The sequence below is a fragment of the Equus caballus genome, chromosome 15 (assembly GCF_041296265.1).
Source record: "Equus caballus isolate H_3958 breed thoroughbred chromosome 15, TB-T2T, whole genome shotgun sequence".
NCBI classification, from domain to species: domain Eukaryota; kingdom Metazoa; phylum Chordata; class Mammalia; order Perissodactyla; family Equidae; genus Equus; species Equus caballus.
The window spans coordinates 85,540,299-85,657,062 of NC_091698.1; the positions used below are offsets into that span (position 1 = coordinate 85,540,299).

Genomic DNA, 116,764 nt, shown 5'->3' on the forward strand with positions numbered 1-116,764 from the left:
CTCCCTTGCCCAATCTGTCCCTGAACTGGAGGATGATTCTGATGGCCGGTAACGTTCAGAGACCTAAGCAACATTCACATAAATGGCCACAATTAAGACTTTTGCTTCCTCTAAGCACCAGCATACACGTGATTTAACGCAGTCTGGTTGTCAAAAAATGGAGAGAATTTTTAGTCTGTTGATCAAAATTTAAAAATTTCTTTACACTTCATTTAAATCCTGGCGAACAGCAGCATCTCCAAACAGTGAAATAAACTTACTTCACTCGAACAAGGGGGAAAAAAGGGGCTCTTCTACAGCAGAACCCTCTTCATGCTCCTGGCAGCCTCACGGTTGACTCAACTGGGGAGAAGTTACAGATGAGCAAACAAAGGCAAAATCTGCCCCTAAGCCAAGAGAACCACCTGGTATCTCTAATAAAAAATAAGGCACACAGGTCTCCAATACTTCTCCACTTTATTAAGGTTAACCAACATGATATTTACGTAGCCAAACATTTACTGTAAGTTTTCAATGATGTTGAGATTCTGAATTATCTTCTCATAATTAAGTTAATTTAGGCACATTGGTTTGTATTTTATAGAAAACACTTATTGTTAGGTCACAAATAGGAATGGCACGATTTGCAAATGTTACAAAGATAATTCCAAATTGCAACAACTCATTTAGTCTTTAATGAAAATACAGACCAAAAACAATTGCTTAAACATATCACTGTGTGAGATTCTGGTGACTAAGAAATCCCTGGAAGAGCAGTAAGCCATGATTACTGGAAAGCGCAGAACACTGGCTAGGCTTCATTGCAAACAGAAGGCCACACATTTTGTTTTCCTAAGAGGAGCTAGGAACTAGAGAATGTCACTTAGTAATGCATTGAAATGGCATTGCCTAGTGTGAGTGTTGCACAGAAACTCCAGGTCACCTCTTCCTGATCTGTTATTTTGGATACGCTTCCACTATCATAGCATGGCCCTGTAAAGAAAAAAAAGTTCAGTTAGAGCATTGAAAGGTAACGAATCCAGTCAGTACAAAGACAGCAGAGAACAGTGAGAAAAGAATAGGTTTTGGAGTTTGGTCCTGGCTCTGCCATTCAAATGCTGTGCGATCTTGGGGAAATTATTTGCCATTCTGAACCTCAATTTCCTCTATGAAATGGGGCTCATGGTACCTATTTCATAGAGTTTTTGTGAGCATTAAATTAGATAGCACATAATATACTATATGTGTGGGTGTGTGTATGCACACACATATTTATATACATACATATATACATGTATACATATCTACATCAGAGTCTGTCTAGTAGTCTGATTCCTCATAGATGCTCCATAAATGCCTGCTATTAAAATGAGAAACCATGGGAACATTTTTTTACCTGTACAAAAATAAATATGATACAGTGAATGCCAAAAAAGTGAATTTCTAGATGAGAAAACTGAGGTTTTGAAAGCACGCTGCCTCAGCATGGCTTGATGAGCAGTGCTAGGTCTGTGCCCAGGATTCAAACCAGTGAACCCTGGGCCGCCGAAGTGGAGCACATGAACTCAACCACTGGGCCATGGGGCCAGCCCCTCCCACAAATATTTATTAAGCAATATTGTTTATAAGGCACCAAGCTGAACACTGTGTAGGTACATGGTTCCATCCTCAATCTAGTATACACTGCAGTGCAGGACAAACGGTTAAATTCCTGGAGAAAGGCAGATGCAAACAAAAAAGAACAGATGGGCAGGTTTGACTGGGGTTATGCCAGAAGGGCCCATAACAAGGCAGAATACTCCTTCTCCAGCTTTCTTTAAAATGTATCGCTTTTGGGGCCGGCCTCGTGGCTGAGTGGTTAAGTTCACGTGCTGTGCTTAGGCGGCCCAGGGTTTCTCTAGTTCGGATCCTGGGCGTGGACGTGGCACTGCTCATCAAGCCATGCTGAGGCAGCGTCCCACATGTCACAACTGGAAGGACCCACAACTAAAAATATACAACTATGTACTGGGGGACTTTGGGGAGAAAAAGGAAAAATAAAAAATCTTAAAAAAAAAAATAAGTATTGTTTTCATGTTCCAAAATCTTTTATATTGATCTAGATCAGCAGTTCTCAACTGGGGGGCAATTTTGCCCCCCACCCTCCTGAGAGGACAATTGTCTGGAAATATTTTCGGTTGTCCCAACTGTGTGTGTAAGGGGGTGTTGTTACTGGTATCTTGTGGGTAGACACCATGCTAAACATCCTGCAACACACAGCACAATGCCCTACAACAAAGAATTATCTGGCCCAAAAGGTTAATGGTGCCCAAGTTGAGAACGTCTGGTCTAGATGCACAATGACAGCTTCCTCCTCTGACTGAATCAGGTTTGTATCACTCATTTGGCTCTTGATGAAACAACGCCAAGTTTAACCTAGTTTCTATGATGCATCATCCCCTCTCACCTCCCTATATTGTAAATTTCTAGAAGAAAGGTATTGGGTATTCTTTGTTCATCCACAAAAACATCTAGTACTGTGTTCTTTATACTCTATGTGCTAGATAAAATATTAGGGAACAAATGCTCAAAACCAAAGGACATTAACCCGTGTGGACCGTGTACTATGCACAGTGCTGTGTACCAGCTGCCGCCCTCGTGTAAGCCTGGCACAGAAAGACAGAGGGAGGCTCCCGTCCTAAGTGGCTACGGTTCTCTATGGACAAAGTTACACAGATTAAAAAATGCTTTTGATCATGAAGTCTAAAATGATCCAACCTATAAGTAACTGATCCTTTGTTTCTTCAAAGTCTCTGAGGAGAAGCCATAAATAAAGGCTTTTGAAAGCAAGATGTTTATGCTTTTACATATTTGTTCATCTTGATCAACAACAGAAAATTTCAATAATCTGGAGGAAGACAAAATCTGTTTCCATCAGGGTTAAAAAGAAAAAAAAAAAAAAGATTACAGCCAGTCTTGCTTTTGGATTTTATTACCAGAGTGAAATGCTATAGCAGGTAGGAAGTTGTGTCCGCAACGCAAGTGAGGCAGATAGGAAAAATCCAGAATTACAGAATTTCCCCCAGCTAAACAGCAATAAGTTATCCAGAGGTAAAGTAATTCTCCAATTAACGTATAGTTCAGTTCTCCAGAAAGGCAGTTTTCTTCATGGAGAGATTGTATAATTGAGGTCTCATAGTGACTAGATAAATGAATAAAATTTTATTATTAAAGAAGAAAACATATCAAAACATTAATAACAATAGTGTCTGGTGAGGGGATTATAGGTGATTCTAATTTTTTCCTATATACTTTTTGTATTTCCACAATGAGCATATACACCTTTAAAAACAAAAATGTAAACACTATTTTAAGTTAAACAATAGCTTGGATTTAAATAGCATCTTCCTTCCAAAGTACTATCAGAATCAAAGTAGTACTCTCTATCCTACCAAAATATGCTGCTTTATTTCTGGCTGGCTGTCACCAGAAATACTGCTCAAGAATATTTCAAACTAAATTAAATCAAACATTCTTGGACGAGCTTGTTTTGTTTCAAAGAAAATGACTTTCGAGCAGCTCCTGTGAACCTGCTGTGACATACCTGCCCTCCAGCTGCACAGGCAGCCACTAAACCATACTGGCCTCCTTCCTTCCGTAATCTGTTGGCAGCTGCCATGACCAACCGGCAGCCAGTGGCTCCAAATGGGTGCCCCAGGGACAGCGATCCACCCCAGGTGTTAAACTTCTCCAAAGGAGGCAATCCAACCTGGCTCCCAAAACAGACGCAAATATAAAGATGAGTTTACTTAAGAATCAGGATTGAAACAAAAACACAACCCGCTAACTGGGAAAAAATATTTGCAAGTCATATATCTGACAAAGGCTTAATATCCATAATATATAAAGAACTCACACAACTCAACAACAAAAAATCAAACAACCTGATCAAAAAATGGGCTGGAGACATGAACAGATATTTCTCCAAAGAAGATATACAGATGGCCAATAGGCACATGAAAAGATGCTCATCATTGCTGATCATCAGGGAAATGCAAATCAAAACTACACTAAGATATCACCTTACACCCGTTAGAATGACAAAAATATCTAAAACTAATAGTAAACAACTGTTGGAGAGGTTGTGGAGAAAAAGGAACCCTCATACGCTGCTGGTGGGAATGCAAACTGGTGCAGCCACTACGGAAAACAGTATGGAGATTCCTCAAAAAATTAAAAATAGAACTACCATACGATCCAGCTATCCCACTACTGGGTATCTATCCAAAGAGCTTGAAGTTATCAATTCCAAAAGTCCTATGCACCCCAATGTTTATTGCAGCATTACAATAGCCAAGACATGGAAGCAACCTAAGTGCCCATCAACAGATGATTGGATAAAGAAGATGTGGTATATGTATACAATGGAATACTACTCAGCCGTAAAACAGAACAAAATCATTCCATTTGCAATAAACATGGATGGACCTTGAGGGAATTATGTTAAGTGAAATAAGCCAGATAGAGAAGGACAATCTCTGTATGACTCCACTCATATGAGTAATTTAAAAATGTAGACAAAGAGAACAGATTAGTGGCTACCAGGGGAAAGGTGGGGTGAGGGGTGGGCACAAAGGGTGAAGGGGTGCACCTACAACACGACGGACAGACAATAATGTACAAGTGAAATTACGCAAGATTGTAACCTATCATTAACTCAATAAAAATTAAAAAAAAAAAAAAGAATCAGGGCAGGCTCTTAGTAATAGGAAGTAACAGGGATAGAGGGAAATAACTAACAAGACATATCACAAATTATTTTACTGCAAAAGAAAGAAACTCTAGATCAATTCTAAAAGCCAAGGGTCCATTTATTTTTCATCCAACATCATCTAAGAGAAGAACAAAAGACAACCCAGAATTTTGCTTTCATGTCTTCTAAAGAACTTCCAGGAACTATTTTCAACTAGGAAATAAATATATTTAGTGAGACACAAAATTCTTCATAAGAAGAAGCTTTCCCCTCTATATTTTTATTAGCAAGTAACTAAGCTCAAAATATTAAAGTGCTTTGGAAATTCAAACATGTTTTTAATAAGAAACTTACCTTGGTTTTTCTACCCATGTAGTTTTGTGCAAACCAATCAGAATCCATGGCTTTAAAATTAGCCAAGATCTGACCCTAGAAGGGAAAATAATTCAATAAGGACCTTGTTATTAATGTTCGTTAAGGCTTTTTTTAGGCATGAGTTTGTCTAACTTTAAAGTTGAGCAAATCTTTAAATCAGTTTTCAGCAAAAATTTCCCAAAGAAACAACTTGGTACTTTAGAAGGGCCTCTAAGAGAGAGCCTCAAAAAGGTACATTTTTCAACAATGCATGAGTGGTCCTCAGTTCCCTCCTCTTACGCCCCTTCCAGCAGAGCAGGTCATTTCTTCAAATATAAAACTCCACTCCTGTTTTGCTCATATTACAAACTACATCTTGTTCTCTCCCACAAATACAGACTACTTTTCTTATGATTATAGATCTTTGATAGGTGTCTTTAAAATGACTTACTGAGAAAGCTTCATGAAATTCAAAAGCATCAACATCATTCAATGTTAACCCTGCCTTTTCTAGAACTTTTGGAGTAGCATATGTTGGTCTGAAAAGAAAAAAATAAGTACTATGTTAAAACTTGTATTTTTTAACCCAAGAGCTCCTTCATATTCCTCACACTGAGTTTTACAGAGGCATTAGAACGTCCTCTGCTCATTCACTGACTCTACGGTACAAATACTGACCAAGCGTTGGGGATACAACGGTGAACTGAACAGACGTGGCTCTGCCCTTATGCAGTCTACGTTCTGGAGTCGGAGAAGCAGACGGTAAACAAGTAAACAGTGAAAGAGAAGGACAGACTAACGATGTGAAGAGCTAGAAGAACACGCAGTTCAAAGGGCGAAGCCCAGGAAAGGGCCAGTTTGAAGGACACCACGAAGGCCATGAGGGTGGAGCCTCGCGAGGGAGCAGGCCATTGTCCAAACCCGAGGAGCCTTTTCTAAAAGGCTGCTCTGCAGACTGTGAGGCAGAGTGTAGCAATATGAAATAATGCTTATGACAGCTTAATGAAGAAAGAATACTAAGTTGCATATACATTATAAGTAGAAATGTATAGGAAAAAGTGGAAAAGAATTCAAAACTATAAAATGATATATGAACATAAAAGACTATTATTTTTTAAAAATCCAACACACAAACCAATTATGAACTCAGGGCGTAACATACTTTAAAATCCGTGTAACAAATGTGGGTAATCAAAGATTCTTGATTATAGTCCAAGGACACACACTGCTACCTACCCAAGCAAAAGCTGATCTTTCGGATCCTGGGACACATACACAAAATCCCTAGGTGAAGAGCAGAGGGGTTAGCTCCAGTAATAAAATAAAGAAACCAGAGGCAATTTCTTTGAACATTTACCTCAAATATGCCTTGGGCTTATAACCCATGGCCAGAGCTTTTTCCTCTGCCATGATCAGCATTGCAGATGCACCATCAGTCTGAAAGGTTAGCCAGAACAGTAATGTTAAATTCTTCAGCCAGTCTGGAAGTCTTTCTACCATCTTCTATGTCCTGCTGCTAAACCTATCAACTAATTACACAGTGATTCTATATAACAAAATCTTTCATTTTATCCATCAAGTCACAATTCAAACACACACACTGACCCATTTTTGAGGATGAGGGTAGAAGAGCCTTTCAAAAAGTACCATAATTATCAAAATGGGTCAAGAAAATAGGTAACTTTAGAAATACGTATTCACAGTAAACTTAAACCAAAAGTTTTTTGATTTTGGTATAGAATATGAGGAATTTTATGATTTAAAACAATTTCTTATTTACTTATTTATTTTTACATTTTTGAACTGTTTCTCGCCTGCTTCCTGCCTGTGGCTTCCGGGTGATTTCCTTCTATTTATAGACTCTATAACAAGCAAACCAATGGGAGAAGAAGAAACAAGGAGGCAGCTGAGAACATTAGAACCACGATCTTCTCTCTGGACATATCCCATGTGCTTTTCCCAATTGAGAATCGAGAAGTTGGGGGAAAAAAGAGGTACCACTGAAAAAAGACCTTTATCATTACTTCAAAAGAAAGAGCTCCAAAAATAAGAAAAAATAAAAAATCCAAAATTCCAAAGAAAAGGGAACTAGTCCATAGAGTTTGCAAAATCAAAACAATTTCTACTACATTCTAGCATATTTTTATAACTCAGTAGCCCTGAAGACTATGTAGCCATCTCCAATAGGGCAGCCATAAAGTCTGGAAACATAGGTGACTATACGTAATAAGTGGTTTATGGACATTACATTAATAACATGTTCAACGTGCTACCGTGCAAAATTGCAATGAATGTGGTGCATTAATACATTTCTAAAAATCCACGTATCTGCACTATGTTGCCTCTGATAATTTGTGCTTCTGGTTTTCAATGAATAAACCTGCACCTTTAGCACACCCCAGAAGTAATCAAGTGGGTTCAGATCTGGCAAGAGTGTAGCCCATGCCATATGGCCCTGTCATCCAATTTGTCTTTGGAAATGATCAACTAACGGGCCCGTCACCACTTGGGCTTAATGGGGTGGCACGTCATCCTGTTGGAACCACTCCCAGCGCTCTTCCTGTAGCCCAAGGGCAGGCACTAAATACTCACTTACGGAGGGCAAATACGCCAAACGTTCGCCTATATCTCAGACTTCATGTCTGGGTAGGGGAGTTATATTGTAAAAGAAACACTGAATAGACAGAAGATGACACCCAAGGTGGTAGGAGAAGGGAAACCACATCTTACAGGCAGAAGCAGAATCAACAGGGATGTTTAATTGAGGAGGAACCAAAAAGGCAAGGAAGGATGTGAAGCCAGCTACAGATAAGCAAACAATGACAATAACAAAAGGAGGGGAGATTTATTCCATGGCGCTTTGAGGAAAATATAATATAAATTATTACATTTATATTTTATAAATACAAGATATAAATACAAAGCATCCTTTTCTAACAATGAGATCTAGAAGAGGTGTCTTGTCACTCCTTCTGCCTACTTTCCACGTCTTACACGACCCCCTAGATTCACACCCTATGCTCGCACCAAGCTTCTCCCCAAAGAAGCCTTTGCTCTCACGCCTCCCTGATTTTGCATTTGTTGTTCGCTCTGCCCAGAACACCTTCTACATGCTTCTTGAACTGGCTTGTACTCATCCTTCAAGATTCGCTGCTCAAGTGTTACCTCCTTTGAGAAGGCTCTGTGACTCCCCCATCTATGTATTTTCTCCAGTAGCCCCTGTTCACAGCCATTACAGCACTTTCTCACTCTATTACAATCACCTGTTCTTTTTAGCTCCAGTGCCTAGCATAGACAAAGTTTTTTGACTGGTTAAGTGCCTGAATACAACAGCTTTTTGTATGAGAATGGTGACTTCTAAGGCCTTAAAAACTATGATTCTATTTTAACATTATCTTTGTAATGAATAACTATATATATACATTTTTTTTTGAGGAAGATTAGCCCTGAGCTAACATCCGCTGCCAATCCACCTCTTTTTGCTGAGGAAGACTGGCCCTGAGTTAACATCCACGCCCAACTTCCTCTACTTTATACGTGGGACTCCTGCCACAGCATGTCTTGACAAGCGCTGCATAGGTCCACACCCGGGATCCAAACCAGTGAACCCCAGGCCACCGAAGCAGAATGGGTGAACTTAACCCCTGTGCTACCAGGCCAGACCCACGAATAACTATGTTTTTAAGCCTCTATTCATAATACACACATTTAGATCTAGAATGGCTTTTCTATCAAAAGTACACAAATATGAAAGTCACTAGTAAATACACATAGTTACCAAGAAAGAAGAATTTGCAGCTGTCACTGTGCCATAGGGCTTGATGAACGCAGGTTTCAGTTTGGCCATCTGCTCCAGGGAGGAAGGGCGAATGCCATTATCTTTGGTAACTGTATCTTTTCCTATAAAAATATGAACTTTTTAATGCTAAGGAGCTACAAGCATTATATATCTTCTCTAGAGAAATATGTTTTAAAAACTACAAGAATGATTGAAATGAAAACCATACCTATTCACTAAAAAGAAAGCCTTTTACAGTTATCAAGATATTACCAAATTTTAAACTAAACTCTTACGGTATTTGAGAAATCTAAATGTTAAAACTAAATGATTTAACAAAAAAATGGACACTCTAATTTCTTAAGTTATTCATTCACATTTAGCTATTCTATACAGAGGTCACATGAACGAAGAATTAAAAAAACAGGCATGTACATAAGAACTAAAATATATCAGGAAGCTCTCAAAGGAGACTCTTATAAAAAGCTCTCTCTTTTTTTTTTTTTTCTTTAAAGATTTTATTTTTTCCTTTTTCTCCCCAAAGCCCCCCGGTACATAGTTGTATATTCTTTGTTGTGGGTCCTTCTAGTTGTGGCATGTGGGACGCTGCCTCAGCGTGGTTTGATGAGCAGTGTCATGTCCGCACCCAGGATTCGAACCAACGAAACACTGGGCCGCCTGCAGAGGAGCGCGCGAACTTAACCGCTCGGCCACGGGGCCAGCCCCTAAAAAGCTCTCTTTTTAAAATGTTTACCTATTGTTACAACATACACTGAAACTTGAGTTCATGTTTAAGAATAAAGGCTGAGTATTTTGGAAACAGAACCAACATATTTACTGAAAAGCCATTTGGGGTTTTTGGAGTTTTAGGAGCAATTCAGAAGTCCCTAACAAATATCGCTATGCATTCCCCTTTACAAAGTTGAGCAAACCGTTTTACCTGGGACTTTGAAGGGGACAACATCAGAAAGGAGTCCTTCATCCTGTGCCTTCTTGGCCAGGCTGTGCGAGCGCAACGCATACTCATCCTGCTCCGTTCGAGAAACAGCGAAGGCAGCGGCCAGTCGGTCTGCAGAGTGGCCCATGGTCTCACTGGTGGAAAACTCGGCCACCGCAGGGAGCTGGGAAAGGCGACAGACAGGATCAGGTGCCCTGTTAACAGGTGTTACACCACATCTAGGGTCATTTGGGTTATTTGGGAGAGTTGAAATCTACTGTCAAACAAGACCAAAACAAGGAAGTTCTCTGCGAGCAGGGCATCTCTAAAGAGGGCTTACGAATTCTCTAACCACTATCCTTTTTTTTTCATCATGATCAAATAATTAACCCTTCCCATTCTATAACTAACAGAATCTACAACTATTAGAATATAACTGAACCCATGCTGTCTCACCTAATTCTAAATCTCTGCAGTGGGATGCTTTGGACACATAAGTCTTTATAAAAGAGTTCACAAGTCTTACCTCAGGTGACAGGAAATTCAGTCTGAATTTAGAGAGTAAAGATAGTCTCTGACCCAGAGTCTTGGCCTTATTGAGATCAAGCAGCATTTTCCTCATTTTCCTCGAATGACGAATAGGGACGTCGGACATTAACTCTACACCACCGGCCACGACCACATCACACTGGCCAGAAGCAATCAAGCCAACACCTACAGGGCACAGGTCATATGTACACGAACATCTTCTGTAGGAATTAACTGACCATTGATAATTTAAGCTTCTTGCTTAAAAAGCTGTATGATCGTTATCAGCATTGTACAACATCTGTAATTAACATTTTTATCTTTTCAGAGGGATTAAGATAATTTTTTTAAATGATTAAAACCACATTCAGTGCATCAGAGGAAAACAAGTTTCATTCAGGACATCACTTCCAGAAATATCCACTGGCCCAATAAATCATATTCTAAACCAGAATTTTGGGCATATTTTGTACGCGTCCAGCTTTAGTTTTCAGAATTTTTTTTTACTACAAAGGGAATTTCAATTTCTCCTATAAGCTAAAGAAATTCTGCCTTTTGAGATGTAAGGCAGCCCCCTCCCTCTTTAAGGCCACTGGCCACTCCCTCTTTAAGGCCAGTATTCTGTGGCTCTAACTGGGAGTGGTCACACACTGGGAAGAGTGGAGAATACCCTTGACATTGTCTCTGTCTTCATTCCCTGCCACCCATGGGGTAGGCTGCCCAACCTGGCCTTGATGTTACTAAAAGAGCACATGATTACTGTGTCTTTCAGGTTTCCTATCTTTTCACAGTAAGGGCTGATGCTACAAAATGTCCCACAATTTTGCTCAAGTTCATTAGGAGAATTTGTAACTAATCATAAAGATGCCAAGGATGTGGGGAGACAGTAGAAGAAAGAGTTGTACCATCTAAAGCAGGGATTTATCACTATGGCGATGGTGCAGAGAGGAGCGCCACAATCTTCGTGGCGGAGTATCATTTTAGAATCACCCAGGTTTGAAACCTAGCAGGTTATAAACTATTCATGCCTCAAATTCAGAAGCCCCTTCTTAGAGACATACTCCTCCAGTTGATAATCCTGTTGCAGCCAGCCACGTTACTGATGGAGAAACTACATGAATGGCTGTCTTTCTCAGATATGGAGAGCAAGAAAAGTTTGAGAAGTACCGTCAAAAATAAAAAACTTTAAATGCCACCTTATTTTCTAAAAAACACAAATTCAGAGATCCGTGTTAATCATTTACTTCCCTTGAGTACTTTTTTATGATCATATAAAAGATAAAGGAGAATGAACCAGTACCTTCTACTTTTAAATAAACATACCTGTGGTCATGGCTTGGTTGGCAGAGATGCAAGCCATGGTGACAGTGTGAGCAGGAGTTTTATCAGAGAAGCCAGCTCCAAGGGCAGCCTTCAGGAAATAACCGTGAATGAAACGGTCACTTACAAAGAAATGCTACATGCAAATGATGCTTTGAGTACTAGTTCACTAGGTGGTAAATCAGAAAAGCGTTTGAGTTTAATACTCCACAGAGTAATATTTAAAAAAAAATTAAGCCCACCCAGAAATGGTTTACTAATTTTTCATCTAGCCATTCATTGACAAGCCATCTGCCAAATTCCTGGCAGCTATTTTCTAGTGTGGTACACAGGGCTGCATACTCTTCCATCTCACCTAATTTCTTAGCAATGCTTTTCTCAGAGCCTTCAAATATACAATTTGATTTTAACTTGCTTAAATTTTCAAATAAACCTACAGTTAATCTGTTAAAGACTGTTGAGGGAGTGATGAACTATATCACGGGGTGAGGTCTTCACGATTGTGTTCCTACAGTTGCAAGGCTTAGTAGTAAAGCCAAAGTCATCAAATATGAAAACAATTTCTACAGAATAGACCACTCACAGAGTTCCCACTCAGGTCCCTGCCCACTTTACACTCTACCCCCACTGTCTGTCAGTCCCTCTCACTGGCTGTCTGATTCTTCAGACAGTGCACTGTGGATCTGATGCAAAGTCGAACTGCAAACCTTGACAAATATGCAAGAGCTCAAGTCAGTGAAACAAACTTTGGAAAACTGCCTGAGCCACAAATGAGCCTCTGACAAATAAGGTTTAGACGAGTTAACAACTGGAAAAGAGAAAACTGGCCAGGATGATGACACATTAGGTGTTTCAAAAGAGAACAGTTTAAGAAACCTTGAAAAAGACTTAGGCCCTCCATTAATCTTGCAAAATGGCCTCTATTATTGATGAGGATTTTAGGCTGGTTACTTTTAAAACTGCACATGAGAAGCAGGCTCCAAGGACTGGAATTTTGCTTGCCCTTTTGAGAGACATTTGCATTTGTGAAGGAAGGGGGGATGACCTTATAGGAACCTGAAATTGGCCACCCCAGGATATGTCTCTTTGGCATCGGGATTGTTTGGGGCTGAGTGCTTTTGATAAACTGGGACAGGGAAGGAGGCTCTGAGGAATGGAACTTGCCCTTGTTGGGACACATTTCTATTTGTAACGTAAATCTCTATCTGTAAAAGGTGCCTCCCTCTCTGTACCAGGAAGAAGAAGGGAGATGACCTTGTCCCTAGAAACTCTTAAGGGGGAAGGCAAGAACTTAATTTGGTTGCTGTCTGGCAATCTCATGTAACTGATTTAGGTTGGTGGCTTCTAACCTTTCTAACCTTTACTTAATCCAATTTGATTCTTGTCTAAAAGTCATGGGATCACCCAATGACCAGACCCCACCTGCACTGATACCATTTTAACTTTTTTTTTCATGTTCTTTCCTTTGTCTTGTGAAGAGATGACTCACGTACCCATGCCTTATAAAATTAGCCCTAACCCTCAACTCGGGGCAGCAGCAGGAGCTCTGACTGCCCGTGGGTCTTGTCCCCACGCACCAGCTCTGCCTGCCCATGGGTCCTGTCCCCATGCCAGCGGGGGCAGCAGCAGCGGCTCTGCCTGCCCATGGGCTCTGTCCCCATGCCAGCGGGAGCAGCAGAAGCTCTGACTGCCCATGGGTCCTGTCCCCATGCTATTCTATACTGTTCTCTAAATAAAAGAGCACTACTGCCAGATCTTAAGAGTCTAAGAAATCTTTCTTTCGACTCCTTGGCTCACCGACCCTGCATCATTATGATGGCACAGTAAAAGTCAAATAGGAAATGAGGACATCTATTATTTTATTATTTTATTTACTGGGGAAATTAAGCTGCCAAAAAACCAATCAATGACTGATTCCAGTTTTGTTTATGTGAAGAATTAATGGATGGGTGAAACAATAAAACACTACTTATTTTTATAGTACTAAAGTTTCACTTTAAAAATAAAGCTCCCAATGCCTTCCCCGCCCCGCAACACCGCCACTATTTACTACGACATTCTGATCCCCATTAGAGGATTTCATTTTCAGTGGCCTTTTCTGAAACTATTTAATTAACCTCAGAATGTGAGATCTCCCATAATCTGGTTAAAAAAAAAAAAGTTTCCAAAGTCGAGATCAAAGAGGTTCAACGTTTCTCAACTGTTTTTTACCTTTATATTTACACTACTTACATAATCTATAGGAACAGAAATGTGTTACATAGCATATGTATCTTATCTGATCTTTACAGGTAGATCTGATACTAAGGGCCCAACCTACTTTGCTGAGAACTACACCCTGGCAACTGCACATCAGCCTCTCACCGTAAACCACTCCAAACGAAGGGAGAGGCAAGACCACGAGGGCAGGGGAGGAGAGCTGCCCAGTGGGGCAAGTGTAAAAGGCACTCTGGTCGTCATGGCCGGATCCTCATGAGGTCGTTTCTAGCATGTGTTATACCCTTGGCCCCAGCTGACTCTCAAGAGTGAAAGAGCTTTGAATAGAAGTGGTTGCCGGTGAACTCTGTCCACATGCTTCTACTTAAAGTTTGTACAGCTCTCAAGGCAGGCTTAGGCTCTAGACAGTACACTAAGGAGAAACGAGGAAGGTGAGTCTTAGTTAAGTTCAAGAGCAGGGAAATACACTGAGGCTCTTCAGGAAAGGTTGATGGGAGCTCAGCATCAGAGTTGATTTCATATTAGTTAAGATTTCATATTAACATTATTAATAAAGAGAACAGGTACTAAAGAAAATCTCTAGCTAGAAGTTACGTTAGCTTTTAGGTTACAATACAACTTTAGAGAGACATTCTTATAACATGTCCCTCAACTCAATCTTCCCCTGCAGCCACTGCAAAAACTGCCTGGTGGGCAATGCAACTGGTATTAGGAAGGGCAGGGAGAGGGGCTCTACCTCTGTCAGTCAATAGCTGAGATTTGCATAGGGATGTAAAAATTCCAGAAAAAAGTTTAGGGCAAAACACTACGGCTTTAGTGTTAGACTAGAACAGGAATACAGAGGAAATTGAAACAGGTTTAATTTTCGCTTTTTAAGTGCTCTTCTAGGAGTCACTTTGTTTTTTTTCCGAATATAAAAGTTGAAAATGTATTATGAATGGCTTGATGTACTTAGACAGCTGTCACAGTCAACATATTTAGAAATGTGAAGGTCCAGGGAAAAACATAAAAATCAAGAGGGGAAAATAACCTCTTCTTGTTCTTATTTCTTTCCTGCCCACCTTCCAACATACAGCTGATTTTTGTGGGCTTCAGTAATGTCAGGCCGTCAGTAGTTTTAACTTTCACTGACAGGTAAAAAGTGGGGCAGAACAAATACTTTTAGTCCTGCTCATTTTCCCCCCTCTTGGCTGACAGTGACGGACGTCATTGCCCTTACAACTATACTGAACACAGTAAGACGGCAAGCACAGACTAGAAATAAAGAAAATGCTTAGCACACTGAAATGTGCTTTGGAGCCAACTTTATCCAAACAATCACTTTCAAATTGAGACAAAGCCTAGAAGCTGTGTTTGGACTATTCATCATGAAATGCCTGTAGGATGTGTCACAGAAGTTTCAAGGCCTGTCATTATCTCGCTTACCCAATAAACACTACATGGAGCTATGCCAACTAGGGTAAAAGTAAACTCCTGGGAAATCGTTTAAAGAAAAACTGCCCTAAGTGTCATCCAGTCAAAGGCAACAAGTGAATAAGCAAGGCTACCTCCAACAAAAACCATGCTATGAAATAAGTTCTTTGCAAAATGTTGAAATTTTAAGTTAATTAGAAGCCAGAATGCCTAATATTACTAAAAGTCACATCAGCCACACTTTGCCCTAATCTCTATTTTCCTAACATAAGAGATAGATAAATCAACATTTCCCAAACCACCTGAAAGGAGTGATTTGATTTATAGTATAGTAAAAATATATACCAGTATAGAGTACATCATTTGATTTATAATTCTTTTAAATATTCAATAATGTTCATCATTCAAGTTGTAAAGTCACACTTTAAGTCAAACACAACCCTACTTAAGGGATTTTAATAGCTCCTGAAGAGTGAATTCTGTTAGTTGAAATTCAAATTGATTCTCCTCTCAATCTCTAAACAACATAAAGTTTGTTTTACTGACCTCTCTGGCCACATTGCTTGTTTTCACTTCCTGTATAACTGTGCCAAAGATGATATAATCAACAACTTCCTTTGGAACACTGGTCCGATGTAACAAACCCCTGAGAGCAGAAGTCCAGAGGAAAGAGACATTTCACACATCAAGGTAGTGCCATAGATAAGCACTTAAAACACTGTACTTCTTTAAAAAGGTTAACCTTGAATTTACAAGAGCAGAGACAGTATTTTTTCTTAATTCGACAAGCACATGGCACTTTATCAAAGAAGAAATGAACGGAAGAGTTAAAAAGCCAATATTTGATGCTCAATTGGCAATAAGAAGTTAGATAAGAAGAATAAAAAATAATTTGGCATAGGATAAAACGGGTAAGTAAACATAGTAATGTTAGTTGGAACCAAAGTTTTCAGTCAAAACAGAAGAGACAAATAAATCAAAGAGATGAAATAAAATTCCAAGTATGTTAGATTTAAATTTGCAATATCAATATAAATACATGATTTAAATAATACATACATTTTTCTAGTTCTGCCCACTGTTGGAGACTAGAGGCAATAACACTCCAGTATGAATGAGCACATCCTGAACTCGGATGTGGTTTCTAGATGCCATTCCCCATTAAAGGAATCAGAGCTTGTTAAAAAATGACTGGGACCAGGTCTGAGGCAGGGAAAGTGCAAAGAGAACCTCACTGATCTTTTTGTGCCAACATTTAGAAAGCACTTAAAGACTAATGGGACCATATCAAAAACAGGAACACGGGTATACACATTTGTCAAAACTCATCACACTATACCCTTAAAATCTGTGCATTTTATCATATGCAAATTATACCTCAAAAAATAATAATACACTAGGAAACAAAGGGCACACAGGAGCCAACTTGAAGGAGCTCCCACAGATGAAATGTGGAATAATCTGAGCTTCAAAATGAATAATGACTAAGCTTGGCTATAACACAATAAATAAATAAAAATCCCAAAGTCCCCATCGTTAAAAAAAAAAAGGAAAATTGATCCTTACAGGAAAATACCAGCTAATAAATGTAGGAGGAATAATAGAACTAGAAAATCAGAAATTTGTAATCTCAAATATACCAAGTGATTCATGCAAAAAATTATCAATGAATGCTAAAACCATTTGGTGAAAATTGTAGGGGAACAAAATAGTCACATGGCGCTAAGATATCACTTTACACATTACTTGAAATTGCAAAGGGAAAAATGTACCTTTATAATCAAAAGATTTGGCAGTCTGAGCACCGTGACCAAGTGGTTACATTTAGCGTCACGCATCATGTGCCTCTTGATACGATGCAATAGCCATGTGCTTTACCCATGAAGCATTCTTACCAAAAAATGCTTCCCCTGACTCTAATCAGGACTCTAGCTCTAACTTCCAGTTTACAGGAATTTAATAGAGGAAAGTTAAATATTACCACGAGGAAACATCTAGACTATGGGACATTCTACAGGACAGCTGGCTTGGACTTCTCAAAAAGTCATTGTCATGAGGGGGTGGAGGGAGTAACAAAATGTTCTACATTAAAAGAAACTAAAGAGATATATCCATTTGTAATATGAACCTCGACTGCGTCCTGGTTTAGAAAAAAACTATTAGAAGAAAATATATTCTTGGAACCATTGAGGGAGATTTGACAATGAACTGAAGATTAGAAGTTATTATGGAATCATTGTTAGCATCTTAGCTATGCTAACAGTAGCATGGATAGCAGAGAAGGTCCTTATTCTTAGGAGATAAATGCTGAAGTTTTTAGGGCTGAAGTAGCAAGATGTCTGCAACTCACTGACAAATGCTCCAAACTGTATAGATACAGCAAATACGGCAAAATAGTAGCAATTATTAAATCTAGGTGGAGGGTATTTAGGTGTTCACTCTATTATTTTTTCACTTTTATTGTACATTGGACTTTTTTAAAAATAAAAAGTTGAGGAAAAACTTCCAAATCTCTAGCCTGGGACCATAATCAAAAATAGCACCATTATCAGAAGTAAGAAACTAAGCTGGCTTTCGGGAAAAGATACTTTTTATTTTTGATACACTGAGCTTAGGCATCTAAGAAAATCAGTCAAATTTAGAGATTTGGGAGTCCTCTACATAAAAAATAAAGATTAAGTAGATGAGATTTTTCAGGAAAAACAGGTGTACAGAAAAATGCAAAGATCTAGGGATTGAAACTTGTAAAATACCTTTAAAAAAGAGAAAGAGGAAGCATTCCAGTTTTTTAAAAAGTAGAGAAGAGGGGCAGACCCTGTGGCCAAGTGGTTAAGTTCGCACACTCCGGTTTGGCGGCCCAGGGTTTCAACAGTTCGGATCCTGGGTGCAGACATGGCACCGCTCATCAAGCCATGCTGAGGCGGCATCCCACATGCCACAACTAGAAGGACCCGCAACTAAAAATACACAACTATGTCCCGGGGGGCTTTGGGGAGAAGGAAAAATAAAAATCTTTAAAAAAAAAAGTAGAGAAGAATAAGTCAGGAGATGGAAGGAAAACCATAAAGGCATAATATTAAGAAGTCACAGGCAGACAGTTTCAAGTACAGCTGACAGTGCCAAGTGCCATAGAACACAGACACTGCGGCCTGAGCAAAGACTGGTACCTTAGTAACCTCAATGTCATTATGAAGAAAAGCTCCCGAAGTATAGTTACTGTGGAGCAATGGGAATGGGAACATTATGATGAGATTAAGGGGGATTAATGGACAGTGAGAAAAGAGCAGCAACCATTGCTTTCATTCATTTTTAAAGTCGTGCCAGAGTGGAAGAAACAGAACCAGACGGGCAGAAAGATCAATTGAAGAGTTTTTTCAAACTGTGAAAGACCTGTGGCTGGTTGAAGATACAAAGGCAAAGCATCAACGGAAAATGAATGAGATAATGCCTTCCATTCACCAGCTGCTTGAATTTGTGTAGCACATCCAGCTAAAAGGAAGAATAAATGAATCTTATAAAGGCTAGTATGTGTTTTTTCACCACATAAAAGTTAATATATCCTAGTTACGGAATTTAAATTAAAGATGATATTTCAAGTGCAAAAACTGGAGAAAAGTGCTTTTATTAAAACTGCATTTACTTACAAAAGTGCTGCTCTAGCCACATCATGTGGCATCAGGTCTTTATATCTGGGGAAAGAACGTAAATAATTTAAACCATTAGCTGAGAGCTTTAATAAAAAACGTGTTTCATTCCATTTGAAATACCCAAACAGATCATCTAACATGCTGTTGCAAATGCACTTAATTTTACTAAGGCAGTCCATCGTTTCAAACAAAGAAATTATGTGACTTTGCTATTTGTCATCCTTAAAAATCCAGCAAGTCTTAACTCCTACTGTGCTGGCTAAGAATCTAACAAAAATGTTACCCAATATCTTACTGCTCAGCATGACATTTGTTAAATATTCTTTAAAACTAAATATTAAATATCCTAAATAAAATTAAATATTAAACATTATAAATATAAAAATTCTAAATAATACTAAATATTCCATATTCTTTAAGATTTTTAAAAAATATATTATTTATTTTGTGATGCCTAAAGGGACATGAGGGATGTACTTTTTAAGAAACTGTGTTTTGAAGTAATTTGAGATTTACAAAAGAAATGGAAGACAGAACAGCATTCTTGTACACACTTTACCCTACTTCCTCTAAAGTTAATATCCTTACATAGTCGTGATGCATTTGTCAAGATTAGGAAATTAACAGTGGCACAATGCTACCACTAAGCTACTAACTTTATCTGGATCTCGCCAGTTTTTCCACAAACACCCTTTTACTTTCCTGTTCCAGGATCCAACCCATGCATTTAGCTGTCATGCCTCCTTAGTTTCCTCCAATCTGTGCATTTTCTGTCTTTCCTTGTCTTTCATGACCTTGATACTTGAAGACTAGGGTTACGGATTTGGGGGAAGAATATCACAGAGGTAAAGTGTTCTTCCCATTGCTTCCTATCAGGGTATACGTGAGATCAACATGACTTATTACTGGTGATGTTAACTTGATCATTCGGTTGCAGTGGAATCTGCCAGTTTTCTCCACTATTTTCCCCTTTCTGTATTCAATTTATTCGAAGTGAGTCACTAGCCCAGCCCTCACTCAAGGAAAAAAGAATTAAGCTCCACTTCCCAGTGGAAGAAGTAACAAAGAATTTGTGGACACGTTAAAATCATCAAGTAATTAATAAATACTATGGAGGAGAGAGTTTGAGGCTATGTAAATATCTTGTTTATTCCTAACATTTCACACCCACTAATTTTAGCATTCATTTGCAGATCTTGCTTGCAGCAATTATTACTGTGGTGTTCTAACAGTGATTTATTTATTTTCCTCATTCCTTTTATATTTATTAATTGAAGTTCTTCTGAAAGAAGATTTATCCTTTCTTTCTCATTTATTTAGTCAATCACTTATTTATATCAGATTGGACTTGTGGATATTTATTTTACTCTGGGTTATAATGTAATACTATTGTAATTTATTTTATTGATCAAATCGTTCCAGCTTTGGTCAGTCACTGCAGCTATATCAGATTGGTCTTGTGTCCTTGTGACATGTCTCCATTTTTCCTTTTTTTTTTTTTTAAGCACTTCTTTACATTCTGGCACTACAAGATGCGTAGGTTTTTTTTCTTTTTTCTTTTCTTTTTTTTTTTGAGGAAGATTAGCCCTGAGCTAACTGCTGCCAATACTCCTCTTTTCACTGAGGAAGACTGGCCCTGAGCTAACATCCATGCCCATCTTCCTCTACTTTATATGTGGGATGCCTACCACAGTATGGCCTGCCAAGTGGTGCCATGTCCGCACCCGGGATCTGAACCAGCGAACTCTGGGCCACTGAAGTGGAATGTGTGCACTTAACCACTGCACCGCCAGGCCAGCCCCATCGTGTTGTATTTTCTTTGGCCCAGACCTAGTCATTCTTCTGGGGAGCACTGGTTCCTTGCATTGAAGGATGGTGTTTAGAAACCAAGATCTAGATGTGAATTCTATTTGCTTGTTTAAATGTCAAAAATAAATTCCCTTGGGGCTGGCCCAGTGGCACAGTGGCTAAGTTCACATGCTCTGATTGAGCAGCCCAGGGTTCGCAGGTTTGGATCCTGAGTACAGACTTGGCACTGCTTGTCAAGCCATGCTGTGGCGGTGTCCCACATAAAATAGAGGAAGACTGGCACAGATGTTAGCTCAGGGCCAATCTTTCTCACACACAAAAAACCAAAAACTAACTAACTAACTAAATTCCCTTTATTTTTAAGTCAGAGATTTTAACCACTGGATTGAGAAGAAGATTCATTCTTTAAGTTCCTGAAAATTAAAACTTAATAATCTAGGGGCCGGCCCGGCGGCACAGCGGTTAAGTTTGTACGTTCCACTTCAGCGGCCTGGGGTTCACCGGTTCAGATCCCGGGTGTGGACATGGCACCGCTTGGCAGGCCATGCTGTGGTAGGCATCCCACATATAAAGTGGAGGAAGATGGGCAGAGATGTTAGCTCAGGGCCAGCCTTCCTCCGCAAAAAGAGGAGGATTTGCAGCAGATGTAGCTCAGGGCTAACCCTCCTCAAAAAAGAAAAAAAAAAATTAATAATCCAGAAATGCTTTTATTTCACTCTGAATCACAGAAGAATCATCAGCAGTTCTCCAAATCTTTCATAGGTAAAACCAGTTCTTTCAAATTTAGAACAGATTAATTTGGGAAAAAGTTGCGTGTCAATTTGAAAATGCCCAAGTCATAACTTATTTATCATTTTATCATCTTTATTCTCACGCTCCTACATCCTTCTCTACCAGGATGACTGGAAGACTCCACGTTCCACTTCTGCAGTCTATTCTTAGCAGTGTTTCCAAGCGCCCTCTGCCTCTAAGAACCTGGTCTTCCAAACATCGCTCAAGTTGAAAGCAAAGTTTCTTCAAATTAAACAGAAAAAGATCTTTTTCCACCTAGAAAATGATCTTCAATTATAGAAGACTTATTTGCCACCTCAGTCATAACATCAATAATATGACTAAACTATTTGTCTTCTTTATAAATTCTTCCCTCTATATTATTTTTTAGTCACTTTTGTTCTTTATAGGAATATTGCCTTAAAATTTTTATTCTTTCTTCCCTGTTAACTATAACTTCTTACACTACTCAAAGTTTTCCTCTTCTCTGTACCACTAAATTGCTCATGAACTTTGTCTTCTTTCTCAACTAGAATCCTGAGCTAAACTAAAACACAACAATAAACAACGATAAAAGGAACAAACCCCATACCAATGTGAATATCTCAAATCAAACTCCAGGAAAATACTAATTATCAAAGAAAATGTTTAAATAAATGATCTGATTGTATGTACATTTTTAATAGTAAAACAGCTGAAATCAAACATCTACATAGTACACAAACAGCCCTCCCAAAAAAATGGTCTTCTTAGCCTAAAATGTTCTTCTGCGGATGGAACTTTCTTTTATTACCCTGCCGCTGCCGAGCACAAGGAGGACCCTATCTCTTCGCTTTCCTGCTGCTCAAGCTTCAGATTCTTATTCTTACTGCTGTTGTGTCAGCACAGGAAAGAGATCATAGACTGAAACGTTGTTAAATGGGTTACTATGTTGAGAAAAGAGGATGAATGACACTTCACTACTTTCTTACAGCATTACCTCTATAAGAAAATACTCTCTAAGTACTAAACCAGCTGTTGAAAAACAAACGTTTACTGTTTGTGTATGTATGTGTACACAAACACCCAGGCACACACGCAGGTGAGCATCTTCCACAAGCGATGCCACACTGCTCTGGGCCTTGCTTTTTATACTTAACGTATCTTCAAGACCTTTCCATATTAGTACATAAAAGGTTTCATTATTTGCGCAGATGCCTAAAAACATCCTCAGCATGTTTTTAAGTTAGTGACTGCTTGTCCAAGATACAAACATCAAAACAATCTAAAAAGAATAGAACTAATGTTTCATTTAGTTTGAACCTAGTTACCAAAGTCCACTATCGGCTTTTGGACAGATTTGGCCTCACTTTGGGACAGAAAATGATTAGAAAAGGCTAAGGAGAACAGCAGTTTGGTTCTGGGGAGTTTTCCGGCTGGTCTACGATCATTCTGGTTCCATACACTTGGGGTTGTGCTAAGCCAGGGATCTGGACCAGCCCTGTCAAGTCCAATTCTGATAATTTCCAGAAGGCCAAAGCAGTGGATTACAGGCTCTTCAGAATGCCATGGGCCCACATCCTCACTATTCAAACTTCCAAGGAGGCAGAAACAATGTACTTATCTCCAAACAAGGAAAGGATATCTCTGTTGGAAGCAAGGCTATCTGGACCCACACCAGGTTTTCAAAATAGGTCTGGTTCAAGCTAGCACTACACTAGGCTCGTTCATGAGAAAGGACGAAAAACAAATTCTGCCGTATTATTTCACTGGTGGCTTGACTTATTCTGTATTAATTTCATGGAAATGCTACCTGTATATTGGTCCACTAACAATATATTACCTACTGGGTTACATTTACAAAGACCATTTTTGAAAGTGCCTTAAAATAAGGAATAAATAAACTATCAAGTGATGAATGTGTTAATTTACTTGATTGTAGTAACCATTTCACAATGTATGCAGATATTAAATTATCATTTTGCCCACCTTAAAAAAAAAATCACATTGTATAACCTAAATATATACCATTTTTATTTGTCAATCGTACCTCAAAAGCTGGCACAGAAAGGAATGAATAACACAATCACATCATACTTACGAAGTGCCTGACAGTAAGAATGGAGTGCGCACACCATCCACCACCACCACGTTCCTTATGTTGGGTTTGGCTAAGGTCTTCTTTGATTTGGTCTGGGCAGCTTTAAGATAAAGTTCAAAGAACTACTGTTTAAAATATATGAAATCAGATGACTTTTTACATTTTTAATGATAGATATTCTAAAAAGAATTCTATCATTCAATGCCAAGTTGCACTTGCCAGTTAGCAAACCACTTCAATATTTAAAAAAAAAAAAAAAAAAAGCTAAGAAATTGACTACTATTTAAAAAGTTTCCAGATAATATTTAAGGTAAATAGAGATTATACCCAACGATGAGGGTATTTATACCATTAACAAAATTATTTTTATCAAGTATTTGAAAATGTATCACATTGAAAGCAACCAATTTGATACTTAAGTCTGCCCTTAATATTAGAAGTTCCAATAACTAATGTTATTCACTCTTCACATAACTTGATATTCTTGCCTTTCTATGTAGACATAAAAGCCATTTGGTTGATGACGATTGTTGTTCTACAAAAACCTAGACTGCTTCCTGATTCTGTTTGGCTTAATTTGCCCAGTTATTTTCTAACATCAAAAGAGCCACTTTCCTCTAATTTTTTTTTTTTTTTTTTTTTTTTAAGGATTGGCACCTGCGCTAACAACTGTTGCCAATCTTTTTTTTTTTTTTTTCCTGCTTTATTTCCCAAACCCCCCTGGTACATAGTTGTATATCTTAGTTGCAGGTCCTTCTAGTTGTGGGATGTGGGACGCCGCTTCAACGTGGCCTGACGAGCGGTCCCATGTCCGCGCCCAGGATCCGAACCCTGGGCTGCCGCAGCGGAGCGCGCGAACTTAACCACTCGGCCACGGAGCCGGCCCCTTTCCTCTAATTTTTTTAAAGAATAAAACAGGAATATAGGCTTGTGGAAAAAAATAAATAAATAAAAAGAAAAAGTAAACAATACTAAAATATGGAGAATAAAAACTCAAGTTCCCTCTTCATGCCTTCCCTTGTTACCTTATTTCCCTCCCAGAGATGGATACTACTAATTCGGTGTATATACTTTTTTTTAAAGATTGGCACCTCTGCTAACATCTATTGCCAATCTTCTTCTTTTTATTTTTTCCCTTCTTCTTCTTCCCAAAGCCTCCCAGTACATAGCTGTATATTCTAGTTGGAGGTCCTTCTGGTTGTGCTGTGTGGGATGCCGCCTCAGCATGGCCTGATGAGCGGTACTAGGTCTGCGCCCAGGATCCGAACCCGTGAAACCCCGGGCCGCCAAAGTGGAGTGCACAACTTAACCACTCGGCCCCGGGGCCGGCCCCTGGTGTATATACTTTTAAATCCTCTTTATTTTAATGCATGTGCCTGCATACACTTGTGTGTTATGGATACTCTTTTGACTTAACACAACTCAAAGATCTTTCCAAGTTAGTATATCTAAATCCATCACATTCTTTTCTTGTTGTTAATGCTGGAATTCACCTTCTAGCATCACTCCTTCATTATCAGAGACAGAGAAAAATCCTAAATTGTTGGGAATAAAATTTTAACAATCACCTTACCACACTCACTAACATCATAGAGAACTATTTATGATAAATATCTACAACCAACTTGAAGGAAATAGTAGTCAAAGCTAAGAGTCAAGATAAAATGGGGTACAAAGACTCTCCTGGCAGCTCTAACAGAGATGTGTTGGTGAAGGAGATAAAGACAACATGGAGATAAGTGAGGAGACTGTGGCAAACCCAAGTATGCGGTGTTAAGGGCCGGGATAAGGGCAGTAGCAATGTGAATGGAAAGGAAGGGACCAATACAAGAGACTGCATAAAGGAAAACCAGGTATCCTAGTGATCAACCAGATATGGAAAGAAAGGGAAACAGGAAGCAGGATTATAAAGGAAGCTTAGAGACTAAGAAAACCTAGCTACTCTACACAGAGTAAGAACTGGTTTTGGAAGAAAGGTGACTTCATTTTTAAACAGGCAACTTTAAGGTGACAGAGAGACATCCAAGAGGACGCATTCATTTGACAGGAAGCTACAGATGCAAAACTAAGGCTCAGAAGAGAAGTGAAGTGTAGACAGGAGAGCCATGAGATATCTGAAGTTTAGAACACACAATAAAAGCAGAGACCTATTTTGCAGCGCCTGTTCACCCACAGCCCCCTCTAAAGGGAGCTGCCCTGCTTACAGTCTCTGCCAAAGGGCTAGTCATAGATGCCATGTCCCTAAGCTTACAGCCAAAGGTGATTAAATTCAGGCTGGGAACTGGACCACCAAACGTCAATCCACCGAGTAGTCTACCCAGGAACTCAGGTCATCTACCTACAAGTGATAAGCTGTGCCAGTCTTAGGAATCTAAGCATAGAAGCCTGGAAGAAACGCCAATAAGCTGAAGCTGAAAGGATGTCATGAGGAGGAACCAGGGTGATGGTAAACTGAAGTCATTTGTAGAGTTATGGGGCAGCAAAAACCCTGAGTAAGCAAAGAAGCTAGCAAGAAGAGTGAAGAAGGATACAAAGAGAAGCAGAAAGGCCAGGAAAATGACCCACCACATGGTGCACAAGAGAGAAAAGTAGCTGGCCCCTGGGGCTGCTTAGTTCCTAACATCTTCCCAGTTGTACATATGAGCCCTCTTATCCTTGAGTGGCTAAGTAGTGTTACAATAAAGACACTTGGCTTTGTGATCTCCCCCCATTTGGAGGGCAGAGAGATGTGTGCATATATAGACAGATGTAAATATAGAGAGAGAGAGAGAGATAGAGTCATTGAATCATCAAAATTTCCATCTGACACGTACATTTCCAGTCCATCTGATGACTGAAAACATCAATAAATCCTGCATCCCTCTATTCATATTCCTTCATCCTAACAGCTCTGTTAAGCAGGGATAGTCACATGAGCTTCAAGAGGAATTAGTTATAAAATTACCGCAACCTAAAACCTGTTCAGCACAGGCACATGCCCGCTTCCTCCCCTCAAATCAGCTGGTCACATTCCTCTGTCTTATTACGAGCCTTCCTGCACCACTATCATCAGTGTTAACACAAATCACTTGTAGGACAGTGCAGGGCTACTAACAGGCTTAAGTCTCACAAGGGCTTACAATACAAGTGGGGAGATAGAAACATACAAAAACAGTTAAAGAGCAGCATAAAGAACACTCTAAATGCCAGATAAATTCTTTCCCTTTGTTGGTATTCAGGATGACCTTCCCCCAGTTGGCAAGAATCAGGTCTATTTGTCTAACTGCAAACCATGGGCCTGGGTAAACATCAGAATTAGGGAAAAGGTGAAATGAGATAAAAGGACTAATTCTTTGTGAGGCTAATAGAAATCTATATTCTAGTTAGAATTTAGAGGCCACAGGAAATATATTTGTTATATAACAACATGAAATTTCTCTAGTTTGATTAGGCAACAGACCTCTGAGAATATACTATATGTAAAACAACATAACAATATCGTCTTGCACTTTTGTTGAGTTTACTGTTGTCAAAGTGCTTCAGGATACCTTCATAACTATTTGAGGTTAACAAGACCAGAATTATTATTCTTTTTTAGACAAAGAAACTAAAGCACAGGGAAGAAAAGTGACCAGTTCAAGGCAACACCATCCAGAAAGAGATAGAAGTGGAATGAAGTAGAGGTCTTCTGCATCCTGGTAAGATGCTTTTTCTATTAAGTTATTATCCAAGTAGAAATATCATAATAAAACCAAAATCAGAAGTCATAGGTCAATAAAGGACCCGGGCAAGGAGAATAATGGTACAAAATTGTCAGAATTGTTTTTAGCACTGGCCAGTGAAGATACCTATGACAAATAAAAATGGCAAGCAATAGGATATATAGGAGTATATGAGGAAGCCATTTGGTATAAACCTAATTCGGCCTGACTTCTTTTTTTTCCCTCCAAAAGGGCCTGACTGGCTATTGAGCATGCATTGCATATCTGCTTAGACATTTCCTATGGCCAGCACAAAGGCCCTTGAGATAAAGATGCAACTTCCCCCCCCACCCCCGACATTAGCATTTTTCCTTAGGCTAGGAACTGATTGCTGCACTCACCTCCCAGCTCACCTGTGACCACCCAGCTGGAGACAACAGACTGCCACCCTGCTGTGTTCACCAAGACAGAAGATCTACCTGCTATTTCCATCAATTGCTGTGCCGACAGAGTAGTCTCTCGCGACTATTGTAAAAGGGACATTCCAATCATATGTGAAACATCCCCTTTGAGGGTATATAATGACCCTGTATACCCCCCCACCTCTTTGGAGTGCTCTGTTCCTTTGTGGAAAGACTCTCCCGGGTTATAATCCTCAGATTTAAGCTCAGAATAAACTCACCCAAATTTTCATTTATAGATTGGATATGGATTATTTTCGTCGACACCTACCTACAGCAGGTCCTACAAAACAATGTATTCAACAGTGAAGAAGTCTAATTCATTGGGTTTACTAAGGGTCTAAATGACCATATAAAATCAACATGCTTCCTTACTCTTCCATTTCATATTGACTAAACAATCTTCTTTATTAACTAGTTCCCCAGTCACCCCTATTTCAGAAATAGGTCTTCTTGTATATGGGATAAGAAGATAGTCATTAACAGAGAAGCCTGTCACTAATTAGCAATTTAAAAAGTTAACTTTTGGCTCCATAAGTCTCAAGAGTGTTTGTAAGCAAATCATCTCCAAGACTGACAGCCAGTGGGTGAATAAACAGACCAGCAAAGTTCATGGAACCTTCATGACTCCACCAGGTTCCAAATCCCAGAAAGCAGCCTCCTACCAACAGCCTCCAGCCCAGCCCTACACACCCTACACTATGTAACATCATTATCAATTGGCTCTATATTGTTTCAATTTGAAGGCAACATGTTCACGCTGCTCACAAAAAGGGGAGAACTAGTAAATTAGTTTGGAATTTATTCAGAATTCACAAATCTAGACTCTAACATTTAAATCAGAAATGTTTATTTTACAAATTACTGTACCTGGGGTAGCTCGTAGCTGGGAGGAACAGCTCAGAGGTCTTACAGCTGGAAGACAAAATAAAATGTTTACAAAAAGCAATACAATTCAATGGCCGTGTAAGATGCTTATAAACCCAAATCTAATCTTAAAACCGAAAGAACAAATTAAACTTACAAAATCTGAGGGCCCATTTTGATGTACTGGGAAGATTTTTAAAAGTGTAAGTCAAGATGGAAGTCATTCTGAAATCTAGAAAGAGAAGAACAAAAATACATCCTGGGTTATTTGAACAATTCGTAGCTTACAGTGTAGTCTATGATCTCTGATAACCTCATCCATGGCTACTACAAAATACTGTAAAATTTAATCTATTACCAACTATCCTTCCTCTAATAATAATATTAATATAGCTACGTTGACATAGCTTTCATAGCGTGCAAACCACTATTCTAAGGACTAACTCATCTATTCCTCACAACGACCTGTGGAGTAGGCATAATTATTACACCCTTTGTCAGAGATGAGAAAACCGAGGCACAGACGGTTTGAGTCACCTGCTCAAAGACCCACAGCTAGTAAGAGGCAGAGCTGGGATTTGAAGCCAGGCAGTCTAGCCCCCGAGTCTGTGCTCTTCTCTAGGGCCAAAGGAGTAGAGAGACTGCTGGACGTGGTCATGAAGCCACCAATTAATATCCTGATTTTGTATTTGGAGGGAATATACACTAAAGTGTTCAGGGATGGCGAGGTACCATGTCAGCAACTTAATCTCAACTGCTATAAGAAAAAAATTTCATAGACTACACTTACTGCTTTTTATAAGCTGGATATTACTTCAACAAAATAAAAACTTGAAAAATATTAAAACCCTATATGTTAAAAAAATACTTATAATATATTAACTACTTTCCCTCTCAAACGGCTAAACTCCTAAAAATGTGTTCCTACAAATGAGTAAGAAGAAAATGAGCAAAGGTTATGAACAGATTGTTCACAGAAATAGAAATACAAGCGACTCTTAGATATGTGAAAAGATGTTTAATCTCACTCATAAGAGAAAAGCAAATGAAAACCACACAGAGATACAATTTTTGACCTGTCAAATTGGCAGACTCAAAGGTTTGATATATATTGTGTAGGTAAGAGCATGCACATATAGGCACTCTCATATACTGCTGCTGAGTGTAAATGGCGCAGTGTTTATAGAGGGCAATTTGGCAATTAGCTATCAAAATTGTGACCGCACCTAACTTTTCATCTAGCAATTCCACTTCCACGAATTTACTTTGTGGATGGTACTTACACATTTGTCACTGTAATAAAAAAGATTACAACAACCAATAAATAGTGAATTTATTAAATAAATCATGCTGCAACCACCCAATGAAATATTATATAGCCATAAAAAATAAATGATTATGTACCAATATGGAGCCATTTCTAAACTGTATTAAGTGAAAAAACAAGGTGCAAAATAGTGCGTACAGCTGTCAAAAAGAGGAAAAATAATATATACATTTTCTGGAATCTGTATAAAATATCTCTGGAAGTAGAAATAAGCTGTTAAAAACTGTTGGCTAGAAGGAAGGAAATTGAATAACTAGGGTACAGGGTGTAAGGAAGACGTCATTATACAAATTTTGTAATTTCTCAATTTTGAAACACGTTTTAACTTTAAAAAAAAAAGATAAGAGGGCCGGCCCCATGGCCCAGTGGTTAGGGTCACGTGCTCCGCTTTGGCGGCCCAGGGTTCGCTGGTTCGGATCCTGGGCTCGGACATGGTGCCGTTCATCAAGCCACGTGAGGCGGCATCCCACGTGCCACAACTGGAAGGACCCACAACTAAGGTATACAACTATGTACTGGGGGTATCTGGGGCGAGGGAGCAGAAAGAAAAAAAAATAGAAGAAGACTGGCAACAGTTGTTAGCTCAGGTGCCGATCTTTAAAAAAAAAAAAAAAAAAAGATAAGAATAAACTGGCAAGATTTGCCTATAAAGGCTATGGTAGCCAGCCTCCAAGATGGCCTCCAATAATCTTTACCTCTTGGTATTCATACACTTGTATTTGTATAATCGGCTCCCATTGTACCACAGTTGGTCAGTGTAAACAAAAGAATCCTTCAGATGTGATAAGTACTTCTGAGACTAGGCTATAAGAGATTCTGCAGCTTCTATCTTGGTCTCTCTCTCAGATCACTCAGTCTAGGGGAAGGCAGTGGGCACATCTCAAGGAGCCCTATGAAGAGGACCACGTGTCGAGGAACTGACGCCTCCTGCCAACAGCCATGTGAATGAGTCTGGAAGGAGATCCCTGAGCTCAGGCAACCTTTCATGACAACAGCCCTGGCCAACATTCCAACCAAAACCTCATGAGAAACTCTAAGTTAGAACAACTCAGCTAAGTTGCCCCTAAATTCCACACCCTTAGAAACTATACGAGATAAATATTTATTGTTTTTTGCTGCTAAATTTTGGGGTAAGTTTTTACACAAATACAACAGATAATATAAAAGCCTTGTTTAATTTCTCCTGGATCTTTATAGACTAAAAAGAAGATGACCTATGGTTTCGAAAAAGAAAAGAAAATCACATTTTCCCAATGTGGATTGGAAGGAGATGGAGGAATCTACGCTCTAGGCTCACCAGCATAGGGATATCCAAGGGATTCTGGCTAGGGAGACAAAAAGCAGCCCGTGAGATGGGCACCACTATTTCCAGAAGCCACATATGATGCGGCATGAGTCCCTTAAGTAAAATTCACCTTGAAATAAAATTTATGAAAATAGTCAAGAAAATACTGATGAAGAAAGAGGGGGAGCTTGCTCTAATAGATATCAAAACTTTCCATAAAGCACCAATCATTAAGCAGTAGCCAGCCCTGAGCCTAGTGGTTATGACTCGTTGCTCTCACCACCTTGGCCCAGGTTCTTTGCCCAGTCAGGAAACCACACCACCGTCTATCCATTGTCCTACTGTGGCAGCTGCATGTTGCTGTCATGCTGAAAGCTATGTTATCAGTATTTCAAATACCAGCAGGGTCACCCATGGTGGACAGATTTCAGGAGAGCTTCCAGAGTAAGACAGACTAGGAAGGATGTGGCCAGCCATTTCCGAAAAAACTGGCCATGAAAACCCTGTGAATGGCAGCAGAGCATTGTCTAATATAGCACCGGAAGTTGAAAGGATGGTGCAAAAAGACCGGGAAGGGTTCTGCTCTGCTGTACACAGGGTTGCTAAGAACTGGAATCAGAATCTGCTAGAGGGCACTAACAACAAATTAAGCAGTGCAATTCTGGCACAGAAATAAAAGAAACTAGTCAACAGAACAGGAAAGTAAGTTCAGAAGCATACTCATGTATGAGAATTTAGTAACAGCAGTAATACTATTAATACTAAATAACACTAGTAATAATAAAGATAACATTTCAAATAAGTGAGAGAAAGATGAATTATGGCTAACTATTCAGAAAAAAATTTAGGTTCATTGCTCATACCATAAGTACAAATAAATTCCAGATGAATTAATCTAAAAATATATATGTATATATTTTTTTAAAGGTTTTTTGACTTTTTTTTTAAAGATTTTTTTATTTTTTCCTTTTTCTCCCCAAAGCCCCCCAGTACATAGTTGTATATTCTTCGTTGTGGATCCTTCTAGTTGTGGCATGTGGGATGCTGCCTCAGCGTGGTCTGATGAGCAGTGCCATGTCCGTGCCCAGGATTCGAACTAACGAAACACTGGGCCGCCTGCAGCAGAGCGCACGAACTTAACCACTCGGCCACGGGGCCAGCCCCTGTATATTTTTTTTTTGAGGAAGATCAGCCCTGAGCTAACATCTGCTGCCAATCCTCCTCTTTTGCCAAGGAAGACCGGCCCTGAACTAACATCCATGCCCATCTTCCTTTACTTTATTTATATGTGGGACACCTACCACAGCACGGCCTGCCAAGCGGTGCCATGTCTGCACCCTGGATCTGAACTGGTGAACCCAGGGCTGCCGAAGTGGAACGTGTGCACTTAACCGCTCTACCACTGGCCCAGCCCCCAATTTTTTAACTGTAAACATACTAGAAGATATCAGAAAACATTTTTATAATCTCAGATAGGAAAAGGCTTCCAACATATGGCACAAAATCCAGAGGCCATAATGGAAAAGAACTAATAGACCTGATTACATAAACATTTATAATATCTACACAGCAAAAGATACTAAAGTTAAAAGGCAAACAACCGATTCAGAGAAAATGCATGTAATATGTAAAACAGACAAAGGATTAATACCCATAATCTATAAAGAACTACAAATTCTAGGAGAAAGAGAAACCATCTATAATGGAATCTGTGGTTTCCATCCCAATATCCATTTCACCCCGTTATGTAGTTGCCAAATGTGGTTTACACAGGACTGAATCTAGCTCACCTCCAGGGTTTAAACCGGTCAGAACAATCTCATTCTCTCTGCCATTCGTTAGCTCAGGGAACAAGACCTAAAGCAATCATGCATGGTATTGCCTCAACCCCTGGTATGGATTGAGGGAGGGTCTAGTCAGTCTGACATTTAAGTCTTCTGCCTGGAATTCTGAAACACAAATTTTTCCTTCTGAGGTTTGGCACAGCAACAGCAGTTTGCAAAGAGCAAAAAACCTACCATAAGGATAAAGCTGACCCCAAAAGAGGACAGAGCTGAGAATTTCAGAAAAATAAATGAGAGCCCTGATTGAATCGTATCTGAACCCTATCCTCCGGCTGTGCTTTTCAGCTCTCAGTCAATAAATCCCCTTTAATAAACCAATTTGAGTTGAATTTTGTTATTTGCAACTGAAAGGCTCCCTCCCCTGATACATAATGAGCAAATGAGCAATTCATAGAAGAAATTAAAATGTCAAATAATCAAAATTTTAAACGTTGAACCTCACTAATAATTTTTTTAATTAAAACAAGGCATCATTTTGGGGTTATCAGATTGGCAAAAATTAAAAATACAGCTAATACATAATTCTACCAAGAATGGATCTAACTAAACAGGCACTTTCATATACAGTTGATAGAAGTGTAAACTGCTAAGGCCGTTTTGGAAGGCAATTTTTAGTTATCTATCAAAATCTGCACTATGATTATGCTAAACGAAATAAGCCAGACAGAGAAAGAACAATACCTTATGATTTCACTTACATGTGGAATCTAAAAAAACAAAACAGAAACACACTCATAATACAAAGAACAAATCAGTGGTTGCTACAATGGAGGGGAATGGGGGATGGGTGGAGGAGGTGAAGGAGATTAAGAGGTACAAACTTCCGGTCATAAAATAAACATCACGAGGACGTAATGCACAGCATAGGGAGTACAGTCAACAATACTGTAATAACTTTGTATGATGACAGATGATTACTAGTTTTATGAGGGTGATCATTTTGTAATGTAAATAAATGTTGAGTCACTATGTTGTACACCTGAAAATAATATAATATTGTATGTCAACTATACTCCAATAAATTTAATTCACCACATTTACAAAAAAAAAAAATCTGCACTATGAATTTATGAGCCCAATAATTCCTCTTATTGGTCTTCAACCTGTAGAAATATTCAAGATGTATGTGTAGCATACATAGATCTCTAGCCCATAGAAATACTCAAGATGTCCACTGCAGCATTGTTTACATTTGTGGAAAACTGGAACTAACCTAAATCAATAGGAAATAGTTAAATAAATTATAGTACAAACATACCATGAAATACTGTTCAGCAGTTTGGGGGGAAAAAAAGAAACAATGATACACATGCATATACTGACATGGAAAGATGTCTACAATATATATTAAATGAAAAAGCAAGTTGCAGAACAATATATACAGTAAGACTCCATTTTATGACAGAAAGAGAGAAAAGAAAGTCCATAAAGCTATGAGTCTATATGTGGAAGGGATAATGAGAGATTTTCATTTTGTACTCTTTTGTCTTCTTAAATTATTTTTTATAAGAGCATTTCATTTTTTATCTACAGTATAATTCTAGTTTTCTTTAAAATTGACCTAAATGGTTTTATATAGATATACAAAAATATACAAATGCATAAAAAATGTCCAGAAAAATACACAGCAAATGTTAACAGTAGTTATCTCTGGGTGGTGGAATTATAGGTGTATTTATTTTCTTTAGACTTTTCATAGTTTCTGAAAAAAAATTACACAGAATATATATTCCTTCAACAACTAATAAAAAGTAGAGAGAGATTTCAAAAGAAAGAGGGACTAAGCAATCAACTCTGGGAGGGTTGACCTTTACTGTCATTTTCTCTGAGCTTTAGGAAATAGACATTCTGACTCAAGTATTTAAGAGTAAGGAAATTCTAGGGTAGGGAAGGCTTGAGTAGGGTGTGGAACTATGGGAAGATGCATGAAGTTGCAGGCATCTGGGAACAAAGGAAAGGAGAAGGGGTTAGGCAAGCAATGAAAGCAGAATGGAGTGGCTCTTCCAGCTCATTACTACATTATCATTAAGACACAACGTAATGGGTAAAAGCTGACTCTAAAGCCTGACTGTTTAAATCCAAATCATGGCTCCACCCTAGCTGTGTGACCTTAAAGAAGTTACTTAACCTGTCTTTGTCTTAGGAGTAAGATATAGATAATTCACCTGTAAGGTGAATTTGTTAGATACATATAATTCGAGTACCTACCTCATAAGGTTGTTGTGAGGAATAACTACATTAATATATGTAAGCACTTAGAACATGCCTGATACAAAGTAAGGGTCATACATGTGTTTGCTATTAATACTAGTGAGTGGTGGGATAAATGCACTTAGTCTCCCTGTATGTAAGAGCCAATGTGGTAAGCAGACAGATTTCTATCTGAATCCTGGCTCTGCCACCTACCAGAAAACTTACATGAACTCTCTGAGCCTCTCAAATTTCATCTAGAAAATACAAATAATAATTTTGGGATCGTTGAGGATTATCGAGATGGCGTGAAAGTGTTTAGGGAGCGCTCAACGCTACTTCCTTTTGAAACCAAACACCTCCAGTCCATCTTTCCAGCACAAAAACAGCCATCAAGCAAAGCAGAGCTCTTGACTGTAAGTTAGTAGACGTAGGCTCTAGTCCTATTTCTACCACCTGTGGCCAAGGGAAAAATCTCTCACTCTGATTCATGGGCTTCAGTTTCCTCACCGATAAAGTGAAGGGGATGAATGACCAGGTGATCGCCAGGTCCCTCCTGGCTTAGAAAATCCTCTGGAACACCGGATCTGCAAGCAGGATGAAGTCTCAGCTCCTCCCACACTCGAGCCCCGAAAGTCACATGACCGAGTCCCACCCTTGGCAGCAGGAATGGGGTAAACCCGTGGGTCCGTTCTGAATTTCTATAGCCGCTGACCTGGCTATAGGCAAGCCAGTGTGTTACTGCAACACGGCCCAGCGCTTTATGCCCACCCCCCCCCCCCAACACACACACACACAAGCAAACAGCTCGTTAACTTGAGACGATAAAAGCTAGTTCAATGACTGCCCTGATTGCACTGCTGTTGTGGACCTCGTCCGAGGAGCTTCCTTAGCTCCCTCCAGCTCGACTGCTCTAAGCAGGGCAGGAGGCCGCGGGCACCAGCGCAGGCGGTGGGAAAGGAAGTGCGCATGTCGCCGAGGGTAAAGGCCAGGCCGAAAGCCGAGCGCACGCACCATCTCACCTTAGCGTCTGCTCAGGCTCCCGCTGCGGACCCAAGTGACAGAAGTCAGCAGAAACAAGGAGCGGGTCCTGCCTCGAAAGGACCCCTGACGCCCGCCCGCGGACTCCGCGGGTTGCCCATCGGCCGCCTGACTGGAAAACCGCTCCTGGATGGGCGAAGGTCCTTTCCGCCCTATTAGCGGAAGCGAAGGGAGGAGTTAAGGGACCGGCGACAACTTGGCGTCAGGGTTTTAGTCAGGCAGTACGGCGGGCGCCTGGTCGGGGCCGGGCTGCGGGAAGAAAAGTCCTCCGTTCGGCCACGCCCATTCGAAGCGCTGTCCAGTTTTGTCCCGTTCAGCTCAAGATGGCTTCGCGGGCTATTGGCAGCTTCAGGCGCTTCCCTGCGTCCAAGACGCTCCGCTGCCCAGGTGAGGCGTTGCTGAGGCCGCCCTGGAGCCCCGGGTGGAGCTCCAGCGGAGACGAGGGCAGCCGCGGAACCGCGTCTCCTGCCGGGATGGGGGGAGGGATGCTGCCCTGGGGCCCGGTCTCCTCTGTCCTTGCACGGGCACTGACACTTCCTCTCTCACGACTCCGAGTCCTGCAGCGATTTAAGCTCCAAAACCCGTAACGTTTCTGAGTCCGGTCCAACCCGTGTGGCTTTTTCCGCGGGTCTCCCGGTCGCACTTCGTGGGCTCACGTCCCTCGTATTTTTTTGATTGATGGTCTTGGAACTGTCCCCACTAGATCGGGAGTTCAAGGAGGACTGGGGCAGTCCAGTCGGTCACGTGTTTGTGGCTCCCAGCACCTTGCCCGTAACAACAGCTAGCTTAGAAGTTTCTTGGATGAAACTAAGCAGCCTTGCAAATTACTGCCGCTCCCTGCTCCTTTCTCTCAAAACCATCTTTATACCTACTGCCGCTTTTCGGTAGGGAGCTCAACTCGTGCGATTCCCATAACCCAGCGTAGATGTAAAGTATGTTGAATTTCAAGGGGAGCTTCTGCAACTTACTAGAAAAAACATTTTTAAAAATATGCAAATACCTCTATCTTAAACCATAAGATGTTAGGTAATTTTAAGAACTATTTCTAATCCTGTTTCTGACGATATCCGGTTGGCTTGCGTTAGTTGTATTCTTTTTCTCTTCGAACTGGCAGTGAAAGGGTTAAAGTGGGTGATTGTGGAAAAGCGAGCATTTTCTTCCCATCTCAAATCTGTAAGGTGAAATGTGACTAACTTTTTATTGCATGTTGTACTTAATACTGGTTATTTAATTAGAAATTTAATTTGTAATATAGCCTTCTGCTCCTGGACCACAGGGGTAGTATGCTGTTTTTAGATCGATAACTGGAGTCTCCCTTTACTGTAAGGTATTAATTTTGGATGATTGAGTCTTTTTCTGCTTTCTTATTTCCATGGGTGTTTTTAGTTTCCACAGGACTGCTGTGTGTGTGTGTACCAGTCATATTACAAAAATCGAAATGTTGTGAAGATTGGGGGAAGGGATTAAGAAAAAAGAATCACACATCCTCTTACTACTCACACATACCTCTTGTTAGCATTTGGTCATATTACCTTATAATTTTGTTTTGTTTCCTATTTTCCATATTTTTGGCTTAACGCTTTTAAAAAAATCAAATGTGTATTTTTTAACTTGCCCCTGCATTGGTTTTAAGGTACTTCTTATGGGTTAGCAGCTGGTCTAACATTGACCTGTAGTCAGGACATGTGGTTTCTAGTCACTAATTAGCTATATGACTTTGGAGAAATACCTTAATCCAACTGAGCTTTATTTCCTCATCTGTAAAAGGAATGATTGAGACTATGGATGTTCTTTGACATGAGAAATAGCATGACAGAGCAAGTAAAAGCATTAAATTTGGAGTCCTACTTCTGGGTGTGAATCTGGCTCTGCCTTTTACCCTCTGGTGACCTTGGGCAATTAATTTCTGTGTCTGTTTTCTCATTTGTGAAATGGGGAATATTGAGAAAAGTTCTTGATTGTTACAACCAAAGTTAACATTTTCTTGTTTGAAATTTGTGTCAGCATAATCCAACTCTCTCCATCCCTGTGGTCTTAGGTTTTATAGGTATCTTCTTGAGCTAAATTATTAAAATGTTTTATAAAGTAGGACAAAGGTTTCTCTCTCTTGCTGGCACAGGAGATATAGGCTAAAGTTCACCCAGCTGCTTAAAGTAAGCTGTCCTAACTAGGTAGAGGGTAAGGCTAGATTCCAAAAGGAAAGCCACCGTGTACTCCAACTTGATTTCGTTGTCTGTGGTTTGGAATTCTTTTCCAGATGTGTGTGTCCATTTACTGATTTCATCTTTGTTTTTTGTCTCTGTTGAGTTAGAGGAGGTTTTCTGTTTGTCTATATGGGGGGCGAGTGGTAAGGTAGGTAAATGGGTAAGAGTTTAAAATGGCTTGAACTCTAAGCTAATGAGCACCAACTTGTTATCTCAAATGTTTGATCTTTAAAATTGCAACCCATGCTCACGGCTCATCACCTGCTCTATTTTCTTTTTTGCTTAGGCACTTACCGTCCAACATGCTTATTTACAGGTTTATGTTTCTTGATTTTTTTCTCCCTTTCCACCCCATCCCTCCCACCCTGCATTCCCAGTCAGTCCATTTCCACTCTAACCCACTTTACCCTGTTCTAGCTAGAACTGACTATTCCCTGGTTCCCCTGCCACTGGAATTTCTACTTTACAGGCAGATTTCTTTTTCTCCCAGGACTATTTTCACGTCTTCATTTATCTCTACTGAGTAGGAACTGATTTTTTCCGGATAATCGTATCCCCTGCTGCCAATCGAATATAAGCTCCACAATGAGAGGGATTTTTGTCTTCATTCACTCCGCATGCCCAGAACAGTGCATGGCCTATAGTAGGCCACAATAAATATTTTTTCTTGAGTGAATGACTGTGAGATGATGTTTGAAGAGATTATAGTTTAGTTGGGGGAAACAACTGCTACAGATGCAGTGAGTAGAGAACAAAATAGTAGATAATAAAGATCAAAGTTGGGGCAGGGAAGGGAAAAATCGTTGTAGATGGAATCTCAAAATAAGACTTTGTGGAAAAGGTTGGAACCATGATACAAATAGAGAGAAGGAAGAGTGATAAATGCTAATGATACAGATTTCAAATGATGGAAAAGCAAAGAAGGGGAGTATATCCTTAGTGAAGTAGAAGCACTGGGGATTGAGGAGGTGGCTGGCTTCTATCTTTGTTTTGGTGTGGCAGTTTGGCTTAGAAGTGCTTTCACCTGTAATCGTTACATCGCTTTTATTTCTGTCTTTATAAGAATACTGAAATGCACCAAGAGACTTATGCATGGTCTTACCGCCAGTAAACTATAAACTTGATGGTTGAAGCCAAGTCTTTTGGCTCTCAGGTCCTTTGTCTTTGCACTAAGAGGGCTGAGTTGGATTGCTTAAAGAAAACATGAAAACAGAGCCAGAGATCACCTCACTCTGGTTCTGGTGCCACCTACACAGTTTTCTCTCTCTTTTTTTTTTTTAAATAATGTGTTGCTTTGCCTTAAAAATATGTTGTTTTGCCAATATAAAGGTGCTACATTCTGTGCCTTCTTTTCCCCTCCCTTAAAGAACTGCAGGAGAGAGAGAGAGGAAGCAAGAGCCTTGGCTGCTGTTGGTGGTCCTCTCCTAAGCCACTCCACCGTCAGTGGGTTCTCTAAGTCAGTGGTTCCCGCATGCCCATTAGTTTGCTCTCTACTTACCTTTTAAAAAAATACAGATTCTGAGGCTCAGCTCCCTGAAATTCTGATTCTGTGGTTCTAGGTTCTCTTTCGCCCAGGAATTCCTGAATGTATTTGAGCCTCCCCATCTCTTTTTAGTGCCCAACATAGTTCTGGAATCACTTCTCAGTACTGCTATGGGAATCCCAGTCCAGCTGGATATGTTGGATAGTCTCTTGGTCCTGCTTTGGCCATGTGTAATAGTTCCCCACTCCCGAAGGGTCTCTGCCTCCTGGTCAAATATGGGCCATTCTCAACTTGGGACTAGGTATGGTTCTAAGGTTTGTTTCTAAATCATGTAGAAAGTATTTTTGGTAGAGTTGATGTTTAAAATTGGGTTTACATTACCACCATGACATAAAATGCCCGAAATGGGGGCCGGCCCAGTGGCGCAGCAGTTAAGTTCACACGTTCGGCTTCTCGGCAGCCCGGGGTTCGCCGGTTCAGATCCCGGGTGCAGATAATGCACTGCTTGGCGAAAGCCATGCTGTGGTAGGCGTCCCACGTATAAAGTAGAGGAAGATGGGCAAGAATGTTAGCTCAGGGCCAGTCTTCCTCAACAAAAAGAGCAGGATTGGCTGATGTTAGCTCAGGGCTAATCTTCCTCAAAAAAAAAAAAATATGACCGAAATGGTTTGATTTTTTTTTTAATTTTTTATTAAGATTATGATAGTTTACAACCTTGTGAAATTTCACTTGTACATTATTGTTAGTCATGTTGTAGGTGCACCACTTCACCCTTTGTGCCCTCACCCCACCCCCCCTTTCCCCTGGTAATCACCAATCAATTCTCTTTGTCTATATGTTTAACTTCCACCTATGAGTGGAGTCGTACAGAGTTCATCTTTCTTTATCTGGCTTATTTCACTTAACATAATACCCTCAAGGTCCATCCATGTTGTTGTGAATGGGACAATTTTATCCATTTTTATGGCTGAGTAGTATTCCATTGTATATATACACCATATCTTCTTTATCCAATCATCAGTTGATGGGCACTTAGGTTGCTTCCACGTCTTGGCTATTGTAAATAATGCTGCGATGAACATAGGGGTGCATGGGACTTTCGGAATTGCTGATTTCAAGTTCTTTGGATAGCTACCCAGTAGTGGAATGGCTGGGTCATATGGTATTTCTATTTTTAATTTTTTGAGAAATCTCCATACTGTTTTCTATAGTGGCTGCATCAGTTTGCATTCCCACCAACAGTGTATGAGGGTTCCTTTTTCTCCACAACCTCTCCAACATTTGTCACTTTTTGTTTTGGTTATTTTTGCCATTCTAACAGATGTAAGGTGATATCTTAGTGTAGTTTTGATTTGCGTTTCCCTGATGCACAGTGATGATGAACATCTTTTCATGTGTCTCTTGGCCATCCGTATATCTTCTTTGGAGAAATGTCTGTTCATGTCCCCTGCCCATTTTTTGATCGGGTTGTTTGATTTTTTGTTGTTGAGCTGTGTGAGTTCTTTATATATTATGGAGATTAACCCTTTGTCAGATAAATAACTGGTAAATATTTTTTCCCAATTTAGTGGGTTGTTTTTTTGTTTCAATCCTGTTTTCCCTTGCCTTGAAGAAGCTCTTTAGTCTGATGAAGTCCCATTTGTTTATTCTTTCTCCTGTTTCCCTCATCTGAGGGGTTATGGTGTCCAAAAAGATCTTTTTGATACTGATGTCAAAGTGTGTACTGCCTATATTCTCTTCTAGAAGACTTATTGTTTCAGGTCTAATCTTTAGGTCTTTCATCCATTTTGAGTTTATTTTTGTGAATGGTGAAAAAGAATGGTCAATTTTCATTCTTTTACATGTGGCTTTCTAGTTTTCCCAGCACCATTTGTTGAAGAGACTTTCTTTTCTCCATTGTAGGCCCTCAGCTCCTTTGTCGAAGATTAGCTGTCCATAGATGTGTGGTTTTATTTCTGGGCTTTTAATTCTGTTCCATTGATCTGTGCACCTGTTTTGTACTAGTACCATGCTGTTTTGATTAGTGTAGCTTTGTAGTATGCTTTGAAGTCAGGGATTGTGATGCCTGCAGCTTTGTTCTTTTTTCTCAGGATTGCTTTAGCAATTCAGGGCCTTTTCTTGCCCCATATGAATTTTAGGATTCTTTGTTCTATTTCTGTAAAGAATGTCATTGGGATTCTGATTGGGATGGCGTTGAGTCTGTAGACTGCTTTAGGTAGTACAGACATTTTAACTATGTTCATTTTTCCAATCCATGTGCATGGAATGTCTTTCCATCTCTTTATGTCATCATCAATTTCTTTCAGGAAAGTCTTGTAGTTTTCATCATATAGGTCTTTCACTTCCTTGGTTAAATTTACCCCAAGGTATTTTATTCTTTTTGTTGCGATTGTGAATGGGATTGAGTTCTTGAGTTCTTTTTCTGTTAGTTTGTTGCTAAAGTCTAGAAATGCTGCTGATATATGTATGTTGATTTTATACCCTGCAACTTTACTGTAGCTGTTGATTATTTCTAATGGTTTTCCTATGGATTCTTTGGGGTTTTCTATATATAAGATCATGTCGTCTGCAAACAGCAAGAGTTTCACTTCTTCATTGCCTATTTGGATTCCTTTTATTTCTTTTTTCTGCCTAATTGCTCTGGCCAAAACCTCCAGTAGTATGTTGAATAAGAGTGATGAGAGTGAACACCCTTGTCTTGTTCCTGTTCTCAGAGGGATGACTTTCAGTTTTTGCCCATTGAGTATGATGTTGGCTGTGGGTTTGTCATATATGGCCTTTATTATATTGAGGTACTTTCCTTCTATACCCATTTTATTGAGACTTTTTATCATAAATGGATGTTGGATCTTGTCAAATGCTTTCTCTGCATCTATTGAGATGATCATGTGGTTTTTGTTTCTCAGTTTGTTAATGTAGTGTATCACGTTGATTGACTTGTGGATGTTGAACCATCCCTGTGTCCCTGGTATAAATCCCACTTGATCATGGTGCATAATCTTTTTAATGTATTGCTGTATTCGGTTTGCCAAAATTTTGTTGAGGAGTTTTGCATCTATGTTCATCAGTGAGATTGGCCTGTAGTTTTCCTTCTTTGTGTTGTCTTTGTCAGGTTTTGGGATCAGGGTAATGTTGGCTTCATAGAATGTGTTAGGGAGCGCTCCATCTTCCTCAATTTTCTGGAATAGTTTGAGAAGGATAGGTATTAAATCTTTTTTGAATGTTTGGTAGAATTCTCCAGAGAAGCCATCTGGTCCTGGACTTTTATTTTTGGAGAGGTTTTTGCTTACTATTTCTATTTCTTTACTTGTGATTGGTCTATTCAGATTCTCTATTTCTTCCTGCTTCAGTTTTGGAAGGTTGTAAGAGTCTAAGAATTTATCCATTTCTTCTAGGTTGTCCAATTTGTTGGCATATAGTTTTTCATAGTATTGTCTTATGATACTTTGTATTTCTGTGGTATCCATTGTGATTTCTCCTCTCTCATTTCTAATTTTATTTATTTGAGTCTTCTCTCTTTTTTCCTTAGTGAGTCTGGCTAAGGGTCTGTCAATTTTATTTTTTCAAAGAAGCAACTCTTTGTTTCATTGATCCTTTCTATTGTCTTTTTTGTTTCAATATCATTTATTTCTGCTCTAACTTTTATTATTTCCCTCCTTCTACTGACTTTGGGCTTTGTTTGGTCTTCTTTTTCTAATTCTGTTAGGTGTCTTTTGAGGTTGCTTATCTGAGATTTTTCTTATTTTTTGAGGTGAGCCTGTATTGCAATGAATTTCTCTCTTAGGACTGCTTTTGCTGCATCCCAAATGAGTTGGTATGGCATGTTTTCGTTTTCATTTGTCTCCGGATAACATTTGATTCCTTCTTTAATTTCTTCAGTAATCCATTGTTTGTTCAGTAGCATGTTGTTTAGTTTCCACATTTGTGCCCCTTTCCCATCTTTATTCTTGTAGTTAGTTTCTAGTTTCATAGCATTATGATCAGAAAAGATGCTTGATATTACTTCAACCCTCTTGAATTTATTGATGCTTGCTTTGTTTCCCAAGATATGGTCTATCCTTGAGAATGTTCCATGTGTAACCTGCTGTTTTTGGATGGAGAGTTCTATATATATCTATTAAGTCCATTTGGTCTAATTTTTCATTTAATTCTATAATTTCCTTGTTGACTTTCTGTCTGGATGATCTATCCATTGGTGGTAATGGAGTGTTGAGGTCCCCTACTGTTATTGTATTGTTGTTGATGTCTCCTTTTAGTTTTGTTAATAGTTGCTTTACAAATTTTGGTGCTCCTGTGTTGGGTGCGTGTATATTTATGTGTTATGTCGTCTTGGTGGAGTGTCCCTTTTATCGTTATATACTGCCCCTCTTTGTCTTTCTTTATCTATTTTGCTTTGAAGTCTACTTTGTCTGATAGAAGTATGGCGACACCTGCTTTCTTTTTTTTTTTTTTATTAAAGATTTTATTTTTTTTCCTTTTTCTCCCCAAAGCCCCCCAGTACATAGTTGTGTAGTCTTCGTTGTGGGTCCTTCTAGTTGTGGCATGTGGGACGCTGCCTCAGCGTGGTTTGATGAGCAGTGCCATGTCCGCGCCCAGGATTCGAACCAATGAAACACTGGGCCGCCTGCAGCGGAGCGCGCGAACTTAACCACTCAGCCACGGGGCCAGCCCCGACACCTGCTTTCTTATGTTCATCATTAGCTGGGAGTATCGTCTTCCATCCCTTCACTCTGAGTCTGTGTTGTCTTTGGGGCTGAGGTGTGATTCCTGGAGGCAGCATATTGTTGGATCTTGTTCTTTAATCCATCCTGCCACTCTGTGTCTTTTGATTGGAGAGTTCAATCCATTTACATTTAGAGTGATTATTGAAATGTGGGGGCCTACCGCTGCCATTCTATTGCTTGTTTCCTGGTTCTCTTGCATTTCCTTTGTTTCTCGTCCCATGATTTTTGGACTACTATTTCAGGTAGGTAGTTTTCTATATCGGCTTTCTTCTTATTTGTAATTTGTGTCTTTGTTCTTGTTATTTGTTTAGTGGTTACCAAGTGGTTTGTATAAAACATCTCATAGATGAGATAGTCTGTTTTATGATAGCCTCTTATTTCCTTAGATTAAGATGTTCCATCCCTTTCCTCTTCCCCTTCTAAGTTGTTATTGTCAGATTTTTTTTTTCTTCCTTCTTGTGTTTTGAGTTTGTGGTTAAAATGACAAGATTATATTTATTCTTGGTGTTTCCCTTCCTTTTATCTTTAATGTTATACTTAACTTTTGCTAACCTGTTCTGATGGAAAGCTGAAACCTTCTGATTTTGTCTTTCTGTTTATCTCCTTTGCTCTGGGTTTTGTAACCCCTTTCCTTTTTTTGATTTTTCAGGTATGAGGGTCTTCCTGAGCATTTCTTGCAGGGGAGGTCTTATGGCAATGAACTCCCTTAACTTTTGTTTATCTGGGAAAGTTTTTATTTCTCCGTCATATTTGAAGGATATTTTCACTGGATAGAGTATTCTTGGCTGCAAGTTTTTGTCCTTCAGAGTTTTGAATATATCATTCTACTCTCTTCTAGCCTGTAAGGTATCTGCTGAGAAATCTGCTGACAGCCTTATGGGGGTTCCTCTGTAGGTTATTTTCTTCTGCCTTGCTGCCCTTAGTATTTTCTCTTTGTCATTGACTTTTGCAAGCTTCACTACTATATGCCTTGGGGTTGGTCTTTTTACATTGATAAAGTTTGGAGATCTATTAGCTTCTGTCACGTGGAGTTCCATCTCTATCCCCAGGTTTGGGAAGTTCTCAGCCATTATTTCTTTGAACAGACTTTCTGCCCCCTTTTCCTTCTCTTCTCCCTCTGGGATACCTATAATCCTTATGTTGCATTCCCTAATTGAGTCAAATATTTCTCAGAGAGTTTCTTCATTTCTTTTTAGTCTTTGTTCTCTCTCCTCCTCTATCTGCAGTATCTCTATATTTCTATCCTCCAAATTGCTAACTCTATCCTCCATATTATCGACCCTACTGTTCAGAGAGTCCACATTTTTCTTGATCTCCTCTGTTGGGTTCTTCATCTCCAATATTTCTGATTGATTCTTCTTTATATTATCAAGCTCCTTTGTGACATAGCTCCTGAACTCGTTGAGTTGTCTATCTGTATTCTCTTTTAATTCATGAGTTTTTTAATGATGGCTGTTTTGAATTCATCGTCATTTAGTTTATAGATTTCAGAGTCTTTGGGATTGTTTTCTGGGTGCTTGTCATTTTCCTTCTGTTCTAGAGATTTAATATATTTTTTCATACTGCTTGATGGTGTCGATTTGTGCCTCCATGTAGAGATAGAGTTTAGTTACTGCTTCCACTTGCTTCTACTGGAGTTGGGGCGGGGGGGGGGGGGGGGAGGTGGGCAGCTGTTTAATCTGCACCAACCAGGATACCTGTCAACTGTTGCTGACCAGACCTGGGCCCCTCCTCGTGGTCACAGTGGTTCTGTGGAGTCTCTCGTCAGCTGTGGGGACAATTGCAAGGGGGCCTCAGGTTGCTGGCGCCTACTGTCGCAGACCACCTAGACACCATCCCTCCTTAGGGTCTGCAGCAGTGTTATGGACTTTCACAGCGGCTGGAAGGAGGTTCACCTAGGTTTGCAGCTCTGTCACCGTCAGGGCCTGCAACATCTCACTTGTCTGCTATAGGCCACAGCAGACCTATGGGTATCTACTGCAGTCTGTAGTTAGCTCACCCAGCTATGCTACTTCTGCCTCAGGGCCTTCCAGCCTTGTGATTGCCAGGCGGGGCCTCTCCACTAACACTGTGCAGAGGCTTTTGCTGTGGCTGCTATGGGACTGTGGATTTTCCCCCTGGCCCGTGGAGTGGGCTTGCTGGGACTCCAACCTGCCACCGCCCACTCACATGAACTCACTTGGTCTCCCTTGCTCCCTCTGGGCCACAGCAGGAGACCGTGAGTCAGAGGCAACTGGTGGGTTGCTGCACTGCCCACGATCCTCCTGCCCCAGGGCATCCCAGCGTTCTGAATGCTGGGTGGGGCTTCTCTGCTAATGCTGAGTAGAGGCTTTCCCTGCGGCTGCTCTGGGACCATGGATTTTCCCACTGGGCTTAGGGGCAATCGTGGGGGGCTTAGGTAGGGCTGTAGTGACCTGTTTCCACTGTCGCTCCACCGATGTGCGCACATGCCCACCCTTGGTGCGTGGCAATGCTATGAGCGTGTCCACTGGAAGAAAGTCACTTGCAGGTACTAGACTGTCTGGGGATCAGGGAGTTTTCACCTATCTCCACCTCCTCCCAGGGCAATGTCTGTCCACCTTCTGATGTATAGCAGCACGGGTCTCTCAGGTGTCCTGAGATGCTGTGTGGATATCCTTTGTTAACTGATGAATGTGCAATTAGTTGTAGTTCAAAGGGGGAGAGACAAAGAAAGCTGCTCACTCCGCCATGTTGCTGACGTCACCCGCAAAATGGTTTGATTTTATTGTCCAGGGCCCTTGATTATCCTTGCATGCTAAGACACATCTTAGACTCTTGTTGACATCCTTCAAATTCTGAACCTGATGAAGGTAGGGGATTTAGAGTAAGAGAGTAGGCACAGAGAGAGACAGGTGATCACAGGCTGGTGGAAAGGTTTAGCCACTGAGAGGTTGCTAGGGATTTTAACTTTTTTTTTTAATAATAGCATTCCTAAGTTAGACAGGCACTTCACACTCTCCTAAATTACATCTGTGGATTCCAAGACCATTTAGCCCCTAATATTGCCCAATGCAGTATATTTCAAGGACAATTAGAAATAAAAAAGTTTTAATACTATTAATTAAGAATTAAAGAATTTATACTTGAGGAAAGCTAGTATAACTAGAGAAGGAGCCACTGGATGGTATTAAAGCACTAGTTCTTTACCATCTTTGATACTACTTTAAAACTTATGCCTTTTGCTTGGTACAAATGTTTCATGTGTTCTGCTATTACAGTTATCAATTATTAAGGGATGATTTGTTTTTATTTTTGGAGCCGAAGAGAGAGAAAACATTTTCCTAAGATAATTGGACAAGATTTGGAAGATGTGGGTAGGGAGAAGGAGTAAGGAGTTAAAGAGGTGCACAGGAGATGTGGTTTGAGATGAACCATGAATACGAAAGACAGAGGCAGAAAGAGCAGAGTGTTTTGAAAGATTAGAAGTTGTAATTAAGGGATGTTGACCCTGTGCTGGCCTCCAGAACAGTTTGGTTACCGGCTACAGCAGATGTTGGTTAAGCGCAGGGAAGAGATGAGCCTTTAATGCTAGAAAGCAGGTAGAGTAGTGCCCAGAACGAACTTGGAATTTTTGCCTAGAATTTCCCCATGTTCCTTACCTTCTATCCAGAGTCCAGATTGTAGTCTGTTGGGACTTCTCTTGTGATGACTTGTGCTCAAAAGATCATCTGATCATTGTGCTGGAGAGCCTCAATTAGTGAGGTGATTAGGAAAGAGGGAGGAGAATAGCTGGTCTTTGTTACCCACGGAGTAGGAGTGTTCTTGTTGAGTGCAACACAGATTTTTTCACTTAGAAATTCTTAAAATAGCAAAGTGTGACATAGACTGTTTGATTTATAACAGCCACCAGTGCCCCTTGATTTTACTTTTCATAACACTAAAAGTCCATCTCTCCATAAAATGCAAGAGGACAGGTCTAGAGAACATGGTTGAGATACATATTAGGAACTGACATAATGTATTGCTTTGTAGATTTCTTAGTTCTAAGTGTAGTCATTTCCTATTGCTACTATAACAAAGTTCCACAAGCTTAGTGTCTGAAACAGTACAAATTTATTATCTTACAGTTGTGGAGGTCAGAAGTGAGTCTCACTGGCTAAAATCCAAGGTGTTGGCAGGCTGTGTTCGTTCTGGACGCTCTAAGGGAGAATCTGTTTCCTTGCCTTTTCTAGCTGCTAGAGGCAGCCTGTGTTCCTTAACTTCTTCAAAGCTTGCAAGATGGGGTCCAGTCGTTCTCATGCTGCTGTTTCTCTGGTTCTCTTTGCCTCTCTCTTCCCCTCTGTAACTACGTTGGGCCCACTTGGATAGTCCAGGATACTGTCCCCTTTAAGGTCAACTAATTAGCAACCTTACTCAATTTGCAACCTTAATTCCCCTTTGCCATATAACCTAACATGTTCACAGTTTTCTGGGGATGTGGACATCTTTGAGGGGCCATTATTCTACCTACCACGTCTAGTATCCAAGTAATCATATGACATGATAATTGAAACAAAAAAGATATGGTAGTCATCACAATAATGGCCTAGAACACATTGTTCTAGTTTTGTTTTGTTATTGTTGTAATCCTAGCTTTGTTATATATAACAGGTACTACAAAAATTCTGTTTGGTAAAATAATTGATTTTGAAATACCTTTTTCTTACAGGTTATATTTGCCGCAACTTTGCAGGGTCCTCTGCTTTGCTGAGTAAGTTTAATTTCTCATTGACGTGCTTATGTTGCTTTTTAGATTTATTTAGCAATAAACATGTTTACAAATAAATTTTCCTTCTCTTTTTAGCCAGAACCCATATTAACTATGGAGTCAAAGGGGATGTGGCAGTTGTTCGAATTAACTCACCCAATTCAAAGGTACCTAATTTAACTTGCTGCAGTTTGTTTCTACTAACTACATTTATGAATCCAGTCCTGAATGGGAAAGAAATAAATCCACCAATTTGGCAGTAATCTTATCAAAACTTACAGTTTGATTTTTTGTTTTTTGTTTTGTGAGGAAGATTTCCCCTGAGCTAGTATCTGTTGCCAATCTTCCTTTCTGCTTGAGGAAGATTGGGCGCTGAGCTAATACCTGTGCCAATCTTCCTCCGTTTTATGTGGGATGCTGCTACAGTGTGGCTTGACAAGCAGTGTTAGGTCTGAGCCCAGGATCCGAACCTGCGAATCCTGGGCTGCTGAAGCAGAGCATGTGAACTTAACTGCTACGCCACTGGGCCGGCCTGGTAAACTTGGAGTTTTGATAGTAAAATCAGTTATGAGAGTTTAACAAATTGCCTAAGGATTGCAGTTTTCTGAAGCAGTGGTTCTTGTTTAAGAACTCCTTCTAGGTGACTGTAGGTGTCAGATTAACATCAAGGATTAATAAAACTAGCTGTCTGTTACGGTGTTGAATGATGGGATGACATATGAGAACCAAAGGATAAACTTTGTTTATAAGAGTCAAAACTCTCCTGCCCATCTTAACCGTGAGGTTATGAAGTCTGCTTTCTTCCTTACCTGCCTGACCTGAGTCATTATTTAGGGTAAGCTGGCTGGGTTAAACGTGGTTAAGCTTCCTGAGGGATCTGAATGATTTGGTGCTGTTCACGTAGTTCAAGTCAAGTTCTATTTAAAGTGGAGTTTCATTTGTTTTTGGCAATTTCAATAAAGCTTGCAGCATTAATGCAGTCTTTTGCCAAGAAGAGTTTTCTTTATTTATTGGTGTAAAGGTTTCACATTTCAGAAATCTTGTTACCAGAAGCCTAGATGAAATAGGAGGACCTAGATGGAAGCAGTTAACAACTATCACGAATTAAGGAAAATAAGAGCCAGTCCCCCTCACTAGAGTAAATCTTGGCACCCACTGACCAATGAGTCAAACTTAAGATATTTTTTAGAATTTTCTAAGTTGAGTATTTTTCCTGAAACAAAAATAACACATGCCTTTGGTAGGAAATTTTAAAACTATAATGAAGAAAATAATAGTCATTCATACCCCAACCCCAAAGATAGTCACCTTTAACATTTAATGCAGTTTCAACAAACAGTAGTTACAAAATTAAGATCATACTATATGTCTAATTTTGATTCCTTTTTTTCCTTAACATTATACAAATTTTTTCCATACCAATAAATGTTTGTAGACTTATTTATAGCCTGCATATGAGTCAAACTCTTCGGTCTGTGACCCTGAGTTCCTCCTTTGAGTAAACCTGTTTTTAAAAGGAATGGTGCTTCTAGTTGGCCAAAGCTGCCTGAGTAGTAAGCTCCTGGGTTTGGTTTTTTCCCCTGCCTCTCTTTCTTGCTTCTAACGATTTATTTCTGCTGAATAAACATTTCCTACAATCAAAATAGCACTCGATGGTGATTTGCACATCTAGTATTTCAAATTTTAAACCCTTAGACTCATGTGTATTTCCCTTTGGCAGGTAAATACACTGAATAAGGAACTGCAATCAGAGTTCATAGAAGTCATGAATGAAATCTGGGCCAGCGATCAAATCAGAAGTGCCGTCCTTATCTCATCAAAGCCAGGCTGTTTTATTGCAGGTGCTGATATCAAGTAAGTTTTAGGTAATGTGAAGTCACCTTTATCTCAGCTAATACTATGTTTCTTAGGCCTAATCATTCTTCTTTTGAAGGAAGGTGGAAGTAAATTCTTTGAAAGTTTTTTTTTTAAGTTATTTTCAAGGGTATAAGAAAGTTGATAAAAAAGAGGGGCTTGTTGTTTAAACCATGTGTAAAACTAAATATCGCCTTTCCTTAAACAAGTCGAAAGCAGTTCAAGGAGGAATATTTGAATAAAATAAAAAATACTGTAAAACTAAAACTGATAGTGAGATGCCGTTTTTGCTACCCATCAGACCAGCAAACATTTAAAAGTCTGAAAATATCGTGTTGGCAAGGACTTGGGAAAATGAGAAAATTAATATATTACTAGTGGGAATACCAATTGGTACAGCCACTTTGGGAAGCAATTTGGCAGCGTTTGGTAAAATTGAAAATGCGTGCGTCATATAATCCAGCGATACCTCTTCTAGGTATATATGCTAGAGAAATCCCACCACTGGTTTCTAAGGACCCACTGGTATAAAGGTGTGATTCAGTCCTGTATAATTTTAAAATAATGAAGAATTTGAAACAAGCTGAATGTCAGTCACTAGGGAAATGAATAAGTAAAATGTGGAACATTCGTATGATAAAATATTACAAAACAGTTCAAAGGAATTAACTAGATCTACAACATGATGTTAGAACTCAAAGACATAATATTAATTTTAAGGAAAAAAATGAGTTGCAGAATGTTTTTTACAGTATATAATTTATGGAAACATTTTTAAACCATCCATGAATACTTTTTTATATTATTTATGCATACTACTATGTAGTTAGTCTGGAAGGATGCACTACAAACACGAAAATGGTTGTTTCAGGGTAAATGACGTGCCTGTAGGACTTGAGATTGTCAAAGGGAACATTACTGATACAGCTAATATTTTCTTTCTTTTTTTTAAATGGTAGGATGTTTGTGTATATAACTTGTTTACAATTCTTTAAGGCATATATAAGGAGGAGAAATGATATCTTAGTGTTAGTTTAATCGGTTAAAATGTTAACAGTTGCTAATTCTTTCAAAATATGGGTATTTGTTATATTTTTCTTTGTACTTTAGGCAATGATAGCCAGCATTATAGGCTTAGCAATTTATACTTAAGGTGTTTGTATGTATATATTTTTTTAAAGATTTTTTGTTTTTCCTTTTTCTCCCAAAGCCCCCTGGTACATAGTTGTATGTTTTTCGTTGTGGGTCCTTCTAGTTGTGGCATGTGGGACGCCACCTCAGCGTGGCCCAATGAGCAGCGCCATGTCCCTGCCCAGGATTTGAACCAGTGAAACCCTGGGCCACCAACGCAGAGTGTGTGAACCCAACCACTTGGCCATGGGGCCGGCCCCTATTTTTAAACCTTGCTCCACATTGTGTACCCCTTTATGTTTATGTATAGTAATTAGAAATTTATAAATATCCTATTTATTTAATGTTTATTTTTTTAAAAAAGCAAAATTATGGGGCTGGCCCCGTGGCCGAGTGGTTAAGTTCGCACGCTCTGCTGCAGGCGGCCCAGTGTTTCGTTGGTTCGAATCCTGGGCGCGGACATGGCACTGCTCATCAAACCACGCTGAGGCAGCATCCCACATGCCACAACTAGAAGGACCCACAACGAAGAATATACAACTATGTACCGGGGGGCTTTGGGGAGAAAAAGGAAAAAAATAAAATCTTTAAAAAAAAAAAAAAAGCAAAATTATGTGTATCAAGTGCTTTTTCTTCTAGCTTGGTTATTTGAGCCCAGCAAGATGCTGATGTGCCTGACAGTAGCTACCTCTAGCCATAGGGAAATACTTGTAGCTTACATGAGGCTAGCTGAGCAACTCCCAGCATATACAATGATGAAAAAGTAGTTATGGTTGGTCAAAAGTACAAAATCCACAGCTTAAATGTGTTCAGAAACAAAGCAAGTAGCAAATGAAACAAATTGAAATCCAAGGTCATTGAGTACGATATTATTGTAGCAGATCATTTTAATCATTAGGGATCTATTTAAAGGTTTTAGATCCCTCTAAACAAGTTGAAAGCTTTTTCTCCTGTAATTTTGATTGCTGTTTAATCTGAAAGCTACCTGATAGTGAAAATGTTTAATCTGATAGTGAAAATACCAGAAAATGATTTTCTCGTGTACAGAGCTTTGTAATTTAGTGATTTGTTGTAGAAACAAAAATAAATTATGCAACACGTTTTGTTTCATGTTCTCTGAATCTGGAAATTTAACACTCATTATAGAGAGATGATGTCGCTTGATGTTAGTACTATCTGAGGCAAAACCATTCTTAAAATTCTGAGTATTTGAAGATTCACTACCAAATATTGGTATGTGACAGGATAGGGATATAGCAGATGAGGTATTAAACAAAGTAGGCTGTAGTTTCATCTTGGTTGCTTTCCTTCTCTGCTTTCATGTTTCCTGCAGCATGTTAGCTGCTTGCAAGACCAATCAAGAGGTAACGCAAATATCCCAGGAAGGACAGAGAATCTTTGAGAAACTTGAGAAGTCCCCAAAGCCTATTGTGGCGGCCATCAGTGGATCCTGCCTAGGAGGAGGACTTGAGGTATAGATTGATCCCAAAGTCGCTGAGACTGTTCAGCTCACTGGGGAGATGCATCAGCTGTGAACCTTTAGGCTACCGTTTTGCCTGCAAAAAGTTCTTGGAGGAGAACCAGCTTTCTTTTTAGCTGTCAGACTTCTGGATAGGTTTTAATGCTTATTCTCATGGCACAGAGCTAGTGAACCGAAGTGTGATATTTTCATTGATAAGTTGAGAAGATTTGAACTAGCTCCTTAAGGTCCCTTTCAATTTTAAAAACCTGGTTCCAGTTTGTGAGGCAAAGACTCAGAAGTGTGATCTGTGCTCTTGAGCTGCTTGAGTCTAATTGAAACACACAATGCATAATAATACATGTAAGTGCTTTGTGAGTAGTAAATATGGTAAATAATATCAAATTTGAGAGAAGAGATGCTTATTAGACTGGAGCATGTGGGAAAGAAGGAGGGTAAAAGAAAAATAGCATTTATTGAGCATGTATCACCTGCTGGTCTCTATGCTAGGCACTTTCACATATATTAAATAAGGAAATATGTGCCTGGTCCTAAATGATGGGCAGAATTTGGTTAACCAGAAAATAGTGGGAAAAAAGCATTCCGTGTATGGTGTGGTGTGATCAAAGACAAGCCTAAGCGGAGCGTAATGGGACGCCGTAAGGAGGCGTGCTGATCGGGAAGGAGAGTCTGTTTAGATAGAGAGCTTCTCAACCTGGACTGCGTGTAAAATTATGTATGTCTTTTTTTGTTGAGAGCTTCCAGAGCTTTCAGTAGATTTTTAAGGAGATCTGCAACCCAAAAAGAGGTTATTAAATTAGTGGAAAAGTATGAAATAAGACTGAAAAGGTAAATTGTAGAAAGCATCAAATGCCAGCCAAGAAATTTCAGTTTATTCTGTGGGCACATTCCCACTTTGTAAGTAATCTTTAGACCTTCACAGATCCTAAGATGTTACAGTTACATTTTCTAACTTTCTAATTTTCTTTCGTTTGTTTGAAGCTTGCCATTTCATGCCAATACAGAATAGCAACAAAAGATAAAAAAACAGTGTTAGGTTCCCCTGAAGTTTTGCTGGGGATCTTACCAGGAGCAGGAGGCACACAAAGGCTGCCCAAAATGGTGAGTTTGAGACCCTATTCTGACCTTCAGAGCCTCGGTACCTATATGCCCCTTTAGATCTATTTCCTCTTGTACAAAAAGCATAATGTGGCTATTCATTGCAGAATTTAGAAACCAAATAATATGTGAGTGTATAGGATCAAATTTTTCTTCCTGATATTTGTTTATTTTTTCAATTCCTTGATCAAAATTATTATTATTTTTTTAAAGATTTTATTTTTCGTTTTCCTCCCCAAAGCCCCCCAGTACATAGTCATGTATTTTTAGTTGTGGGTCCTTCTAGTTGTGACATATGGGATGCCACCTCAGCATGGCTTGATGAGCGGTGCCATGTCCACACCCAGGATTTGAACCGGCAAAACCCTGGGCTGCCGAAGCAGAGCACAAGAACAACCACTCGGCCATGGGGCCAGCCCCCCCTTTTTTTTTCCTCTGCTTTTTCTCCCCAAATCCCCCCAGTACATAGTTGTATATTTTAGTTGTGGGTCATTCATAGTTGTGGCATGTGGGACGCTACCTCAATGTGGCCTTGATTAAAATTATTAATGAAGGTCTTTGTTAGTCCTTGAAGAAGGAATAAAGATAAATAAGATACATGTCTTCCCTGTCTGGAGCTTATAGTTTCATTGTTCCTTCTCTGCACGGTATCATCTTACCCATTTTTCAAATCTGTGGGTCATATTTCACGATAAATATGAAGCAGACCTTCCCCTGATTTTGGATGATTTCCTTGCTGTGTTCTATAGAACCAAAAGAGGCCCATCAGGCTTTTGAATTCTTAAGGAGAGGCGAAGGCCCATCAGACCTGGAGGCTGCAGAGCAATCTGAACATCAGGCTCCAGGGCAACTGAACCTCATTGCTTCTGGCGCTGTAGATTCCTCAGTGAAAGCAACGCTCAGCAGAAATACTCTTTGGAGGGAAGTTGATGTGAGCTGGGCGCAGAAAAATAGGAAGGTTTACGGTATAATAAACCTGATAATAAATAGTATACATTCTTTCATAGGAATTCTCAAGAGGATTTATTGAAAGAATGAATAAGCCTTATATGTATGTAGAAAATATTGCTGAGTTTCTTTTGTTTTGTTTTATTATGGTTGGTATTTGAATGTTGCTATAAGCCATTCTTCTAGTACCCACATAAGAAGTCCTAGCTTAATTCTATTTTTGTTGAGCCTAATATTCTTTCTAAAGACGTTGTCAAAACTGTCAGGTTTCTCAGTCTCCACTAGTTCCAATATAGGAATTTTAAATGTTCTATAAATGATAGAGAAGAAATTCAGGATGACATAAATGCACAATTTTGGGAAACATGAAATTATTTCTCCACCTTATCAATTCCATAAGACAGAAATCCTACATATTGAATTAAAAGAAGAGATATAAAGACATTTTTGCTTCAGCTGGAGGAAAGTTTCTAATCCTAAAAGTTACCTAAATAAGTATTATTATGTAAAATTTAACTGATAAATAGCATAAAAATCTGTTTTGACCTTTCTCATTTTAATATTTATTTTGCTCAGTTGAATAATTTGTAAGCTGTAATTAGCACTCTAATGTTTTTTCCTCTTTTGCTCTGATCCTTGCTTGCGTGTTAGGTGGGAGTGCCTGCTGCTTTCGACATGATGCTGACTGGTAGAAACATTCATGCAGACAGAGCAAAGAAAATGGGACTGGTTGACCAATTGGTGGAACCCCTGGGTAAGTGTTAGCGTGCCTCAGAGTTGGGCCACATCAAATTATTTATTTTCTTAAAGAATTAATATCTTTTTGGTTTTTATTGCAGTAACATTGGTGTATAGTAGTATATAAATTTCAGGTGTACATCATTATATTTTGATTTCTGTGTAAATTTTATCATGTTCACCATCCGAAGACTAATTACAGTCCATCACCACACACGTGTACCTAATCACCCCTTTGGCCCTCCTCCCTCACCCCGTTCCCTCTGATAACTACCAGTCCAATCTCTGTCTCTGTGTGTGTGTTTGTTGTTGTTTTTATCTTCTATTTATTAGTGAGATCATATGGTGTTTAACTTTCTCCCTCTGACTTATTTTGTTTAGCATAATACCCTCAAGGTCCATCTGTATTGTCACAGATGGCGAGGTTTCATCCTTTTTTATGGCTGAGTAGTATTCCATTGCATATATACACCACATCTTCTTTATCCATTCGTCCCTTGATGAGCACCTAGGTTGCTTACAAGTCTTAGCTATTGTGAATAATGCTGCAGTGAACATAGGGGTGTATATATCTTTATGCATTCATGTTTTCATGTTTAAAGAGTTAATATCTTGAATACTGGTTAGAGTGAAACTCAAACTCTTAAGAAATGAGTCATCATTCTGAAGAGTGAAGTTTTCTAAAAATAGTTAATACTAAATCCTTTTAAACATCACCCCAGTTTCTATTTTACTTTATAATTTGGACATCAGGAGCACGGAATTGAATTAAGTCATTATTTTTGGTTCTTAAATTGCCTGTGTCATTATCTGTGATAACCCTCCTTCAGTGTTTGGTGTCTGTTTTGGTAATATAGTAAACGTGTATAAAACAACCAGTCTGAGAATATTACCAATAATTGACATCTGCTAATGTGTGGCCTCGCTCTGTGCAATTTCTTTGCCTCCCCTCACCCAAGGAAACCACTATTCCAGATTGTGTGTTCATCACCCTCTTGCATTTCTTAAAATCAGCATTATTGAGATGTTATTTACATAATAATAAATTTACCAATGTTTAGTGTATAATTTGAGTTTTGATGAATGTATATAGCTGTGTAAACACTACCATAATCATACAATAGAACATTTCTAATATGTAGCTTTTTGTGTCTTCTTTCATTTAGCATAATGCTTTTGGGATTCATCCATGTTGTTGCACGTATAAGCAGTTTGTTACTTCTTATTGCCAAGTGTTATTCCATTGTTTAGATATACCATAATTTGTTTATCCATTCACCAAATGATGGACATTTGAATTGTTTCCAGTTTAGGGCTGTTCTGAATAAAGCTGCTATGAACATTCACCCACAGGTCTTTATGTGGACGTATATTTCTTTTCTCTTGGACAAATACCAAAGAGTAGATTGGCTGGACCATATGATAGATGTATTTTTAGCTTTTAAGAAACTGCCAAACTGTTTTCCCAAAGTAGTTATATCATTTTGCATTCCCACCAGCAATATATGAGAGTTCCAGTTACCAACTGCTTTTCATGGTCTGTCTTTCTAGTTTTGGACATTCTAATAGGAATATAGTAATATCTCATTGTGGTTTTAATTTGTGTTTCCCTAATGACCAAAGATACTGAGTTTCTTTCATGTGTTTATTTGCCTTCTGTGTATCTTGTGGTGTAGTGTCTGTTCAAATGTTTTGCCCATTTTATTCAATTGAGTTGTTTTTCTTATTATTGAGTTTTCAGAGTTCTTTGTATATCAGGATCTAAGTCCTTCATGAGATTTGTGAATTGCAGATATTTTCTCGCTGTCTGTGGCTTATCTTTTCAATGTCTTAATTTTGATGAAGTCCAATGTATCAAGGTCCTCTTTTATGTGTCACGCTGTTGGTATCGTGTCTAAGAAATCTTTTCCTAATAAGATCACAAAGATTTTCTCCTGTATTCTGGAAGTTTTGCTGTTTAGCTTTACATTTTAGTCTGTGATCCATTTCAAGTTAACTTTTATATATGATGTGAGGTAAAGATTGAGTCTTTTTTTTTGCTTATGAATATCCAAATATCCTGGTGCAGTTTGTTGAGAAGACTCTTCTTTTCCCATTGAACTACCTTTACACCTTGGTCAAAAATCAGTTGACCCTATACGTTTGGGTCTACAACCAGATTTCCTATTTCTAATTATTTATACGTCTTTACTTAAGCCATTATCACATTGTCTTGATTTTCATGTTTTTGTAGTAAATCTTGAAACCAGGTAGTAGGACCCCCTCTAACTTAGTTCTCTTCTTTCAAAATTATTTTGCTTATACTGGTTTCTTTGCACTTACATATAAATTTTATAATCATTTCATGCATATCTGCAAAAATACTTGCTAGGATTTTGATTGGAATTGCATTGAATCAATGTATCAATTTAGGGAGGATTGATATCTTTCAAATACTGAATTTTTTCACCATGAACATGATATAACTCTCTATTTAATTCGTCTTTAATTTCTCTCAGTAGTATTTTATGCTTTTCATTGAATATATCTTGCACACATTTTGTTAAACTTATATCTAGATATTTCATACTTTTAGGCCATCATACTTTTTTACTTTAATTTCTCATTATTAATTACTAATGTATATAAATACAATTGATTTTTGTTTGTGGACCTTGTAGTCTGTGATTTTGCTAAATTTATTTATTAGTTCTAGTGGCTTTTTCTGTAGATTCCTCAGGATTTTTCCATGTAAATAACTATATTGTCTATAGATAAGAACATTTTGTCGTCTTCTTTTCCCATCTGGTGGCATTTATTCCTTTTTCTTTAGTTACTGCAGTGGCTAAGATTTTTAGTACAGAATTGGATAGAAGTGGTGAAAGCAGATATTAACTTGTTCCAGTCTTAGGGGAAAAGCATTCACCCTGGTGTTGTCGAGTGTATGATGTTACTGTAGGTTTTTCATACATGCCCTGTATCAAATTGTGGACATTCCCTTTTATGTATAGTTTGCTGAGAATAGGTGCTGAATTTTATCAAATGCTCTTTCTGCGTCTAATGAGATGATTGTGTAGTTTTGTCTTTTTTTAGTCTATTAGAATGTCATTACACTAATTTTTGACTATTGAACCAGGCTTGCGTTCCTGGAATAAACTCCACTTGGTCATGATGTATTATCCTTTTTATAAATTGCTGGCTGGATCAGCTAAAATTTTGTAAAGGATTTTTATGTCTGGTCGTAAGAGATAATGGTCTCAGGGATAATTTTCTTTTCTTGTGATATTTTTCCCTGGTGTTGGTATCAAGGTAATGCTGGGTTCATAAAATGAGTTGGAAAATATTCCCTCCTCTTTTATTTTCTGGAAGATTTTGTGTAGAATTGTTATTATTTCTTCCTTAAGTACTTGATAGAATTCACCAGTGAAGTCATACGGACTTGGAGTTTTCTTTGTTGGGAAGATTTTTACACATCAATTCAATTTCCTTAATAGATCTAGGGCTATTCGGGGTCTCTCTTTCTTGAGCGAGCTGTAGTAGTTTGCTTCTCGAAGATTTTCTCCATTTCATTTAACTTCCCAAGTTTATTGCAATAAAGTTGTTCATGATACTTCATTATTATTCTTTTAGTATCTTTATACTCTGTAATTATGTCTCCTCTTTCATTCTTGATATTGATAATTTGTGTCTTCTCTTTTTTCCCTGATGAGTCTGGCTAGAAATTTATCAACATTATTGACCTTTCTAAGAACTAGCTTTTAGTTTTGTTGATAGTCTCTGTTTTTGTTTGTTTGCTGTTTCATTGATTTCAGCTATCTCATTATATATTTCTTTCTCCTTGCTATTGGGTTTAATTTGCTCTTTTTCTAGTTTCTTAAGGTGGAAGCTTAGATCATTGGTTTTAGGCCTTTCTTCTTTTCTAACGCGAGCATTTAAAGCTCTAAATTTACCTCTTAGCCTCACTTTATCTGCATTTTTTCTTTTTTTTTTGAGGAAGTTTAGCCATGAGCGAACTACTGCCAATCCTCCTCTTTTTGCTGAGGAAGACTGGCCCTGAGCTAACATCCCTGCCCGTCTTCCTCTACGTTATGCGTGGGATGCCTACCATAGCATGGCTTGCCAAGCAGTGCCATTTCGTTACCCGGGATCAGAACCGGCGAACCCCAGGCCACCGAGAAGCAGAATGTGTGAACTTAACCACTGCGCCACCTGGCCGGCCCCTCAAAGATATTTTTGATGGGTAGAATTCCACGTTTCCAGTGTTTTTCTTATACTATCTACCTTGTGTTGGGGCCTCCATAATTTCAGATGAGAAGTCTGTTGTCATTTTTATTTTTGTTGTTCTGTACATAATATGTCTTCCCCTGCCCCCGGCTGCTCTCAGATTTTCCCTTTATTACTGGTTTTAACAATTTATTTATGATGTGCCTTGGTTTTTTTTAATGTTTGTTATGCCTGAGATTCATTGAGCTTAGATAATGGGCTTCTAGTTTTCATCAAAATTCAAAACTTCTTGGCTATTTCTTCAAATATTTTTGTATCCTCTCACCCTTTTCTGAGACTCTCATTTTATATATGTTAGGTCACTTGATAATGTCCCAAAATGAAGCTCTGTTTTTCTCATTGTCTGTATATTTTCTGTTGTTGTGTGTTCAAGTTTCCTGATCTTTTCTTCTTCAGGGTATAATCTGCTAGTAATCCAATTCCGTGTATTTTTCATTTCAACTATTGTTTTTCTTCGTATCTAGAAGTAACATTTGATTCAGTTTTATGTCTTCAATTTATCCTTATTATGTTTCTGTTTTCCTCTACCTTCTTGAACATATGGCATGAATTTACAGTAGCCTTTCTAATATTGTGTCTGCTGATTCTATCGTTTCATTCCTGCATCTGTTTCTGTCAGTCAAATTGTCTCCTGGCTATAGGCCATTTTTTTCTTGCTTCTTTTCGTGCCCCTATGATGGTTCTTTCCCTGGCCTCAGGTGGTTTCCTCTTGTGCATGTGCAGAATAATACTCGGCCAAAGTTTTAAGGGGCCACTGAGTAGACTCTGGAGCTCTCCTTTTGTGTAGCAACTGCTGTCCAGTATTCTGCTTCACAAATGCCAGTTGCTTTGGCCTCCCTACAGGCTCCATCTGACTTTCGTGGGCCCTGTGCACTTCTGCCATTAGGAAGTTCTGGGCTTAGTTCTTTTTCTTCCTCCTCCACGCAGGTTCCAAACAGGGCAGATTTCCTAAGGGAGAGATTGGTTACGTATTTGTTGCAGGCATCTCCCTCTGTTGGAATTTTGTCTCTTGCGTACCACACAACTACACAAGGTTGCCTTTTCACCTCCAGCTACCTCCTCCTCCAGTGTGGCTCTTTGGGCTTTTGACTGAGAGCCTAGTAGTGTCTGTGTCACAGCCCTGCGAACACAGCCTTTGGATTTTTTAAGTCTAGCTCTTTAGTCTCCTGCCTCAAGCAACTTCAGTATTAGGCAGATGCATTGTGGAAAATGAGTTGCACATTTTGGGCATGCCTCTTTCTCTGTACAAGTACTTTATGTTCTAAACAAATCATGACGCTCTGAGAGAGTTCACTCTAGCTTCCTGACCCAGTCCCTCCAGCCTCCTACACCACCTTAGAACACCACAGATGGTCCCTGGGGAAAACTAAACTGGCATTTGGTTTCTTCTAGCTTCTTATCTGCTGCATGTGCACCAAAAACTCTGATCATTTCACTTTCCCCCAGTAGCATCCTTCTGCTTAAGCTAAGCCCAATCTTTAACACATGCCCCAAAGTATCACATACTCCCAGAAAAGATAATGTTGGCAATCATCAGTTCACCTTCAACAGCTCTTCCGTCTCTGGAATTTTAGTTCCTGTAGTCCTTGATGCTTCCACAGCTCTCCAATGTCTTTACGAATGTGATTTTGCAATTTATTCATTTTTTTCCAGTTTTGCAGCAAGAATACAAGCCTTATGGGACATATCACATCCTACTCAGAAGTGGAAGCCAGGCAGAGATGGTTTAAGACCCTCTTTTCTACCTAAGCACATTTTTGCACCTTTGCCCGGTGTTACTTCTCTTCTTTGAGTCCATAGTTCATGACTCTGCCAGCTGCCAATCTCTAGTCTGACATGGAAAGTGGGTACTGAGCCTTTGGCTTCGGCATGCCTGGGTTTTGCCTACCTGGGACTGATCTAAGCCTGATTTGCATTCCAGTCTGTTGTGTTCATTTTACAGGACCAGGATTAAAGCCTCCAGAGGAACGGACAATTGAATACCTAGAAGAAGTTGCAGTTACTTTTGCCAAAGGACTAGCTGATAAGAAAATCTCTCCGAAGAGAGACAAAGGATTGGTGGACAGTGAGTATCATTATTAAAGAACAAAGGCAAAGTTTCTTTCCTGGGAGTTTAATTTTATTTGCTGTAAAATTATTCAAAATAAGGAAGAGGTAAATGCATCATTTACTCTAGGCGTAAAGTCAACCTTAAGGGGTGCAACAACTCTGGGGTCAAGTGCTGAACCTTACGCTGGTTAGTTAAAGACATTTTTTAAAAAATTCTTATTTTGGAAAATTTTAAACATTAATATAAAGGTAGAATAGTACAATAGTGTAATAAACACCCATATACCCAACACCCAGCTTTAGCATTTATCGACTAATTAAAGCATGTTTCAAGAAATGCTTAGATTGAAATTTAAAGTTTGTATATCAGAGTAAAGGGCAGTTCTTTCAGAGAGCTAGAATTAGTGCATTTTTATAGAGTTTATAGAACAAACTAACAAGGAAGGCTAGGCTCTTTCCAGTAAATATCTAAAAGCATTTTACCTTACAGAATTGACATCGGTCGCCATGGGTATTCCATTTGTCAGGCAACAGATTTACAAAAAGGTGGAAGAAAAAGTACGAAAGCAGACCAAAGGCCTTTATCCTGCACCTCTGAAAATAATTGATGTGAGTCTTTATCTACTCCCACATTTCTCCTATTTCCTCCTTTTGTATAAAGCAATGCTCTTTACTGCCATTCTGGACCATGTATGTCAGTACTAATGTTCTTAATTCTGCTATTAAATTACTTACCAAAAATAAAAGAAGAGCATAGCAAGCTATAAGCACTCATATAAAGTGATATATTTAGGGGCTGGCCCCACGGCTGAGTGGTTAAGTTCGCGTGCTCCGCTGCAGGCGGCCCAGTGTTTCGTTGGTTCAAATCCTGGGCGCGGACATGGCACTGCTAATCAAACCATGCTGAGGCAGTGTCCCACATGCCACAACTAGAAGGACCCACAACGAAGAATATACAACTATGTACCCAGGGGCTTTTGGGAGAAAAAGGAAAAAAATAAAATCTTAAAAAAAATAAATAAATAAAGTGATATATTTGGGGATGTTTAGTGCAGGCATACTCAGTAGTTGTTGAGTTCAAACTACCAGTTATAAACCAGGAAAAGAACCTGTGTTGTATCAGTATAACAAGGCCAGTAAAATATTGGGCATCAATTAAGAGGTAGTTAAAACAAAATTGATGACTGTATTCTATTCTTAGTCAAAACCATTGTGAATACCTGAAGTGTCTCATTGACTTCCCCATTGCCTTAATTATAAAAAAAATTTAATGATACAGGGAAGTTCTGAAAAAGATCAAGGAGGAAATTAAAATAATCACAGGGTTAAAGAAACTTCTATGTAAAGATAGACTTTAAAGCTTAGAACTCTTCAGTCTGGAAAGTCCAAGATTAGGGGAGCATATAATCAAAGACTTCAAAATTGGAGAATGGATCAGTCAACAAATGTATTTTGAGCAGAAGACATCAAAGTACATAAAATGTGAAACATGATCCCCCAACTCTGTTCATCTCACTGTCTGGGCAGGGAGATTAGACATGTTTATGTGGTAAACCAGATAACAGTATAAGGGACATTAACAGGCAGCATAGGATTAATGCCAGATAATGGGACAGAGGAAAATTGCTGAGGACACAGAGGAGGGAACACTCACTGTAAGCCAGAAAGATCAGGAAGAACCTCATAGGATTTTACCTGAACCCTAAGAAATGGGTAGAGAACAGGTGGGGGGAAGTAGTGCCAGGTAGGATGGGCATTTTGAGTAAAGTTACAGAAGGTGGAAAACATGAGACTCTTCAAGGAAGATTTAATGATCAGTTTTTGTAGGAGGATAGTGAAATGTCTGCAGAGAGGCAGATTGAAGCTAGATTTTAGAAGCTTGTCAATAATGAGTTGAGAAATTTGAGCTTTGTCCTATATGGATCATAGAGAACCATTTTCATGGTAGTGAGTAAAAATGGATTAAAAAAAGAGAGAAAGTAGAGCAGTGAACTAGGAAGCTATCTTGGTAATTCAGACTTGAAGTTTGAATAAGAACTGAGATATGATAGTAAAAGTGAAAATATGAAGGTAGTAACAGACTTGCCCAAGAGAGGATATGAGCTAAGTTTTAAAAGTGTTGAGTTTAGCTATTTCAAGAAATTCAAGGGAGGCCGGCCTCCTGGCATAGTGGTTAAGTTCAGTGCACTCCGCTTCAGTGGCCCAGGTTTGGATCCTGGGTGCAGACCTACACCACTCATCAGCCACGTTGTGGCAGCAACCCACGTATAAAGTGGAGAGGAAGATTGGCACAGATGTTAGCTCAGGGCTAATCTTCGTCAGCAAAAAAAGAAAGAAAAAGAAAAGAAAAGAAATTCAAGCAACAGTAATTTAGACAGAAAAGTCAGATTTAAGGATGTAGATTTGTTTACTTGGGTTTTTGTCATTCCTATAAATTATGATGATGAGTACAGGGTCATTTCTTCATGTTTTATACTTGCCGTTGTATTTGGGATAGTACTTATCCCAAATGTTAAATTGAATTTCATAGAGTTCATGATTAGTATGGTAAACTAGAGGATGTGCCTGAGGAAGAATGCAGAGAGGAGAAAAGGGCTGAAATTGGAACTTTGGGGATCTGCCTGCATTTAGAGAAGAGAGAAACTAGAAGAGTAATTTAAGTAGGAGGAAAGGTAATTAAGAGGAAAAGGTAAGCCTATTGGACTTGGAAGGGGGTAATGACCACTCTTTCTCTGACAAAATAACAGGATTCAGAGGTGGATGAGGAGGTGGAGTCTGAGCTGTGGAACCTCTGTGTTCTTTTCCTATTCTGACTTTTTAATTCTCTTTCTTCTATTTTATTTCTTTCCATTTCATGCTAGGTTTAGCAGTAGCCTGAGAGGTGGAGGATTGAGTGAGTCCCATGCAGCCAGGCACTCAGTCTCTTCCCTTTCTCCCTCCAGTCTAGGCTCTGACTGACTGTGAACACTAACACCACTAGCAGTTTTCTTCAGCCTCACTGTACATCTCCCCAATCCATTCCAGCGGTGAACAAGGGCTTTTATGTTTTTTAGGTCGTAAAGACTGGAATCGAGCAAGGGAGTGATGCTGGCTATCTCTCTGAATCTCAGGTAAAGTTATTTGCTTTTAATTTTTTATTAGATACAGGAAAAGCCAAGATCTAAAATCCTGTATAAAGCTGAAAAAAGAAAAAGTATCCAAAGCCTAGTAAAAATTTTTCTGCCAGTGGTTATCGTTTCTTATCACTAATCTCAGTGAGCAAGTGGATGCTGAGAAAACCCTGGTGCCTGCAGATGTTTGCGCTTGTTCTCAATAATGACGGTGTAACTAGGAAGAGCAGGGACAGAGTCCTAATCCTTTCCAAAGGAATTACTTGCATATTTTTGTTCTGTAATTGGGCTGGTTTTGTTGTGATAAAATGAAAGACATTGATAGAAGAATGTGTTTCTTACTTGTTAGAGCCAGGAGCTAAAACTTTGAAGCCCAGCTTCTCTCTGGTGAGTGAGAAAATAAAAGGAGGCACTGGCCCCAAGGCCAAGTGGTTAAGTTCACACGCTCCGCTTCAGCGGCCCAGGGTTCACCAGTTCAGAGCCTGGGCGCAGACCTACGCACCACTCATCAAGCCATGCTGTGGTGGCGTCCCACGTTAGAAGAACTAGAATGACTTACAACTAGGATATACAACTATGTACTGGGACTTTGGGGAGAAAAAAAGAAAAGGAAAGGAAATGTTTTGTACCTACTTAAAAAAGACGACAGAAGGGATGCATGAACCAGCCTCACCCCTTCCACTTTTCTAACAAGTTGGTGGAGTTGTAGGTTTACGTGGTTTGGGTTGTTTTTAAGTTGTAAGCAATCATTGAAGAATGATTGCTCTTTGCTAATAGGACAGAAAATATCTGAAGAGCTCAGGACAAGTGCCAGAGAAAACATTTTCTGCACTAGGTCACTCATTGCTGTGCACTTCTGATTTGTTCTTTTACATCATGACCAGGGACACACGCATATGTACAGAGAAATTGAAGCATAAATTTCACAGATCAATAATTCTCCTCGCTATGTACATTGTATTCAATATTTTCTCTCCATTCTACTTATCACAACCCACTAAATTCATGACCACTTGTGGATCTCTGCCCACGAGTTGAAAATGGCTAATTTGTTGAATAGAACCTGGTGCCTCAAGATCAGGAGAACATTGTTTCATGTTCTATTAGGACAGGAAAGCAACTTGATTAACTAGATTCCTTCTCTGAAATACTGTTTGTAACCATGTAATCGTACCAGTAAATTCTAGTAATATTGATGGTGATAATAGCTAACATTGAGACCCTAGTCATTTTACTAGTTCTCATTTCATTCCCACAACAATACTGTAAAATAGATATTGTTTTTCCCATTTTAAGGATGGAGAAAGCTTCACAACTGGGAAAAGACGGAGCCAGGATTCATCCCCAGTTCTGTCAAACCCAAACTCTAAATCTCATGCTCTTAACCACTAAGTGGAGACTTGCTCTCCGTAAGTGTCATGGTGCTGTTTAAAGTGGTGGGTGTCACGTGGGACAGCCTGCTACACGGAAAGAGAGTGGGAGTTGGGAGTTGTGCTGCCTGGGTTCAAACTCCATTTCTGCCACTTTAAGGCAGTGTGGCTTTGAACAAGTTCTCTTAATTTCTCTGGGCCTCCTCTCCCCAATCTTTAAAATGAGAGGGTTGGTTGAGATGGTTGTGAAGGTCCGTTTTGGCTCTGACTCTCTAACTCTACGAGAAAGATTCCCCAACCTCCGGTGAGAGAATGAGAGCTCATATATCCAAAACCTTTTTCAAAGCAGTAGTCGGAAAGTGCTGTGGATGAGAAGAGTAAAGAAAGGGTCCATCAGGAGAAGACAGACAGACAGATTCCACAGCACAGGCACTACTGAGACCCCGGAGGACCTGAGGCTTTGTGTGTCACCTCTGCACTGCAGAGAAACCCAGCAAGAGACTACCTCACCAAGACTCTGAAGTTCTGCCTTTTCTTGTTCTTCTTTACTTTTCAGAAATTCGGAGAGCTTGCAATGACCAAAGAATCCAAGGCCTTGATAGGACTTTACCATGGTCAGGTCCTGTGCAAGAAGAATAAATTTGGAGCTCCGCAAAAGGAGGTTAAGTAAGTGAAAGTCTACCTAGGAAGCCCCTGTGGATTTCACCGCGTGCCAAGCTTAAAGATGTCTTTGAACTTCTACAGAGCTTCAGTCTTGCCCCAAACCTCTTCTGTCCTGAGCACATTGGATCCCTATTCCTACCAAGAACTTTTGGCTTTCACAATTCTGCCTGTGCTGAGTTTTCTCCAGAACTCTCTAACGGCTCCTATGGAGGCCTTCTTTTCTTGCTACTGATGTCTCCTAGATATCTGGTTTAGGTTCACACATGCTGGCACTGTCTAATGATCTTATCGCTTCCTGTGACTTGAGATACCATCTCTGGAAACTCATGTCTTCCTCATTAAAAAATATAAAGCCTTATTCTAATTGTTAAAGGCTTGTCCTTCTTTGAGCTTACAACCTAAGCACTGGAGATTCTACTTGCCTGTTTCATATCTATTCTCTTCATCAAGCCTGTCAGTGTTATGCTGCCTAAATGGCTCTTCAGCATCTTAAATTTAATAATGTCCCTAAACTCACCTTCTGGCTCAGGGTTCTCAACCTGGGCATTGTTGCCCCCAGGGAACATTTGACATATCTGGAAACATTTTTGGTTGTCACAACTGGGGAGATAGGGATGCTAGTGGCCAGAGGCCAGAGATGCTGCTAAGCATCCTACAATGCATAGGACAGGCCCAACAACAAAGAATTACCCAACCCAAAATGTCAGTAGTTGGGGCCGGCCTGGTGGCGGAGTGGTTAAGTTCGCACTTTCCGCTTCTCGGCGGCCCGGGGTTCACCAGTTCGGATCCCGGGTGCGGACATGGCACCGCTTGGCACGCCATGCTGTGCTGGGCATTCCACATATAAAGTAGAGGAAGATGGGCAAGATGTTAGCACAGGGCCAGTCTTCCTCAGCAAAAAGAGGAGGACTGGCAGTAGTTAGCTCAGGGCTAATCTTCCTCAAAAAAAGAATAAATAAAAGAAAAGAAAAAGAAAAAGAAACAAAATGTCAGTAGTGCCACAGTTGAGCAACACTGCCCTTGCTGAATTACTGTGAGGGATTTAAGAGAAGCAGCTGTAGTTACTAGCTTCTCTGTCCCCTCACCTTTAATGAGATTACAGTCCCAATTAAAAGATAAAATGGATAAGAAGTCTGGATGAAATAGGTAAGACTCTAGCCTAGAAGGCTGATTTCCACATGGAATATGAAATAAAACCATAACTACTTCTCCTGCACATGCAGTCATCAGCACTGGTCCTTGCATTTGTTCCAGCTGACCCTGACAGTGTCTTGCATTCACTGGGTGAATGTTGCAGTAGAATAATGATGCCACTTAAATCTGCATCTCTTCACACTTTCTACAAAAGCCAAACAGATTAACAAGGACAACAAAGCCACCCGTTCCCATGTGCAGCATAGATGGAAGGCAGATGCTTCTGCTACCTTTTAATTATGTAAGAGGGAAACTCGACTGTAACAGGAAATAAAAGAAGCAAAAGAGAAAAATATTGAGTCCTGCAAAATCACAAAACCATGTGACACACCACCTCCTTCCCCTGCCTTACCCCAGTTATTAGGGAGGGTGAGCATCTTTATTGGCACTTTGCTTTCTGCTTTTGTGAATTGTTTTAAAGAAGCCTTTGCTCATTTTACTGGATTGTCTTTTTAAATTGATATATGCATCATCTTCATATTGCCTCGTAGTAATCCTTTGTCAGCTATTTCTGTTGCAAATTTCTTCCTATTCTCTTCTTCTCAATTTTGTCAGGTCATTTGTCAAACAGGAATTTTTATTCATTTATTTATTTATTTTGAGGAGGATTAGCCCTTAGCTAACATCTGCCACCAAGCCTCCTCTTTTCCTGAGGAAGACTGGCACTGAGCTAACATCCACGCCCATCTTCCTCTACTTTATATGTGGGACGCCTGCCACAGCATGGCTTGCCAAGCGGTGCATAGATCTGCACCCAGGATCCGAACCGGTGAACCCTGGACCACCAAAGCGCAGAATGTGCACACTTAACCGCTGCACCATTGGACTGGCCCCCAGAAATTTTTAATTTTGATATAGTAAATACATCAGTCTTTTTTTCAGTCACTATTCTTTATATTTTTCAGCCCCTATTCTTTATATGTCTCTACCCTATTTTCTCATTGTTCTCCATATAAATATGTGTATTATTACAAAGTTGCATTTGAGAGATGCTCCCAGGACTTGAAATTAGGTTTTCTTTTCAGGTCTTGAATATGATTTTTGGACGTTATAATAAGAATTGTTAGGAATGAAACTTTATCCTGCATTACAACTCAAATTTAGGTCTACAGTGCTGTCAACTTGGGCATCTTTTATGAAGAAAGTTGTTCTGAAAAAAAATTTTATAGTTATTTACTATGGGAATATGGCATATTGTTCCAGATCTATGGAAAACTAAAAAGAGTAATCACATATGATCTCTGGCCCTCAAAAAGCTTAGAATTTAATTGAGGAGACAAAAACAATATACGTGAAGCCATTCCAGAAGACTGTGGGGTAAGCTACATGGTCCTCACAGGTTCAAGAGGAATTCGGGGGTGGAAACAGCAGGATTGTTGGATTGATTGTTGGAGGGAGGGGCACAGTCTGGCAGCAAAGAAACCATCCAGGAGACTTTCATCTGCTCCAAGTGAGGAGTGATAAGGGCGCAGATTTCAGAAGTGAAAGATGACTGGAAAATGGTAAAATCACTAACAAATAAGTGGTTCGAAGAAGAGAGATTCGTCTTTGGGCTTATCACTGCAAGTTGGCTTTTCTTTGGAAAACAAAAATCCTTATCTTGACTTAAGCATAAACCGGTTTGTTGTGTTTTCAGTGATCTCCAAGCATGACTGAAGATCAATAGGATTCTGTCTTCTGGGGAAGACCAATTCTTTTGGACCTAATGGATTTTTGTGTTTAACTTTGAAAATCAATCATTTATTAAAGATGTATGTGTATAGATAAAAACTATTTGAAATACTCTATTGTTGTGCCTGCTTTAGTTGTTTATTGGATGATAACTTGGGCAGTCTCCCACTTTTACTAAAATGCTTAGGAGTTGTTTACCAAAAGTCATTTCATCCTTTCCTTTCAGGCACTTAGCCATTCTTGGTGCAGGGCTGATGGGAGCCGGCATTGCCCAAGTCTCTGTGGATAAGGGCCTGAAGACTATACTTAAAGATGCTACCCTAGCCGGGCTGGGCCGAGGACAGCAACAAGTGTTCAAAGGGTGAGCCTGCTCTCTGCCTCTGCCAGGAGTTAGAGTGTTTTTTGTTTTTTGCTGTCACAGGTTCCTTTTTCCTGAACATGATGAGTGCTAGATACTCCATAGTTAAGCCACCTTTCCTTTGATTTTTAGAAATGCTAATTCCTCCCTTCATTTTATTTTGTTACGGATATTATAAACCATTAACATCATTGGAATCTGTAATGCCATTTGTTTAAGGCTTTGGTATCAGACTAGAAGTTCTCATGTTTGTGAATGCTGATGGTTTCCGTTTCATTGCTGTATTGTTATGGAACACTGAAACCGCATGACTATGTGTCCTTGTGGAGAGAACTGAGATTAGGGTGTGAGATGTGCAGAAGCTGCACGGTGCAGGTCGGACTGGGGTCAGAGCTCCTGAACCATGTGTTTCTCGAGTGGCGTTACTGCAGAGGAGCAGTCAGCTGATCTGGTTCCACCGTGTCTGAGGCTTTACCACTGTGTCTCCGCCTTGCCTCTGAGTTAATAAAGGGTGAATATTATTCTCCCTCCTGCCCGCCACCCCTGCCTCCTTCTCCCGCACACACTGCCTGTTTTGCAGAGGGGGAAATGGAGCAGCAGCCTGGCCAAGCTGGGAATGGGTTTCAGCTCAGTTCTCTGCTCCAGTGTAATAGACAAGCACTTCGACTGTCCTGTGTGTGACTTTTAGCTCAGCAAACTCTTCTTGGTTTCGTAAATGGATTATGTAGCTTAAGCAAGTTTTTACCCCTTTTCTGCAGAGAAGCTCATGTATTCCTACCAAAATGCTATCCAGGACCTGGCAGGTTTAATAATTTTGGCAGATTATTGTAAGATAGCAAGGAGTTGAAGTAAAAGATTCTGACCAAAAAACGTGTGCTAGCTGACAGCCTCGCCCTGAGACTAGCATGCAGGCGTCCCTGAGCAGCGTTTCAGCGTCACCGAAATGAGGAGCTGCTCTAGAATAGCCTCCTGCCCGCACTCTCTTTCGGAGCCAGGTGTCCCACGTTTCCCTTTTTGCCTTAGAAACATCAGACTCGGGCAGGTGCCCCTCCCAGTGCTGCCGACCTGGGACACACATTTCCTGTCCTCTCAGGAATAGTGCCATTACGCATTCGAATTAGAGTCACTAATAATGTTTTCAGCTCTGACAGGCATCTTACTGCTGACTGCTGACATGATTGTCAGAAACCAGGAGGTTTGAACCCATACTTCTAAGACTGGAATACTTCTTTGAACTTATTTTGTGGCTTTAATTTTCCTTTTGGTTAAGAAAGTTAGTGAATGGAGTTTGGCTTCATTCTTCACTCAGAGGAAATCTCTAGGTCATTTATTCTGAAAGTGTGGTCAGATTAAAACCTAAGAGAGCCTATTTTCCTTGGCAATAAAAAATAATCAGTTAAATGTCTGAGTAACAGGAACCCTTTTTAGCTCTCTCTGGAAAGAAGAAACCTTGAGTTAATATTTTATGTAATCAATACAGTGTGCTACTAGGTGCTGACTGGGAAGTAGATTAAGAATATAAGAAATAATGCTTCAATCACCATTCTTCAATCACCTCTAGAAGATTACAGTTACAGAATAACAAAATGATATGTAAGCAAGTATAAATCCATGTGGTCCAGGACACATGTTGGCTCTTTTGCCTGTTGTAGGTGGAGAATTACCAGAGCTGCTCGGTTTTGCCATTCTAGCATTTGTGTTTACTCCTATAAGCAAATTTAACTTTTATGAGTGATACAGTTTATGTGAGTTGGGCATTCAGAGATATCTTGTAGTAGAAAGAATGTGGGCTGGGGGGTCAACCTGTGTTTGAATCCTAGTACCCTGGGTACCCTAGTACTAAGCTATTTGACCACGAGGCCCTCCGAGCCTCTTTGAACAACTCAGTTCCCTAACAAAATGGGGTTGGTGAAAAACACAGAGAACCGCGTCTGGCCACGGACACTCAATAAATGTTAGTTTTCTATTCTTCACCTCTGACTAGGAGTGTGTTTCTTCTAGATTGAATGATAAAGTGAAGAAGAAAGCTCTAACATCATTTGAAAGGGACTCCATTTTCAGCAACTTGACTGGGCAGCTTGATTACCAGGGTTTTGAAAAGGCCGACATGGTGATTGAAGCTGTTTTTGAGGACCTTAGTCTTAAGCACAGAGTGCTAAAGGAAGTAGAGGCGGTAAGTATGCGGCCTGTGGTACCTGAATCCTGGTGTAGTGAGTGGAGGACACAGAGGTGGGGTTTTTCAAAGGAATTATGGGAAATGCATGGTTCTTTTTATAGGACTATTCATTTCCAAACATAAGTTTTTATGTGAGCTCATGCACACTGTGCATGTTATAAAGGTCAAATCTCAGTCCTGAGGGAAGACAATCAAGCAGCTGATTAACCTGAGCACAGGGTTCCTTAGCCTTCTGTGGGGTGCAGTCACTCAGACATACAAATAACCTCATGAAGTGTAGCCAGGTGTCTTGACATTTTTGGTTGGCCACAAGCCATAACTAAACTTTTTCAGGTCTAGGCAGCAAAGGAAATAGGGGAGAAACAGTTTCTCCAGGCAGGTTTCAGATGCTCATTTTGTGTAAATGCTACTTTGGTCTTGATCCAAATGCTCTACATGGCCACGTCTGAGGTGGGATGACATGAACAAACAAGTACTTGAGGTGGGCATGTAGAGAAGGAGCCCAGAGAAGAAGAAATGGCAGTAATCCAGGCACAAGATAGAACCGGGGCCTTGACTGGCCTACAGCTAAATAAACAGAATGTGGGTTAGCAAATGGTGTACATGAAATGGCACTGACTTGGGAACACTCTAGGTGTCTTGAGTAGTGAGCTATAGTCTTAAGATATAGTCTTAAGATATAGTCTTAAGTCTTAAGAGACAAGCAGCTCTGTTTGAAAAGGATTCTGCTTGTGAGACACACATTCCAGAATCTTTTCTTTGGACAAAGTGTAATGTAGATTCAACTGAGGGAGAAAATTTGGAAGAGCTGGGTAGATTTGTATGCCATCTGTGCTAGGTGGCATTTCAGCTGAGATAACGTTCCCAGGGCTTTGAGCACACTGCTGAGCCAGTGTAGGCAGATCCTGAGGGGCAGGCACAGCCGAAGTGGAGGGAAGAGGGTTTACCAAGTGACTAGGTGATGGTATTTGCTTTGGAAGATGGGTCTGGGAGTATCCCAGTGGAGAAAAGTTTGTTTAGCAATCAGGAAGCCAGTGATCAAAGGAAAGAGATAGAAGAGGGATTGGATCAGAAGTGCAGTGTGTGAACAAGTCTCTGCGGCGCTGCCGCGGGCTTCCATGAGAGCAAACGCAGAAGCTCCGGGCTCTGTGAGGCGAGGCCTGGACTGGCTCTGTCACCTCTGCTGCCTTCCATTCAGGAAAGCAAGTCACAGGATTCATGGGGAGGGGAATAGACTCGACTCTGGGTGGGAAGAGAGACAGACAGGTACAAGGAGGGAAGAATTGTTGCCAGCCGTCTTTGGAGACACTGGTTTGCTCCTCATAGAGAATTTTACCACCAGCATTAGACACCATGCCACTAAGAATGCAGCTGGAGACTGAGTTAGCTCCCGTACAGGCATGCTCACTGTCAACTCTCGTTACATTCGTGATTAACTAAAATCATGGGACCTTTATCACAAGTTTCCTGCCAAGCCAAGTCTTGTCCATCAGGTGCTTATCCAGTTCTTTTTTTCCCTTTTACAAAAGCCTTAATGCAGTACTTTACCTTTACCCCATTATAACTGATCTTATTTTACACTCAGCTTTTCAGTGTGGTGAATCTATCCTGAACCTTGATTCTCATCTCTCATGTCACCTCTGCCTATCCTAGATTTGCACAAATTTGACAGGTGTGCCTTCCATGTTTTCCATCCAAGCATCTGAATAAAAACGTAAATAACTTGTGATCATGGACAGAATACTGAGGTAGTCTCCAAGAGACTGCTCTCCAGGTTGATAAAGCTCATATTTAATAGAGTTCATGGACTGTAGATATAATGATAGTAGTGTACCATTTCTAGTAACACCCCGTATAAAATGAGACAGGCATGCACATTATAGCTTGGCCTTATAAAGGAGAAGGGTGGCGTATCATAAGCTTTCAGACTTCAGGGCAGATCCAGACAAGAAGAGGGATTGATACCCATGCTGGATCTTGAAATGAATGAGGTTTGAGTCAAGGCCACCTTTTCATTGTTTATCTGAAGCACCTTTACTTACCCAACTGCTAGATGTAGTCTCCAGGCTAGGAGCAGGTGACCTTATTCTGGGCCCTAACTGGAAGAATGCTGAAGAGGGAAGAGAACAAGGCCAACACCCTCAACACAGATGCCCTAGATGATCGTAAATGTCAGGGCGAATGGTATCTACTGTCTGAGCAGTTCTGGGCAAGAGGGTGGGCTGGGCCTGGGTGTCACTCGTTAGCTTTACTTTGGACTCTAGTCATCTCCCAGCCCTACGTGTCGCATTCTTAAATGCTTTTCCCCTGCAGGTGATTCCAGATCACTGTGTCTTTGCCAGTAACACATCTGCTCTCCCAATCAATGAAATTTCTGCTGTCAGCAAAAGACCTGAGAAGGTAAATTCTGAACAGAGGAAAAGCCTGAAATGTTTTGCTGCTTTGGGCTCACTGATGAAGGCTTAGAACATGAGAAGGGACTGGTGTGGATTCTGAAGGGCATGGGGCTGTTGATGTATTCCCCAATACTGGGCACAGAAAAGCTGATACCATAACCATTGTGAAATGCAGGAATAAGTGAAGTTCAAGCAAAATATACTTTTATAGGTAATTTGCATTCCTAATGGGTATTATTTTTCAGATTCAGACTATAAAACCTACCTTTATTACAATTAGGTATTGGAAGATAGGCCTAAAATAAGAAGGGCTACTCTAAAATATCACATCAGTACAGAGCAGATGCTGGGGACCGTGTAGGACTGGTTTGATTCCAACTCCAGATCCAGGAATGGAAGATCAGGGGTATGGTGGGATGGGTCCCCCTGTGGGTTCAGTTAGACCTTCTACCCAGGACATGAAGGGGGAGCGGGGTTGAAGCACTTTCAGTGGGTATTTAAAATGATGCCTGGACATTTATCTTTGGGCTCCTGCTGTCTACCAGAGTAATCAAGGGGAAGTGAACTCACTCAAGGAGAAAAAAAACACCTCACCTCTCTGGAGGATACCAGTGAGCCTCAGCTAACCAGAACCAGCCAAAAGTAGGCAGGAAATATAAAAGACCTTTAAGCAGCTGAAATTGTTATTACAAATTCCATGTACTAAAAACACAAAAACCTATTTATTCCTATCCTTTTTTTTTTTCCTTTTTCTCCCCAAAGCCCCCCAGTACATAGTTGTGTATTTTTAGTTGTGGGTCCTTCCAGTTGTGGCATGTGGGACGCCGCCTCAGCATGGCTTGATGAGTGGTGCCATGTCTGTGCCCAGGATTCAAACCGGCGAAACCCTGGGCCGCCGAAGCGGAGCGCACGAACTTAACCACTGGGCTGGCCCCTATTCCTATTCTAATAGCTTCTAACACAAGGTAATCTTGTTTTCTAGCACCCAGCACGTTAGAAGTGATGTGGGGCCTGATAGAGGCAGGTACAGTAATGGCAGGAAAAGTTCATAGGGAGAAGTGGCAGTGATAGTGTGACACTCAGGGAAGAAACAAAAACAGTATAAAGGCAGATGGACAGTCAGACCATGTCACATCACTCAAAGCTCCTCCGCAGCATTGAAAATCAGCAGAGGAGGATCTCTTGTTGTTGCTCTGATGCCAACCTCTCACTCCCCCCAGTGGACTGGAACAGGCATCACACTTTGCAGTCCTAGCGTCCAGGTGTCTTGGTGAGCTGTTATCACCTGCTTGCCTTATGTCATTCATCTAAGTGAGGCCAAAGGGGCACAAGTAGGGTGACCAATCATCTCAGTTTGCCCAGGACTGACGGCTCTCCTGGGACCCAGGACCATCAGTGCCACAACTGAAAAAGTACCAGCAGTCCAGGACAAGTTGGTCACCTTTGTCACAGCTTTCTTGGGTGATGTAAATAGATTTTGCTTGGAGTAGTGATTATAGAACTGTCAAAACTCATTGAAATGAACACGTAAGTTCTGTGCATTTTATTGTGCATATATTATACGTCAGTACTTTAAAAGGCTACTTCCTTTTATTTGGAAGTGCTAAATCTGAATCAGGTCCTGCCCTTTTAAATGTTTTAGATATAGGTTAAAGAGCAATTTGGGGATTAGAAGCAACTTTTGGATTGGTAAGTGTATGGAACATTTAAGTGACCTGTGTGTTACATATGGTAAGTACCCGGCTTTGGAGTCAGGCCCACCTGTGATGGACTCCGGCTCTGCCGTTTACTGACTGACCTGAGCTACTAATTTTAACCTCCTGATGTCTTTATTCCTCATCTAGATAATGAAACTGACCAGTTCACAGAGTAGTAATGGATTAAATGTAAGGAATAAATGACAAATGTATTAAAGAACAGTGGATAGTAAGCAGTCAATAAATGATAGATATTATTAGTTATATCTTACAGCCCAAGTGGAGGGGAACAAAACTATAAATTCATGAATTAGACTTTTCTCACAATTCAGTTGTGAAGACTATCTGTTAGCTTAACGAGGTGGGTCTCAAACTTCAGCATGTATCAGAATCACCTGGATGTCTTCTGAAACACAGATCTGGGTCCTGCCCCCAAAGTTCTCATTCAGTAGGTCTGGGATGGGCCTGGGAAGCTGCAGTTCTGACATCCCCAGTGAACGCTAACACTGGTCTGGGCGCTTCACTTTGAGAATCACTAGTTTAACGAGTCTTCAGGTGCATTTGAGTGTCGAGAAATTTTATTTAAACCCAGCATCCTGGTCATGAGACCCACCTATATAGAATCCAAATACATCTCTGATAGTCCAGGATATTAACCAATTCTTCTGCCTGTCCCACCTCCCCCTGCCCAAAAAAGTGGACCCTCTCACCAAAACCATCACATCATTAAGCGGAGCCTTCATTCATTGTTCCCTGATATATCTCATTTGTCCTTTAGCTGTGATTTCGGCACTGATTGTTGGTAGGATCAGTTATCCTTACTGAAAACCCTAGAAGCAGATGGAAGAGGAGGATTCCAGTAAGCTCTCCCTGGACATGCTGAACTTTTTATCAAAGAACCATGGAACCAAACCACTTGACTGTATCGAGCAGTATTCCCTTCTCATGACTGCCCTTCTCTCCAGTGCTTCTAGCAAAATATGAAAGCTGTTAGGTTCCCTCCTCAGCATTCTTAAGTCTCTTGGTTTTTTGTTCCCCTTGCCAGGTGATTGGCATGCACTACTTCTCCCCTGTGGACAAGATGCAGCTGCTGGAGATCATCACAACCGAGAAAACTTCTAAGGACACGACCGCTTCTGCTGTAGCAGTTGGCCTCAAGCAGGGGAAGGTCATCATTGTGGTTAAGGTAAGGAGCTCTCTAAGAGAGAAGCAGGTTTGCAAAAGTTCTATTAAGACTCCTTACACCTCCAGGCTTGTTTGTAACTCTTCTGGGGCAAATATGTCAACTTTTGATATGATCTCTCCTTGGTCGTCTACAGTATGAATAGTTGTATGGACTGTACGACTGAGTTTGGGTCAGAGTGGGGAGTGTCTGGGATGTGGCAGGTTCTCCCAGCCATTCCAGACCTTTCAGGTGACTGAAACTATATGCTGTGCTGTTTGATTCAAGCCATGCTGCCCCTGGCTGTGGCTTCCCCTGCAATTTTTTTTTTTTTCTTTTTTTGGAGGAAGATTAGCCCTGAGCTAACATCTGCTGCCAATCCTCCTCTTTTTGCTGAGGAAGGCTGGCCCTGAGCTAACATCTGTGCCCATCTTCCTCTATTTTATATGTCAGACGCCTACCTCAGCATGGCTTGATAAGCGGTGCATGGGTCTGTGCCCAGGATCCAAACCTGCGAACTCTGGGCCACCAAAGCAGAGTGCATGAACTTAACTGCTACAGCACCAGGCTAGCCCCCCCTGCAATTTAATTTTAAGGATTCTGCTTGGGATTGTAAATCACCTGGCACTTTGAAATGATGCCTGGGGAAGGGAGACTGCTTTCAGACTCAGGTGGTACCCACAACAGAGGGGCCAGTGAGCTCACGTTCTCTCCCTTGGCAGGATGGACCTGGCTTCTATACCACCAGGTGTCTCGCCCCCATGATGTCTGAAGTCATCAGAATTCTCCAGGTTGGTATTGCTCTCAGAATGTTTGAGGCATCTTCCACCCCTTATAGTCCTCCAAACTGGTAATGTCAAGATGAAGAACAGGCTTCCTTTTAATAGACTAACCCCTGGCTCTTCTCCAAAAAGACCCTTTCATGCCCTCCCTTTCTGCACAGTGGTGGGAAGTCATGGGCTTATGCCGCACTAAAATGGGCAGAATTTTAGCTCTGCCCTCTTAGTTTCCTCCCTGCTCCATTAGGCCAAAGGCCTCCTGACATGCTCTTCTATGCTGTTTCCCCATCCCCCTTGAGGCAGAGACCATCCAGAACAGGGCCCATGTGGTCTGACTGGTGCTGCTTCTGCTTCTGCCACACGCAGACCCCTCCAGTGGTCATACAGGTCACTCACAGGCAGGAAAGGGGGCGGCCCCTCCTCGCCAGGCACTGTCACACACAGGGATCAGAGCTTGGCAGCACTGCTCCTTGGTAATGTCTCTTCTGTCGGTCACGGGAAACAGCCCTGCCAGCCATGGAATCTCGTTATTGTTGAGATTCAGAATTGCAGACAAGAAGGAAATGAATAATTTGTTCATCTCTAAACGTCCTTAAAGTGCTATAGGTTAGCAAATGCTCAGCCTATCCCCTTGAGGCTCCCAAACGTCTTTGTGCTTCCCTGAGTGACAGTCCCAGTCCTAGGCCTGGCCAGGTGGCACCCAGAAGAAAAGTGGGCGTCGCACAAGGCTATTTCTGAGGGCCAGCAGAGGGAGCCCTTGTGGGGGCTTGGGGATGGCCGTCTCCTGAGGTCCCTGCTTTACTTCCCACTCAGGAAGGAGTTGACCCTAAGAAGCTGGATTCCCTTACCACGAGCTTTGGCTTCCCTGTGGGCGCTGCCACACTGGTGGATGAAGTTGGAGTAGATGTAGCAAGACACGTAGCAGAAGATCTGGGCAAAGCCTTTGGGGAGCGGTTTGGAGGTGGAAGCCTTGACCTGCTGAAGCAGATGGTGTCCAAGGGCTTCCTGGGTGAGTAGCCTCAAGGAAACATAACTAGCATTATTAGTTACAAAGTTTCCTGAGACCACAGAGCTACAGAAGGACCATATGGAAGAGTGCATTTCCTAAACATAGAGCCCACTGTCCTAGGGAATTTCAAAAGTGATTTCAACGTTCAGCCCTTGGCTCGGAGGAGGCCAAGGTGCAGTTTCCTTTGGTCGTCCCAAACCTGGGTCCATCTGACACCAGCCACCCCACCATGCCGCTGAACCTCAACCCCAACGAGATCAAAGCTGTGTATCTGAGGTGCACCAGTGGGGAAGTCAGTGCCACGTCTGCTCTGGCCCCTAAGGTCGGCCCCCTGGGTCTGTCTCCCAAAAAGGTGGGCAACCACATCACCAAGGCAACCAACAGGCTCAGATCGAGGTGGTACCTTCTGCCTCAGCCCCGCTCATCCAAGCCCTCAAGGAACCACCAAGAGACAGGAAGCAGAAAAACATTAAGCACAGTGGAAATAGCACCTTTGATGAGATTGTCAACATTGCCCGACAGATGCAGCACCAGTCGTTGGCCAGAGAACTCTGTGGAACCCTTGAAGAGAACTTGGGGACTGCCTAGTCTGTGGGCTGCAATGTTTATGGTTGACACCCTCATGATGGTCATAGATGACATCAACAGTGGTGCAGTGGAATGCCCAGCTAGTTAAGACCCGCTGAGGAAAATACTTCAGTAAAGGGTCACTTGACAACCAAAAAAAAAAGATTTCAGACAACCTCTTCTTAGGCTGGGCCCGTAGATTATGGACAAAAGGCAGAACTCTGGCCTTCTGAGGCCCTGCCATTGCCCAAGTTTTGCAGGATTGACAGGCATTTTCATCCTGCCCAAGGCCTCTGATACATCTGTGATACTGCAAGAGCAAGCTCTGCGTCCAGGCTTGACCATGTTGTCTGGCCACCTGTGTAGAGAAGGTAAAACCTCTAAATACAGAGTATAGGATTGAGGCCCACCAGAGAGGTGGCTTTCTGTCTTGGCAAAGCAGCTTTAGCAAAATCAGCACTAGGTCCTGGGCATCGGGCCTGGCATTGCATATCTGGACATTAAAACTCACCCACGTGGCCTTTCCCATCCACATACATAGACTCCCAAGGTCCAGGAAATACAAGATCTTTTTTCCTTCTCTGCCAGCTCTTCTGAGAAACCCTCAATTTCTAGGGCTGGCTAGATATACAAATTCAAGAATGCAGATGAGAGGCTAGAGCTACACAGCAGACTAGCAGGGAACAGAGCTCTCAGGCAGGGCTCTGAGAATCTGTAACTCCCTTTCCTTGCTTCTTTTAGGTCGCAAGTCTGGGAAGGGCTTTTACATCTACCAGGAGGGCGTGAAGAGTAAGAATTTGAATTCTGACATGGATAGTATCTTGGCAAGCCTGAAGATACCTCCTAAGTCTGAGGTGTAAGTTAACCGAGTGGCTAATAGTGTGGAAACATGTTTCTCATCAGCCTAAGCTTCTCAGCCCTTCTTCCATCTCCTTTGTTGTGATCACCATACCTGACCAGAAAGAACACTCCAGATGCTTTGTACATTTTGCCCTTCCACATGCCACCTTGTCCTCTGCCGGGCTTCAGGGTGAGAGCTGCAGCTGAGCTTTGTTTGGGAAGACCCCCGCTCCAGCCTTCCCTCTGAAGGTCCCAGAGAGCAGCTTGAGACGATCCTCCTAGGCCCCTTCACCCTCCAAACCCTTTACGATCGTGTGTAATTGACAGCTGCTGGTTCCAAGAGATACTGTCTACTCTGCCAGACCCTGTTCTAGGTGCTTAGTTTCAGGTTCATTAGGGCGAGTAGCTGTCCGCTTTTTCCAAGGGAAAGGCTGGCCTCCTGGTGGCACCCTGTCTGCAGAGTTGGTCCTTGGAGCTCGAGCAGCACCAGCCTCATTCGTGTTCTGCTTCCACGGCTCCTGCACTGTCCCTCCCCTTCTACTCCTCCTCTGCCTGAACATCTCTCCCTGTTGGCAGCTCCTCTGATGAAGACATTCAGTACCGCCTGGTGACAAGATTTGTGAATGAGGCCGTCATGTGCCTGCAGGAAGGGATCTTGGCTACGCCTGCAGAGGGAGACATCGGAGCGGTCTTTGGGCTCGGCTTCCCACCCTGTCTAGGAGGTTGGTCTTGCTGGTTGGGAAGGTAGCTGGCTTCATCCTAGAGCTCGAGTTGCTGTCTCCTTCAACAAAGTCCTGTTTCTCCACTTAGGGCCCTTCCGCTTTGTGGATCTGTACGGTGCTCAGAAGATAGTGGACCGGCTCAGGAAGTATGAGGCTGCCTATGGAAAACAGTTCACCCCGTGCCAGCTGCTAGTTGACCACGCTAACAGCCCTAACAAGAAGTTCTACCAGTGAGCAGACCCTCACACCCTGCTCGCTCGCATGCTGAGCCCAGCTGCCAACAGTGGTGGTTCTCCAGCAGAGCGGCATCTACATTTATCAGAGTAACCAGAAGGAAAACAGACTCTGGCAGTGGGTGTGCGCCTTGATTAAAGTGCCTTTAGCTATGACCGTCTCGCCCTCCTGGTGAAGTGTTTAGCCAGTGGTGGTGAGGGCAGTTCCACGCCCAGCCAAAAAGAACAATAAAAACCAAACTCTTGTCAACCTCTCTCCCTGCCTGTACCTTTTTCTTCTGTCTTGGCCTTTCTGCTTTAAACCACTCCTTCAAGTAGCTGGAACAAAGCCCTGTGCTTTGGGGTATGAGTGTGTGGGGAGAATTCTAGGCAGCACCTTAAGAGAGAGACTGATGATAGAAAGTGGAACTTTATGAGCCTAAAGCCTTTTTTAAACCTGACTGTATTTCAGTGCTTGAGCTGGGCTTCTGCTGACAGTGGGGAGGAGGCCCTGGCTAAGCAGAGCAGTGGAAGTGTAACGGGTGTGGAGGACCAGGATACAAGAGAGACTTCTTTCCCCAAACTGCATTTCCTTGTTGCACAATTTTACCCCATTCTTTCTTGGTGTGACTCATTCACATGTGCTCCTCAGGGTGTCTGTGGGAACACTGGGGTTAAGTAGAGGAGATAACATTTTCCTGGCCAATGTGTCCTGCACGTCTTGGCAGCCCCAGAGCATGGAAGATGGACAGTGCCCGCACGATGATCAGAGACCGCATGTGGGAGCAGTACAGGAACGGCAAGTCAACCCACCACCACCTCTGCTCCGAAAGGGCTGCTCTTCCCGTCCCCCTGCCCTCTTGTGTGAAAAGTTCCTACACTCGTGTCCTGGCAGAAGCAGCACCCAGACTGGGTGCACAGCTTTGAGGCTCCTAACTGGGTCTGGCAAAAGGATCCATACCGAGCATGTGCAGAATCGTAATTGAAGTCCCATCACATGGCACCCTGAGCTTCGAGAGAGATGGCTCCTGCCTCTGCTCTGGTTGCAGGTACCTCAGCTATTCCCTGGGTGCCAGCTGTTGTAGGATTGGCAGGCAGGGCCTAGCTCTGGCCCTACTAAACACTCACAGCTGGTGGCTAGGAGACCAGACTCAAACCAAGTCATCTCTTAGTTGGGACTTTCAGATGACCAGTAGAAGGCAGAGTTCTGGTCCTCTACACTAAGGCCATTAACAGCTTCTAAATGTGGGGGTCTGAGAGAGCCTCAAGGCGAGCATTCGGCCAGTGCAGGAAGTTAAACTTGGGCCCTCCCTGGCAAATGGCATGGAGCTTAAGTCAGGTCTTTCTGCTCAGCAGCATTAGGTAGATGTGAGTTACGCTGAAACATCAGTGGGAGTTGGCAGGTTCCGGTAGGGTAGGGGCTGGTGAGGGGTTTTCGGAAGGGAATGAGGGCCAGCACTACCAGCTGCCTCTGGAACATACGAACGAGCTGCGTGCACACACCATTCCAAAGACCTTCCGCCCGGAGCATATACATTATGCCTGTCGGTCCCCATGGCCTCCAAAAGAAGAAAGGAGCTGACGCCCAGAATTCCACTTGCACTATTCTTCAGTGGTCTAGCATTTATTTCCCTAGTCCTCAAGGATTCATTAAGTGACTGGCAAGGAAACCAAATGTCTCAGTGTCACAGTTTCTGTGCTCTACTTCCTGACTCCCCTTCCCTCAGAGCAGAGGCAGCCTGCCTGGGGCATGAGCTCCAGCATGGCTTCGCTACTCAAGACAGAAGAATGGAGAAAATAAATATCTAGGTAGGCTAGGTAAGGCAGGAGAGAAGGCTGGTGCCTCAGGCCTGATGCCAGTGGGCACAAGCAGAAGAATCAGTGTGGCTCTGGGTGGGTGAGTAGGGAACAGCACCGGGGGATGGGTGGTTGTATACATTGGCCAGCCTGCTCTGGTTGGTGCCAAGCAGATCTCCAGGCTCAAGATCTAGGCCACACAGACCTGAGTGGAAACAGTGAACAAGCACAGGAGGACTGAGCTCTAGGAGGAGGTGGAAAAGGCAGGTTTTCCCAAGCTACTGTGCTTGCTTTCTCACCCGTCCCACCTGCGCCAGTGACAGAAAACCAGAGAAGGACACACCCAGTGTTGGCCGGAGTCAAGTGATGGGGGTGGGAGACCGGTGGAAGTGGCAGTGATTGAAGGCCACTTGCCTCTGAATGAAGGACCTCAATCTACCTGCTCTTCCACAGACAGTCTTCGCAGACAGGACCCAAGCCGGCAGGATGGAGGGCTAGCTGCAGGGAGCTCAGGGCAGGGCCAGGGCATTAGAGACGCCAGGGGGCATCTGCCTCCCTAACCAGGCAAGCAGGTCAACAGCAGAGCTCTTCCAAAGTCGTCACCCACGAGCCAGAACCCAGAGGTGCCTCTGAGGTGCAGTGGCAAGGCATGTAAATGATACACCCGTGCTCAGGGCCAGGGACCTCATTTGTGGTGGAGCAGAGCGGGGGAAGGAAGGGCATCCCAGAGACAGGGAAATCGGCACACCGACTCTGGGGCAGCTTAGCCAAAAGCCCACATAGCACAGAGGAGAGAGGGCACTTAGGAATTTGTGCTTAAATTACGGGCCACCTCCTTCCCTTTAACCTGAACCTACACGCTTGAGAAGTGCAAGATGTCTGTGAAGCTCTGTAGCAGGGCACGGGAAGGTGTCAGGTCTTTTGACTCCCCTCATGGGAATCGCAGCAACGTGTCACCAGGCCAGGGTGGCGCTGGTGCCTCCAGCCCCCTCTCCACGTCCTCTACACACTCAAAGGCAAGACGTCCCCATGCAGGCATCCGGCCCCAGAGGACTCCATTTCCAAGTGTGTCTCCCTTGGACTCACTCTGAGTGGCTGCCTAGCAGCCTCAGTCTTGGCATAGATTCTCCCCACAGGCAGGACCCTCCTCTGGGGGTGCTGTCCCCCTGCAGAGCCAGGGCTGGCCCCCAGGGCCTCTGTGCCAGCATTCCAGTTGTGCAGCTACAAGCTGGGAAGGTCAGACCTTGGGCCGCCAGCCTTTGATGAACTGCATGATCTTCTTGACCTGCAGCTTGGTGAGGTGGAAGTCGTCTGCCAAGATGTCCTCACTGAGCTGCACGAAGATGCTGCCATCGATGCGTTCTCGGGCAAAGAAGCTCACCACATCCTCTGAGAGCCCAATGAAACGCAGACTTCGAGAGACCTCCTCCAGGGAGAGCGCAGACAGGTCAGCAGGGGGCTGCCAGGGGGAGGCATCCCGGCCTCCCCAGCCTGTCGCCCCATCCCGGGGACTGGCAGGAGGCCCTTCTAGGCGCCCTTGGGTGAGAAGGAGTCGTGCTCCGCCTGCCTCGGGCCCCTGCAGGGCCACTGGTGACAGTGGGGCAGGAACCTGCCGCAGCACCAAACCTTCGGGCTCAAAGGCCTTGGAGGGTCCAAGTGGCGAAAGGCAGGGTCCAGGCCCGGATGCCCCCATAGCTCTGGGCTCCTGACAGCGCAGCAGCTCAGGCTCCGGGGAGCTGCCCTGCCCCAGCTCAAAGGGATCGAAGGGCTCCGGGGCTGCTTCCTGCCACTCAGAGGAAGAGGAGGAGGAGGTGGGGCAGGAAGAGGTGGGAGCAGCTGAATAGGCCTGGCCTGGCGAGCCTGGGCCTGGGGAATAAGCAGGGCTGGAGGTAGTCAGGGGACCCGAGGTGGCTGTGGGCCCAGAAGAGGAAGCCGCTGAAGGGCCTGAGGGGTAGGCAGGCCCGGAAAAGGGATTGAGAGCTCCAAACGGAGCAAAGCGTTTCTGGGGGTGAGAGGGCTTGAACAGAGGTGGGCAGCTGTGGTAGGCCTTGACAGGGGTGTCAGCCCCCAAGAGGGAGGCAGCTCGACTGCTCAGGGGCTCTGCGAGGGCCCGGGAGGCCTGGCTTGGCTGTGTGGTTGAGGGCAAGGGTCCCGGGGGTGGGCGGCTGGAAGACTCGCCCACCTTGCAGTCTGCCCAGGTGCATGGGTAGCAATAGAGGGAGTAGGCATCTGGTGACGGAGAGCCACTGCCACTGCGCGAACCTGCCCTGTGGGCAGAGACAGACATGCACAGAAGGGTAAGGCCGAGCAAGAGGGAGATGCAACAAGGTCACACACACGACACAACCACTGCTCTGCCAGGTCAGAGAAGCTGCCAAGCAACACTGGCCTGTACCCCAGCCCCCAAGGCCTGAGACCCTCTGGGATTGCCCTATTCTTTCTTCTGGCATCCCCCACCCCAGGAAAAATTAAACTAAACGGAGTTACATAAACATTTTTAAATAGCAGGGAGCACGCCATCCTGTGGCAGATCCCAGTCTGGAGGAAACCAAAGCAATGCTCCCATTCGATCCACATCCTTTAGGAAAGGGGCAAACTGCAGCAGGAAGGTGGAGAGCAAGGGACTGGGTCCCAGGCCCCCAGACGCCAGACCCCAAAGCCTTGGCTCCTGCTCAGAGACCTGTACCCTCTGAAGCCCCAGGCCTGCAGTCTTCCTCCTCCTCAGCACTGGTGCCCTCCCCACCCTCCCCTGCCCCAGTCCACCTTGGGAGGACCCAGAACCAAGAGAAGGAAGGGACTCACCCATCCTGGAGGCCAGAGGAGTAGTAGGAGAGGCTGGAGCTGGGAGAGTGGACAGGCTGCAGCTTAGGGAAGCGCGGGGGCACCGGGGGGCTGCCCGAGAGCCAGCCGCTGCCATTGCCACCCCGGGGAGGCACAGGAGGGGCATTGAGCAGGCGGCACTCCTCCTTCACCTGCAAGCAGAGGGCCATGACTCACCCCGTCCCCAAGCAGGTGACACTCCTTATCTTCCCTTTCCTAAGCAGCTGGGCAGGGGGGTGTCTGGGACTGACACTCTGCCCCACTTTGCCAAGAGGCTGCCTTGCCCTACACCCCACACCTCACCCAGCCCCCCACTCCCCAACTCCTTCCAGTCTCTCCAGCCTTTTTCACTCATGGAGAACCCACAACACCAACACTGTCTCCTATGGCCTTGGAAATCCATCATGAACGTAAGAAAAAGAAAACGGAAGGAGATCAAAAACAATCAGATAAGAAGACCATCCCCTCCTCAAGGAAAAGGAGAGAAAGAAGAGGAAAAAAGTATGGTGGGCAGAGAAAAAGAAGGAAAAGTATCTGCCATCTGGATCCCTTCCTTATAGGTCAAATAGAGTGGATGCCACCGGATGTTAACAGGTGTTGTCCATATTCTGTGGACAGGTATGGTTGGGAAATTCTGCACTGAACACAGATAAACAGGTTTCCTCAGTGCAGGACTTCTCAGAGCCTTTAATATACCCACGCTCTGTGGCTCCCAAGTGAGGAGGGGGAAGCCTGGAAACCATACACACATTTTCTAAACTTATTTCACCATGGAACCTTCTCACTGGCCAACTTAAAGGACTCCTGTTCTGTGGAACCTTCTGGGTAACGCTCTTCTGGGCTCATCCCAAATTCTCTGGGGCTAGGGACCACTGGCCTTTTGTCCCACAACCCCCAGCGCCGCCATCCCTGGTCTGCTTTCCTACAAATGCTCCTGCGTCTCCTTCCCCTTTTCCTTCTGGGCTTCCCGCACACCTCTACCTCCCTCTGCCACACACTCCAGGGGCTGGAGGCCGAGATACGGAGGCTGGGCCAAGGAGAGCCTGCTTTTCAGGCCCGAACCTTGCCCCGTGGCGGGCCAGCTCCCTGGAGGACAGAGCGCACAGAGCAGCGCCCCGGCTCCCAGCCTTCTCGCGTCGGCCGCGCCCACTCACCGCCTCGGATTTGGGAGGCACGGGAGGAGGCGGCGCCTCGCGCTCCAGGCGGGGCGGCCCGGCGGCCCCGAAGGAGATGAGGTCGGGCCCCGGGGGCAGCCGGACGCTGCCCTCGGCGAGGCCCTCGGGCGCCTGGTGCGTCCACAGCTCCTCGTAGGGGATCTCGGCGGGCGGCGCGGCGGGCTCGGGCGCGCCGGCCCAGTCGGGGCTCACGTACTCCTGCTCGCCGTCGCCGGAGGAGCCGGGCACGCGGGCGGGCGCGGGGGCGCGCGGGGGCGCGGGCAGGCAGAGGCGCGCGCGGCGCGGGGGCGCGCAGTCGTCGGCCAGCTCGGCGGGGGCCTCACGCACGGCCGTGGAGTACTCGTCGGGGTCGAAGCGCTCGCGGCAGTAGGAGGCGCTGTCGCGCACCAGGCGCTCGACGCGCGGGTCCCCGGCCAGCAGGCCCTGCGGCAGCGCGAAGCGCGGCGTGTCGGTCAGCAGCAGGAAGTGCAGCGGCGCCGGGCCCTCGCGGCGCAGCGCCAGCCCCAGCACCACCGTCTTGGAGATGATGCTGACCAGCTTGTAGCAGTGGCCCTCCCGCACCGGGTGCAGGTCGTAGGGGTTGCGCGGCGGCCGGCTGGGCACCAGCACGTTCACCGGGAGCCGCACGCGCTCGATGATGGCGCGCACCGTGTGCTCGCCCTCCTGCATCTGCAGTTCCAGGGGGCTGCGCGTGCTGAAGCGGCCCTGGCACTGGAAGGGCAGGCTCAGACTCTCGTTGGTGCGGTGATTCATGCAGATGAGGCAGGGCATCTTCCCTTTGATGGGCCTGGCGCCCCCGCCGCCGCCCGCGGCCCCCGCGCCCCCCGGGCCGCCGCCGCCCACCCCGGCCAGCGCCCCGGCTCGGCCCAGCTTGCGCAGCAGGGTGGTGAAGCGCGAGCGCTCCTTGGAGGTCTTGGCGCACAGGATCTCCGCCTGGCCCATGAGAGTGAGCTCGTCGCCCGCGTGCAGCGTAAAGTTGTACACTTCGCTGTCCTCGCTGAACTCGCCCGACACCACCTGGGGATCCCAGAAACAGGGCGAGGCCTTAGCCAGGGCCCCAGGGAAAGCTAACCCTGCGAGGCCCTCCGGACCCAGCGCAGCCCTCCTCTTGGGGCTTTCCCAGGGCCGGGATCAGATCCAGAGCACGGGATGGGGAGATCCGCATTCCATCCCGGAGAGGCCACGGCGGGGGCTCTGCAACCTTGAATGAGTTACCTTTGGGGCTTAAGTTACTTCATGTAATAACTCTTACTTGGAAGAGCTGCTGTAAGGATTAAACAGACTCTATGTACAATGACATATTTTGAAAATATTCAATAAATAGCCATTTTTATCATCTTTACAGTTTGGGCGATATAAAGCTCCACCCATTCAACAAGGCTATTGTGAAGAGAAATGAACTGATGGACAAAAAAAGGGTTTGTAAACAGTACAGAGCTATCTGTACACAAGAGGGGCACTGTTTGCACTGTGTGTCCCATTCCCACCACCCTTACCAGTGGACGCTAGGACAGGCAGCCCTGAAAGGTCTCCAGGTCCCAGCCGTGACCCTCACACACACTTCCTCCTGCTTCACCACCTTTTCCAGGAAGTTCTTCTGTCCAGTGGGTCATACTCCCTGCTCTTCTGACATGGCCAGATTGTGCCAAAGGCCCTCGAGGGGCTGCCAGAAGCCACATGGACACCGTCCGCCTCTTGGACCCTAAGGGCAACCCTCCAACCAGCGTCAGCGGTGCCCTCAGGGAAAGGGGTAGCACAGCGGCGCCATGCTGGTGCGGGAAGGACTGACCTTGACACTGAAGGTGATGGCTTCCATCACAAAGATGCGGTCAGGGAAGACGCTGGCCACCTCCTCCACGCTGCTGAAGTACCTCACTGGCTCCCGCACATCCCGGGCCTGCTCCAGGAGCTTGAACTTCCCTGCACAGGAGGGAACACAGGAGGCTAGGGCAGGCCTGCTTGCTGGAAGCCTGGCCTGTGTCCCGAGAGCCCTCACGGTCCCTACTTCTTGTTACCCTCATCTCAGCCGGCCCCCCTGGAACTCAGGTGGGCAGAAGAGTAGGTTTGCACTAGCATGGGTGGAAGGGGCTGGTCAGCTGGCGTGAGTTTCAACAGGGAGGTAAGCACAGATCCTAGCAACTGGAGCCCAGCCCTCACCCCGTGGAGAGCATGTGGGTGCATGATGAAGCTAGCAGCTGCCTGCCCAAAGAAACCCACACGCAAACTGGTATCCAAACACGTGGACACAGAACTGGCCTCCAACCAGGCATCAGTGTGGCATTGGAGGTGCTGGCTCCTAGCTTGGTCCCAGCCCCACTCTGACTTGTTGTGACCCTAGACAAGTCCCTTCCCCAATCTGGGTCCTCATCTGAGGGGGCTGGAGCAGAGGATCTTGGGCCCTGCCTGGATCTGGCATGCACTGTATCCACCTTGGGTTGCTGACCCACACCAATGCACTGGGCAGAGCAGGGGCCCCGAGAGAGCCGCTCAGACCCCAGCTCTGTTCCCAGACCCTGCCCTGGTCCAACATCTGTCCCACTGTCCCAGAGGCTTCTGACTTGAACCAGCAAAGCCGCTGCCCTCAGATGAGGCTTTCCCAACCTGCAGTCCAGGGCCATGTTTTAGCTGGCTCAGCAGATGTCCCCAGCAGACACAGACTTCAAAGAATGACCCCTTTTATGTGCCTACCTACATGAGGACAAAAACAGCCTGTGAACCCCCATGGCATCTGGATGATGGCCTCTTCTCAGGCCTTACAGAGAAGGAAGAGACTCTTGTATAGGAGAGGGGACAACAGACCAAGAGAAGACAAGGTGACTCTTTAGCTTCTGGAGTCTTCCTGGTGGTTGCTTCAGTCATAGTCCATTCATTATTCATTCCACAGACATTTATGGAGCCCCCACTATGTGCCAGACACTGGGCTAGACCCGAGAGAGGGTGCAAATCTGGATAAAACAGCCTGCCCTCAAGGAAATTCAGACATAGTCAGTGTGACAGTGAGCACCCAATGATGGCAGATGTGACAAGCGCCACAACAGACTCACGAGGAAAGAGCTAGAGAACCGCTGAGTTGCGGGAAACCTGCCTAGCAGTCTGAGGGGACCTCGAGAATGAAAACAGTTTTATAGAATGGACATTCCATGTGGAAGAAACAGCATGAGCAAAGACACGGAGTCACCAAGGCCTACGGCCTGCCCAAAATGGTGAGTGCCCAGGGGGCAGGACATGGGGGACGGGGGCGGGGCAGGGGCGGGCTCCACAAGACAGCAACTGGGTTACGAAAGGCTGTGAAGGCCATACGGTAGGACCTCATTCCATAAGAAATGAGACCCACTGGAGTGTTCTGAGCAGGGAAATAGCAAGATCTGAGTTGAATCTGTAAGATAACAGGAGACCATTCAGGTAAATAACCCAGTGAGGCGTTCTGGAGAAGAGCCAGGGCAGAGGCTGAGGGAAGAGCAAAAAGGAACAGACCAAGAGATGCGTGCAAGAGAGACTCACCAGACTGGGGTGACTGACGAGCGGTGGGCAGGAGAGGAGGGGACTCGGGCCACCAGCCTGATCAGAATTGGAGACAGCAGAGCTCTTAACCAAAACTGGGAACCTGGCAGGAACAGAGGCCAATCCTACAAAGTGAGGGCCCCAGGTGGTGCTCCTGGGGAAGTGAGCATGTGGGTGCAGGGCTTGGGGACGCCTGGTCAGAAGCAACAGACTGAAGGTCCCCAGCCCACAGGAGGCAGCTTCAGCTGTGGGGCAGGTAAGATGGAAAGGAAGGGAAAAGGAAGAACAGAGGATCCTAACCCTTTGGGGATCCTCTTCCCAGAAAAATGCCCAAAGTGTAGTCCTAGCATGAACACACACAACATTTTGTGTACAGTGCCGGGGGTCCCGGGAGCCCCCAAAGCCCAGCCAGAAACCCAGACTGAGACCCCCCCCTAGTGCAGCGTGTGAAGAGCAGAGGGCCAAGGGTAGAGCCGGCAGCATCAGCACCTAAGCAGGAAGAGAAATGAGAGCCAAGAAAGAGAAGGGACAATGCCCAGGAGAAAGGTGAAGGGGAGTCTCTCCTCCGGCCCTAACAACTCTGAGACCCTGCTGGGAAGAGACCTCGGAGGGGCCGCAGCCTGGAGGGCAGCAGGGAGGAACTGCGGAGGGGGCCTAGCAAGGAGCAGGAGGCCCAGGCCTGCGGCCATCAGCAGTGAGGAGCCCCCTTCCCCCGCCCCCCGTCTCCTCCCCCATATCCACACACAAAGCCCCCAACCACAAGCAGCCAGGCAGGGAGAAATGCCCGCTGCCCGCTGTGGGGAGAGCTGGAGCCAAGTCAGGGCTGAAGCCGGGGGAGGATGTGGCGGGGAAGATCGATGTAACCATGGCAGCCAGCGCCACCCCCTCCACTGCAGCCGGGAGCCCGACACAGGTCATTATTGCCCGGAGGAAGGAAGGGAGACCTCCCGGGAGTGATGCCGCGGCCCCTGGAAGCCTCTTCCTCCTCCTGCAGCCCTGCGGGGGCAGCTTCCTCTCCCGCCTCCCGCTACGTGAGCCCCGAGGTCCCCTGCGGCTCTCGGGACCTGCCGCACCCTGGCCCGCCCCTCCTCCTTGTCCTTCCCTCCCAGGACGCACTCGCGCGGCCCTGACGGTCCCTTCCAGCCCGAAGCGGTCTTCTTTCTCACCCCCTCCTCCTAGACCCTGACCCAGAGCAGCCGCCGCATAAAGAACGGTGGGTAAAGGCACAGACGTTGCAGTCGCACAGGCCTGGTTGAATCCCAGCTCTGCCACCCTCCAGCTGTGTGACCTCGGCCAAATGATTTAATCTCTCTGGGCTTCAGTTTTCCCATCTGTAAAATGGAAGCATACTGCTTGGCGCACAGGGAAGGGCACCACTGGGAGGGCGCCCGGCCGCCTGGGCCCTCGGGCAGGGCGGCCTCAGAGGAGCCAGGTCACCCGGCTCCCTGGACACCCGGTCACGAGGCCCGCCCCCCGCCCCGCGGCGGGTCCGCAGCCAGCCGGCCGCCCGCGCCATTATTAATTCATCAGCTGGAGCCAGCGCCGAGCGGTGCACTCAGAGCTCCCTCGTCAGCCCGCGGGGCCGGCCCCTCCCCCGTCCGGGCGGGCGCCGCCCACCGGAAAGATGGGGCTGGGGATGCCACACCTCTGCAGGCCAGCTGTCACCCCTGACCACCACCGTATACATGCGTTCAGGGGGCACCAAAAGAGATGGGGGAAAAGGCTAGGAGTCCCCCGGCCCCGTAGTTCCCTAGGAGGCTCTGGGCCTTGGTTTCCCAGATTTTTCATGACACAACTGAAATGGCGCTGTCCTTGAAGTCACATTTCTCTTAGTGAGGGCTTTTTCTAATCTTTGCTTTTTTATCCCAAGAAGACCTGGGACTTCTCCCTGGACCAATTCCAGACACCGAGGCTGGGAAGTTTCTAGCTTGGGCAGGCCCCCTCAGGGCTCCAGGCCCAGGTCAGAAAGACACTTGAGAGAGTTTCCTCATCTTCTAAATGGGGTGTGGGGACTAGGGCGTACCAACTTCTCGGGGCAGTTGTAAAGAGCAGAAGCCCTGTAAAGGGCCTGGACCTGTCCCACTGGCTCAGGGGAGACCCAGGCAGGGCCCGGGGTTGGGGCGCAGCAGTACCTGTGAGGCAGGGACTGTGGGCCTTCCCAGCTCAAAGGGTTCCCAACCTTTGCGGGGCGGGGGGACCCAATCAGCAGTTAAAAACACAAAACTGGACAAGCTCCTGGAGCCTCAGTTTCCTTGTGAGTTAGATGGTGTCGAGAGGACTTTCTCACCGGGTTACAGGGAGGATGAATGATGAAAATGCTCATCCCGGGGTCTGGAAGGCCGTGGGGTCCTGGGCTTGCATGGGGGCATCTCTGGGATGGAGCCAGACTCCCATCCCTCCACAGAGGGGACAAGAACTGTGCATTCCTGGTGTGGCACAGCAGACTCCAGCCCAGGAGACAAGATCCCTGGGTTCTAGCCCCCGCTCTGCTGCCTGTGTGACCCTGGGCAGGTCGCTTCCCTTCCTAGGCCCTCTGTTTCATCATAAAATTAAAGGGCTTTCTTATTTTTAGCAGCAGAATTCTTTCTTCAAACAAAATCTCATGTAGGACATCAATATCATATATAATATAGACATAAAAGTTGAAGTTCAGTAGCATAACCTTATTTAAAAGTCTAAAATTTTAACATTCACTTAAAGGCAATCACTGAAAATGAGTTTAACACAAAAATTGGGAGAAACAGGATTCGAGCTGAGAGATGCATCAGGCTGAGCATCCCTTTGTGCCTGAAGTTTTTTGGTTGCACAGTACTGAGAAGATCCTGGCAGGAGACATTCTCTTTGAGGGTCTGTACAAAAAAGGGTTAAGGAGGCAGCTCACGGTCCACACCACAGGTCTCTAGCTGGATTAGGGTTTGGTCTGTAGCAATTTGAGAGTGTGGATATCCTTTTTTTTTTTTTTTTTTGAGGAAGATCAGCCCTAAGCTAACATCTGCCACCAATCCTCCTCTTTTTGCTGAGGAAGACTGGCCCTGAGCTAACATCTTTGCCTATCTTCCTCCACTGTATATGTGGGATGCCTGCCACAGCATGGCTTGATAAGTGGTGAGTAGGTCCACACCAGAGATCAGAATTGGTAAACCCCCAGCCACTGAAGCGGAGCACTCGAACCCAACCGCTATGCCACTGGGCCAGCCCCCAGATATCCTTTTAATCATTAGTTTAAAATCTATCTTAGGGCCAGGCTGTGGCTGAGTGGTTCAGTTCGCGCGCTCTGCTTCAGCAGCCCAGGGCTTCACTGGTTCCAGTCCTAAGTGTGGACATGGCACCGCTCATCAAGCCATGCTGGGACGTATCCCACATGCCACAACTAGAAGGACCCACAACTAAAAGTACTCAACCATGTACCAGGGGGCTTTGGGGAGAAAAAGAAAAAATAAAATCTTTAAAATCTATCTTAAAATAAAATGTGAATCAAAGGTTGGCAACCAGAAAACCAGGGCTCACAGAACAGTATGAAAGCCACTGGACCCTAACCCTAACCCTAACTCTAATCACCACCCTGCCAGCCATGTCCTCGCACACCCTGCACCTCCAAGGAAAGGCTGGTCAGCAACCGCTTCCCCCAAGACTTCTTCACCCTCTATCCTCCTGCCCACACCCCACCCCCGCCACCGGCTTTATGCCATCTGTCCCTGGCTGGGCACACCTGGGTACTGCAGGGGGATGTCAATCTTGGGCCCGATGACATAGTGGCCCTCCTCCAGGGTGTGGGCTGTTACTGTTGTCCACTGGCGGCAGGAGTGAATGAGCAGGATGTCTCGCTCACTGACGCCCTCAGCATACTCCCCTGGGAGGGGCAAGGAGGATAGCAGAGGAAGGAAAGAAAAAAAAAAAAAACGTTAGGAGGAGCAGAAAGCATAGGCAGGGTGACCTCCTCACCTCCTCATCAAGACCCTGCCCGGGGCAGCTCCCCAGGATCCCCGTCCAGGTCAGCAATGCTCGAGGGACAGGCAGGCTGCCAGCTGTGGCCTCGGGCTGAGTGAGCCCCGTCTCTCAGGGCTCAGGCTCCTGACAGGGCCCCAGCAACCAGCCCAGCCGCTGTCCTTCATTCATCATTCAGTGGACTGCCTGCTGTCCCGGGCCCCAGCGGCCCAGCCCAGCCCCTGCCCTCCGGGAGCCCTTCAGCCCAAGGGAGGTGGAAGACATGTGAACAGAGATTACAGGCAAGTGTGAGGCACTGAGTGGAGGGTATCTGGGCTGGCACAGACGGAGTGGCAAGCCAATTGGGGGCAGGGTGAGGAAGGGAGAGCCACTGACCAGCAGACACTCGAGCTGGGCCTCCAAACCACCCAAACTCACACCAGCAGAATTCTCAGCCCCCAAGTCAGTGCCGAGGCCAGGCAAGGAGGGCCTTGTTGGGGGGACGGAGAAGGCTAAGAAGGGACTGTCCCTTGTGGGTCCCAGCTGGGAGGGCTCCCCCAGAGCCATGGGTCACGCGGGTCAGGAGAACGGGAGGGCTCAGAGGAGCTGACACCTGGCTCTCTCAGGGGCAGCCCCTTTCTTTCACCCACCGCACAGGCAGTCTCCTGCCTTCAGGGGACTCAGAGGGGAGGGGAGAAAGTCTCAGGTACTCCCTAACCCCATCTCAAAGAAGCCTCTTCTCAGCTCTCCCAGGCTTTGGAACACAGTAATGGTGGCTGGAGGAGGGGGTGGATTTAGAAGGGGGGGCCTGGTCCTGGGGCAAGCTGCACTGGGGCAGAGGTGCTGGGAGGGGCCTGGGCCCCAGAGGCTCCAACCCCAGCAACGGTTTCCAGGGGAGCAGGAGGGGCTGGCCCAGCTTCCAGGAGGCCAGTGGACCGTCTCCCGGCTGCAGCTGGTAGGCGGATGGGGGTGGGGGAGGCCTCCTTCCCAGCCTCCTCAGACACAACTTAGTAAATTTCTGCCACCTTTACCCTGATGGCCGGGGGCTCCATGAAGTGTATGCATTTGGGGAGGCGGGGATCTGCGAGGAGGGGCTAGCTCCCATGGAGGGGGGAGGGCCTGTCTGAGTCTTTCTCCTCAACTCCTCACCCTCTGGGGCAGAGGAAGCTCTCCTACTCTGGAACCTCCTCCTGAGCTCTCAGAAGCCCCAGCACATCTTTCCAAGAGACACAGGCCACAGCTACACAGGGCACACACCAACAGCCATGGGCCATGGTCACCAACAGCTGAGCCAGCACAGCCGCCTGCCCACAGTGACAGGGGCTTGTCACTCCAATGACACAACTCAGTCCCATGGTCCCACTAAGGGGCCCCTCCCAAGTGCACAGGCACAGAGGGACCTTCAAGACTTCAAGACACACTTGTGATCACATATTCACACGGTGAACAAAGCCACCAGCATCATAGTCAGACAGCCGGGCTATCACGCCAGTTGTTCATTCACTTATCCATTCATTCAGTCCCTCCATCATCTTTATTAGGCAGGATGCCTCCCTCAAGGAGCCTGCAGGCCAGTTAAGACAATAAACTGACTACTGTAACTGGTGAGCAGTAGGAGACATGACAGGGGTGGAGGGGTGTCAAAGGAGGCCTGCCCAGACGGAGGAGCTCAGACAGGACCCCGGGAGGGGGAGATGCAAAGAGGATGTGTGGGAAGTGGCCAGGCAGAAGCTCGGGCCAGCATGTCCCAGTCACATGTAGACACATCCAGCCCTGCTGTCGACAGGGACAGTCTCGGAACCACACGCTGACGATCCCAAGCAAGACGCTGGGCTGCCGGGCACTCCTGCCGACGGCCGGGGCGCCGACGTTCCCACGGAGCCGGCTCCCTGGACACTGTGATGCGCGCTGTGCCCATTCGTCTCCTCGCCGCCGCCGGTTGGAGGAGGGGCTGCCGGGCCCCGCGGAGAGGAGAGGAGCCTGTGGTCGCGGGCCCCATTAGCATTCAGGGAAGCGAGTGTGCCAACGCGGGCCAAACCCCTATTCTTCTCACACACAAAACCCCCGGCCTGGCTGCCAGCCCCGGCTCCTGCCCCTCCCCCAGCCAAGCAGCCCCCTTCCCCCAAACGGTCCCCTCGCTCCTCGTGGCCTCCAGGCGTCCCCTCTCAGGCCCCCAAGCAGGGTCCCATCAGCAGAGCATCCCGGACCCCAAGGAGAAGTGGGACAAGATGTAGGGGAGGGCCGGGGGCTTGGGGGCACGGCCGCCGGGAGGACTCACTCGTTCGGGCCTCCCCCCAAGGTGGCCTGCGCGCCCAGGGACCAGACGCTGCTCCCCGGGACGCGAAAGGAGGGTGCAAGAAGGGTCCCAAGAGGGGCTGAGCGGGGCAGGGGGCCACGGCGGTGGGAAGACAGTTCGATGCCCAAGGGATGCAGGAGGATCTAGGTGAGAGGCCGGAGACAAAGGGACGGAGGGGGGCGCGGCCCGGGCGGGAGGTCTGGGGGGCGGGGGGAAGGGGATGAACCGACGGGGCGGGCGGGCTGGCTCGGCCGCGCTCCGGGCTCCAGCTGGGCCGGAAAACTGTCCGGGACCCGGCCTTAGTCCCTGTCCCGGGTTTCGGTCCCTGTTCCCGTCCGCGGGGCCCAGGAGGAGACGCACCCTCGGCTCATGGGCCCCGGGTCTCCGCGAGAGGCGCGCCAGGAGCTGTGCGGGGTGCCACCTGGGGAGCGGGAGGGCAGGGCCACATCCTCCCCGCCCCGCCCGCACCTGCCTGGACAGTCCCCGATTGCCCGCAGGCCCAGGGAGCCCTAGCCGCCCTTCCCGGGACCCGCGGTACCTGGCCCGAGGCAGGCGAGCGTGGGCAGGCGGCAGCGACTGACGATGAGGTCGAGCGGGAAGGCGCCCATGCTCCAGCGCAGGCCGGCCAGCCCGGCCGCCAGCTTCTCCATGGCATGGGCGCCCCCGGGGCCGCCGTCCGGGGCCCCGACGGCCAGTCCCGCGCGGCCCGGGCTCCCGGGCCCGCCGCCACCTCCTGGGGCCGCCGCGGCGCTCCCCGCCTGGCCGCCCGGCCGGGGCTGCGGCCGTCACGTGGCCGGTCTCCCCGCGGGGCGCCGGCCCCCGCCCCTCGCCCCACCCCCGGCCCGCGCCGCCGCCAAGGCCCGCCTCCCCGCCGGCCGGCTCGCGCGCCTCGCCCCGAGCGCCAGGTGACAGCCGGGCACCGAGGCCGACGCGAAGCGGGATCTGCAGAGTCGGGGTGGGGGTCGGCCTCCGCGCCCTCCCGCCCCCCGTCCCCCGCCGCGAGCGTGTCGAGACTCCCTTCCCCGCGGAGCGGCGCCTCCTCGCCGGCTCGTGCCTGGCCTCCGGGAGTCGCCGCCCGCCCTGCGCGGTCCTCCTCCGCTTCCCAAAGCTCCTGCCTCGACTCAGTGCTGCGATTTCAGCAGCGATCGCTGCCTCTACGACGTTTGTCACCTCCGGCTTCACACAGCCCAGCGAGACCGCCTCATTCACCCCATTAACTGGTGAGGCTCAGAGAGGTCAAGTGGCAGCCTGGACTCGAACCCGTGTTTAACTACGAATCCTACTGCCGTCCCTGGTTGTCACTGCAGCCTAATACCACCCTCTCGGCCCCCACTCTGGAGCACTTCCCAAATTCCCAGCACCCTCTTACCGATTGTCACAAGTCCTGTGAGCCGTAGCTGCAGCATGTACACGGCACACGGTACGTGGTCGCTCCCATCCTGCACATGAGGACCCTGAGGTTCTGGCACGTAACCGGCGGTGGAGTACTCTCTCTCTCTCTCTCTCTCTCTCTCTCTCTCTCTCTCTCTCTCTCTCTCTCTCTCTTTCCCTCCCTCCCTCTCATTCTCTCTCTCTCTCTCAAGCGGTCCCTTCTGTCATTCCCTTCTCCTCATTCGCTCTTCCTTTTCTGCTCTCCTCACCTCCTCCTTCCAACCCCTCCGGCTCCTACTCCGGAGCTTCTCTTGGGAAGCCCTTCCCAGAAGCTGCGGTGGCCTCAGGCGGGCCTCCCGGCCGGAGGGCTCCCTTCGCCCCAGATGGGTCTGCAGCGCCTTCTGCAGGTGATCAGGGGCTAGTGCAGGCCTGTCGAGGGGCCATCTGGCCGCCAAGAAGTGAGCCTTCGCCCCCAGGCCGGTCCTTAAAGGACTCTGGGCTTCAGCGGCTACCTCAGTGAGACCCTCACACACCTACAGACAAAACCATCTCTTCCCAGATGACTGACACCCCCATCGTATGACCTGAACGCCAAGAGAAACGGCACCAGATGAGATGAGCTCAACTTCTCAGCAGGAAGAGACATTTCAGATCACTTGTTCCATCTCCAGCTTTTGCAGAGGAAAGAAACGGAGACTCCAAGAGCAGAAACGCTTTGCTCCAAGGTCACACAGCAGGGAAGAAGCAGGGCTGTGATTAGAACTCAGGCCTCCTGCCTCCAGCCAGTGCCAACTCCACAACCCGCCCTGGCCCAGCACACAGAATTCCTCACCCCGGTCCCCTGGGGAAGGCTGGGCAGCCAGCCCTCAGGCTTTCTCTTCCTTCAGCCACCACAGAGGTCTGACTCCGGATAACCCAGATGGACAGGCTCACTTGGGTCTGTGGGGTGAGGCTGGGTTCTTCTCTAGAAACGTGGGAGAGAGAAACGTGGCAGAAGGGAAGGACAGAGAAAGGTGAAAATATAGGAGTCTGAGGAAGGAATGGAGGGTCTGAGGTAGGAGGATGGGGAGGCGGGGAGAGGCAAATGATTGAAAAAGGGCCTGACTTAGAGTCAATTTTCTTTCCCTCTCCTGCGGTCTCTCTCTTGAGTGGGTGACCATATAATTTGTCATCCAAACTGGGACACTCTTGAGAGTGAAGGAGGTGTTAACTGGGACAACAAGCGTAAACCAGATACTAGGACAGCAGATGTAAACCCAGGCTGGGCCCCATGGCCACCCGACCTCTGAGAGACGCCTCTGCGCCCTGGACGTAGGCGCCGCATCTACAGCGGTTTCTCCTAGTCAGTGTCTCCGGCTCACCTCAGCTCTGGAGCCCAGTTTCCAGCTATGCCCCTCCACCCGCATCGAGGCACTCACAGAGAGTTCACTTCAACAATCGCGCTTGAATTTGGTCCTCTTTTATTTTCTATCCCAGCTAAAGATATCACCTTTCACCTGGTCCCCCAATCTGGAAATCTCCTAACCCGTACATGCAACTGGTCACCAAGTCCTAGTAATTCTGCTTCCACATGTGTCAACCCTGCTGTCCCAACCTGGCTTCACTTCCTCCTCCGATCTTCTCTCCCCCAGGCCACCCTTCATTTCATACCAAAATCCCTTTACCTCTGGATTTCGGCTGAGCCAGGGACCACACAGGTGTGAGACATCAGGCAGAGCCACCTAATTGGTTAGACCCACTCCTAACTGTTGTAGAATATTCCAGAGCCTCTCCAGGCTTTTTAACTGTTCACAAATCTCCAGGGACCTGACACAAGTGCCCAGACACATTCATCGCTTGATTTGCTTGGGGCTCAGGAGCCACACAGGAGGGAACTCATCTTCACTGAGAGTCAGAACCTCTGAGAGCGGTGCTTGGGCTGGGATTGCTGGAGAATGGCTGGCAGGACAGAGAGCCAGGAAGCACCATGAGGGAGGAGGATGTTCAGCATTGAGGCCAGACTGAGCAGCTGGGTCTGGAAAGGAAAGAGTCAGGGGGCCTAAGTGTGCATGAGGGTGCGCCTGAGCTTCCCACTTGAGGGAGTCTGTATGGGGGAAAGAGAGGGCTGAGGGGCAGAGGCAAGAGTGGGTCACTGGGGGGCCGGCCCGGTGGCGCAGCAGTTAAGTTCGCACGTTCCCCTTCTCAGCGGCCCAGGGTTCGCCAGTTCGCATCCCGGGTGCAGACATGGCACCACTGGGCAAAAGCCATGCTGTGGTAGGCGTCCCACATGTAAAGCAGAGGAAGATGGGCATGGTATGCCTCAGGATCAGTCTTCCTCAGGAAAATGAGGAGGATTGGCAGCAGTTAGCTCAGGACTAATCTTCCTCAGGAAAAAAAAAAACAGAGTGTGTCACTGGGATCTCAGCTGTTCTGCTGTGGGTTCCACCTCCAACAGGATTGGTAGTGACAAGTAGAAGGTGGTTCCCTACTGGCTGGAGGGGAAGACACACAAGAGGTCAGTGGTCTGGAGGAGGGGGCCATAGCCCTGGCAGAGGTGCACTGTTGACCCAGAGGCCAGGCTGTGGCAGAGGTTGGCCAAGTTGCTCGTGAGTGGGCAGAGTGGTCAATGGAGTAGAAAGATGGTGGGAGATGCCAGCAGTGGCTCGGGTTGTGTGTAAAACAACCCCCACCCCACCCCCCACCCCATCTAGGGGACAGATGGCCTTCTCTGAGCCCATGAACAGGGAGAGGCCAGAAAGGACTTGAGCAAACACCTCTAGGTATCCAATTTTTCTTTCAGGAAATTCTAAATGTAAACAAAAGTAGAGATAACAATATTATGAATCCCTATGTACTCATCTCCCATCTTCAGCGGTTATCAGTCCATGGCTGATCTTATTTCTGTTTACTTCCCCTCCTCATAGAAGTTTTTTTTAAACATCAACTTTATCGAGATATAATTCACATACTATACAACTCATCCACTTAAAGTATACGATTCACTGTTTTTAGTAAATTCTCTGTCTTGTGCAACCATCACCATGATCTAATTCTCAAACACGTTCCTCCCTCCCTGAAAGAAAGTCTGTCCCGGTTCGCAGTCAGTCCCTCTCCCCAGCCCGCCCTCTATCTGTACACAACAACCGGGCTACTTCCTGTCTCTATAAATTTGCTGATTTCGTACATTTTCATATGACTAGAATAATCAAACATGTGGCCTTCTGTGACTGGCTTCTCTCACTTAGCGTAAATTTCAAGGTTCACCCGTGTTGTGGCGTGTATCAGTGCTTCATTCCTTTTACCGCTGAGGAACAGTCCAGTGTAGGGGTATATCACGTTTTATTTATTCACTAACAAGTTGATGAACATTTGGATTGTTTCTACTTTTTTGGCATCATGAACAATGCTGCTGTGAAGATTTGTGTACAAGTTTTTGTGTGAACGTATGTTTTCATTTCTCACCTGGTGGTAGAATTGCCAGGTCCTATGGTAACTCGATGTGTAGCTTTTTGGAGAACTGCCAGACTGTTTTCCAAAGTGACTGCAGCATTCAACATTCCCGCCAGCAATACATGACAGTTCCGATTTCTCCACATCCTTGCCAACACATTGTCTGTCTTTTTAATTACAGCCATCCTCGTGGATATGAAGTGCTATTTCATTGTGGTTTTGATTTACTTTTCCTTAGTGACTAATGGTGCTGAGTATCTTTTCACGTGTTTATTGGACATTTGTATACTTTCTTTAGAGAAATGTCTATTCAAATCCTTTGGCTATTTTTAAACTCAGTTATTTGTCATTTTATTGTTGAGTTGCAAAAGTTCTTTGTATACTCTGGATGTAAGTCTTTTATCAGAGAGAGAATTTGCAGCTATTTTCTCCCACTCTGTGGGTTGTGTTTTCACTCGATGGTATTATGTGCAGCACAGAAGTTTTTAATTTTGATGAAGTCTATTTTTTTTTCTTTTTTGCTTGTGCTTTTGGTGTCATATCTAAGAAACTATTGTCTAACTCAAGGCCACATTTACTCCTACGTTTCCTTTTAGCTCTTCCATTTGGGTCCATGACCCGCTGAGGTAATTCTTGTGTACAGTGTGAGGTAAGACTCCAACGTCATGCTTCTGCACGTGGATGTCCAGTTGTCTCAACACCATTTGTTGAAAAGCCTATTCTTCCTCCCATTTAATCGTCTTGGCATCCTTGTCAAAGATCAGTTGAACATAAACCCCCTCACAGAACTTTGAACAAATCTTGGATATCATTTCATCTATAAATATTTTAATATGTGTCTCCAGACAGGAACTTTTTTTTTCTTACAAAATATGACTACAGTAATACTACACAACTGAAAAACGAACAATATTTTCCCCATATCATAAAATATTTAGTCAGTATTCATATTTCCCCAACTGTCTTGTTGGGGAATTTATTTACAACTTATTTGAATCAAGGTCCCAATAAGATCCATACATTCTTTTCCTCGCAATTTATTTGTAGAAGAAACTGGAATGTTTGTCCTGTAGTGTTTCCCACAGACTGGACTTTGTTGATTCAGTCCCTTAGGGTAGTTTAATATGTTGCATTTGGTAGTAGAATGTAGGTAGTCAATCAAATCCAGAGTGAGTCCTGTTTTTTCGTCATAACTACATTCTAGGAGGAGGTGGGTCTTCCCTCAGGAGGCACACAATGTCAGGTTGTCTCCATTTCGTGATGTCAGCAGCCATTGCTGATCATTGCCTAAGTGTCACCCTCCCTTTAAAACACCTAATTTCCCGAGATAGGACTGACTCATCCTTTCTAAGTGTGCACACCACACGCTAGCGTAGAATTTATTATATTGTCTTATGGTCATTTACTTATATACCCATCCCCCATTGCATCTATTCACATTTCATTCTCCACAGGAGCCGACACAGTATCTGGCCTACAGCAGACATCCACAGACAAGGCGACACGGCCCTGGGGCTCAGAGGATGGCGCTTGAAGTCCAATGGCTGTGCAAGTTACTTCGCCTTTTTCCAGTGGGGGCAGGAACCAATTCTCAAAATTTCAGGAACTTCACAAGTGTGTTATTAAGCACAGCGATTATTAAAAATTACATTATAAAAAGTTACAAATAAATTATATTAAACAACCATAATAAATACTTAAAACTCGTCACTTCCCCATTATTTCATTACGTTTTACTGTTTTCTGTGCTCTTGAGGTTCTTTATGTCTCTTGTGTCTGTAAGGTGGGAAAACCACACAATGGTGTGCTGCTGTTCATCTCTTCCCAACTCCGTGTGCAGTGACGTCACGTTGACAACTTGAAATCAGCCACGATGGGAATATTTGCACCACAGAAATTGGCAAATGCTATGAATCAAGATTTTTTTTTTTCTGGAGAGTGGTTTTAAAACATTATCAGTATACCATTGTCTCCCATTGTTAGATGGGGATAAAAATAGTGCCCACTTCATGTAGGATGTGTATAAAGCACTTAGCACAGTGTCAGATACACATTTTAATAAACAGTGGTCATAAATATTATTATTTGTATCTCCTCATCTCTGGACTGTACTGTCATTAGGCATTTCTAAGGCAAATGCACCATGAAATATTATGTACCCATTGGAAATGATGCCTACAAAAGAATTGTAGTTATTTGAGAAAATTCTCATGGTGTTATGTAGAAAAGTCAGGCTATAACGTTTTTTTAAAAAGGTTTATTTTTTACTCACAATTCTTTTTTTTGGTGAGGAAGATTGGCCCTGAACTAACATCTGTAGCCAATCTTCCTCGTTTTGGGGGTTTTTTCCTCCCCAAAGCCCCAGTATGTAGTTGTATATCCTAGTTGTAAGTCATTCTAATTCCTCTAAATGGGATGCCACCACAGCATGGCTTGATGAGCAGTGTGTAGGTCCACACCAGGATCCCAACCGGCAAACCCCGGGCCTCCGAAGGGGAGCAGGGGAACTTAACCACCCGGCCCCAGGCTATAACATTTCACAAATGACCCAATGAACCGTAAGAAAAGGAACAATCAAGGGAAACATGCTCTAATGTTAAAAGTGTTTGTCTGGGTCATGGAAGAGGTGATTTTGTTTCCCTGCTTTCTAAATGTTTTCCAAAGATATATACAGTGGAGAGGCATTTATTCGATAATTAAAAGCCAGTTCAAACTTTACAAATGAGGGAATGGGGCTTGGTATCGAGGCCCTGCCGGCCCCCAATATTCTGATTTAGAAACATTGTCCAAGCAGGCGTTTTGCTGCCCAGGGGACGGAGCAGCCAGGCCTCCCAGCAGAGCTGGGCCCCTCTGGGGTGAAGGCCTGTCGGGCCCTGGGGGTGGCAGGTACTCCACAGCGGGGTGCAGCCAGCTTGCCACCTCATACCTCATAGGGCGCCAGGGAGAGTACCACCCTGTGTCCTCATTCAGCCTGTTTCTTTGATAAAAGAAATTCTTTCACGACCTCTTTATTTCAGGTTTATTACTTGCATTAAGCATACATAACCACTTGATTTATTTGGAGCTGTCTTTCATTTCACTCACAATCACTAAATAATTTCCAGAGATAGAGTTCAACGTTTTGTTCAAACTGTGGTTACTGTTCTCCTTCAGATTGTCTTTTGCAATATCAAGGGTCAGACAACTTACAGGGCATATGACTTAAACAATAGAACTATTTCTCTCAACGAGCAGCTCCAGCCAGACATTATACAGACTCAGAATTGTGACTGTGCCCTCAGGTGTCTCTCAGCCGAATGCTCTCAGGGTCAGCAGCAGGGCTGTGGTCACACCATCCCCATGGGCGTCGCCTGCGATGTGCAGTGGAAATAGGTATCAGTTTTATATGGAATCGCATGTGGACATCAGCTTAAGCGGCATCATGGTTCTTATTTATTCCAGCGATATTTTAGCATCCATATAGAGGATATCTTCTATTTATTCCCTATTGGGCAATTGGATAATATATATCAGGAGCCTTTAAAATGTGTATATCTTTCAGAATGGGCTAGGTTAGGGTGGAATTGCAAACATCAAAATCTCAATGGCTTAAATCAACAAAGTTTTATTTTTCACTTACACTACATCTTCACTGCAAGTCACCTGGGGATCTGACCTGAGACATCTTCCCTCCTGGACCCAGGCTGATAGAGGAGCCACAATCTAGAACGTTACTGATCAGGGTGCAATGGGAATGTGGCCATGGGATTCCTAGCAAGCAGGGAAGTTCAATCCTACCACGTGTCTGGAAGGAGAGCTGGAAATGTTGGTGAGCGGCATTAACAATTATGACAATGTACTTCACCTTTGACCCCTCCAAAATCAAGAATTTATGCTGAATATATAATGACGAATTGGCTCAAAGATTTAATTACGTGATGTTGATAACAATGTTGCTTGTGATGATTGAACTTCAGAAACAATCTAAGTGTCAATCAACAGGGAAATGGTTATAGGACGTCCATCCAGCAGAGCACTATGCAGCTGTTAAAAGTGATATTGCAACAGTAAATATGAGTTGAAGTCCTAAGAAAAAAAATAGTGAACAAAAATATTTTCACAATATGAGGCCGGCCCTGTGGCCGAGTGGTTAAGTACACACGCTCCACTGTGGCGGCCCAGGGTTTCGCTGGTTCGAATCCTGGGTGTGGACATGGCACCACTCATCAAGCCATGCTGAAGTGGTGTCCCATGTGCCACCACTAGAAGGACCCACAACTACAATATACAACTATGTGCTGGGGGGATTTGGGGAGAAAAAAAGGGGGGAAATGTTGAATAAGAGGTGAAAGTGACATCCTTGCCTTGTCGCTGTCTTAGAAGGAGCGTCTTTGGTCTTTCACCATTGAGTGTGACGTCAGTTGTAGGTTTTTCGTAGATGACCTTTAGCAGGTTGAGGAAGTTCCTTTATACGCCTACTATTTTGTTGTTTTCTCTTCATCTCTTCCGTTTTTCGTTCCTCTGGTTCTTCCTTTCCTGCTTCCTTTTTCTTTGTAAAGAAATCTATTTTATTTTTTCTATCAGCTTTTTAGCTACACTGTGTTCCACTATTTTATTTTTTATTTACTTACTATTTTTTCGGTGGTTGCTCTAGGGAGTACGTTATTCATTCCTAAATTTTCACAGTCTGGGTAGAGTTAACGTTGTACTGCTTCATATTAAATGTAGGAAACATGTAACATACAGATCCATTTATCCCCTCTCCAATAGACTATAGTGCTCTATGTATTACATCTATATGTATTTTATTAACCAAGCAAGACAACGTTGTCCTTATTCCTTCAAAGAGTCATATATGTCATAATGAAATGAAGAGGAAAAAAAGAGACCTTTACATTTACCCATATATTTACCATTCCTGATACTCTGTTCCTCTCTGAGGATTCAAGTTTCTATCTGGTCTTATAACCCTGCAGCCTGTAGGACTACTAGCATTTATTGTAGTGCAAATCTGCTGGCAATGAATTCTGTCTTTTCTTTTATCTCAGAACGTCTATTTTGGGGCCGGCCCGTGGCCGAGTGGTTAAGTTCGCACGCTCTGCTTCGGCGGCCCAGGTTTGGCTGGTTCGGATCCTGGATGCAGACACGGCACCGCTCATCAGGCCATGCTGAGGCGGCATCCCACATGCCACAACTAGAAGGACCCACAACTAAGAATATACAACTATGTACTGGAGGGATTTGAGGAGAAAAAGGCGGGAGGGGGGAGAAGATTGGCAACAGTTGGTAGCTCAGGTGACAATGTTTTTTTTAAAAAAAAAGAATGTCTATTTTACCTTTATTCTTGAAAAATATTTTCACTGGCTATAGAATTCTGGGCTGACAACTTTTCATTTCGGCCTTTACAGACTTAGTCTCACTTGTATCTGTATCTGTGGCTCACCCTCAGGGGCTTCATTTATCTGCTTCTTTGCATCAAGGCCGGAGTTTATCTTTCTTCCTCTGGGGAGTTGCTCTGGTGGCATCTCATTCAACCATCACCAGAAGCAGAAGTGTCCCGATTTTATCTTTCAATTAAACTTTTTCTTTTGAAAAAAGCTAAACCTCTAGAAAAGTTGCAAGGATATTAAAACAAACTCCCACATGTCCTTCACCTAGATTCATAATATGATACATATTATTCTTTTTTCTCTGAACCATTTGAAAGTAAGCTCCAGACATCATGCCCCTTTGCCCGTAAACACTCATTCAGTGTGTGTTTCCTGAGAACTAGGACATTGCCATGCAGCCAGAGTTCAATTATTAACTTCAGGAGACTTAATATTGATACATAATATTCAGTCTATATTCTTTTTTTTTGAGGAAGATTAGCCCTGAGCTAACATCTGCTGCCAATCCTCCTCTTTTTGCTGAGGAAGACTGGCCCTGAGCTAACATCCGTGCCCATCTTCCTCTACTTTATATGTGGGATGTCTACCACAGCATGGCTTTTACCAAGTGGTGCCATGTCCGCACCCGGGATCTGAACCGGCGAACCCCGGGCCACCGAGAAGCAGAACATGCACACTTAACCACTGTGCCACCGGGCTGGCCCCTATATTCAATTTTTTATTATTCCAATATTGTCCTTTATAAAATCTTTTCCCAAGATTTAATCTAGGATCATGCATTGTATTTAGTTGTCATGTCTCTAATCTAGAACAGTTCGTCAGCCTTTTTTCATCTTTTAAGAAATTGACGTTTTTGAAGAGTGCAGACCACTTGTTCTGTAGAATGACCGGTTTGGGCTGATGCATCACTGTCAGGAATATTCAGCACATCACATCAGGGGACATGCGATGTCAGCTTGTCCCATTTTTTGTGATGTTAAGTTGGATCACTTGGTTAAGTTGGCATCTACCAGGTGTCCTCACCATAAAGGCACCCTTTTTCCCTTTGTGATTAATAAAGAATCGGTGGGAAGATGTTTGTGACTGGGGACACAGCCTGCTCCCCAGCACACTTGCATCCAATGATCGCATCCATTGCTGATTCCTGCCTGAGTAAGTTATCACCGTGATGGTTGTGAAATGGTGATTTTCTAACTCCATCATTCCACACACACGTATTAGTTGGCATTCTACTGTAAAGAGGAGCTTGCCCTCCCCTTCCCCTTGTTTATTATCAATTCATGAATTCTTTCAAATTCTTTATTTATTTTGATGCTCAAACTGTCCTGTATTTGACCAACAGGAACACCTTTCAGCTGGTTCCTGTGTCCCGACTGCATGGTCCCATAATTCTTCAGAATTTTCCTTACTTTCTGGAACAGTAGGCTATTCCAGGCCCATTCTGCACTTTGCTGGCCAGGCCTGGAGTCAGCCACCTCTTCCAGGACTGCCACTTCCTTTGGGTGATTTGTGGACTGTGCTCTGGGCAGCACCACCTGTCGAGTCCCGGGGAGAGATGCCTGTCGTAGTTGAAAACAACTAAGAGATTGCGTTGTCATCTGAGGGAACCGTGTCCACAATTCTGTCTCGTTTCTGCCTATCTCTGTGGATGGAACACGACAGTCACTGCCCTCTCTGCTGGCAGACTGGATAGACCAAAGGACAGTCTGGAAGCCCTTCTTACTGCTGAAGTTTGGAGCGCCACATGGATATTGTCATCATATGTTCTCATAAAGGGCTGGGACATTCATAAGGACGTTTAAAAAAATGAGCTCATTTTGTTGCCTTTCAACCCTCATTAAAGTCCGGGTATAACATTTGTCTGTTTCCTTTTCTTAAGTGCCCTACAATGAGGAGCAGTTCATTTAAGACCTTCTTTCTTATTTCTGTGATGTGAATTATAAAATGTCTTAGAATCCTGCAAAGTAGGAAGGAACCAGAATTTGATTGATCTTTGTGATTTACCCACCTTAGTTCATTATGCAAGAAAAAGTAGAAATGAGTCTATTCAAGAAGATTTTTTTCTGGCATAAAAAAAGAGAGCGTTATAGGGATAAAGAAGAATTGAAACCCAATCCTTATCTATAGATTGTTCCTGAAATGCTCCTTCCTAAAAATAAATAACTCATAAAATATTTATTTCAGGAAGCTAGAATTTTAACTTTTGGTCAATAGTGCTGAATACAGTAAATCAAACTATGCCTCTTACAAATTGGGTTTTTTTAATGGATTTGCTTTATTTTCACAAAAATCATGCACGTTTATCCAAAACAAATAAAAAGTTTTGACTCTAAATAGTACTTTAAACTTAAGAAAAAGTAATAAATAATCAATATGTTTTATTGTTTTCATTATTCCCTACTTTTTATTTTGTAAAATTTCTTCTAATTAAGCTTCACAATCGCTAAGACATTCTTGAACTGAAGCTTCATTATGCTTTTCATCTCCTGCGTTTAAATGGTGTGTGTTTAGTTTCACAACATAACAAGTTTTAGAATCCTTTAAAAATGACTTCATTCAAATTGTTGTCCAAAAGAGAGATATTGTGCTAGCTGTCTTGCATACCATTCAGAGCCACACTTGCCTGAATGAACATTTCAGAAGGACTTGGTATCATCTGGACCCAAGTGACAGCAAACGAGGAAGCAAAGCTGTAGAAATTGTCCAACATCTTTTGTGCAAATCAAGTCAATGAATTAGCTAAGCATCTGACAGCTTTGCCTTTGTCTGCTGAGACACATTGTCCAATAATTCCGCTGAAATTCCAATCCGAGCAATAAGACAAATAAACCAATGGAAGAGAATAGAGGGCCCAGAAATAGACACACACAAATACAGTCACCTGATCTTTGGCAACGGAGCAAAGGCAATTCAGTGGTGAAAGACAGAATAGTCTTTTCCACAAATGGTGCCGGGACAACAAGACATCCACATGCAAAAAATAAATAAGTAAATCTAGACCCAGACCTCACACCCTTCACAAAAATTAAGTCCAATTTGACCAAAAAATTATCGTCAAAATGGACCATAGACCTAAATCTAAAATACAAAACTATAAAACTTATAGAAGATAAATAGGAGAAAACCTAAGTGACCTTGGGTGGAGTGAAGAGTTTTTAGATACAACACCAAAAGTATGATCCATGAAAGAAAAAATTGATAAGTTGGACTTCATTAAAATTAAGAACTTCTGCTCTACCAAGCTCGGCAGTAGATAGAGCCTGGACAAAATTCATGTTTCTGAAAGACTGTTAGCTTCCTTCTTCAGGTTTAAGAGGTGACATTTTGAAGATGACAACAGATCCTAGGGGTTAACGTACTCACATACCATCTGAACCAGGACAAGAAAAGGAGAGATCCCCATTTCCTTGGGCAATAGAATTATTCCCAGCACAAAGAGCACACCATGGCTGATATTGTTATAATCAGGCAAGCTGACTGATCCTAAACCACAAATTTACCCTGACCACTGCTTTGCTGCTCTTTGCGCTAGCTTTCCTACGACCAACCAGGAAGCAGGGATGGAAATCAACAACTGAGAGCCCTGGACTTCTGCTGCAATCAAGCCAAGAAGTTTCCAGAACTTGTGAGAGAGTTCCCAGCCAGTCCCTTCATGGTAACTGAGCAGCTGGTAGGAATGCCTTCTTGGTAAGTTGGATTCTTGACCATACACGGGAGGGTTTATTTCTAGGCTCCCGTTTCAGACGTACAACATAATGATTCATTATTTGTAGACATTGCAAAATGATCACCACAATAAGTCTAGTTAACATCCAACGCCACACATAGTTACAAAAAAATTTTTTTCTTGTGATGAGAACTTTTAAGGTCTACTCTCTTAGCAACTTTCAAATATGCAATACAGTTTTTACATTCCACATATAAGTGAGACCAAGCAGTATTTGTCTTTCTCTGTCTGACTTATTTCACTTAGCATAATACCCTCAAGGTCCATCCATGTTGTTACAAATGGCAGGATTTCCTTCTTTTTTATGGCTGAATAATATTCCTCTCTGTGTGTGTGTATCACATTTTCTTTATTCGTTTATCCATCAATGGACACTTAGGTTATTTCCATATCTTGGCTATTGTAAATAATGCTGCAATGAACACGGGGGCAAATACATCTTTTCGAGCTAGTATTTTCATTTCCTTCAGATAAATACCCAGAAGTGGAATTGCTGGATCATACGGTTGTTCTATTTTTTATCTTTTGAGGAACCTTCATACTGTTTTCCACAGTGGCTGCAACAATTTACAATCCCACCAACAGTGCACAACGATTCCCTCTTCTCTACATCCTTGCCAGCACTTGTGATTTCTAGTCTTTTTGATAACAGCCATTCTAACAGGTGTGAGGTGATATCTCACTTTGGTTTTGATTTGCATTTCCCTGATGATTAGTGATGCTGAGCATCTTTCATGTACCTGTTGGCCATCCTGTATGGCTTCTTTGGAAAAATGTCTATTCAGATCTTCTGTCTATTTTTTAATTGGATTGTGTGGGTTTTTTGCTATTGAGTCATATGAGTTTATGTATTTTGGATATTAACACTTCATCAGATATATGATTTGTAAATATTTTCTCCCATTCAGTAGGCTGCCTTTTCATTTTGTTGATGGTTTCCTATGCTATGCAGAAGCTTTTTAGTATGATGTAGTCCCACTTATTTATTTCTTCTTTTTTTTCTTGAGGAAGATTTGCCCTGAGCTAACATTTGTGCCAATCTTCCTCTATTTTGTATGTGGGTGACCACCACAGCATGGCTGCCAACGAGTGGTATAGGTCTGCATCCAGGAACCAAATCCGGGCTGCTGAAGTGGAGCATGCTGCACTTAATCACTAGGCCACAGGGCCAGCCCCAATTTCATTCTTTTGCATGTGGCTGTCCAGTTTTCCCAGCACCATTTATTGAAGGGACTGTCCTTTCTCCATTGTATATTCTTGGCTCCTTTGTTGTGAACAACATACTCTTAAGCAATCAATGGATCAAAGAATAAATCACAAGAAAAATCAGGAAATATCTTGAGACAAATGAAACAAAAATACAACATCCCAAAACTCGTGTGATACAGTGAAAGCAGTGCTAAGAGGGGAATTCACGTACATGCTTGTATTTAAAAAGAAGAAAGATCTCAAGTCAATAACCTAACTTTATACCTAAGGAGCTAGAAAAAGAAGGGCAAACTAGACCCAAAGCTAGCAGAAGGAAGGAAATAAAAAAAATTAAGATAAACAAAACAGAGAATAGAGAAAATCAATGAAACAAAATGTTGGTTTCTTTGGGGGCTGGTCCAGTGGCACAGTAGTTAAGTTTACATGCTCTGCTTTGGTGGCACAGGGTTGACAGGTTCGGATCCCAGGCACCGACCTAGCACCGCTCATCAAGCCATGCTGTGGCAGCATCCCACATGAAATAGAGGAAGATTAGCACAGACGTTAGCTCAACAACAATCTTCCTCAAGCAAAAAGAGGAAGATTGGCAACAGATGTTAGCTCAGGGCCAATCTTCCTCAGACACACAAAGAAATGTTGGTTCTTTGAAAAGATCAACAAAACTGATAAATCCTTAGCTAGATTGACCAGGGCAAAAAGAGAAGACTCAAATTACTAAAATCAGAAAGGAAAGTCAGGGGGCCAGCCCTGTGGCCTAGTGGTTAAGTTCGCACGCTCTGTGTCGGCAGCCCAGGGTTTCACCAGTTTGGATCCTGGGCAGGGACGTGGCACCGCTCATCAGACTGTGCTGAGGCAGCGTCACATAGCACACCCAGATGGACCTACAACTAGAATACACAACTTTGGGGAGAAGAAGGAAGGGAAAAAAAGAAGGCTGGCAATAGATGTTAGCTCAGGTGCCAATCATGAAAAAAATTTAAAATGAAGAAAGAAAGGAAAATGGGGTCATTACTACCGATTTTACAGAAATGAAAAGGATTATAAGAGAATGCTATGAACAATTATATGCCAACAAGTTACATAACCCAGATGAAATGGACAAGTTCCTAGAAGTGCACAAACCCAAAACTGTCTCGAGAAGAAATAAGGGCCGGCCCAGTGATGCAGCGGTTAAGTTCGCACATTCCACTTCGGCGGCCCAGGGTTCACTGGTTTGGATCCCAGCTTCGGACATGGCACCGCTTGGTAAGCCACGCTGTGGCAGGTGTCCCACATATAAAGTAGAAGAAGATGGGCATGGATGTTAGCTCAGAGCCAGTCTTCCTCAGGAAAAAGAAGAGGATTGGTGGCAGATGTTAGCTCAGGGCTAATCTTCCTCAAAACAAAAGAAGAAGAAGAAGAAGAGGAAGAAGAAGAAGAAAAAGAAGAAAAGAAGAAGGAGGAGGAGGAGGAGAAGGGGGAGGGGGAGGAGGAGGGGGAGGAGGAGGAGGAGAAGAAGAAGAAGAAGAAATAGCAGCCTAAACACGCCTGCAACGAGTAAAGAGATTGAACCAGTAATCAAAAGCCTCCCAACAAAGAGGAGCCCAGGGCCATATGGCTTCACTGGAGAATTCTACCAAACATTTAAAGAAGAATATTGATGCAAAAATCCTCAACAAAATACTAGCAAGCCAAATTCAACAGCACATCAAAAAGATTATATGCCAAGATTATGACCAAGTGGGATTTATCCCTGGGATGCAAGGATGGTTCAACATACAAAAAAATCAATCAATGTGATACATCACATTAACAGAATGAAGGACAAAAATCACATGATCATTTTGGTTGATGCAGAGAAAGCATTTGACAAAATTCAACGCCCTTCTATGATAAAAACCCTCAATGAACGAGGAATAGAAGGAAATTACTTCAACATAATAAAGGTCATATATGAAAAGCCCATAGATGACATTATACTCAATGACGAAAAACTGGAAGCTTTTCCTCTAAGATCAGGAACAAAGCAAAGATGCCCATTCTTGCCGCTTCTATTCGACACAGTACTGGAAGTTCTAGTCAGAGCAATTAGGCAAGAAAAAGAAATGAAAGGCATCCAGATTGGGAAGGAAGAAGTGAAATTATCTGTTCCCAGATGACACGATCTTATATGTAGAAAACACTAAAGATTCCACACACACAAAAAACCCAAAACTGCAAGAATAAACAAATTCTGTAAAGATATAAAATTAACACTCAAAAATCAGTTGCATTTCTATACACTAAAAATAAACCATCTAAAAAGGAAATTAAGGGCCAGCCCCAGTGGCCTACTGGTTGAGTTTGGTGCCCTCTGCTTCAACGGCCCAGGTTGGGTTCCCAGGTGTGGACCTACACCACTTGTCTGTTAGTGGCCATGCTGTGGTGGTGGCCCATATACAAAAAGTGAAGCTGAGTGAATCTTCTTCAGCAAAAAAAAGAATAAAATACTTAGGAATAAACTTAACTAGGATAGCAAAAAACTTATACAGTGAAAACCACAAAACATTGCTGAAAGAAATTAAAGAAGACACAAATAAATGAAAAGACATCATGCATTCATGAGTTGGAAGATGTAGTATTGTTAAAATATCCATAGTACCCAAAGTAATCTACAGATTCAATGCAATCCCTATCAAAATTCCAATGGCATTTTTTGCATAAATATAAAAAGAAATCCTAAAATTCATGTGGAATATCAAAGGACTCTGAATAGAAAAAAATAAAACCTTGAGAAAGGACAAAGCTGGAGACCTCACACTCCCTGATTTCAAACATATCACAATGCTACAGTAATCAAAACAGCATGGAATTCTCACTTATATGTGGAACCTAAAAAACTGAGCTCATAGATACAGAGAACAGGTTGGTGGTTGCCGGGGCGGGGTAGGCAAAATGGGTGAAAGTGGGGGTCAAAAGATACAAACTTCCAGCTATAAAATAAATAAGTCCTGGGGATGGAATTGTAGGGGAAGAAGACATTTCCTCTACCCTCTCTGGGTTCGTCTGGCCAGAGAATGAATTTAATTCACATGAGACAGAATAGCAGGAGAAAATTAAACAAAGCTTTATAACATGTATACATGGGAGAGGTCAGGCAAGCTGAGCAACTCGCCAAAAGGGCTGAAGCCCCCACCTTAAATATCATCTTCAGCTAACTACAAAGGAGGATGCTGGGGGTGGAGGAGGAGTTGATCTTGGGAGATTACCACACAAGTACAGTAAACAAAATGCAGATTTAAGCCCTTGCCTTTGGCATTGA

At 43.6% G+C, this 116,764-nt stretch overlaps 3 protein-coding genes and 1 long non-coding RNA gene across 12 annotated transcripts; 2 read left to right on the top strand and 2 right to left on the bottom strand.

Annotated features, from left to right (window-relative positions):
- Nucleotides 1-439: 439 nt before the first annotated feature.
- Nucleotides 440-36,366, bottom strand: HADHB (hydroxyacyl-CoA dehydrogenase trifunctional multienzyme complex subunit beta). 7 transcript variants are annotated; one of them, XM_005600157.4, is made up of 18 exons: nt 36,242-36,286; nt 35,730-35,806; nt 33,711-33,736; nt 28,731-28,805; nt 28,577-28,621; nt 23,566-23,665; nt 18,903-18,947; nt 15,805-15,904; nt 11,632-11,719; nt 10,307-10,494; nt 9,784-9,964; nt 8,844-8,965; nt 6,423-6,502; nt 6,302-6,349; nt 5,517-5,604; nt 5,066-5,140; nt 3,563-3,727; nt 440-972 (listed from the first exon to the last, which is right to left on the bottom strand). In XM_005600157.4, the coding sequence occupies exons 4-18, from the start codon at nt 28,795-28,797 to the stop codon at nt 937-939; spliced, it is 1,428 nt and encodes a 475-aa protein (XP_005600214.2). In that variant the 5' UTR covers nt 28,798-28,805; nt 33,711-33,736; nt 35,730-35,806; nt 36,242-36,286; the 3' UTR covers nt 440-936. The 7 variants fall into 7 exon arrangements, with proteins under 7 accessions (XP_005600214.2, XP_070091872.1, XP_005600213.2 ...); XM_070235771.1 differs by having other exon boundaries at nt 36,234-36,273; XM_005600156.4 differs by lacking the exon at nt 35,730-35,806 and having other exon boundaries at nt 36,242-36,366.
- A 10-nt stretch (nt 36,367-36,376) lies between these two features.
- Nucleotides 36,377-83,143, top strand: HADHA (hydroxyacyl-CoA dehydrogenase trifunctional multienzyme complex subunit alpha). The gene is made up of 20 exons (XM_001502783.5): nt 36,377-36,647; nt 49,341-49,382; nt 49,476-49,546; nt 51,100-51,233; nt 53,698-53,836; nt 54,826-54,945; nt 56,542-56,644; nt 62,834-62,956; nt 63,431-63,549; nt 65,994-66,050; nt 67,977-68,086; nt 71,175-71,309; nt 73,308-73,479; nt 75,796-75,882; nt 78,621-78,761; nt 79,460-79,528; nt 80,330-80,525; nt 81,834-81,948; nt 82,509-82,654; nt 82,743-83,143. Exons 1-20 carry the CDS (start codon nt 36,584-36,586, stop codon nt 82,886-82,888), a joined length of 2,289 nt encoding a protein of 762 aa, XP_001502833.2. The 5' UTR covers nt 36,377-36,583; the 3' UTR covers nt 82,889-83,143.
- A 1,314-nt stretch (nt 83,144-84,457) lies between these two features.
- Nucleotides 84,458-99,901, bottom strand: GAREM2 (GRB2 associated regulator of MAPK1 subtype 2). 3 transcript variants are annotated; one of them, XM_023619369.2, is made up of 6 exons: nt 99,749-99,901; nt 95,869-96,009; nt 90,448-90,578; nt 88,638-89,675; nt 87,466-87,635; nt 84,458-86,930 (listed from the first exon to the last, which is right to left on the bottom strand). In XM_023619369.2, exons 1-6 carry the CDS (start codon nt 99,783-99,785, stop codon nt 85,901-85,903), a joined length of 2,547 nt encoding a protein of 848 aa, XP_023475137.2. In that variant the 5' UTR covers nt 99,786-99,901; the 3' UTR covers nt 84,458-85,900. The 3 variants fall into 3 exon arrangements, with proteins under 3 accessions (XP_023475137.2, XP_023475136.2, XP_070091869.1); XM_023619368.2 differs by lacking the exon at nt 99,749-99,901 and adding an exon at nt 98,918-99,164; XM_070235768.1 differs by lacking the exons at nt 95,869-96,009; nt 99,749-99,901 and adding an exon at nt 92,160-92,257.
- Nucleotides 98,251-104,900, top strand: LOC111768137 (uncharacterized). The gene is made up of 3 exons (XR_002800261.2): nt 98,251-98,526; nt 100,310-100,696; nt 104,634-104,900. It is a non-coding gene; the product is annotated as an uncharacterized lncRNA (long non-coding RNA).
- The last annotated feature ends 11,864 nt before the right edge of the window (nt 104,901-116,764 follow it).

Bases quoted from the DNA above. Each gene is read 5' to 3' on its own strand.
- HADHA (XM_001502783.5), top strand. From the start codon at position 36,584: ATGGCTTCGCGGGCTATTGGCAGCTTCAGGCGCTTCCCTGCGTCCAAG. The intron at 68,087-71,174 runs GTAAGTGAAAGT...CTTTCCTTTCAG, and splicing joins GCTCCGCAAAAGGAGGTTAA to GCACTTAGCCATTCTTGGTG. The intron at 80,526-81,833 runs GTGAGTAGCCTC...TGCTTCTTTTAG, and splicing joins GGTGTCCAAGGGCTTCCTGG to GTCGCAAGTCTGGGAAGGGC.
- HADHB (XM_005600156.4), bottom strand. From the start codon at position 28,797: ATGACTTCCATCTTGACTTACACTTTTAAAAATCTTCCCAGTACATCA. The intron at 8,966-9,783 runs GTAAAACGGTTT...ATATTTTTATAG, and splicing joins TGTCCCCTTCAAAGTCCCAG to GAAAAGATACAGTTACCAAA. The intron at 3,728-5,065 runs GTAAGTTTCTTA...TTTGGGAGCCAG, and splicing joins ACATGGGTAGAAAAACCAAG to GTTGGATTGCCTCCTTTGGA.
- GAREM2 (XM_023619368.2), bottom strand. From the start codon at position 99,029: ATGGAGAAGCTGGCGGCCGGGCTGGCCGGCCTGCGCTGGAGCATGGGC. The intron at 96,010-98,917 runs GTACCGCGGGTC...TGCCCCTCCCAG, and splicing joins GCTCGCCTGCCTCGGGCCAG to GGGAGTATGCTGAGGGCGTC. The intron at 87,636-88,637 runs GTGAGTGGGCGC...CTCTGCTTGCAG, and splicing joins TGCCTCCCAAATCCGAGGCG to GTGAAGGAGGAGTGCCGCCT.